Here is a 144,179-nt window from a genome sequence, read left to right as displayed (position 1 = left end):
GGAACTTTAAAACCTATCTTATCTAAATTTTTGGCTTTGCCGCTCAAACCGTTCGGCATCCCATGATATACTTATCCTTTCACCCACGATCGCACACGATCTCCACCTCTCAGTACGTGGGTGACACATGTCATCCGAATGAGAAGGGTCAGGGGCACGTTCGTCCAAATTCTTCGGGCGAACAGTTTTTCACCGTGGCTATAAATACCCCATCTCTCCTTCCTCACTTCCTTTACTCCGCTCGACCTCCTTCTTCAACTTGAGCTTCTCAAACCCTAGCTCCGCCGCTACTTCATCATCGCCGGTGAGGAAGAGCTTCACTGCCTCGACCTCGTCACCGCCGTACTCACGCCGGCCGCGAAAATCTTCACTCCGCCGCCACCGTAGCCGTCTTCCCCCGCCGAGTTAGGGCGTGGAAGATCTGCACAGACGAACTTCAATTCTCCACCTCACAGTTCGTCATGTTCTTCTTTTAGGGTAATTAAAAGATACTTTTACTGCCCTCTGTGATTCAAATGATTATCTACAAAATATTCAAAGGTGTTTTTCTTCAAATCTTCACACACTAAAACACATCACATGTCATCTATTCTTGATTCGTTTCTCTAAGCTATGTTTTTCTTCAAGATTCCTCAAATGTGTGGATTTTCGATCTATACATCTGTGGAACCTAAGACAAAGAACGCTTAGTGAAATTCTTCAAGGCTCATCTGGTCAAATTCTTCAAACTTGTTCTTTTTACAAAACCTTCTAAGAACGCACATGACCTCTTCAAATTCCTCACAACTATACTCTGTTCACAGGTACTCATGTCCGCTGCTGAATCACTAGGTTCTCATCAACTTAACTCATTTGCAACGTTCCTCGAAGAAAAAAGTTGCATACTTCTTCAGAAAATTCGATTGTTCAAATTCCTCAACTAAAGAAAATGGCTGATGGTAAGAAGCCACAGAAAGGAGGAAAGAGGCCTGAAGTAAACACAACGTTTGAAATCCCTGATGACATCTATGCTGGGTATTGCACGCCTCCTGAGGAAGATAAAAATCAGCGCAAGGTGCGCATTCAGAAGATAGAGAGGAGATGGGCTAGAGAGTGGAGGGAGTACAGATATGTTACTCCCAAATACATGAAGAAATTCGCTGTTACCCCTCCATGCTCAAGATCTCCATTGGCACTTGGCCAAGAAGCGGATCCCACCAGCGTCAAGCGTGGTGAGGACTTTCCTGAAGAATGGGCCAAGCGTCAGGCCAAGTTGGCCAAACAAACAAAAGAAGCAGTGAGGAAATTCAATGAAGACTCTGCTGCTGCTGCCCCTGAGGCCTCTGTCAAGCCGAAGAAATCTATGGCAAAGAAGCCTACACATAAGCCAAGTGCTTCACCTTCAGTGCCCTCAAGGCCAAGTTCCTCAGCAATGCCCTCACGGCCAGAATCTTTAAAGCCCTCAAGGCCAATTCCTCATGCTGCTCCTGCTCCTCCAAAATTCTCAGCTCCTCCAAAGTCCTCAGCTGCTTCGACGAAGTCCTCTGCACTTGTGCATCTTGCCATGTGCTGAAGGACTACAGACATCTCTATTGCCTCAGGAGCTTCAGCTAGTTCCTCAACTGCACCCAATTCTTCAACGGGACCCTCTCTGCTGAAGATAAATTCCACTGCTGGACGAGGTCCTCGCCCTAGTCCTCAGAAGAAGTAGGTCGCCTTCCAAGTGCCGTCTGAAGAGGACGAAGCTGATGATGAAGAACTTGCTGAGATCATCAGAGATAGGCAAGTCAGGGCCGCTAGAGCCAATGGCACAAATGTGCCACTGCTTTTGGATCCAAGGTTGATCCTCGACTATATTGATCTTTGGCAGAAGGACCCAAACACTCCTATGCCTGATTTCAAGTTGTCTCCTGGCCAAATTCACATGCTGAACCATTTCATCCAAGAAGAAAAATGGAAATATGAGAAGGCCAGGCAGATCAAGAAAGTGCAATATAAGAAGGAGAAATTTCTGAAGAACAACGTTATCAGTATGACAACTGATGAACTTGTAAAAATCCAGTCTGAAATCAAAACCCTCGGCGATGACTTCAAAGCCTACTATGCTGATTGGCAAGGAGCCAAGGTCAGGTTTGTTAAATTGACTGAGAAGTTCACCTCAAATAGAGCAGCTTCATCGCCACAGGAAATTCCTCAGGCTGAAGCATCTACTCAGCGAACTAAAGAACATGCCAGTATCGCTGATGACTTTCAGGCTGCTGAAGAAAATGTGAGTTCCAGGGCTGATGACTGCATTCCAGCCGCTGACGAAATTGCCAGGGCATCCACTAGTGGTGCGCCTGAAGAAAATGAAGAAGTCAGGGCAAATGCATCAGTTGTTCCTGAAGAAAATCAACCAGATTCCTCTGCTCCTCCTGCGCCTACACCAACTCTGATCCTTCCATCTGCATCAAATGTAAAGAAGACCAAGGCTGGAGAGCGGGTAGCTGTGAAGAAAAGGAAAGCATCATCTACTTTAGATTCTTCAGCTCCGAAGAAAATGAAGTCAATGACAAGTTCGTTCGCAAATCCCATTGATGTTGTTCCGATCTCAACCATGCCATCAAAGGACCTTGTTCCTTTTGATGAAGAATATGTGATCCCTAGCGGATCTGATGAAGAAAATCTTTCTGCTACTTCGTCAGAGCAGATGGATGAAGAAATTGAAGCGGATCAAATCCCTTCACCAACAGTTGTTTCCTCGCCTATGCCTCAGTTCATAGCTGAAGAGGCTGGCGTTGAAGAAATGGAAGATGAAGATGTGGACATTGGCTGTACCACACCTGCGCTAAGTGATGAATTTTGGAAAAGTCAACATCCAAACTCTCCACTGTTCACACCTTTACAGCAAATACCTCAGTCCCCTGCACCAACTGTTCAAATGGGCTCTGAAGAAACTCACCCACTTCGTCTGTACATGAACAAATTTCAGCCACTAGTGCTGAAGAAACTGCTGCTGCTGAACATATGAAGACGCAGACTGCCACTGAAGAGGAACCAGAAATTCCTTAGCCTGAAGATTCTGAGATTGCGATTCCTAAGGTTGTGATGCAACTCACTGACACTCCTCTACCCAAGCCAAAGGATCCATTCTCCAGGAAGCAAGCATTCAAGGCTGATGATTTCTTCGGCGAGCATGTCTTCTTCACAGACTACAACCCCTATGACTCTGCTCGCATTAGGAAAAGGCGTTTCTGGACTGCCAGCCAGGCTATTTTCTATTCCTCAGTGCTGTTCAACAAAGTCAAAATCTTCTTCCATGAGCACATTCCTCACGTGGATATGGAATCTCTGCCGTGCTTCGAGCCAGTCCTTAGTGTTCTTCATGACGCTGGACTGTTAAATTTCTACACTGACATATGTCATTGGAATGAAGAACTCATTCTTCAATTTTATGCGACGCTGCACATCACAAAAGATTCTGAAGATGTGAATTCATGGGTGCTGGACTGGATGTCGGAAAACACTCACTACACGGCACTAGCTACTGAATTGCTTCATGCTTTACCACTCAGTCCTCCCCTTGAAGCTGCTCGTTGCATCTACAGTGAACCTGAGCTTACAAATCACTACATGCAAGTTCTGATGAAGCCTTTGAAGCCAGGTCAGGCCCCACAAACCAAATTCCTCGTGAAGGAATTACTATATGTGCCTCGGACTGTCTATCGCATTCTGACGAGGATAATGAGTCCCATCAAAGGCCACGACTCATCTGATGAGGAAATAGTTGGCATCATGAAGAATCTGCTATTCAACATCATACATAGCATTCCTATCAACTATCATGATTTCTTCATGAGGACTCTGGCAAATGCTGCACTTTCTCCGTTTGAGCTGAAATCTTATGCACCTTGGATTATGAGATTCCTCAGGACAAGGTCTTCACTCAACTACAAGGCTGATTTTCAGAATCACCTTAGCTATCTGCCCCTGATTGAAGTCCTCAAGCAGGCTTTTACTTCAACTAATGAAAAGGGCAAGGCCCCTGCAGTCATTGATGAAGGCATTCGTCCATTGGATGGTCAGTTTCGCAAAGCTGCATCTTATTCCACCAATGATTACTCTGCCACACATGACTCTGCTGCCAATGCACCCAAGTCTACTCCTCAAACCACTGTTCCTCGTGTGATGACTGACCGTGAGCTTTTGCTTAGTCTTCACCAGAAGGTGGATCGAAACCATAAATGGGTTAAGCGTCAGTTTGATTCATTTCTTCACAACATGACAGTACACACAATGCAGTGAATAAAAACCATTACTACCTCCATGAAGTTTTCGGTCGCACCTGGGCCATTCTATCCCATCTGTATGGTGAAGAAGATCTCAAGAAAATGGGTCTCAAGGAAGATTTTGACTGGTCTGCACCTCCACCGAAGAAATACAAGAAGTTCAAGGTTCCTCCTTTGGTGTCCAGCTCCTAATCTTCATCACGCGACACTGACGAGCATGAAGACTTGGATGACACTGCAGCAGGCCCTTCCACGATAAACGACCCCAACAACGCTAGCGCTCCTTCATCAACTTGATATACTTCAGGGGCGTTAGTCCTCATTTTCGATCCTTTTGGTCATTTGATGACAAAGGGGGAGAATTTTGATTAGTCTTCAAGTGGGTCTGTCTATATGGGCGTTTTTTTGCTAAGTTACAACTCTCGTTCTTCTGAAACTTTATTGGATCGAGTTGTAAACTTAAATCCGATGGTGCCCTGATACGTTTGATGTGTTTTTCTGCATTCTTATTCCTCATATATGTTAATGCACGCATGCTGAATTACATCACTCACCATATTTCATCATGCATTTCAAATTCCTCATTATGATATGTCAAATGCGTGTATGAATTACAAGATATAGGGGGAGATCTCCATGACTCTACTCTTCAAGTGTGCAATGCTTCAAAAGCAAATTCCTCATCATGCACATCTTCAGGGGGAGTTCATCTATATCTTGCAATCAAATTCCTCAATATCAATATTTACACTTCACATGTTTATCCCCGTTGAAAACTTAACCTATATTGTCATCAATCACCAAAAAGGGGGAGATTGTAAGTGCATCTAGTGCACCTTAGTGATTTTGGTGTATTGAAGACTTATAGGTTAAGGGACTAATGTGTTTTTGAGTAGACACAGGTCTATAAGTCTATGAGGAGTTTGATATTTACAGAGAAAGTCGACCCCTAAAAATGAAGTCTTTCAACTGAAGACTTTGGATTTCTGAAGACTTTCTGAAGACTTTGAAAGTGAAGAAATTGGTGCAATCCTGAAGACTTGGTATTCATCCGAGGAACATGAAGCTTGAAGACTTTTGTTTTCGTAGTTTCATTTTCTCTTTCTTGAGTCATAGGAAACACCGTACTATTAAAGGGGGTCGAGGAAATACTAAGGAAAAATTTCCAGGTGATGCTCAACTAAAAATCCTACACCTACCAATCCCTTCGAGAGATGCCATTGGAAATCTCATACAGTTCAGTCATATTCTTCAGTGACAGAGACAAAGTTCTTCTGGTCTCTGAGGAATTTGTTCTGACTGAGGAGTTAGGAATTCGCCAGTGTGGATTACCTACATAGTGAGGAACATGATAGCCCTGAGGAATTTGATACTCAAATTTCTGACCGTTGCTGTGCTATGCGCCAACTGTCCCAAAATATCTACCCACCTAACGGTCATATCATTGAAGGGCATTTATGTCTTATCATGTCGGGTTGCTCCCTAGGCTATAAATAGCCGCCCCCTACAACCACTAGCTGGTTGGCTACTCTGAGAGAAACTGACACTTGTCATTTGAGAGCATCCCATCCTCTGAGGACTTTGAGCGAAAATCATCAAGTGAGGAAAACCCTAACCGAAACACCTACAAACCCCAAGTGATCGAGCATCACTGAAGAGATTGATCCTGCGTGGATCCGACACTTCTTACCTTTGAAGACTGTGCTTCTTCCAGACGGTTAGGCGTCAAGGTCTAGAGCATCCAAGAGGAATTGTGGATCGCTGAGTGACCAAGTTTGTGATGGTTCGAAAGTCACCTGAAGACTTACCACGAGTGATTGGGCGAGGTCTATGTGACCTTAGCTCAAGGAGAATACGGTGAGGACTGTGTGTCCGGGACTGTGTGTCCTCAGGTTTAAATACCTAGCCGCTCCAACCAGATGTACAACTGAGACATCAGTTGGAACTGGTCTACCAAATCATTGTCTTCACCAAGCTCACTGGTTCTATTTCCTCAACTCTTTCATTTCCTCATAACTGTGTTGAGTGCTTGCTCATATCTGTGTTTGAAGACTTTGACTGAAGACTTTCTCAAATTCCTCAGTTCAATTTCTTCAGTCTGTTTGTCTTCATTCTGTATTATCCTGTGTTTACGCTTTCTGTACTCTGTGCTTGTCTTCATTTCATCATGATGACTATGCTTGTGCTCTATTATGTTTACTTTTGAGTACTTATTCCGCTGCTAGTAGTTCTTCGCTAAGGATTTTCCTCACTTGCAAATTCCTTAGTGAAGAATTCATAAAAATCGCCTATTCACCCCCCCTCTAGTCGATATAACGCACTTTCAGTACATCCGAAGGCGAAGATGCCTTGAAGTCGCTTGGCGAAGATGCCAAGGGAGATGGTGAAGTCGTTGAGCGGTTGTTGGTGTTGAGCTCTTGACCTTCACGTTCGTGGTGGTGATGGTGTCGATGCCGATGTGACCTTGCCGAAGATGGTAGCTCGGAGGCATGTGCTCTTGAGCATCTTCTCGAAGATGAGGAAGACCGCTTGTATGACTTGATGAGGGCTTTGATCTCCTCCATTTGAGCTTACATCTTGGCGTCACTGGAGTTGTTCGTGGCACCGAACTCGTCGTTGTTGCTGTAGACCGAAGATGAAATGCCTTGCCTATCCATCACAAAACTCGAGCCAATATGAGTGGAGAAAGGAGAAGCACTATACCAAATGTACCTTGACCGATGTTGAAGATGGATCAATGATCACTCAATGATGTAACAAGGAAATAGCACAATTGGTACCAATTCTTGTCGGTTTCACACACATACACAAGTGAGGCTTATGGTGGAGCTCGGTGAGGATAGTGGCACAAAAACATTTGATGCAAAATGTTAGCAAGAGTCAATAATGTTTAAAGAGATTCACAAATTCTCAAGTGAAACAAGTAGACCAATAGCAATATGTGGCACATGGAAACACACACGGATAGATAAGTGGGGTTGTGCAACCAAGGATGAGCACAAAATGTGGAATCCACGGAAAATGCTCATGTTGCACAACTCAAGAGAGACGCTAGCACAATTGCTTAATAGGCAGATACGACACTTGTGCACAACCTATGGTATGCAAAATGTATGAACTTTCTGTCCCAAGTATGCTATGTATGTATGGTTCCTGGTGTTTCACACATGATGATCCAAGATGATCAATATGGTAGTATGATATGATGCTATGGAACTTGATTAGAAGCTCTTTGTTCACTCTCTTTTGCTTAAAAGCTTTATTCTTTTTTTGTATGGCCACTTTTGCACAATGCGCAAACCAAGATAGCAATTGTATATATGCGGGAACAAACTTGAGGCACACGAGATGATATGATACCAATATGACACCGATATGGTATGGTATGTATGCAACGGGAGGTGTAGATCAATGATCACTAATGTGCACAAGTAACGTTGCCGGCAATACTCAAAGGCTAGTATCGATGGGCAAGTGACGCAAAATAGGCTAGGGGTTATCAATGCAATGGCAAGGGAATATACAATGGAGGGATACCACGATACCGAGATGATATGGAGGTTACCGTCCATGGCGATGATGAGTGGCGGTGATCTTGATAGAGATATCAAGATGATGGAGACTCGTCCCTAAGTAGCCGAAACACCTTAGGTGATGAGAACATCAATACCATTGTTACACCCACAACCCCCATTGCTATACATACTGGACCAATTACTAGAGCTCGCGCACACCAATTGAATTATCAGGTACTTCCGTTTCTTGGTAGCGATTCTAATGTTCATGAGAATATGATGCAGTCTAAATTGGATACATTTGTTTTGTTTACAAATGAAGGGCCTAGTTTGGACAAGAAAGATGAACCTTGGAGTAAGTTCAAGCATGGAGATGATGGCATGGGCAAGGGGATCAAGAACGGAGTTACAAGTGATGATTTCAGGACTTTGAAGCCACCATAAGAAGTGCATGAAGCCTTGGACGAAATATACAAGATGCCACTTCATAAATTTTGTCCAGAGGCTATTCTAGGTCTTGCGTCACCTTATTATTGGGCCAGGCCCATGTATTTTCGAAATACTTAAGTATAGGTTGTTTTTAGAGTCCGTATGTGTGGGGAAACAAGAGTTAGGGTTGGTTTCGGACCCCTCCTCCAAGGGCCACGAAATTCCCCCTCTTACTCCATATATACAGCTCTTAGGGCGTCGTTTAGACTTTGGGATATGTTTAGTTAAAAGTTAGCCATTGCAACTTCGTGTACTTCGTTTGTGTCCAACGACCAGACCAAGACCGCTTTCGGATCCCCACCTTTATCAATACTTCGTCTATATTCGCAATATTCAGATTGCATTATCATATTATTTCTTATTCTTCGATTGCGTGCAGGAATAAACCTTCGTGGTCAGGCTGATCGTGCTTCCAGCATCGTCAGTAACCTCAGGAGATTGGTTTAGTGATTGCTAAGGCGCAACGTCATGCACATTTGTAGTCAGATCGTCAAAGTTGACTCCACCAAATCGATAGTTATCATCTCATCAAAAGATCGGGACACCCCGCCTCTATCAAGGTATCAGATTTCCTGGTTGCTCGGTGAGATTTTACAGTTTTTCATAGTTTAGATCGAGTCTATTCTTCATACCTACAGTCCATGAAAAAGCAAAAAATATAGGGTTAGTTCATCCTATCCAAACCAATCTGAGCCTTTGCATAATATTTTCTGTATTTGCTTTGTTGAATTTGCACTTACATCGTCGTGTCAAGTTGCTGGTCTGAGAGTCTAGTCTTTTCGAGTTTCGAGTTCTGGTCATAAGTTGTCACGCCGCCGCAGCACCATCATCATCGCCCCTGCTATCTACCACCACCGCTTATCCCCCACCGATTCGTCTCCATATACCATCACCAATTCGTATACATATACCACCACCAATCCATATCCATATACCACCACCAATCTGTATCCATATACAACCACCGCTGCCATATCCTACCACCATATATCCACCACCAATCCGAGTTCCTTTCATATTAGGTTTGTTTTCGAGATCCATCTAATTTCCGTTTCATGTTTCCTTGCCTGAGTAGGTTTTGAAAAAAAAAGTCTGGAGACCCCCGGGCAGTTTTTAGCCAAAATTTTCACAGGCAAAAATATTTTTTCCCTATCCTATTTTTAGGCTTTTCTGAGTCTTTTGAGCCACGTGCCATCATGGTGATTTTTTGTCGCCTTTTTCGTCGTCGCTGCCCTGATTTCCGAAAAAAGTCAAAAAAAATGTCGTGCCCGTCCTGTCAGTTTGACGTGGGAAGAGTTTTGAGACACTCGCCATTATAGTGATTTTTCGCCAAAAAAAAGAGCGCCAAAAAAACAGAGCAGAAAAAAAGTCCCAGAGTGTGCTTTTCCCTTGTTTACGTGCAGCGCCGTGATTTTGTTAGTGTTCTAGGCTCGCGTCTTTACCACGGTCTAGCCTAGGACCAGCACAGTACCGTCGTTGAGTGTTTATTCAACTTTGCATCTCTGAATTGATTATTGCTGATCCTTTTTGCTACCATATTATAAGCCTTCCCAGCTCCACATACATCTACGTCGTGCGTTTGACTCTCCCTTGTAATCGCCCTATCCAAGCTTTCAGAGTTTTGACTACAACGGTTGCTGATCACCACCTCCTGCTTGGTAAGAACTGGTAAGAATTTGAGATTTGCTTGACGGATTTGTGACTGTCCACCACACCATCACCACCACTTCCCAGTAGTTTGTAGGATCATATTCTTGTGTGTTTCTATTGCTGCTAACCATGGCAGGATCACAAGCCGATGAGACTGACTGGGAGAATATGACAAACCAAGAGTTACATGATAAGTTTCAGCAAATGATGAGTGGACAGGTGGAAGATGTGCTAAATAGATTTGAAGAGGCCATGGAGAAGATAGATGGCATTGAGAAGGCGTTCGAAACAAAGCTCGATATCAAGTTTAATGAATTGCTCACGCGTCTTCCACCACCCTCTGCACCTGTCGCACCTCTACAACAACAACAACAACATCGTCTTCCAAATCAAGTGGGACGAGCACAACACATTCCCATTGAGCCTAGTCAAACTTCTGGTGCTGCTATACCTACTGTTGGTTCTTCTATAGCTCCTATTGCTACTGCAGAGGTGGAGGACCATTACGAGGATGAGGTTGATCAAAATCAGAACTACGTGCAACCACCAGCACCACCACCAGGCCATCCTCATGCATATCATCGCAACTACAGGGCTGCACCACCACCTGAGGTACGAGATCATGACCATCTTCCTAAACTGAAATTGAATATTCCACCATTTGAGGGTAGATATGTTCCTGTAGGATCGAAAGTATGTCTAGAGGGGGTGATTAGACTACTTGACCAAATAAAAATTTAGCCTTTCCCAATTTTAGTTCTTGGCAGATTTTAGCTATCTTAACACAAGTCAAGCAATCTCCACACAATTCAAGCAAGCATGCAAAAGAGTATATGAGCAGCGGAAAGTAAAGCATGCAACTTGCAAGAATGTAAAGGGAAGGGTTTGGAGGATTCAAACGCAATTGGAGACACAGATGTTTTTGTCATGGTTCCGATAGGTGGTGCTATCATACATCCACGTTGATGGAGACTTCAACCCACGGAGGGTAACGGTTGCACGAGTCCATGGAGGGCTCCACACACGAAGGGTCCACGAAGAAGCAACCTTGTCTATTCCATCAAGGCCGTCGCCCACGAAGGACTTGCCTCACTAGCGGTAGATCTTCACGAAGTAGGCGATCTCCTTGCCCTTACAAACTCCTAGGTTCAACTCCACAATCTTGTCGGAGGCTCCCAAGTGACACCTAGCCAATCTAGGAGACACCACTCTCCAAGAAGTAACAAATGGTGTGTTGATGATGAACTCCTTACTCTTGTCCTTCAAATGATAGTCTCCCCAACACTCAACTCTCTCTCACAGGATTTGGATTTGGTGGAAAGAAGATTTGAGTGGAAAGCAACTTGGGGAAGGCTAGAGATCAAGATTCATATGGTTGGAATGGAATATCTTGACCTCAACACAAGTGTAGGTGGTTCTCTCTCAGAAAATGTGTATTGGAAGTGTAGGTATGTTCTGATGGCTCTCTCCATGAATGAAGAGTGGGTGGAGGGGTATATATAGCCTCCACACAGAATCTAACCGTTACACACAATTTGCCAAACTCGGTGGGACCGAATGGTTAAACTCGGTGGGACCGATTCAGCAAACCTAGTGACCGTTAGGATTTTCGGTGGGACTGAGATGCAACTCGGTATGACCGATATGGTTAGGTTTAGGTCATAACGTAATCTCGGTGTGACCGATTACACAAATTCGGTGGGACCGATTTTGGTAATAAGCAAACCAGAGAGTTGGTCTGGTAAACTCGGTGGGACTGATTCTCTCATCTCGATGAGACCAAAATGTTACAAAAGGGAAACAGAGAGTTTACATTGCAGTCTCGGTGGGACCGATCGCTCATCTCGGTAAGACCGAAACGTTATGAAGGGAAACAGAGAGATTACAATCCCATCTCGGTGAGACCGAGATCCCTATCGGTGAGACCGATTTGCCTAGGGTTTGTGGCAGTGGCTATGACATTTGAAACTCGGTGGCGCCGGATAGATAGAATCGATGGGGCCAAGTTTGACTTTTGGTTTAGGTCATATGTGGATGTGGGAAGGTAGTTGAGGATTTTGGAGCATATCACTAAGCATTTTGAGCAAGCAAGCCATTAAGCAACACCTCATCCCTCCTTGATAGTATTGGCTTTTCCTATAGACTCAATGTGATCTTGGATCACTAAAATATAAAATGTAGAGTCTTGAGCTTCAAGCTTGAGCCAAACTTTTTGTCCTTAGAATTTTGAGGGATCCACTTTCCTCATCCATGCCATGCCATTCATTGAGCTTTTCCTGAAATATTAATCTTGGAATAATGTTAGCTCAACGAGCTATATGTTGTTAGGAATTACCAAAACCACCCAGGGATAGTTGCACTTTCAATCTCCCCCTTTTTGGTAATTGATGACAACATATAGATCAAAGCTTCGACAAATGATAATAAGAGTGAAAGATATTGTCGCTTTGAGAAGTATGTGAAAAGCAAGAGCTTCCCCTAAATTTGCATATCTTAAGATTTGCTTTGGACTGCAAATGCACAATGAGTTAGGATCATGGGTTACTCTTCCATGTCACATACATCTTGGTGGAGCGCTCAAAATGATAAGAATTAAATACATGCACTCATCACCAAGCAAAGTGAATGATCATATAAGGATAAGTAAGATAATATCATCTAACAAGCATAAGTGTAGCTTATGATCAACCACATGATCATCAATGTCTCACAGATAATAGCATAGTATCTCAAGCAACCAAAAAACAAACAAAGTTCAACCAAGAAGACAAGAGAGAACAAAAAGCAACGCTCTCTCTCGAAGCCTATGATCTATACATTTTTCTCCCCCTTTGGCAACAAGTTACCAAAAAGTTCATAGAAAATGCATAACACTAGAACGTCTCTCAAGCTTGGTCTTCAGGTGGTGGTGTCCGGAGAACTCCAAGAACGAAGGCTTCAGTCGAAGTAGATGGAGCTGCTGGGGTAGGTGCTGGAGCTGGTGGCACTGAAGTTGTAGCTGGTGTAGATGAAGTGGCTCTGGTGTCTGGTACTGGTACTGCAGTTGACCTCTGAGCTCTAGGCACTCTGGCAAATGCATCAGTGGTTGTCTTGCCCTTCCTCTCCTGCATATCATCTTGTAGTTGCTCCACAACAGACTGAATCTCAGTTACCTTCACATCCAAGTCATAGAATTTTTGCTCCATGATTCTTTCCAAGCTCTCCTGGTTTTGAGTCAAGGTGGCCAGTCCCTTCTCAATCCTCAGAGTGGATGCAATCAGGTAGCCAAGCTGATCTTGCTTGCTTTTCAAAAAGTACTCAGATGCCTCCTCTTGAGTTGGCATCTTGGCAGCCTTCTCTTTCTTTGCTTTCTCCTTCTTCTCTTGAGCTTGTACTGATGATGGTTCATTCTCATTCATCACAACTTGATTGTCCTCAAAGTCAGGATAGATAGGCAAGTGTTCCTTATCCAACAAGTATGTGCCTGTGCCCATCTTTGAGTTTATCAACTCCTGGATCTGTGGGGCATATCCACAACTTGTTTTCTAGTCAGTTGCAGTCCTCTTGATTGTCTCAACTATAAGGCTCATGACCTTGAACTTCTGTGGCACATCAAATATATGTAGCAAGTTAATTGCATGGCCTCTGATCATTCTGTGATCACCAGACTTGGACAAGAGAGTGTGCCTAAGGATCCAATTGATCGTAGGCAGCCCTGACAGCAAGTGTTTTACTGACCCAAACTGGTGAGTCTCAAGATCATCTTTAGGAATCTCCTTGTACATGTTTGCCATAGAGTTGTGATCCATCTTCTTCTTGGCATAGACATCCAAGTCATCTTCTTCTTCCTTAGGAGCATTGATCAGATTTTCCCATTCCTCAATAGTTGAGTGGTACCTTGTACCTTCAGACATCCATACTATCCTGCCATCTGGATAGAAGTGTGCTGTGGAGTAGAATTGCATTATGAGCTCCTCATTCCACTTTGTGAGCTTCTGCCCAACAAAGTATGCAACTCCACAAGCACTGAAGCTGTCAAACACACCAGGATAGTGTTCCTCATTTTCCTTGATATACTTCCAGTCGACCCACCTCATTTCACACACTATAGGCTTCTTATCCAACAACACTGTCTCATAGAAGTCCTGCTGTTCCTTTGTGTGGAACCTGTAGTCAATAGCAGTTCTTCTTCTTGTAGCATATGGGTCTGTCTCTCTCCATTTCCTCAGTCCTGAGTCTCTCCTGATCTTCATGTTCTCAGCCACAGGATGAGCATCATTGTGGCCTGGAATCTTGGGTTTGAGCTTCCTCAGGACTTTTCCTTCATCATCTTCATCAGCAGCAACTTCAGGAACTGGGGCCTTGTTCTTCTCAATAGCTGGTATACTCCTGGTATTCCTCTTAGGTGCACTCTTGGGCTTGGAGGCTGATTTGGGTGCTTCTTTGGGCTTTGATGAAGCAGCCCCTATCCTGATAGCATCACCCATAAGCTTCTGGGCCTTAGGTGTTGGTCCAGCAACCTCTTCTTCCTCTTCTTCTTCCATCATGGAAGCCTTTCCAATCACTCTGGCCATGGTCTTCTTGACCCTTTCCTTCCTTTTCTTTCCTTCTGCAGCAGGCTCTTTGGGTTTGGATTCCAAAGATGCTTGAGTGGAGGCTCTGGCCTTTTGATCTTCATCCCTGGCTTAACTGCAGCTGAGTTGTACTCCATCTTGAGCACTTTCTTATTTGATGTGGCATCATCCTCAATGGCCACATAGTCTTCATCCTCAGACTCTAAAGTTTTCTTCTTCCTTGTTTTGGTGGCAGCTTTGGGCAAGTTGCTGGGAGTGCTCCTGCTACCATCATCTGAACTGCTAGAGGGACTAGTGCCCTCACTCAGGTGAACCTGCTCCTCTGACCTGTTCTGGCTGTCACTCTGATCAGACATATTGCAAACACTGACAGCAGACCCTGTGAATAGATATAGATGAGATAGAGTGGATGAGCATCACAAAATGCAGAGGTTTTTGCAAAAGAATGAGTCAAAAACTTAGTTTTAGTTTTCCACAGAAAGCATTTAGGATCAACTGATTTGTAAAATCGGTGATACCGAAGCAGCTGTTGGAACCTAAACTAGTGAACTCGGTCAGACCGAGTCACAGTTCGGTGGCACCGAGACTGCTAGGGTTTCACAAAGTCCTGAACTCGGTCACACCGATTTGCAATTCTCGGTCAGACCGAAAATTACATGTGCAATGGACTGAGCCGAATCGGTGGTACCGAGTTCCACAACTCGGATGGTCCGAGATGGTTTCGGCGGAAACCTAACCCTAAATTTTCAATTCAACTCTAATCTATGAAGTGTTTTGCCTGGACAGAAACATTTCAATCGTGGTGAGAATCATAATGAACACAATGTGCTAGGAATCGGACGGGGATAGCACTGTGATCGAGTCCATACCCTAGTTCGGCGATGAACTCGCTACGGCGGCAACGGCGGGGAAGAATTCCGTTGACGGCGGCGGAGACTAGCGACAGGAGGCGGCTGGCGACGAGGAGGACGATCCGGAGACCCAGGAGGCAGAGGAGCTATGCGCCGGCGAAGGGGTTTCGGAGAAATTTCCAAAATTTTGCCCGTGAGTATATATAGCCCGAACCTGTCGGTGTGACCGAGTGGAACAACTCGGTGGCACCGAGATTCATAACTGCAAGCAGTTACTGAAACTCGATGTGACTGAAAGGTTCAAATCGGTTGCACCAAGATTGAAAACCTAGATCCACTTAGTGATCTCGGTATGACCGAAATGGATGAATCAGTCAGACCGAAACGCACAAAGATGTTTTGGAAGTTTAAGTCTATGATGAATCGGGGACTCCGAGTGCTCCTCACACAGAGTGGTTCGAATCTAACTTGATCAAATTTTGTGATGTAGCATGAATAGAGTTTGAGACGAGAAAAGCATAGATAGCTAGAGAGGGTTCTTAGGCATTCTTGTCCATCCACTTGGCAAAAGAAAAGAAAACCAATCAATCAAAACAACAAGTGGATGTCCTCGAATGAGTAAAATATGCAATCAACATGCTCACACAATAAAATGGCAATTGAAATATGTGGCAAAGCATGCACAACCAATTCTAGCATCTATCAAACAATTTGCGATGACTAGGTCATCTATATATGAGTATATTGACTTAGGAGTCAAATGAGAACATTTGATCATAGGTCAAACTCATCGTTTAAGCACAAGTGGGGTTACCACTTTTACATAAAGCATTGTTGTGTTCACACCATTAGAGTTGCTTTAGCTCAATTCTTAGAGTAAAGCTCCCCCTAGATGTGAGATCCCCCCTAAGAGGGATGAACTAACCTTGGGTTTTGTCGATGATGACTTCATGTAGATGTTGAAGATGTGGATGCTCAATGTTGATGTAGATCATTAGAAGCTATCCATTGGAGTGAGTTGCACTTTCAATACCTACACGGGTTAGTCCCACAAGGAACAAAACAAGGATATCCATAGACATAGAGTAATGCACACACAAGGTGATGTCTATGAAAGCTTTTAGGTTACCTTGTCCCTTGTCTTACCAACAAGAGGGTTTGTGACTCCTTGAACTAGTGCAAGATGTGGAAGTTGATTGCACTTGTTCTTGCCAAGATGATAAGAGTGAAGTATGTTGGCGGAGTCACCCTCAAGAACTCTCTAGTTCTTCTTCTTCGGGATCCACACCATCTTGATGGGAATCCTCGGTGTTGTAGTTGTACTTGATGAAGTGGAACTTGAAGTAGTCTTGGGAACCCACTTGACCAATGCCTTAGGAGCTTCTTCAAATGCATCAATTTCCTCTTGAAGCTTGTCCTTGCCTTTTTGCTTGTGGTCTTGTGGTGGAAGATCATCTTGAGCTTGTGTCCCTTTGAGAGAAGTAGGATCATACTTCTCTTGTTGAGGAACAAACTTCGTCTTGGGGTATTGATCTTCTTCCCACTCAACTCCATTGGCATTGAACTTTCGTTCAAAACCAACACCTTGATTCTTCCGGTGCCTTCCTTGCTTGCGTACAATTTCCTCGAATTGCTTACTTCCGGCAAGGCTCTTGTAAACACCTTTCTCTATAATTCCCTTCAATAAGCTATTTTCTTGCTCAAGTGTAACTTGGCTAAGAGAATCATTAGTGGAATCAAGAGAACTACTAGAAGCAACAATATTGGATTTAGCATGATTATTGTTACTACTAGAGGAAGAATCTTTCTTGTTCTTGTTACTAGACTTGACTTGAGGCATGTAAGTGGATAAGAGTAAATGCTTGGCAATGTAAGAAGAACTTTTCTTACGAAGATCATCATTGATTGCTTTTAAGAACTCATGCTCTTGCTCAAGGTTGAGCTTTTCAAAGCTTAATTTCTCATGAGTCCTTAAAAGTTCTCGATGATCTCCTAAGATAGTTTCATGAGCTAACTTAAGAGTGTTTAGTTCTTTAGTTAGAGACTCAATCTTCTCCTTATCATTGTCATTCGTTTCATCTTGATTAGCATGATTAATTGACGTTTCATCATAGTATTCATCACTAGAGTTTTTAACAAGTAAATCATCATCACCTAACAAGTCATCTTCATCACTACTGAAATCAACATACTCGAGGTGTGATCCTTTGGGCCTTTAGCCATGAAGCATGTTCCAACTCCTTCATTTGGTGAGTCAAATATGTCGTAGGAGTTGGTTGTCACAAGTGCTAGACCGGCAACACCTTCATCTTGAGTATATTCGGAGTCGGAGAGATAGCTTCTCTCGGAGTGGTTGTCGGAGTCGGAGCCGGATACCCATTCACCAACATGAGCTTGATGTCTTCGTTTTGTGTAGCTCCTTGATGACTTGTCCTTTCTTTCCGAATCCTTGCTTCTCCGTGAGGGTCTTCTTTCATAACGATCATCTCTACTCCTTCTTTCTCTAGATGGTGATTCTTCTCTTCTACTTCTTCTCTTGGGAGAATCTTCTCTTCTCTTGTAGGGGGCCGTACACTCATTGGAATAGTGTCCAGGCCTTCCACAATTGTAGCAATTTCGCTCTCGACTAGAAGATCTTTTGTCATTGTAGGACCTTGACTTGGAGCTTCTCTCTTTGCTTCTACTCTTGTAGAACTTGTTGAAGTTCTTCACCATTAATCTCAATTCTTCATTGAAGGTTTGTTTCTCACTCGATGATGTGGGGTCTTCACATGAGGCTTTGTAAGCACCACTTGATTTCTTGTGAAGTTCCTCTTTATCCTTGAGTGACATCTCATGAGCAACAATTCTTCCGATGACTTCCGTTGGCTTGAGATCTTTGTAATTTGGCATCATTTGGATCAATGTGCACACGGTATCATATTTTCCATCCAAGGCTCTTAGGATCATCTTGATTATGAATCTATCGGTCATCTCTTCACTCCCTAAGCCGGCAATCTCATTTGTGATAATAGCAAGCCTAGAGTACATTTCAGAGACACCTTCACCATCCTTCATTTTGAACTTGTCAAGTTGACTTTGAAGCACATCCAATTTGGATTCCTTGACGGAGTCGGTACCTTCGTGCATATCAATCAAAGTATCCCAAATTTCCTTTGCATTCTCAAGATGGCTGATTTTGTTGAATTCCTCGAGGCACAATCCGTTGAAGAGGATATCACAAGCTTGAGCATTGTATTGCAGCATCTTCAACTCTTCCGCAGTAGCTTCACGGTTCAGTTCTTTCCCGTCAAAGAATTCACCTTGCAAGCCAATACACATAATAGCCCAAACGGCGGGGTTATGTCCAAGAATATGCATTTTCATCTTATGCTTCCAACTAGCAAAATTAGTACCATCAAAGTAAGGATCTCTATGGTGATAATTTCCCTTGCTAGACGCCATACTCTCCTAGGTTGTGAAACCAAGGCTATGACCACCAAAAGCTATGGAAATCAAAGCAAATGGAGACCAAAGCTCTGATACCACTTGTAGGATCGAAAGTATGTCTATGGGGGGTGATTAGACTACTTGACCAAATAAAAATCTAGCCTTTTCCCAATTTTAGTTCTTGGTAGATTTTAGCTATCTTAGCACAAGTCAAGCAATCTCCACACAATTCAAGCAAGCATGCACAAGAGTATATGAGCAGAGGAAAGTAAAGCATGCAACTTGCAAGAATGTAAAGGGAAGGGTTTGGAGGATTCAAACGCAATTGGAGACATGGATGTTTTTGTCGTGGTTTCGATAGGTGGTGCTATCGTACATCCACGTTGATGGAGACTTCAACCCACGGAGGGTAACGGTTGCGCGAGTCCACGGAGGGCTCCACACACAAAGGGTCCACAAAGAAGCAACCTTGTCTATTCCATCATGGCCGTCGCCCACAAAGGACTTGCCTCACTAGCGGTAGATCTTCACAAAGTAGGCGATCTCCTTGCCCTTACAAACTCCTTGGTTCAATTCCACAATCTTGTCGGAGGCTCCCAAGTGACACCTAGCCAATCTAGGAGACACCACTCTCCAAGAAGTAACAAATGGTGTGTTGATGATGAACTCCTTGCTCTTGTGCTTCAAATGATAGTCTCCCCAACACTCAACTCTCTCTCTCTCACAGGATTTGGATTTGGTGGAAAGAAGATTTGAGTGGAAAGCAACTTGGGGAGGGCTAGAGATCAAGATTCATATGGTTGGAATGGAATATCTTGACCTCAACACAAGTGTAGGTGGTTCTCTCTCAGAAAATGTGTATTGGAAGTGTAGGTATGTTCTGATGGCTCTCTCCACGAATGAAGAGTGGGTGGAGGGGTATATATAGCCTCCACACAGAATCTAACCGTTACACACAATTTGCCAAACTCGGTGGGACCAAATGGTTAAACTCAGCCGGACCGATTCAGCAAACCTAGTGGTCGTTAGGATTTTCGGTGGGACTGAGATGCAACTCGGTAGGACCGATATGGTTAGGGTTAGGGCATAACATAATCTCGGTGTGACCGATTACACAAACTCGGTAGGACCGATTTTGGTAATAAGCAAACCAGAGAGTTGGTCAGGTAAACTCGGTGGGACCAATTCGCTCATCTTGGTGAGACCGAAATGTTACAAAAGGGAAACAGAGAGTTTACATTGCAATCTCGGTGGGACCAATCGCTCATCTCAGTAAGACCGAAACGTTACGAAGGGAAATAGAGAGATTACAATCCCATCTCGGTGAGACCGAGATCCCTATCGGTGAAACCAATTTGCCTAGGGTTTGTGGTAGTGGCTATGACATTTGAAACTCGGTGGCGCCGGATAGATAGAATCGATGGGGCCGAGTTTGACTTTTGGTTTAGGTCATATGTGGATGTGGGAAGGTAGTTGAGGATTTTGGAGCATATCACTAAGCATTTTGAGCAAGCAAGCCATTAAGAAACACCTCATCCCTCCTTGATAGTATTGGCTTTTTGTCCTTAGAATTTTGAGGGATCCACTTTCCTCATCCATGCCATGCCATTCATTGAGCTTTTCCTGAAATATTAATCTTGGAATAATGTTAGCTCAATGAGCTATATGTTGTTAGGAATTACCAAAACCACCCAGGGATAGTTGCACTTTCAGTTCCTGATATATATCTTACTCGGGAGTTAGAAACTGAACAACGTTTTACATGTTTGCAATATCCCGAGGAGAGACATGTTCCTGCTGCTGTTTGTGCTTTCACTAGTTTTGCATGTGTTTGGTGGTCTAAACATTGTAGATTATATCCCATTCCAGCTACTTGGGCTGCTTTGAAAGCTGCTATGCGTACTCGTTGGGTTCCACCTTATTATCAACGTGAATTACTTCAAAAATTGCAGCGTTTAAGACAAGGAAAAAATTCTGTAGAAGAATATTATCAGGAATTATAAACTGGCATGATTAGATGTGGTATTGTTGAGGAGAATGAAGCTATGCTTGCACATTTTATGGGTGGATTAAATAGAGAGATTTAGACCATTCTAGAGTATAAGGAGTATACTAATATCACTCGTTTTTTCCATCTTGCTTGTAAAGCTGAACGTAAAGTGCAGGATCGACAGGCATTGGCGCGAACTAACTTTTCTGCCGGTCGATCTTCATCATGGACACCACGTGCATCCTCTACTTCGACTGGACCAGCACCTTCATCAGGTGCCACCTCCAGCCATGATACAAGAAAGCAGGCAAAACCACCACTATCTTCCAGGAGCACACCTGCTGGGCCTGCGCAGAGCTCTTCTTCTTCCATGGCATCAACAGGGCACACAAGTGATATTATTTGTCATCGTTGTAAGAGAAGAGGACATTTTGCGAGAGAATGCAAATCTCAGCGTGTGATGATTGTTACTGAGGATGGTGGGTATGAGTCCGTTAGTGACTATGATGAGGAGACTTTGGCTCTTATTACACATGAAGCACACGGTGGAGATGATTCTGATCATGAGACGCAATACATGGCTCCTGAAGATGCTAACAGGTATGAATGTTTAGTTGCTCAACGTGTTTTGAGTGTGCAGGTTACACAAGCTGAGCAAAATTAGAGGCATAATTTGTTCCATACAAAGGGAGTTGTGAAGGAATGTTCTGTTCGTGTCATCATAGATGGAGGGAGCTGCAATAACTTGGCTAGGATGGAGATGGTGGAGAAGCTACAAGCGGCAAGGTTAAGGTAACACGTACTGTTGATGTGCATTTTAGTATCTCTACATATGTTGATTATGTTGATTGTGATGTGGTACCTATGCAAGCATGTTCCTTATTACTTGGTAGACCATGGCAATTTGATAAAAATTCCGTACACCATGGTAAAAACAATCAGTATACTCTTGTTCATAAGGATAAAAATATTACTTTGCTTCCTATGACTCATGATTCCATTTTTAAAGATGATATTAATAGAGCTAATAAAGCCAAACAAGAGAAAAATAAGAGTGAAAATCAGATTGTGGCAAAAGAATTTGAGAAACAAATGAAGCCTAATAATAAACCATCAAGTGTTGTTTCTGAAATTAAATTGAAAAGTGCATGTTTACTTGCCACCAAATCTGGTATTGATGATCGAGATTTTTGCAAATCTGTTTGCTATGCTTTTGTGTGCAAAGAGACATTATTTTCATTCAAGGACGTGCCTTCCTCTTTGCCTCTAGCTGTCACTAACATTTTGCAGGAGTTCGCTGACGTCTTTCCACAAGACGTGCCATCGGGATTACCACCTATTCGAGGGATTGAGTATCAAATTGACTTAATTCCCGGTGCAACATTACCCAACCATGCACCATACCGTACCAATCCAGAGGAGATGAAGGAGATTATGCGTCAAGTACAAGAACTGCTCGACAAAGGTTATATACGCGAATCCCTTAGTCCTTGTGTTGTTCCTATCATTTTAGTGCCGAAAAAGGATGGTACGTCGCGTATGTGCGTTGATTGTACAGGCATTAATAATATTACTATTTGTTATCGTCATCCTATTCCTAGGCTAGATGATATGCTTGATGAATTGAGTGGCTCTACAATATTCTCCAAAGTTGATTTGCGTAGTGGATACCATCAAATTCGTATGAAATTAGGAGATGAATGGAAAATAGCATTTAAAACTAAGTTCGGATTATATGAGTGGTTAGTCATGCCTTTTGGGTTAACTAATGCACCTAGTACTTTCATGAGATTAATGAACGAAGTTTTACGTGCTTTCATTGGACGATTTGTGGTAGTTTACTTTGATGACATATTGATTTATAGAAAATCTTTGGAGGAACATTTGGAACATTGACGTGATGTTTTTATTGCTCGACGTGATGCACATTTGTTTGGTAACCTTGGAAAGTGCACCTTTTGCACCGACCGAGTATCTTTTCTTGGCTATGTTGTTACTCCACAGGGAATTGAAGTTGATAAAGCCAAGATTGAAGCTATTGAGAGTTGGCCGCAGCCCAAAACGGTCACACAAGTGAGGAGTTTCCTTGGCCTCGCTGGTTTCTATAGGCGTTTTGTGAGAGATTTCAGCACCATTGCTGCACCTCTCAACGAGCTTACAAAGAAGGATGTGCCTTTTGTTTGGGGTACCGCACAGGAAGAAGCCTTCACGGTATTGAAAGATAAGTTGACACATGCTCCTTTACTCCAACTTCCTGATTTTAATAAGACTTTTGAGCTTGAATGTGATGCTAGTGGAATTAGATTAGGAGGTGTGTTATTCCAAGATGGAAAACCTATTGCATACTTTTCTAAAAAATTGAGTGGGCCCAGTCTGAACTATTCTACTTATGATAAATAATTATATGCTCTTGTTCGGACCTTAGAAACATGGAAACATTATTTATGGCCCAAGGAATTTGTTATACATTCTGATCATGGATCTTTGAAACACATTAAAAGTCAAGCAAAATTGAACCGTAGACATGCTAAATGGGTTGAATTCATTGAGACTTTCCCTTATGTCATTAAAAACAAGAAGGGTAAGGAAAATGTTATTGCTTATGCATTGTCTCGTCGTTATACTATGCTTTCACAACTTGACTTTAAAATATTTGGTTTGGAGACCATCAAAGATCAATATGTGCATGATGCTGAATTTAAAGATGTATTGCAGAATTGTAAGGAAGGAAGAACTTGGAACAAGTTCATTCTTAACGATGGATTTGTGTTTCCTGCTAACAAGCTATGCATTCCAGCTAGCTCCGTTCATCTTTTGTTGTTGTAGGAGGCGCATGGAGGAGGATTAATGGGACACTTTGGCGCCAAAAAGACGGAGGATGTACTTGCTACACATTTCTTTTGGCCAAAGATGAGACGGGATGTTGAGCGTTTTGTTGCTCGCTGCACTACATGTCAAAACGCTAAGTCACGACTCAATCCTCATGGTTTATATATGCCTTTGCCTGTACCTAGTGTTCCTTGGGAGGATATATCTGTGGACTTTGTTTTAGGTTTACCTTGAACAAAGAAGGGGAGGGATAGCATATTTGTTGTCGTGGATAGGTTCTCGAAAATGGCACACTTTATACCATGTCATAAAAGCGATGATGCTATTAATGTTGCTGATTTGTTCCTTCGTGAAATTATTCGCTTGCATGGTGTGCCAAATATTATTGTTTAAGATCATGATACTAAATTTCGTAGACACTTTGGGAGATGTTTATGGGCTAAGTTGGGTACTAAACTTCTTTTTAGTACTACTTGTCACCCCCAAACTGATGGACAGACTGAAGTAGTCAATATAACATTATCTACTATGCTTAGGGCTGTTTTGAAGAATAATAAGAAAATGTGGGAAGAATGCTTGCCTCATATTGAATTTGCTTATAATCGTTCATTGCATTCTACTACTAAGATGTGCCCTTTTAAAATTGTGTATGGTTTCCTACCTCGTGCACCTATTGATTTGTTGCCTCTTCCATCTTGGGAGAAGGTTAATTTTGATGCTATAGAACATGCTGAATTGATTTTAAAAATGCATGAGTTAACTAAGGAAAACATTGAGCGTATGAATGCTAATTATAAACTTGCTGGAGATAAGGGTAGGAAACATGTTGTGTTTGCACTTGGAGATCTTGTTTGGTTACATTTGCATAAGGATAGATTTCCTAATTTGCGCAAATCAAAGCTAATGCCACGTGCTGCTGGTCCTTTTAAGGTGTTAGAGAAAATAAATGATAATGCATATAAACTTGAGGTGCCTCCAGATTTTGGGGTTAGTCCCACTTTTAACATTGCAGATTTGAAGCCTTATTTGGGTGAGGAGGATGAGCTTTCATCGAGGACGACTTCATTTCAAGAAGGGGAGGATGATGAGGACATCAGTACCATTGTTACACCCACAGCCCCCGTTGCTATACATACTGGACCAATTACTAGAGCTCGCGCACACCAATTGAATTATCAGGTACTTTCGTTTCTTGGTAACGAGTCTAATGTTCTTCAGAATATGATGTTGTCTAAATTGGATACATTTGTTTTGCTTACAAATGAAGGGCCTAGTTTGGACAAGAAAGATGAACCTTGGAGCAAGTTCAAGCATGGAGATGATGGCATGCGCAAGGGGATCAAGAACGGAGTTACAAGTGATGATTTCAGGACTTTGAAGCCACCATAAGGAGTGCATGAAGCCTTGGACAAAATATACAAGATGCCACTTCATAAATTTCGTCCAGAGGCTATTCTAGGTGCTGCGTCACCTTATTATTGGGCCAGGCCCATGTATTTTCGAAATACTTAAGTATAGGTTGTTTTCAGAGTCCGTATGTGTGGGGAAACAAAAGTTAGGGTTGGTTTCGGACGCCTCCTCCAAGGGCCACGAAATCCCCCCCCTCTCTTCCTCCATATATACAGCCCTTAGGGCGTCGTTTAGACTTTGGGATTTGTTTAGTTAAAAGTTAGCCATTGCAACTTTGTGTACTTCATTTGTGTCCAACGACCAGACCAAGACCGCTTTCGGATCCCCACCTTTATCAATACTTCATCTATATTCGCAATATTCAGATTGCATTATCATATTCTTGCTTATTCTTCGATTGCGTGCAGGAATAAACCTTCGTGGTCAGGCTGATCGTGCTTCCAGCATCATTAGTAACTTCGGGAGATTGGTTTAGCGATTGCTAAGGCGCAACGTCATGCACGTTTGTAGTCGGATCGTCAAAGTCGACTGCACCAAATCGATAGTTATCATCTCATTAAAAGATTGGGACACCCCGCCTCTATCATTAAGAAACGGAAAAACTGCGAACTCAAAATCTCAAATGTCAAATGGTGGTAGCGGGAATGCGGTGGTGGTGGTGGAAGCTAAATGGGATTGCGGAAATGCAATGATGCGTTTTGCGAGTAGGCAATGAGGAAATGGAGGGTAAGGTGGTGGACTATACACGGTGTCGGAGTTGGAAGCACGGTCCCTAAGTAGCCGAAACACCTTAGGAGACACAACTCACAACACAAAATTGGGTTAGGTTGGAGTGGCGGGAGTGTGAGGTGGGCAAAACTATGCGGAAGTTATGGTGGTGGTGATGGTTGATGAAGAAGCAACCGTCCCTAAGTAGCCTAGACTCCTTAGGAGGCTCAAATCACTTCTCAAGCAACCACTAATGCGATGGGGAACAAAATTGTTTAGGTTGCGGAAGTCGGTGGTGGTGTAGCGGAGGATGTGGTGGAAGGCCTAGGCAAAGATGCCAAAATTCCAAAAAATTGATGGGGTCAAATGGTTTTGGTGGTATTTTTGTGAGAAGGGGGATGTCAAGAGCTTCAAAACAAGCTAAAGAACACGAAAATCGGACTCCGGGTGAATTAGTTATGGACAAAACAAAAATCAGCCGAAATGGAAAACTACAGGTATCGGACGTCCGAATATGGTCGGATGTCCGGGGGGCGGACGTCCGGGTGGGCTCAGAAATCCGTAAATTTGGCTCGGATTAGGGGTTCCGGTCGTCCGGTAGAGGTCGGACGTCTGGTCGTTCCAGTGGCTCCGGACATCCATAAAAGGCCGGCCGTCCGGTGGGTCGGGGTCAACGCGAGATGCGAGATTAAGGGCGTGATTTGGACGGAAAATGAAAATTTTGGGGTCAAAATTGATGAGATTTCGTGGATGAAAGATGGGGAAATTTGGGGAGATGCTAGATCCACTTTAAACCAAGCAATCCATGGATCAAATCCAACAAAACTTCGTCAAACCAACAAATCACAGAAAAAAAATTGCGGCTATTTTTGGTGGGGATTTTCAAAATTGGGAAGAACACAACAAAATTAGGCTAGAAAACAACGAGGGGAGGCTCCGAAATCGTGATCAACGTGGCTCATGATACCAAGATGATGTATGGTGGAACCTAGATGGCCTATCTTTCACGAAAGGAGCGGATCCCGCGAAGAACACGAAGAACACGAGGGGAAACACGAGGGAATCACTCAAACCAACAAGAACAATCACACATGTGCTAGATCGTCGAAACACAAAGAGATACACGATCCAAATCCAACAAGGGACGATACAAAGGGTAGCCGATTCTTCTCCGTAAAGGAGGTCTTGAATCCACAAGGGGATCTTCCTATGAGGGGTCTTGAATCCAAGGTGGATCTTGTCCGTAGAGGGACCGCGGTCTCTCTCGTGGAGTAGATCCGATATGGATGATCGAAGCTCTATCCCTCAAATGAGCTATCACAACGCTAACCCTAGAAAGGAGATGGAGGTGGTCTATTTATAGTCTAATCCACGAAGTGGTAAGTGTGGGAGGGATACAAGGCCAAAGGCCTAGCTGCATACAGGCAGTGTCGGACGTCCGGTCGGGGTCGGACGAACGGCCGCTCGCGGGGGTCCGGTCGTCCGGAGGGCGTCGGACTTCTGACGTTTCTTCACTGGACTAGTGGCGTCTGACGTCCGGTCGGCGTCGTTCGTCCGGGCGCTGGGACTTGTCGGATGTCCGGTGTTCTTCGGTCGTCCAGCTGATTTGGCTTGGGTGTAGATGTGTCGGTCGCCCAGTGGGGGCCGGACGTCCGGTCGCTGGGAGGGGCCGGTCGTCCGGTGTCGTCCGGACGTCCGCTCTCTGGAGCTTCTTCAGCAGCTCTTCTTCTTGCGTTTTTGCTTCCACGCTTCCCTCGCTAATGGTGTAGGTGTCCCTTGGCGCTTGCACTCCTCCACGTCGTCCGTAGCGTTCCGACAATACCTATGCATGCACATGGGAGAAGTGTCAAGTAGTATACCATCCTCGAAGGGGTCAAATGAGCATGTGTAAAGGCGATGATTCACCTTTGTGTATGTGAAGTAGATGTCGCACGTGTCACTCGCCGTACGGACTCTTGATATGGTGATGTCCATAGGATGCTCCGCATCATATGTTATTCTCACGACGAGTGTTTATTCACTTCTCATTGCACGAGAGTGTGGCACGTGATAGGGATGCCCAGCCCTGAAATGAATAATAATAATAAATTCCTTGGAAAGTGTTGGTATGGAAGGCACCCGTGGATATGGCTAGCCATGGATTGTGAAAGAATGGTGGAAAGGGAATAAACTTTATTTTCTATTTGAGAACCGCCTATAATTTTGTCTAGCATGGAAGATATTGGGAATTCTTAGTCGTTTTTGTCGACAGGAAAAACATGACTCTCAAAATACTTCTATCTCTAATTTAAGCCTTGAGCTCTGGCACCTCTGCAAATATCTGCTTCCCTCTGCGAAGGGCATATCTATTTACTATTATGCAATTATTATTTTTATTTTGAGTCTCCATCTTCTCTTACAAAGAACCAACTAGAGAGTGATAACCCACAAGTATAAGGGATCACACAAGTTTTTGAGGATAGAATATTCAACCCAAATTTATTGATTCGACACAAGGGGAGCCAAAGAATATTTGCAAGTATTAGCAATTGAGTTGTCAATTCAACCACGCATGGAGTCTAAATATCAGTACCTGAGTGATCGGTAGCATAGTAGTATGGTAATTTGATAGTAATAGGAATGAAATTAATAGTAATAGTAGCAGCAATAGTATTGTAGAAATTGTGACAACAGCAATAGTAATAATGACTTAGCAAAAGCAATATGTGAAAAGCTCATAGGCATTGGATCGGTGATAATGTTGGATAACATTCATCATTTAACAGTCATAACCTAGGGCGACACGAAACTAGTGAAAGTGCGTTATATCGACTAGAGGGGGGGGGGGTGAATAGGCGATTTTTATGAAAGTCTTCAAAACGTGGAAGTTATGAAGACAAATGATAGAAATAAACCTATTACCCTGCAGCGAAAGGTAGACTACACTAGGCAAGCCATAGTCAAGTATTCAATAGAGTGAAAGCACAATGACTAATAGCAGCAATGTAGTAAGGATCAGGTAGGAAGATATTGTGAAGCCACACAGAACACGCAGTCACTTAGTGAAGACAAAAGATAGTGCGAACATACAATGACTTCACAAGGAGTAACAGTAAGTAAAGGGAAGGGAATATGAAACCAGTGACTCGCTGAAGACAATGATTTGTTGGACCAGTTCCAGTTGCTGTGACAACTGTACGTCTGGTTAGGGCGGCTAGGTATTTAAACCTTAGGACACTCAGTCCCGGACACCTAGACCTGAACACGCAGCTCAGGACACCCAGTCCTCACCATATTCCCCTTGAGCTAATGTCACACAGACCTCGCCCAATCACTCTGGTAAGTCTTCAAGGTAGACTCCCAAACCTTCACAGACTTCGTTCACCGGAAATCCACAATGTCTCTTGGATGCTCAGAACGCGACGCCTAACCGGCTGGAGGATGCACAGTCCTCAAGTGTAATAAGTCTTCAGATCACACAGACAAGAAGACTTAAGTGATGCCTAATTCTCTTTGGCTCTGGGTGGTTAGGGCTTTATCCTCGCAAGGAATTGTCTTTCAAAGGCTTCGAGGTGGGTTGCTCTCAAACGACAAAAGCCGTACTCTGAATCTGAGCAGCCAACTTTTTATGGTTGTAGGGGTGGGCTATTTATAGCCACTTGGCAACCCGACCTGATTTGTCCGAAATGACCCTGGGTCACTAAGGAACTGACACGTGTTCCAACGGTCAGATTTCAAACTCACACGGCAACTTTACTTGGGCTTCAAGCAAAGCTGACTTGCCCGACTCTGGACAAGATTCACTCTCAAAGTCTTCACTCGAAGACATAGGTTTTGTTTAAGCATCACTTCAGTCATTCTGACTGGTTCTCTTGGACCCCACTTAAAAGTACGGTGGTTCCTATGACTCAACACAAAAGAAAGAGAACTATGAAAGATCTAAGTCTTCGAGCTCCATAGGCTTCATGTGGTGTCTTCTCTTGTCATAGTCTTCAATGTAAATATCTTCATATACCACCTTTGACTTCAATGTCTTCATACATTTTTAGGGGTCATCTCTGGTAGGAAAACTGAATCAATGAGGGACTTCTACCTGTGTTATCCTGCAATTCTCACAAACACATTAGTCCCTCAACTAGGTTTGTCGTCAGTACTCCAAAACCAACTAGGGGTGGCACTAGATGCACTTACAATCTCCCCCTTTTTGGTGATTGATGACAAACTAGTTGAAGTTTTCAACGGGGAATATAATCTGTGAAATTGTAAAGGATAAGGAATTGTCTTCATAAGTTGCAAGGGCTCCCCCTGAAGATGTGCATATAAGTAATTTGCTTTTGGAATGCAAATGCACATGGCAGGTTGTACTTGTGGAGATCCACTTCAACTTATGATGACAATCCACTATGCATGTGAAAGTATATGAAGATAATGACATGCATAATGGAAAATGGACGTCTGCAGAATGATCTAAGTGCGGAATTTATCATCGCACATGCGGAATTTATCATCGCAACACAAGGTGGCAGATAAGTAGCAGACGACCATCGAGTTTAAGTGTTACAACTCAAAGAACCAAATGTAGCAAAACGAGAGTTGTAAGCACGAAGAAAAATATAAAGCACCCGCCCATATGGACCCGCTTGAAGACTATCAACCTCATATGCTTCTCCCCCTTTTGTCAGTAAGGACCAAAAAGGTTTGAAGACATAGAGCATCTACTCGTTCCCATGAAGAGTAGGTGATGCAGCAGGGTCGTCGGTGGTGTTTGGCGGTGCAGAAGATCTTGGAGCAGTGTCGAAGCGTGCTGAAGGAGGCGGTGGTGAAGTAGCATCGTCGTCATCCTCGATCACTCTGGCATTTACAGTTGCAGCAGAGGAAGAGAACTCAGAGTCTTCAAGAGATGGAGTTCGTCGCAGCACTGCCCTTCGAGGAGGTGTGGAGTCAAACTTGAAGCGCTCAGTGAAGCCATCCTCTTGAAGATCATCTTCAGAACACATCAGTGTCAGCCCTTTCCATGTGCGGCAAGAAGTTTCATGGGCAACAAAAGCATTCTTGGTGGCAATATTGCAAATGCGATTAACATCCACCAAGAGGCTTTGCATTTGATGCTTCAGCCAGTCATGATGCCTATCCTGTTTCTGATGAAGAGCCACAAGAAGCTCTCGGTCATTGAGAACACGAGTGCGCTTCTTGGGTCATGGAGCAGTTGTACTGTCAGTGGCTTCACTGAGAGCAGGATGCGGTGCACGTGTAGTGCCAGCCAAAGGATACACACGAGTGACTGCTTCAACTCCTTCAATGTTCTGAGAAAAACTTGGATGTTCTGCATTCTGAAGACTTAGAGGTTCCTTGGCAGGCTCAGGATAGATGGCTTCAATAGACATATCCACATCAGGCAGAAAAATCTGATGATTGCGAGCAGATGGCTGATATGAGATAGTGGAGTGAAGTTTGATCAGCCGCATGACCCATGGGGCGTAGAACTTCAAGCCAAACAGATCAGAGCCTGATGCAGCAAGTTGGCGAATGAAGAAATCCTGTGTATTGAAGCATTTTCCATGAAGAATGTAGAAGACCAAAGTCTTCATTGCACCTTCTAGCTTGGCATGGGGAGAATGTCCTTTGATTGGCCAGAGAGTTCGCCTTATGATGTGATAAATGGTTCTTGGCAGATACTCAAGGTCTTCAACGAAGAACTCCGTGGGATAAGCAGCATCTTGGGGCAATGGCTTCATCATACTAAGCATCTGACTCATATTAGGTTCAGTCTTCTGAAAGATGCTCTCAATAGCTTCACTATGAAGCTGACAGCCATGCTCGTAGAGATCGCCAGGAGTGGGCAAACCAGTGAGCTCAATGATGTCAAAGGCTTTGGCTTCGTGATGAACGTTTCCTGTCATCCACTCCAGGACCCAAGTCTTCGGATCTCTGCTATACCTGCGGATGTGAAGTGTGGCATAGAATTGGAGCAGCAACTCTTTATTCCAATGCTCTTGGTCAGTGACGAACGGCAGCAGTCCAACCTCTTTGAAGCAATCTAGAGCTTCTTCCAGACAGGGCAGACCAGCTATTGTTTCAATGTCAAGGCGCTTGTGTGGGAAGATGCGACCTTGGTTGTAAAGAACGCATGAGTAATAGCTTCGCTGTTGATAACTCCAGAACCGATCAGATGATATTCTTTCCCTGGAGTAGGGGTTCCTGAAGCTGTTGAAGAATGTGTTGTCTGCTATGAAGCCATTGATATTGAAGGAGCCAGGTGCTGATGCAGGACCTGGGAACCTTGGCAATCTTGGGATTGGCTTCTGTACCTGAGGCCTGTGCTCAACATGATAGTCGAACTAGGGACCGGCAGCAGACTCAGGAACAGAAGTGGCGGGATCAGTGGCTTCGCTGACTTCTGGTGCTTTTGTTGGTGAGGGCTCCACATTAGCTTCAGCCATGACAGCGTCAGTGGCTTCAGTGGTGTTGGTGGTGGAAGCCGCAAGATTTTCAATCACGTTCTCCTCGAGAACTGCTTGTTGGTGGGACAGGGGAGTAGCAGCTTGTGGTACTTCTTCTTCATCGACTGATGCAGCCGGAATGTCTTCAGCAGTTTTAGCTTCAGACGCAGAGACTTGAGGCCTTGGACCTTTGCGAAGCCTGCGCAACGCGGGCGACGCCTGTGGAGTTTGTGTTGGCTGGGCCTCAAAGTCTTCTTCCTCTTGTGGGCGATCCGCCCATGAAGCATCCTGTGCAATTGGCGTCAGTGGACGACCAATGCTGATGAGTTCACTGTGCGTGAGCACAGGCGATGATACCTGTTGGTGCTCTAGCTGAGGAAGGACTGCACCATCTTCTACATGGTCATGTTGACCAATGTCTTCAGCAGCGATGGGATCAGCTGCTGGAAAGTCTTCAGCTTCATGAGCCTCTGTGAAAGTAGGCTCATGGATTGTCAGTTGGCGTTCAGCGTCAGGACGAACCATGGAAATGGGTTCAACTATCAAAGGCTCTATGGGAGCAGCCCGATCTTTCTTGGTCTTCCTCTTCTTCTTGGAGGGGGCAATAGGAGAGGCTTCAGGATGTTTCCTCTTCCTGGCTTCAGCCTCAGCAGTCCTCGTCTTCTTCAGCTCTGAAGCAGTTGACCAGCTTTTTGGCTTCGAGCCAGTCATTCTAGTTGGGAAGACAATGGGATCTGCTTCCTGCCTTGGTGCGTTAGGTTCAGCCGTAGTGGGCTTCTTCATCTTCTTTGCTACCATCCTGGGGTCGATGCCAGGACGCCCAAGGGCCTTGCGCTTCTCAGCCTCATTGTAGGCTTGCACACATCTGTCAGCCAGAACCTTCATGCGCTCACGCGAACCCTGAGCTTCTGCACGTTTCTTTAGAAAGGCTTTCTTGAGCTTGTGCAGCATAATCTTGAAGTTCTTCACTTCTTGCACGCTGAGCTTGGCCATATGCTTCTTGAACTGAGCCTTTTCAAAGTCAATCTTCTGCTTCAGTTCAACAATGCGCTGGGCGATAGCTACTTCTGAAGCAATGGCGCCATGGAAGGCGACACTGAGGCCAATGGGTAGTTGCAGATCTTCGAAGCTGATGTTTGGCGTGTCAAACCACTCATCAATGAAGTTGTGGATGATTGTTACAACAAAGAGAGGCAGATCATTGAATATTTCTGCTTCTTCTTTGCTCTTGATGAGTTGCTCAAGAGCGTCATCTGCAAGATCTTCATCACTTGATAGATCAATGGCATCATTGCACAGAATGGCAGTAGCTGTTAGCTCTTGGCCGATGTGTGGCAGAGGCATCTTGACCTTCTGGGGCTTGGAGATGCGTGATAAATCTTCGGACTGCACACTGTCTTCAGGAGGTGCAGTTGCCAGTGGCTTCGCCCGTGAGATTTTTGGTGAAGGGGCAGGATTTGAAGCTTTAGGCTTCTTCAACTTCTTTGGCTTCGGCGCTGCAGGCGCTTCATCTGATTCAGCGTCAGCTGCAGGCTCATTCACTGCAGTCCCTTGAACCAAGATATGGGTGATGAGACCTTCACGGTTATAGAAAGGACCGATGACATTGGGTTCTGCATCTCGTGTGCCATCAGCCCTTGGAGCCGAGGGACCAGGGTTGAAGTTTAGTCCCAATGTCTTCTTGTTTTGCTTCGCTGAGTTCTGGGCAAACTGGAAGTTGCGCTTGAACAGAATGTCGTCACGACACCATAGTAGTGACGATGGGTGTGCATCAACAGGCTGTGGCCCACGGACCATGCAGGGATAGAAGCCTTGTTCAATGGCTTCATCTCTGGACCTGGGTTGAAGATTCTTGTATAGGATGTCTCCCCACGGTCTCTTGATGGCATTTTTCTCAGCATATTCCTGGGTTACAAATCGGTATTTGAACCATTGTTCTGCCCAATATCTTTGAATCCATTGGATTCGGGTCTTGCGCTGATTGTAATCCTCTTCAGGATCTGTCTTGTATAGTTCTGAGAGGTCATCTGGCAGATCTCTAGATGTTTCTCCACGACGCTTTCTGCCACCCTTCCTTGCTGATTTCTCTGAAGCCATGAACTTTAAACTGAAAGGCTTCAACATGTTCAAAGGCTTCAAAGATTTTCGCTTGCTGGACAAACATGAACTTGCTTCGGGAGAATTTATATGATGCTGTAAGAATTCTGCAAATGAATGCAGACTATGAGAACCAAGGGATTCTCCCACGGACATGTACCTATGACAGCATTAAGGTGCGAGGGAAGGGGAAGAGGTCATATGCATTCTCAGAAGATTTTGAATATAAATCAGTTTAGAAGACATTGACCTCATCGTGCGAAGACATTCACTCATAGATAAGGAGTTGGTTCCAGATTTGTACGAATCCAGAGATCAGTACAAGTGAGGAATCTAACTACTTTGTGAAGCATAAGTGAATATACTATGCATGTTATGAGATGCAGTATGAGAGAGATCTAACTTGTGTGAATAGAAATTGCTTGTGGTAGAAAGTGACAAAGCCATAGGATCAACGGTGCCGTAAAAGGAAGTTTTATTTACCACACTAAGAACTGCTAGACGGAGTGGAAGATGAGGCCGAGCAGTTCGATCTTCCGTGCCCTAACTTGGCGACGGAGGACACCTACGGCGACGGTGGAGAGGACGATGTCCGCGGTCGGCGTGAAGACGGCGTCGGAGAGGTTGCGGCAGCGAAGCGCTTCGTCGCCGGCGTCGTCGAGGGCTAGCGGTGGCGCTAGGGTTTGTGCGAGAGTGGAAGAAGAGATAATGACCGCCATCAAGTGTGTATTTATAGGTACAGGGGCGGCACTGCGTTATTACATAGGTGCCCCTGGCGATTCGCATCTGAGGAACACGTGGCCATTATGGAGAATTTTGGGGTTTGTTCCACATCCCACGCACGCCTGGATTATCGGGTGGTCGTTCCTACTTCTCCGGGTTTCATGTGTGATGCCCAAGGTATCAAGATATGTATCAAGGCCAGTGTTCTTGAATTCAGTGCCATTGTCACTTCTGATATGCTTTATCTTGGCGCCATAGTTGTTCATTGCTCGATTGGCGAAGCGTCTGAAGACATCCTGCACTTCAGTCTTGTAAAGGATTATGTGCACCCAAGTATATCTAGAATAATCATCAACAATGACAAAGCCATAGAGACAAGCAGTAGTAGTAAGAGTTGAGTAATGAGTGGGACTGAAAAGATCCATGTGAAGTAGTTCGAAGGGTTGAGTAGTGGTCATGATTGTCTTCGAGGGATGTTTGGCCCTCATCATCTTTCCTGCCTCACAGGCACCGCATAAGTGATCTTTCTTGAACTTGACGCCCTCGATGCCTATGACATGCTTCTTCTTTGCCAGGGTGTGGAGGTTCCTCATGCCAGCATGCCCAAGGCTCCGATGCCAGAGCCAGCATTCTGAAGCTTTTGCTAGAAGACATACGGCAAGTTGTGGTCCTGCTGAGAAATCTACCATGTACAAATCATCTTTTCGATACCCTTCAATTACTCAAGACTTGTTAGATTCCATTAGAACAAGGCAACGGTATTTTCCAAATATTACGATCATGTTTAAATCGCAAATCATTGAGACAGACATTAAGTTGAAGCCAAGGGATTCAACAAGCATGACTTTATCCATGTGTTGATCCCTTGAGATTTCAACTCTACCTAGACCCAATACCTTACTTTTACCAGTGTCAGCAAATGTGATGTGGCTCTTGTCGGATGGACGTAAGGTTGAGTCCATAAGAAGGCTTCTTTTGCCAGTCATGTGATTTGTACACCCACTATCAATAATCCATTCTGAAGACGCTGGTGTCGTACCCTACAGTGCAGTTAGGGGGATAGACTTCACGAAGAGCATTGTGAAGCAAAAACATTTGACGAACCAGTGGGTTATGAAAGCTTAGATCCAGATTAGGACTAATAGGGAGAGTAGAAAGCGATTCAGGAACGAAGTACATAGTAAGACCATTCGGGCATTTGATCTTGCGCCCTACAAGATGTTTAAGGTCCCCAGCAATAGCGTCAGACAATTTTGGTTTTCTGCTGGAGACCTTTCCCTGCAAAGAGAGTTAAGCTTTCTTGGCCACCCACATCTTCAAGGGTGGCTTAGAAGCAATAAGTCTAAGTGCAGCATCTGAGAACTTTGGCTTTGGAGCCCTAGCAAACAGTCTTGCAGGCGGACAATAGTACTCATAAGAATAAGCAGAATAGTTCTTGGTCTTATGAACATGGCGGTTTGATGAACCGCTCTCATATTCATATGCCTGAGTATGGTTTCCCTGCAAAACATTTGCGTTAGTGCGACTCAGGTGAGTCCTCTATCTATATGAAGCCTTTGGACCGTATGAAGCCTTTGGTCTGAGGTTTGTCTTCTTCACGTGAGGTGTCATGATGACATTCACAGGAAGATTCTCCAGACACCTTTTCGGAACCCAGATCTTCTTCATAGGCGGTCCATTCCTGCAGTTAGTACCAATGTACCTGGCAAACACTTCACCATTCTGATTCTTAAATAGTTTATAGTTTGCATCAAGGGATTCATCAATGATAATGGGGTTAGCACAAGTGAAGCCAGATAGATTGGATGGATCTGCTGAAGGTTCCTTTGCAGCAACCCACGTGGTTTTTGGGTACTACTCAGGTTTCCAGTAAGAGCCATCAGCATTCATTTTCCTTACGAACCCAACACCCTCTTTCCTCGGGTTTCGGTTCAGAATCTGCTTTTTGAGGACATCACATAGTGTCTGATGCCCTTTAATACTTTTGTACATCCCTGTTTCAAGCAATGTCTTCAACCTAGCATTCTCATCAGCAATAGCAGTGGTATCCTTAGCAGAGGGGTTAGTTACCACATCAACAGTTGAAGATATTGCAACAGTAGTAGCAGTAGAACATTCAGCAACAGAAGTAGCATTATCACGCTCAATGCATTTAAGACATGGTGGTTCAAATCCTTCCTGAGCGGAACTGATCTGTTTGGCGCGAAGTGACTCGTTTTCCTTTTGAAGATCTTCATGAGCCGCTCTCGATTTCTCAAGATCTTGCTTCCTTTGAAGATAATCATAGGAAAGCTTTTAAGGAGTTGTTGAGAGAGTTTCATGACGACTTTCAAGTTCCTCATACTTAACGTGAAGATTTTTTATGTCTTTAATTAAGGATTCAGATCGAGTCATTTCAGCACCTAACAGATCATCGCTTCTGTCTAACAGTTTTTGAATATGTTCCATAGCTTTCTGTTGTTCAGTTGCAATTTTAGCAAGCGTTTTGTAGCTGGGTTTTGAACCACAATCAGAGTCATCGTCACTAGATGTTTGATAGTGAGTAGTGCGTGTGTTTACCTTGCCACCGCGTGCCATGAAGCAGTAGGTAGAAGCGGAGTAGTCCTTGTCATTTGCATCGGTGTCGGTGATGAAGTCATTGTCTTCAGTGTTGAAGATGGACTTGGCAATGTATGCTATAGCTAGACTTCCGACGCCTGAATCGGACTCCTCCTCAGACTCCACCTCCGCCTCCTCAGAAGCGGACTCCTCCTCTGAATCCATTTCCTTGCCAACAAACGCACATGCCTTGCCAGATGAGCTCTTCTTGTGTGATGAAGACTCTGAGGAAGACTTGGAAGAAGACTTTGAGTATTTCTTCTTCTTCTTGTCGTCAGAGTCATATTCCTTGCTCTTCTTCTTCTTTTTGTTCTCATTGTCCCACTGTGGACACTCAGAGATGAAGTGGCCAGGTTTCTTGCACTTGTGACATGTTTTCTTCTTGTAGTCGTGAGCAGAAGCTTCATCATTCCTTGAGCTTGATCGGGAAGACTTTCTGAAACCTTTCTTCTTGGTGAATTTTTGGAACTTCTTCACAAGCATAGCAAGTTCCCTTCCAATGTCTTCAGGATCATCCGAACTGCTGTCAAATTCTTCTTCAGATGAGGAGACAACTTTTGCCTTCAAGGCACGAGTTCGCCCATAGTTCGGACCGTTGATATTTCTTTTCTCAGAAAGCTGAAACTCATGTGTGTTGAGCCTCTCAAGTATGTCAGACGGATTGAGTGTCTTGAAATCAGGACGTTCTTGAATCATCAGGGCTAGGGTGTCAAACGAACTATCAAGTGTTCTTAGTAGTGGCTTGACGACTTCATGTTTGGTGATCTCAGTAGCGCCGAGGGCTTGAAGCTCATTTGTGATGTCAGTGAGTCGGTCAAATGTGAGCTGGACATTCTCATTCTCATTTCGCTTGAAGCGGTTGAAGAGGTTGTGAAGGACACTGATTCTCTGATCTCTCTAGGTTGAGACGCCTTCATTGACCTTGGAGAGCCAGTCCCAGACCAGCTTAGATGTTTCCAAAGCACTCACACGGCCATACTGTCCTTTGGTCAGATGACCACAGATGATATTCTTGGCAGTAGAGTCCAGTTGAATGAACTTCTTGACATCAGCAGCAGTGACACCTTCTCCAGCCTTGGGAACGCCGTTCTTGACGACATACCATAGGTCGACGTCAATGGCTTCAAGATGCATGCGCATCTTATTCTTCCAGTAGGGATATTCAGTTCCATCGAAGACGGGGCACGCAGCGGAGACTTTAATTATCCCTGCAGTCGACATAGCTAAAACTCCAGGTGGTTAAACCGAATCACACAGAACAAGGGAGCACCTTGCTCTGATACCAATTGAAAGTGTGTTATATCGACTAGAGGGGGGTGAATAGGCGATTTTTATGGAAGTCTTCAAAACGTGGAAGTTATGAAGACAAACGATAGAAATAAACCTATTACCCTGCAGCGGAAGGTAGACTACACTAGGCAAGCCATAGTCAAGTATTCAATAGAGTGAAAGCATAATGACTAATAGCAGCAATGTAGTAAGGATCAGGTAGGAAGATATTGTGAAGCCACACAGAACACGCAGTCACTCAGTGAAGACAAAAGATAGTGCGAACATACAATGACTTCACAAGGAGTAACAGTAAGTAAAGGGAAGGGAAGATGAAACCAGTGACTCGCTGAAGACAATGATTTGTTGGACCAGTTCTAGTTGCTGTGACAATTGTACGTCTGGTTAGGGCGGCTAGGTATTTAAACCTTAGGACACTCAGTCCCGGACACCCAGTCCTGAACACGCAGCTCAGGACACCCAGTCCTCATCGTATTCCCCTTGAGCTAAGGTCACACAGACCTCGCCCAATCACTCTGGTAAGTCTTCAAGGTAGACTCCCAAACCTTCACAGACTTTGTTCACCGGCAATCCACAATGTCTCTTGGATGCTCAGAACGCGACGCCTAACTGGCTGGAGGATGCACAGTCCTCAAGTGTAATAAGTCTTCAGATCACACAGACAAGAAGACTTAAGTGATGCCTAATTCTCTTTGGCTCTGGGTGGTTAGGGCTTTATCCTCGCAAGGAATTGTATTTCAAAGGCTTCGAGGTGGGTTGCTCTCAAACGATAAAAGCCGTACTCTGAATCTGAGCAGCCAACCGTTTATGGTTGTAGGGGGTGGGCTATTTATAGCCACTTGGCAACCCGACTTGATTTGTCCGAAATGACCCTGGGTCACTAAGGAACTGACGCGTGTTCCAATGGTCAGATTTCAAACTCACACGGCAACTTTACTTGGGCTTCAAGCAAAGCTGACTTGCCCGACTCTGGACAAGATTCGCTCTCAAAGTCTTCACTCGAAGACATAGGTTTTGTTTAAGCATCACTTCAGTCATTCTGACTGGTTCTCTTGGACCCCACTTAACAGCACGGTGGTTCCTATGACTCAACACAGAAGAAAGAGAACTACGAAAGATCTAAGTCTTCGAGCTCCATAGGCTTCATGTGGTGTCTTCTCTTGTCATAGTCTTCAATGTGAATATCTTCATATACCACCTTTGACTTCAATGTCTTCATACATTTTTAGGGGTCATCTCTGGTAGGAAAACCGAATCAATGAGGGACTTCTACCTGTGTTATCCTGCAATTCTCACAAACACATTAGTCCCTCAACTAGGATTGTCGTCAATACTCCAAAACCAACTAGGGGTGGCACTAGATCCACTTACAACTAGCTCCAATTCATCAATGTAATGTAGGCATGTATTCCGTATATAGTCATACATGCTTATGATAAGAACTTGCATGTCATATTTTGTCCTACCCTCCAGTGAAAGCGGGGTCCATAAGGAAACTAAGGGATATTAAGGCCTCCTTTTAATAGAGTACAGAAACAAAGCATTAACACATAGTGAATACATGAACTCCTCAAACTATGTTAATCACTAGAAAGAATACCAATTATTGTCACCTTGGGGTAAGAGGGTCATAACACATAGCAGGTGCATACAACCTGCAAGATCGGATCAAGAACACAAATATATTAATGAAAACATAAAGGGTTCATATCTGAAACCATGGCACTCGGGCCCTAGTGACAAGCATTAAGCATAGCAAAATCCTAGCACCATCAATCTCAAAACATAGTGGAGGGATCAAGCCCTAACAAAACTAACTCTATTATATGATAAATCTCATCCAACCCATCACCGTCCAGCAAGACTACGAAGGAATTATTCACCCCCGACTGTGAGCATCATGAAATTGGTGATGAAGGATGGTTGATGTGAAAAAGACACAAGATCCCCCTCTCCGGAGCTCTAAACAGACTCTAGATCCGACCTCCCGATGAAGAACATGAGGTAGCGGTGGCTCCATATCGTAAAATGTGATGAAACTTCCTCTCTTATTTTTTCTCTAATTTATAGTGTTGAGATTAGGGTCAGCAAAGCCATGTGGGCCCGATAAGCCAGCAGGGCGCGCCCTGGTGCCTCGTGGGCACATGGACCCCCCTCTCAAGTGGGTCTTTGCTCCAGTATTATTTATTTATTCCATAAAAATATCCAAAAAGTTTCATCCAATTTCGAGAACTTCTATTTCTGCACAAAAACAACACCATGGTAGTTCTGCTGAAAATAGCGTCAGTCCAAGTTAGTTTCATTCAAATCATGTCAATTAGAGTCCAAAATAAGAGCAAAAGTGTTTGGGAAGGTAGATACGACGAAGACATATCAACTCCCCCAAGCTTAACTCATTGCTTGTCTTCACGCAATTCAGTTGACAAACTAAAAGTGATAAAGAAAAAACTTTTATGAGCTCTTTTGTTCTTGTATCCATATATATATATATGTATATATATGTATATACATATATGTATATATATACATACATAAACACTAGTCTGATCACGGGGTCAGAATAATATTCTGATCACTACCTGAACTGCCTGAGTAACGCACTTGAACTTCCCTCTGTACGAACCCGACCTTCGGGCTATCTTCGCAACCGTCGCTTCCCCCACGAATTATTCTGGTTAGTCATGTTCTATATGATGTTAGTGTAATCTAAAAACGTTTTTAGCAACTAAATACCTGTTTTAAATAGGAATCTCGCTCGTTGGCTGAGTTTGCTCTTGGGACGTGATGAAATTGCATTTTTTGCAATTTTATTACCTGAGTTGTTTGACTTGAACTTCTCCCAATGCTAGGTTGAACTTCCGCCAACATTGCCCAAATGGGGCTTGCGATATACGGTTGGAAAGCTATGGACACCAGTATCATGACCCAAGTTAAATTTTTGGCAAAATGTAAGCAATTTAAGAGCAGTTTTGGAAGCCGTATTTTCTTCATACAAAAAACGTGAATCGTATTTTTGATCGCATTTTAAAACCGTTTTTCGGAGTGAAGCAAATAATATGGCGTTGGAAAGCTGCTGCAAAACCGCTCCTTCCACATTTCGAAAGTTTTCTCTAATTCCCTACGGTTAAAGAGTAATTTGGAAAATCGTAAAATTTCGCAAACCGAATGGCGAGTTCCTATTTTCGATGTCATTTCTAAACAGCTAATCCAATTGAGGCAAATGATATTGTGTTGGAAAGCTTATGAAAATGCGCTAATTTTTCATGTAAAAAGTTTTTTCTAATTGTGAACGGTTTAAGAGTAATTTAGAAAACGGTACAAGTTCCACCGAGTTTGTATTTTTGATATATTTTTTTAACCGTACGTCCGAATGCAACAAATGATATGGCGTTGGAAATCTTGTGGAAATGCGAAACTTTTTGGTATATATTGTTTCTCCCAATTCCTTACAGTTTTAAGCAATTTTGAAAATGGCTAAAAACGTATTTTTGCCGTAATTTCTACAAACTTTATCGGAATGGGGCAAGTAATATACCTTTGAAAAGCTAAGGAAAATGCAAAACTTTTTTATATTGATGGTTTTCTCTGTTTCCTAGCCGTTTTCAAGTAATTTCAAAAATGGAGAGATCATTCGTTCTGCCTTTATCGCGGAACAGATTCTTAGTAAATGCACCGCGTGAAGAACCTGAACTTCTCGGGTTGTCTATTTGAACTTCACTCTGTTTTTGACGTGTTTTTCTGCCCGTAGCTCTCCATCCACTCATCGGAACACTCACAAGAATTGAGCAAGTAATATACCGGTGGAAAGCTGATGTAAACACGCAACTTTGCCGTGTTGATCGTTTTTTCATCCTCGCGACGATTTTAAAAGTTTTCCTCTCAAACTAATTCACTATAGTAGTCGAACTTCCTGCCGTTTTCACGTTGAACTTCTGTGACGTATTTTTGTTTGTAATTTTCTCATCTATTTAGTCAGTGTTATACAAATGATATTCTTTTTGTACAAACCTCTCTGGCATTTTTTTTAATTTTCTCCGATCGAGGACTTGAACTTACACAAATAATATTCCTGTCATTTTGAAATATATTAGAGAAATGACGAGATCATGATTTCTGCCTTCATTTCGAATGGAAACGCACTGCGTAAAGTAGTTGAACTTCTCGGGCATGTCTGTTTGAACCTCACTCTGTTTTTGACGTGCTATTTTTTGCACTGCATGAAGTAGTTGAACTTCTGGGGCATGTCTGTTTGAACTTCACTCTGTTTCACATTATTGTTTTTTTCTTATATGAAATACACACTATGTAGTACGTGAACTTCTGGTTATTATCACTTTGAACTTCTCTCTGGTTTGAGAGAATTATTTTAAAACACAAAAAACAACATATTTTTTATGTATTTTGGACATCTAAATACACGGTGAACCTCTCTCATAAGAATTTTTTGAACTTTTCCTCACTGAGCACTTGAACTTCTAGCAACCATTTTTTTTGTTTATGAGTTGTTTTTAAAAGTGCAAAAAATGGCGTTGTGTTTTTTTATTTTTTGAACAGGTAAATCCTAGGTTTTAGTAAACTCCGAACTTCTTTGTTATTTTCAATATGAACTTCACCTTTTTATATTTTGAGTAAAGAATTGTATTCGATTTTTATACGGAAAAAATCAAACATGGAAATACAAGGTGAAACTCTCTCACGAGAATTTTTGAACTTCCCCGGAAAAAGTACTTGAACTTCTTTCAACAAACCTTTTAAAATTTTATTTTTTTATACTTTTATTTTCACCTGAAATGTATTCCTTGTAGTACTTGAACTTCTCATTGTTTTCACTATGAACTTTTGTCGCATTTTCGTGTATACATCTCATTTTTTTGCCATTTTAGAACATGTAATTGGAGGTCGGATGTCCAACAATATAAATTCTGAACCGTGCACGGAGGTGCACGTGAACTTCTTGCAACAAATCTGAGTTTTTTCATATACTACGAACTTCTCTGTTATTTTAATTTCAACTTCTTAGTCATATTCTTAGAAAGGAAATATCTTTTTAAATAAGCATCAAACATTTTTTTTGTAAATTGAACTTCATCATTTTTATTTTTATTCAAACTTCGTCATTTTTATTCTTTACTAACAAGGAAATCTGAGTTTCTTTATAAATATCGAACTTCTCTATGTTGTAATTTGGACTTCTTGGTTTATTTCATTTAGCATCAAAATATCCTTAGTTTTTCATAAATATTGGACCCCCTTCACATTTTTTTAAATTTTGATTTTTTTGTAAAAACATAGACACAAGTGGGTAGCAATTTCGAACTTTCCCTCATTGAGCACTTAAACTTCTAGCAAGAAAAGTTCTTCATTTTTATGAGTTGGTTTTAAAAATGCCAAAATGGCATTGGTTTTTATTTTTGTTTTTGGAACATGTAAATCTTAGGTTTTAATAAACACCAAACTTTCATGTTATTTTAATTCGAACCTCACGTTGGTTTTATTTTCTATTAGCGGTTAGAATCCGAGTTTTCAATAAATATTGAACTGCTTCATTACTTTAATTTGAACTTCTAGGTTTCTTTTAGAAATGGGGAAATCCATTTACTAATTAAATGTTCTAAACTTTTTTTGTTATTTTTTAGAAACATCAAACTTCTTCGTAATTTCGAATTAAACTTATTGGTTTTATACTTTAGTAACTGAAAATTCATTTTTTTCAAATATATATCAAACTAATCCGTTTGTTTCAGTTGAAATTCTTGGTTGTATTCGTTATTAACAAGAAAACCTGAATTTTTTACATACATTGAACTTCTTGGTTTTAATCTTTAGTGTTGGGGAAATTTTAGTTTTTTTATAAACATCAAATAGCTTCATTTTTTAAATTAGGACTTCTTGGTGTTATTCATTCGTAACAGGATAAGTCCTAGTTATGTAATAAATATCGAACCGCTCAATTATTTTCATTTGAACTTCTAGGTCTTTTTGAAAAGAGGGAAAATAGGATTTCATAAACTTTCTGAATGGCTCGGTTTTTTTAATTTGACCTTCTTGGTATTGTAATAAATATTTGTACTTCTCCGTTATTTAAATTTGAACCTCTAGGTTTTTCTGTAGAAACGGGGAAATCTATTTTCTCTACAATTTTTGAGCTACTCTATTTTTCTAAATTGAACTAGTTTGTTTGTTCATTAGTAACGGGAAAAATCCTAACTTTGGAATAAACATCGAACCTCTTCCTTATTTAAATTTGAAGTTCTTTGTTTTTAAAGGGGAATCTATTTGAACTTCATTATTTATTATTATTTAGTAGAGGTTAAAAATCCGAGTTTTTAGAAACATTGAACCGCTCCGTTATTTTAATTTGAGCTTCTAGATTTTTTTAGAAATGGGGAAAATTCATTCTTTTTATAGACTTTTTGAATTGGTATCTTAATTTAATTCAACTTGTTTGTTTTTATAGGTTCATAAAGATTTGAGTTTTTTATAAACATCGAACTTCTTTGTTAGTTTAGTTTGAACTTCTTAGTTTTATTCTTAGAGAAAAATATGGTTTTCAAAAAAGCATGAAATATAAGCCGATTGTGATACTGAAACATTTTACCCTTCATGCAACCAGAAAATGCAACATTTTCTATGAAACCCACATGAAAGGAATGATTTTGTCATGGCATTTTATTGGTTTTTAAGGTCCTGACTTCTTTTGGTTTTGTCATGTTAACTTTTTCGATTAGTTTCCTTTTAACTTCCAGAACACAAACAGTTTGGTAATTGAACTTCCGTATTTTTTTCATGAAGTTTGGTAATTGAGCTTCTGTATATTTTTCCTTTCCTATTTTTGGTTATATACATATATTATATACTGAATGAAGTTTGGTAATTGAACTTCCTATTTTTTAATGTGAATTCCAGAGATTTAGCATTTCCTACATTTCTTTTTCAAGGGAGAATCCGTGAAACTTTTTTAGTGGATGATTTAACATTTCCCACTCCACACCTTTTGTCGCAGAATGTGTAATTTTTTCAAGATTGAACTATTGCACATATCAAACAAGGGCCAAAAGAATTTTTTGGGTACATACCACATGATAAACAGCACAAATATTTTTGATACAAAGAAGATGCATTCACATATACACAAACAAAGTATCGATGATAGACACATGCTCCATCCACAATTAACTCGTGCAAAATTTCATCAGTACAAGAGCAGCATGGTCGATGTCCGGCAATGTGAGGATTCACCAATGTGAACCGAAATAATAAGCAGTGGTGCAGATCGCTCACACTGTCTCTCACCAAAGTTTTCCCTGAACTCAAATACCCGCTGAAACTCAAATACTTGCAAAAGTATGAGCCTGGAATATTAAGGACCTGGGCCTCGTCCGGGCGCTACAGCAGCGGGAACCGAGTTGCTCACCCGAACTTCTTGGGGCTGCGCGGTTGAACGACCGTAGCTGGCAGTGGCGAAACGCGCTAAGTGCTGCACCGATGGGGCCCCATTGAGAGGAGGCTAGGTGGTAGCAAGGGACAATGGGTCAGGTAAGACCTACAATAGTTATGTTTAGTATTCAGCACAAAGATTGAAAAGATATCACTTTAGGCATTAGGCAGGATAACCATGTGCGTAATATGCTCCAGTATATTGGAACTACCTTGTGTGATGACTGTATGCCACGACTCAAAATCAGAAAATAACAATATACTATGCTTGTTCACATAACTTCACTCAAGTCAGAGCACGAAGGATAACATAAATAGTTGAATGATCGATCTCCTCGATATTATGACAAGGAACATCTAAATTCCCAGCTCACTTCCATGAAAAAACACACATAATATGTCATTTTTTCTTGCTGTTTTTATCAAGTATAAGCATTGACTGAATTTTCAAATTCAGTGGTGGAGCTATGCAATGACAGAATAAAGAAAACATGCACACAAATTCAGAGAGTTCAGAAGCTCTGAAGCTCAAGTATACGGGGTATAGCTGTGTATGTGTATGTGCGTCTGATTGCGTGGAACAGGAGCTCAAGGACGGACGAGGTCTTCAGACGCACTACCGGCATAGTTCGAGCGGAGGGTGGCGCCAGGTTGTAATGCAGGATGCAGCATCACCGTCAAGCTCGTCACCAGGAAAGAGACGGCCAAGGCGTACAGCACGTCGCGCGCTAGGACAGGCCGATGACCTTCAACAAAATTTGCAGAGAACTTGAGCCATGGTGTATCAAGCATCACGTGTTTGATTTTTCAGAGCATCCTTGCTTGCAAGAAAGAGTACTAATCTAATATCTAAGAGAACATAATACTTGGGAAATAAAAATTGAAGAATCTATAGGAAGAACTAAACTGGAACTGCTCATCTAGAGAGACAATTCCTTCCTTCTCATAATTTTTCACATGGAAAAAATAAGAAAGAGATGCCACAAGCTCTGCTCAGTTTGGATTGAAGGAAATTCCTCTAGCATATGTCAGAACTCGTAACTGAACTAGCTTCTGCCGCTAACGATACAGGCAGCCTGGAGGATTTGTGTTAGTGCATACCACAAATTTTTGCGTCTCCATCGAGCTGCAGTTGACCTCGCTTGTACTACAGGGGAGGAGGAGCCGCCATGAGAGTTTACAGAGGCCCACCATGGCTGGCAAGGGGAAGTTCGAGCGACCAGTCGCCCGCGTGGAGAAGTTCGAGCGACCAGTCGCCCGCATGGAGAAGTTCGAGCAGCACCAGGGGCAATCCGTGGTGGTGTCCGGACGCTGTTCAGTGTGGCAACAGGTGACGCGGGGGTAGCCGGATAAGTACTGCCTCCCCTGCCTGAGCTAGCGGTGGACTACAGCGAAAGCTAGCGGAGGACTGCGGAGGCAGCAGTAGCTAGAGGCAGACAGTGGTGGCACGATCCGGGGAGGGTGGCGGCGGCGTGATCCGTGGAGGGCGAAGGTAGCGGCAGCGGCAGCGTGATCCCCGGCGGCGGCCCAATACAAGGAAGGGGCGACACGGCGGTCGATTCTCAGGGCGGCGGACGGCGCGGCGGCCAGTTCCCGGGGCGAGAGAGGCACGACGGCTGGTTCCCTGGGCGGGGGCGGGCCGGAGCCGGCGGGGTGGGTGGCTGGATTGGAGAGGGAGTGAGGCGTGGGAAGGTTCGCTAGATCTGGGAGGGAGTGGGGGCGTGGGGAGGTACGGTAGTGAGGTGGGTTCGGGAGCATCCGCTAAGCCCCTATATAGGGCGCGCCGTGATCCAAATAACTATTCTAATCCTGGGATTAGAATAGTGCTGTCCTATATATGCTTAAATAATACCCAGGTTTTCAGCAAAGATTATGACTAACCATGCAAATGATAACTCTTAGAAATTATATTCACTCATATTAATGGCATAATCAACTAGCGAGCAATAATAAAATATCTCAAATGGCAACACTTTGTCAAAACAATCATGATATAATATGACAATAGTGGTATCTCGCTAGCCCTTTCCGAGGCCGCAAAACATAAATGCAGAGCACCTCCAAATTTCAAGCAGCGACTAAACATTGTAGTTCATGTAGAAGAGATCCAGTCATGATGCACACACCGTTAACTATACATAATGCATGAGAATGACAATAGTGCTCTCAAGACTGGTGCTTGTTCGAGAATTTGATGACTCAACAAAAAAAGTAAAATAGCATAAAACTAAATGGATAGGCCCTTCGCATAGGGAAGCAAGGATTTGCAAAGGTTCTAGAGCTTGAAGCTTAAATCAGAGATAGATATAATTTTGGGAGGCATACCTTTCCTGTCAATGTTACGACCGAGAGTTTTCAATATCTTCCATGCTAAACAAATTAGCGGCGGTTCCCAAGCAGTAAAAGCAAAGTTTACCCCCCCTCCAATAATAAAAACAAGCCATGGCTAGCCGAATCCTCGGGTGCCCTCCATACTAACAACTTTTCGAGTGAGTTTGTTTTATTATATTGCAATTTTAATCATGGGACTGGGCATCTCGATTACCAGCATGTCTCGTGCAAGGATGAGTGAATAAACACTCATCATGAGAATAACCCGCTTAGCATCGAAGATACTAACCACCCCCTCTCACTCCACGTGCAGTACGGACACACAAAACAGATGTTCATTTGCATATTTAGAGGTGGCACATGCCTCTCGTGCAAGGATCGAGCACCGTTTGTAGATCTAACTAGAGAAAGATTATTCTGAACACTCAAAAGAAAGGGAACTCGCCTGCAAGCCGGAGTCTGCAGTCATGGGAGTTACAGGAAGTCGGTGTTGAAGGCTAGTTCGGGGGCTACTAAGGGAGTCCTGGACTAGGGGTTTGATTCGGAGCATCCTACGGACATCACCATGTCAAGAGTCCGTTTGGCAAGTGACAGGTGCGACATCTACTTCACATACATAAAGGTGAATCATCTCCTTTACACGGGTTCACTTGACCCCTTCGAGCATGGTATACTACTTGACACTTCTCCCGTGTGCATGCATAGGTATTGTCGGAACTTCACGGACGACGAGGAGGAGTGCAAGCTCCAAGGAATGACTACACCGTCCGCGAGGGAAGCGTGGAAGAGAAGACAGAAGAAAGGAGAAGAAGAAGATGGAGCTGCTGCTGGAGCCGTGCCGGACATCTGGACCGCCGTCCGGATCATCCGGGCTCAGCCGGATCATCCGGACCTTCCCCCGGATCGTCCCGATAAGTGCGCCGAAGGCACCCGAAGACTTCCACCGAAGCCGGATCATCCGAGAATCCGTCCGGATCATCCGGACCCCCGATGCCCGGATCATCCAGGACCCTGCCCGGATCATCTAGCCTTGCCTGCACCCATGACTTGGGCCGAGGCCCGTGTACCCATTCGCCCCCCTCACTTACCCGTTCGCCCACTAGACTATATATAGACCCCCTCCACCTCCTTTCTAGAGTTAGCAAAGTGATAGCTCATTTGATAGAGAGCTTTGCTCCTTGTACCACTCTACTCTTGAGAGAGAGAGAGAGACTACTACTCCATTGGAGGCCAAGACCTCCATCTAGGAGAAGTTCCTGCAGGATATATCGTCAAGACCCCTTCATGGGAAGATCCATCTAGAATATCATCAAGACCTCCTTTTGGAGATGGACCTTACCTTGTATCTTTCCCTTTGTTGTTCATGTACCTTGTGGATCTTGTGTGTTTGATTGTCTAGTGGATGTGTGATTGGACTTAATCTTGAGTGTTTCCCCTTGTGATTTCTCTCCGTTCTTCCCCGTGTTCATCGTGTTCTTCGAGGGGATCCACTCCAATCGTGAAAGATCGGGCCACTAGGGTTCTACCCTACATCATCTTGGTATCATGAGCCACGTTGATCACGATTTCGGAGCCCCCCCTCTTCGTTTTCTAGCTTGATTTTGTTGTTTTTCGTTCTAATCCGAAAATACCCACAAAAATAGCCCCCAATTTTTTTGTGATTTGTGAGTTTTGATGATGTTTTGTTGATTTTGATTCGTGGATTCGCTTTGTTGCAAGTGGATCTAGCATCTCCCCAAGTTTCCTCACCTTCCATCCACAACATTTCCTCAATTTTTCCCTGAAAAGCATCCATTTTCCGCCCAAAACTTCATCCCCGAGAGGACATCCCGAGCAGTTTGACTTGCCCGGATCATCCGGACCTTCTCCCGGATCATCCGGACATCCCCGGATCAGCTGGACGCCCCCCCGGACGTCCGAATAACCCACGCACCCGAATACCCGATCCGGAGCTGACGAACCCGGATCATCCGGACCTGACCCGGATCGGCCGGACCTCCTCCCGGATGTCCGGGTAACCCTGAAACTGAATGTGCTGAAATTTTGTTTCGGCCATAACTAATTCATCCAGAGTCCGTTTTTTACGTTCTTTAGCTCTTTTTAAAGCTCTTGACATCCCCCTTACAACAAAAATACTACCATAACCATTTGAATCCATCAAAGTTTTGGAACTTTGGCATCTTTGCATAGGGCTTCCACCATATCATCGACATTACCACCACCGACTTCCGCAACCTAACCCATTTTGATCCCCATTGTATATGTGGTTGTTTGAGTGGCGACTTGAGTCTCCTAAGGTGTTTCGGCTACTTAGGACGGTTCCTTCTTCATCAACCACCACTACCACTTCCGCATAACCTTGCCCACCATACCCTTCCGCCATCCCAACTTATCCTAATTTTGTTTGTGTTGTGAGTTGTGTCTCCTAAGGTGTTTCGGCTACTTAGGGACTGTGCTTTCAACTCCGACACCGTGTATAGCCCACCATACCCTTCCACCACCATAACCCATTTTGACCGGGTTTCCACCAGTACTTCCGCAACCACCGCCACATTCCGCTACCACCATTTTGACATTTGCCTTTGGAGATTTTGAGTTTGTGGTTTTTTTGTTTCCTAAGGTGTTTCGGCTAATTAGGGACGGTTCTACATCAAGAACACCGCAACTCATCATCGTCAAGGACGGTAACCTCGACGACACCATTGTATATTCCCCTTGTAATTGCATTGTTAACCCCTAGCCCATTTTGCGTTACTTGCCTATCGAGACCAGCCATTTGAGTATTGCCGGCAACGTTACTTGTGCACATTAGTGATCCACCATTCCATTGCATACATACCATATCATATTGGTATCATCATATCATCCCTTGTGTCACAAGATTGTTCCCGTATATACACACTTGCTATCTTGGTTGGTGCATTTCGCATAGTGGCCATATCAAAAAAAAAGAATAAGCTTTTAAGCAAAAGAGAAAGAGCAAAGAAGCTTGTAAGCAAGAGCCATAGCATCATACCACATTGCATAAGATTGTCATATCCGATTATCCTGGATCATCTTGAGAAACAATGGGAACCATACATAATAGCATACTTGGGATAGAAAGTTGATATATCTTTGCATCTTATAGGTTGTGCACAAGTGTCGTATCCTCCTATTGAGCAATCGTGCTAGCATCTCTCTTGAGTTGTGCAACACGAGTGTTTCCTGTGGATTCCACATTTTGAGCTCATTCCTTGGTTGCACGACCCCATTTATCTACCAGTTTGTGCGTTTCTGTGTGCCTTTCATTGTTATTGGTCTACTTGTTTCACTTGCGAATTTGTGAATCTCTTTCAACATTATTGACTCTTGCTAACATTTTGCATTAAATTTTTTGTGCCACTATCCTCATCGAGCTACTCCATAAGCTTTAGTTTGTAGGTGTGAGTGAACAAGTCCGGTACCAATTCCACTATTCTTTCATCTCACATTGAGTGAAACGGGATACATCCTCAACTTTGGGAAAAGGTAACTTGGTAGTGTTTATCTCATTTCCTACTCACCTCTACTCGAGTCTTGTGATGGATAGGAAAGGCATTTCACCTTCGGTCTACAACAACAACGACGAGTTCGATGCCACGAATAACTCTACCGACGCCAAGATGCAAGCTCAAATGGAGGATATCAAAGCCCTCATCAAGTCCTACAAGCAATCTTCCTCATCTTCGAGAAGACGCTCAAGTACACATACTTCCAAGATACCATCTCCGGCAAGGTCACATCGGCATCGACACCATCACCACCACGAACGTGAAGGTGAAGAACTCAACACCAACAATAGCTCAACGACTTCACCATCTCCCTTGGCATCTTCGCCAAGCGACTTCAAGGCATCTTCGCCTTCGGATATACGGCATCTTCGCCAACAAGCACCTCAAGACTACGCTCAAGAGAAGCTCCCCAAGCTCAAGTCTGTGACTTCCACGAGCTACTACGGCCTCGACACCGACCAGGAGATTCCTTTCTATGGGACTCCAGAACCCGAGGAGTATCTAGAGTGGGAGCGTTTGATGGACGACTACCTCCGGCTACATCAAGTTCCTCCCAAAGATCAAGTGAAGTGCGCCACAAGGAACTTATGTGACTACGCGTCCACATGGTGGCTTTACACACCTTCGGAGACGTACGACATTAGTTGGCCCAAGACGAAGAGAGCTTTGCGGCGAGAGTTCATGCCTCCAACCTACATGGAACAACTTCAATGCCAATTGGAGAACACCATCCAAGGATCCAAGTCCATCGATGAGTACTTCAAGGAGTTGAAGAAAGCCTTGCGACTAGCCGGCATGGATGACCCCATTTTGATGAAGTTCCACTTCATGATGGGATTGCACAACGACATTTGTGCTCTCAAGGCGGAACAAGAACTCATGAAGGCCAAAGCTTCTCCACCCCAAGCTCACTTCGTGACGACCAAGCTCCATGAGAACGAGCATGAGGCTAGTACCACCACGATGTCCAAGCCCGATGAGCTCCAAGCCGATGCTCCCAAGTTCGACTTCACCGCCATCCCTCTTTGTGGCATTGATGGTGCCGAGTCTACTTCGACTCTTTTTCAAGATGGTGCGGCGACGACTACAACTACGGAGCCATTCGAGGACCAAGCTTTGGAGGTGAATGACATGGTGAATAGCAAGGATGATGCTTCCATCTTAGGAGGCGAGAGTGTTGATGTGCCATCTTTGGCCTTCATCCATGGTGACGACGACAAGATGTTTGAGCATGGGATTTTCCCTTCGACCACGGCAATGTATGACGACTTGAGTGACTTGTGCCACCATATTGAGAGTGAGAGTGACTTCACCACTAACCCCATATATGATGTGTTACCCAAATTCCCATGTGAGCAGAGCCACAACCCCCACCACTTGAGTGAGATGAGTGACTCCACCATACGTGAGATTGAGTGCTCCTATTTTGAGGGGGTGAGTGAACCACCACATAGAGAGAGTGAGGTAGTTGATACGACATGTGAGGCCACTTTGATTTATAACGACTTAACCTCTACCTCTATTGTGTATTCTCATTTGGTGCCAGGTCCCATATATGACGACACGCCAATACATGATGACTTGGTCCTTCCTTTGGACAAGATGATGGCCATGGTGGAATATGATGCACCCCCACATGGTTCCATAAAGTTGATGACAATGAACACCATTTAGTCTTTGCCACCTCTCCTACACCCCTTGAGTGGAATGACAAAGGTAACATAGGTGAAGGTGATGCTCTAGTCCCACTAGTGGACATTCTTGACATTGATTGCTTGCATGATGTTGATCAACCTATTACCATGCTTCATGCTAGTGCGACTTCCCCATGCGATGATTTACCCATTTATGATGAGTTTGATGATTGCCATGTGGAGTCTATTAGTTGTGATGCCATGTTGCATAGGATTTCTTGTGACAATTCTTTAGGTCACATCATGTTTGCCAATCATCTTGACTTGTCATATGCTATGCATGAGATCAATCATATGTCATATTTGCAATCTCTTCATAGTGACTATGCATATGCTATTAAAATAAACCCAATTTGCACATATGGCTTAGATGACAAGCCCATGGTTATTGGCATTTGTTTTTCTTGCGATGATATTGATATGCTCCCTTTGCATCATTTATCTCATATGCCATGCCATGACCACCTAGCTTCGGATATGCATTGTTTTGGATGTTGTCCATTCACTACTAGGAAAAGGCTAATTAGTGGCGCACCAAATTTTGCTATTAATGACGCATTATAGGTGTGCCACTATTATCACGCCACTAGTACTTAGTAATGGCGCACCACATAGAGGTGCGCCATTACTAACATTTTTTTTCAAAAAAAATTAGAATTCTTTTTCAAATTTTCATTTTTATTCTTAATCTCAAGTCAAATCGCACTCCATGGACAAACTTCCCAGAAGGTCACTCATCCTCACACTACTCCAGCCCGAGCACGCTTAACTTCACAGTTCTATCTAACCCCAGCACCAGCTCACTTAACAAGCACTTGTTGATATATCTATCATATCGATCCTATTAAACGTTGTTGATGTCTAGTACTTTGTTCATGTTCATGAGTGTGATGAGATTTTGAAAAAAAAATTCAAACTTCCCGGTCATATTTTGTATCATATTTTGAAAAAAAATTCAAAAAAAAATTTCGAAACCAAATTATTATTTTTTTGTTACTAGTGGCGCACCTAGCAAACGGTGTGCCACTAGTAAGTTTGATTTTTTTTCATTTTTGCCCCCTCTAGATCTTAAAAGCCATGTATCTTTCATTCTGTTAGGTTTATGGGGATTCTGAAAATCTTGAACAAAGTTCCCCCGGTTCAATTCGGATGTAACTTTTTGAGTAGATGCTTTTTCATATAAAAAACTTTTTAATTCGAGTTCGTATGCAAAAGTTATACCCATTTTACTAAATTCCAGAGAGATTTTGCAAATAAAGTCGAAATTCATATTTGTAAATTTTCCCAACAACTAGACCACATATCACATGGGAAACTTATTTTCTTTTATTTTTGACATTTCCATCATTTTCTTTTATTTTTTCTAAAACTAAAAAGGCGGTCCACCAAGGGGGTGCAAAGAAAGTTAGTAATGGCGCACCACCTAACAATGTGCCATTAGTAACCATGGTTACTAATGGCGCACCTATTACGTGGTGCGCCATTACTAGTTTTTGCAAAAAATAAAAATAATAATTGTTAGTAGTGGCGCACCGTGGTTGTGCTGCGCCATTACTAGTTTGAACTAGTAATGGCGCACTATACACTGGTGAACCATTACTAGTTTTGAAAAAAAAAGTAAAAAAATGTTAGTAGTGGCACACAGAGTGTGTGGTGCGCCATTACTAGTTAAAACTAGTAATGGCGCACTATGCCTTGGTGTGCTATTACTAGTTTAGGAAAAAAATTGTTAGTAATGACGCACCGTGTGTCTGGTGCGCCATTAGTAATGAGGACACTAATGGCGCACCTACACATGGTGCGCCATTAATGTCCATATTAGCTATAGCCCTTTTCCTAGTAGTGATTTTCTCCATATGATGTTTTCAATATTGCTCATGAGGAGACCCTCATAGTTTCCTCATACATTTTAGGAGATTTTGATTCATCCCATTCATTGCATGATCCCAATACTTGTGTGCATCATATGCTTCCCATGAATAACCATGCTATTGTTGGGCCACATACTTGCACGCTCAATTTGTGTCCCCACCGTGTTATACACAATAACTATTCTTTCATGATGGATGCCATGTTCTTATACCATGCATCAAATTTCTTTGAGAGATGCTTATCTTGTGCTAACTCTCATGTGCACATACACATTGATGCGGAGCATCCCAAGGTCATCCCCATGGACCTACCATTGCCTCACAAAGTGCCTAGCAGACCCACGACATGAGCATGTGCAAGAGCTCTCGAAACCGAGGTGACATCACTCCTCTCACATTTCCACTTTGATGCACATGAGACATGGCTACTACCTCATACGGACACTTTGTGCATACTCAGGTATCATGGAGAAGCTAAGGAGCTAGGAGAAGAAGAAGAGGAAGATGGACGTGAGAACGGAGAAGAAGAAGTGATGAAGAAGAAGCTACAGGCTCCGGAGCTCCGCTCGCCACCGGATGTCCGACGATCTCCAGGCTCCGGACGTCCGGCCCTCTCCTCGGAGATTCGAGCCTCCTACGGAGAAGATCCCCCAAGCGGATTCAAGACCCTTGTGTTCCCCTTGTGCTTTTTCCCCTCGTTTCCCTCGTGTTCTTCATGTTCATCGCGGGATACGCTCCTCTCATGAAAGATCGGCCTATAGGGTTCCTACCCTACATCATCTTGGTATCATGAGCCACGTTGATCACGATTTCGGAGCCTCCCCGTTGTGTTGCTAGCCTAGTTTTTGTTGTTTTTGTCCCTAATTCGAAAATTCCCCACAAAAATAGCCCCCAATTTTTTTGTGATTTTGTTGGTGTGTTGAAATTTTGTTAGTTTTTATCCGTGTATTTGCTTTGTTTTGAGTGAATATAGCTTTTCCCCCTTGTCCCCACCCTTTCCATCCACAAAATCCTCCGGATTCGATGAATTTCCACATCTCCACCCTGAACCCTAGCTGTTCATCCCGTGCCCAAAGTTCGCCCAGGCACCGGACGTCCGACCCCTACCGGACGTCCGACGACCGGACGACCGGCCCAACCCGAACGTCCGACGAACCCTGACGAAACAAATTTTTTTTCAGTTAATCAGCACCCCCGCCCCACATTTCCGCATACCACTCCTACCACCTATACAACAGCACCACTTCCGCATACCACCACCTTTTCTTACCCGTTTCATACTCCAACACGTGTTGCCACTTCGAGCTTTGAGAATTTGAGTTGCGGTTCCGTATCCTTTTGTGTTTCGGCTATCTAGGTACGGTTCGACATCAACATCACCGCCGCTCATCTTCGCCACGGACGCGTCATTAACAACAACCACCTCGACTACGTCTTGGTATTGGTCCTCCATTTTGACACCGTACCGTAAGCAAGAACGTTAACCTCGTCTTGGTATCGTGATACATAATTCTTGCCATTACATTGATAGCCATCATAGCCTTACTCCTTTGCGTTGCTTGCCCATCGAGACTAGCCATTGAGTATTGCCGGCAACGGGACTTGTGCACATTAGTGATCATACTTCCCATAGCATATATACATCATTGTTGCATATATTGGTATCATCTCTTGTGTCACAAGATTGTCATCGCATACACAATTGCTATCTTGGTTCGTCAAGCATTGCATGACAAAAGAGCTCAAACATCAAAGAGCCAAACAAGCTTTTAAGCAAAAGGAAAATATAAGCAAAGAGCTTTTAAGAAAGAATCATAGCATCATACAACATTAAGATTGTCATACTCGATCATCTTGGATCATATCATAGAAACACCTTGCATAGAGCATACTTGGGATAGAAGTTGTTGTATTTTTGCTTAGTAGGTTGTGCACAAGTCTTTGTATCTGCCTATTGTGCAATCGTGCTAGCGTCTCTCTAGTGTTGTGCAACAAGAGCATTTTTTTGGATTCCACATTTTGGCTCATCCTTGGTTGCACGACCCCACTTATCTTTTTGCGCGTGTGTTCCCATGTACCTTATATGCTTGGTCTACTTGTTACATTGCATCTTGTGAATCTTTTCCAACATTACTGAAGCTCACTTACAATTGCTTTAAATTTTGTGCCACCATCCTAAACAAGCTCCACCATAAGCTTTTACTTGTGTAGGTGTGAGAAACTGACAAGAATTGGTACCAATTGTGCTATTTCCTTGTCCACATTGGAGTGATCATTGATCCACTTTCAACTTCGGTTAAGGTACATTTGGTATTCATTCTTCTCTTTCTACCACTCACATTTTGTATCTTGGAATGATGGATAGGCGAAGTACTTATACCAACCCACTCTTCATTGAGCACGACGACAACATGAACTCCTACGTCACCAAGAGTCACCTCTTTGGTGCACAACGTGCTTTGCATCAAGAGCAACAAGCAATGAGTGAATGCATAGACAACCTCACCGCTGACTTGCGACTCTCCGAGCAACGTACAAGGGACTACTTTGACCACAAGCTCGGCGATCACAAGCAACAGAATGACGCAAGGATGGACGAAATTCGCGCTTTGTTGCTCAAGCGCTCTTCTTCCACTTCGTATTCATCAAGAAGGACTCGCTCAAGTCGACACTCTGATCACCCTCTCCGGCTCAAGTAAACCGACATCGAACACTCTACGCCGTGCCGCGCGCAACGATCGTCAAACAAGCCTCAATCCTCTACACGACACCTACTCTCAAGAGCACCGACAATGTCAAACCCAAGAGGCTTTCGTGCTAGCGCGAGAACGGCAATGACAACGCCAACATGAAGAGGAAGAGCGAGCGCGTCTACACCAAAATGCACAAGATGCCGAGGCACAACGCCAAGAACAACAACTCCGTGACGCTCAAGCACTTGCGGCGCAACAAGCCCTCCGAGATTCATGTCCAACCATAGCCAACCAAGGCCGACAAGCTCGTGAACATGAGGAAGCACTTCGCAAAGAAATTCAAGAACAAATATTTCAAGCTCGCATGCATCGTCAAGTTCCTCAAGTTCCTCCTCGAGCACAACAAGCTCCTCCACAAGTTCACCAAGAACATCAAGTTCATCAAGAGCATGACGACAATGGAAATCCTCCACGACAAGAGCAACATGAGGTTGACAACCCTCCTCACCAAGAACAACACGAGCTTGACAATCATCAACAACATGGGCGTCATCATCCCCGACCCCAACCCAATGAACAGCAACGCTACGGAAAGCTCAAGTTCACCATGCCCAAGTTCAACGGAAGCAACGATCCCGAAGAATACCTTTCATGGGCATTGAAGGTCGACAAAATCTTCCACTTGCACAACTACGACGAAGAGAAGAAGATCGCGATGGCATCCCTTGAGTTCCAAGACTATGTCCTCATTTGGTGGGAACAAGTTATCGAGCGCCGAGAGGCAAGAGGTGAACCACCCATCACTACTTGGGCGCAAATGAAGGATGTCATGAGAGCATGCTTTGTGCCTACCTACCACGACCGCTACCTCTTCAAGAAACTCCAACTACTCAACAAGGAACCATGAGCATTGAAGAGTACTAGAAGGAGATGGAGATTGCCATTATACGAGCCAATGTCACGGAAGATGATGACCAAACAATGGCACGTTTCTTGAATGGACTCAACCATCCTATCAAGAAGATCGCGGACTTCCAACCATACTCGAAGCTCATCGAGCTAGTGCATCAAGCTACAAAAGCGGAACGTCAAGTGCAAGACGATTTCAAGTATGCCAAGTTCTCATCCAAGTCCGAAGGCTTCTCCAACAATCAAGCTTCAACGACTCCAACATCTTCGACCACCCCAAGTCATCATCCTACTACAAGCAACTTCAAGACGAGAGCTTCATCATCATCTACCCCAACCGATGAGACCGTCAAGACAAGTTCCTTCAAATGCTTCACATGCGGCGGCCAAGGCCACAAGTCATTCTAGTGTACCAACAAGCGCAACATGATCCTCCACGACGACGGTACATACGACTCCATGTGTGATGAGGAGATAAAAGCCCTTGAGCAAGTGGCAATGCACCGGCAAGTGAACGATGAAGAGGAACAAGTCTTTTGTGATGACGATTCAAGTCCCGCTCTTGTTGTCTCCAAGGTCTTGACTCTCCAACATCACCAAGAAGAAGACCAAAGATGCCACATATTCCACACCAAGGCCGACATCAATGGAAGATCCGTCAAGGTCATCATCGATGGATGGAGTTTTCATAAACTCGCAAGTGAAGAACTTTGCTCCAAGCTCCAATTGCCCAAGACAAAGCACCCACATCCATACAAAGTGCAATGGCTTAGCGACTCTTGCACTATCCAAGTCGAGCATCGAGTACAAGTCTCCTTCAAAATTGGAGCCTACGAAGACACCTTAGAGTGCGACGTCGTTCCAATGACCGTTTGCCACCTTCTCCTTGGACGCCAATGGCAATTTGATAGAGGAGTCATCCACAATAGCCGAACGAACCACTACATCTTCAAGATGAAAGGAAATGAGTTCATACTTCGTCCCATGTCTCCAAGCCAAGTTGTCGCCGACAAGCAAGCCACCCATCGTGGAGATAATAGTGAGAGAGTGAGCCACCAAAAAGAGAGTGAGCACCACAAGCCCAAATTGAGTGACTCCACGATGAGCGACAAGAAGTTCTTCATTCTATTTGCCACCACACGTGAGATGAGAGAAGCGTGTGGCAACCCATCTAGTGTCATGCACTATGACCTTTTGTGCAACGACGAGGAACCAAAAGCTAACACCCATCACACCCTTCCTCTAGTGTTGTCTTCTCTTTTGCAGGAATTTCACGATCTTTTCCCTGACGAGCTACCTCCGGGACTACCTCCACTACAAGGCATTAAGCACCGACTCGACATCATCCCCGGAGCCCCCCTTCTTAACAAGGTTCCCTACCGCGTCAACCCCGAGGAACCTAAGGAGATCCAATGGCAAGTTCAACTACTCATCCACCTTGGACACGACAAAACACTTGCTACGATCTCCAAGCACTATTTTTGGCAGTCGATGCTTCGCGATGTCAACCGCTTCACCAACCAATACTCTACATCTCGCAAAGCTAAGTACAAAGCTCAATCTCATGGCCCTTTATTGCCACTTCCAATTGCATATCACCCATGGGAGGATTTTCATATGGATTTTGTGCTTGGGTTGCCTCTAAATAAAAATGGAAAAAATTCTGTGTTTGTTGTTGTGAACCGATTCTCCAACACGGCTCATTTCATACCTTGCAACAAGATACATGATAATTCACATATTGCACATCTATTTTGCAGGGAAATCTTGCAACCGTGCTTACCGATCGCCGAGTACGCCTACAACCGCGCAAGACACTCAACTACTGGCAAGTACCCCTTCGTGGTCGTCTACGGACTCAACCCATTGTCACCATCGGACATTCTTCCTCTTCCACTCCAAGAGCGCATCAATATGGACAAAAGTGCACGTGTGACTCATCTCAAGAAGGTGCATGAAGATACAAGATATACTATCGAGCACCAAGTACAACGACTCTCGACCAAGTTCTACGTCAACAAGCACCCCACGGTACTCAAAAGTGGAGACCTTGTGTGGCTACACCTTCGCAAAGGCCGCTTCCCCAACGAACGCTTCAAGGTGCTTGCACACTACAACGACAGTGCCTACAAGATCGACCTCCCGCGCGACAAGTCTGACGTGAGCGACATCTTCAACGTCAAAGAGCTATCCCCGTACCATGGTGATGGAGAAATTGATCCGAGGACGGATCTTCCCCAAGGGAGGGGAGATGATGCGGAGCATCCCAAGGTCATCCCCATGGACCTACCATCGCCTCACCAAGTGCCTAGCGGACCCATGACACGAGCATGTGCAAGAGCTCTCGGAACCGAGGTGACATCACTCCTCTCACATTTCCACTTTGATGCACATGAGACATGGCTACTACCTCATACGAAAACTTTGTGCATACTCAGGTATCATGGAGAAGCTAAGGAGCAAGGAGAAGAAGAAGAGGAAGATGGACGTGAAGACGGAGAAGAAGAAGTGATGAAGAAGAAGCTACAGGCTCCGGACGTCCGCTTGCCACCGGACGTCCGACGATCTCCAGGCTCCGGACGTCCGGCCCTCTCCGGACGACCGACGCCACCGCACCCGAGCCAAATCTACGGATTTTCGGATTCCAACGGATGACCGACCTAGACGTCCGACCCTGACCAGACGTCCGACAGAAGACCACCCAAGCCGAATCTACGGACGTCCGACATGCACAGGATGTCGAGACCCTCGCAAGCCTCCGGACGACCAGTGACTCCCGGACGTCCGACGCCTGTGTGCTGTTTCGTGTTGGGCCGCAGCCCATGTACCCCTTCACCCCCCCTCTTTTGCACTAAGACTATATATAGACCTCCTATTCTTTCTAGCTAGGGTTAGCAAAGGATTATCTCATATTTCGTGTGAGAGCTTTGCTCATCCACTTGGTTACCTTCTCCTTGGAGAATCGATCCTCCTACAGAGAAGATCCCCCAAACAGATTCAAGACCCCTTTTAGGGAAGAACTCAAGACCTCCTCACGGAGAAGACCGGTTACCGTGTATCGTCCGTTGTTGACTTTGGATCGCGTATCTCTCTTTGTGTTTCGAGGACCTAGCACATGTGTGCTCGTTCATGTTGGTTTGAGTGATTCTCTTGTGTGCCCCTTGTGTTTTTCCCCTCGTTTCCCGCCTCGTGTACTTCGTGTTCGTTGCGGGATCTACTCCCCTCGTGAAATATCGTCCTATAGGGTTCCTACCCTACATTACACATCATGATGGATGATGTGTACATTTACCACACACACAATTTCTTTCGTTGGTGTATTTGTTGTGTAGGTACCCATGCTTCCTTGTCAACCTCACAATCCCATGAGTTGACAAAACGAGATCTAGAGAGCAATGATGGCTTGGGATCCCATGGATTGTCTTTCCCACCGCTCTCTTCGCGCAAAAACTTCATGCATTTATTCTACATGGCCCTCAAATGGTTATGGGTTATTGTCCATTACATATTATATGCCCATATTGCCATGTTCACTTTGCATGATATTCTCATTCCTATGCCTTTGACATGCATTTGTGAACCATGCTTTGCATTACACATGACGATTGATTCTCATACTTGTATGTGTATTTGCAAGCTTGGTGGAGATATTGCTTGTTATTGCCATGTTTGCTTTGTGCCCCATGCCTATGATGATACTATGATCTTGCTTTGTGTTCATGCTTGCGATATGTCATGTGCATTGCCTATGCCTATTATTTGCTCACATGACATGATTGCCATGATCTCCTATAGTATGTTGCATCTTCGCACTACTATCTTGCACAACTTGATTACTATGCTTGCTTATGTTGCATCACCAATGAGTCATACTTGCTCATTTCATGCGGTTGATGACAACCATCTACATGTTTTGCACATGATTGTTATTGCTTCTTGTCATATATCTCCATGTGTTGCCTCTATCATGCTAGATGATTTGCCATGTATTCAGTGCAATTATGCCTTTCGTATTGATAATGAGTTTGCCCCCATAGCATTCTCACATATATTTGGAGATTTTGACATAATTCTTGTGAAGCATGCTTGTCTTACCTCTTTGCACCATATACCTAGTGCCATTAATATTGCCATTGTTTCATCATATTATTCATGCACTTGTGCTTCTAATGGTTATGTGCAAAAGAAGAGAACCATCATGATGGATGATGTGTTTATCGACCATGCGCATACGTTCTTTGTTTTGTTGTGTGCATGTGTAGGATACATGGACTTTGTGTCGACTCCCACATCACGTGAGTTGACCATTCGAGCTCTTGAGAGAGAACCACCTTCTACCATGACGATTCTACATCGCACTTGCTTGTACTTTGGCATTGTGAAGTCTGCACAAGGACACACCTTCAAGGTGACATCTTTCTTGAGCATGGATACTGTGGATCGTACTACTTGTGTTGCTTGCACCATGCGACTTATTGTTCATCTTGTACCACTTGATTGCACGCATGTTAGAGATCTTGCTTCGACTTGTTATTTTCACCGTTCCATGCATCATGATATATATGCCTTGTGTGTTGCATCCAATTCTTGGTTTACTTGCTCCTCTCATATGTTTGGTTGCAACCATGTCATCACTTCACATATGCCATGTCCCATTGATTGCTACATGCTTGCCTTGATTTCCTCACACGTGATGAACAATTTCTCTTTCCATTGTGTTGAGTGCCACATGATATTCACTACACCCCATGCACATTATGCTTGGATTGTCTTGCACTTGACCCATGTGTTTAGACATCTCATTTTCTTTCGTGTTGTGAATGATTCATATGCCTACCATAGACCTTTCATTGAGAAATTTGGGAATGCTTGCTATGAACTTGAGGTAGATGCTTATTATCTTGACACAAATATTTTCATCACTACCTCAAAATTGCATACTTGTCCCCATGATTTCTTTGCTTGTGCTCGATTGATATACTTACATGCTATGTCACAATCCTTTGTCACACATTATGCTTTGCATGATGACGACACTTGTTTGGTGAATCACCTCTTGAATGCTTGGTTTTGCACTAACGCTAACCACATTTGTTTTTCCAAGTGTTTGTTGTCCTTACTCCTTTTGAAGGAATCACAAGATGGTGCGACATTGGATAGTGCCCATTTCGAGCTTCAAGATGATGAGAACTTGGTGATCGACCACTCCTACACGGCGACGCCATCTCTTTCCCATGGTGATTTGGATTTCGATCCGAGGTCGGATCTTTTCCAAGGGGGAGGGGATGATGCGGAGCATCCTACGGACATCACAATGTCAAGAGTCCGTTTGGCAGGTGACACGTGCGACATCTACTTCACATACATAAAGGTGAATCATCTCCTTTACACGTGCTCACTTGACCCCTTCGAGTATAGTATACTACTTGACACTTCTCTAATATGCATGCATAGGTATTGTCGGAACTTCACGGACGACGAGGAGGAGTGCAAGCGCCAAGGGACGACTACACCGTCCGCGAGGGAAGCGTGGAAGAGAAGACGGAAGAAAGGAGAAGAAGAAGAAGATGCAGCGCCTGCTATCGCTAGGCCGGACATCCGGAAAGCCGTCCGGATCATCCGGACCATCCCCCGGATCGTCCGAATAAGTGCGCCGAAGACACCCGAAGGCTTCCACCGAAGCCGGATCATCCGGGACTCCGTCCGGATCATCCAGACCCCCGACGCCTGGTCATCCGGGAACCCTTCCGGATCATCCGGCCTTGCATGCGCGCATGACTTGGGCCGAGGCCCGTGTACCCATTTGCCCCCTCACTTACCCCTTTTCCCACTAGACTATATATTGACCTCCTCCACCTCCTTTCTAGGGTTAGCAAAGTGATAGCTCATTTGATAGAGAGCTTTGCTCCTTGTACCACTCTACTCTTAAGAGAGAGAGACTACTACTCCATTGGAGGCCAGGATCTCCATCTAGGAGAAGATCCTGCGGGATATATCATCAAGACCCCTTCATAGGAAGATCCGTCTAGGATATCATCAAGACTTACTTTTGGAGATGAACCTTACCTTGTATCTTTCCCTTTGTTGTTCATGTACCTTGTGGATCTTGTGTGTTTGATTGTCTAGTGGATGTGTTATTGGACTTGTTCTTGAGTTTTTCCAGGTGATTTCTCTCCGTTCTTCCCCGTGTTCATCGTGTTCTTCGAGGGGATCCACTCCAATCGTTGATGTAGGGTAGAACCCTAATTGGCCGATCTTTCACGAAAGGAGCGGATCCCGCGATGAACATGAAGAACACGAGGGGAAAGAGAGGGAAAGCACAAGGGAAACACAAGAGAATCACTAAACCAACACAAGAAAGTCACACATGTGCTAGATCCTCGGATACGTAAGAGTTCACACGGTACATGGTCAACTAAGGACGATACAAGGGTAACGGTCTTCTCAATGAAGAGGTCTTCATGTTCTTCTCTGCAAGGAGGTCTTGAATCCAAATGGATCTTCTCCGAAGAGGCCGTGGTCTCTCACGAGGAGTAGATCCGATGTGGATGAGCGTAGCTCTATCTCTCAATATGAGCTAAACCAACGCTAACCCTAGAAAGTTGGGTGAGGTGGAGTATATATAGTCTTAGTGCAAAAGAGGGGGGGCGAAGGGGTACATGGGCTGCGGCCCAACATGGATCAGTGCACAGGCGTCGGACGTCCGGAGGACACCGGTCGTCCGGAGGCTCGCGCGGGTCCGGACGTCCGGTGTCTGTCGGACGTCCATAAATTCAGCTCGGATTGTCTTTGTTCAGCCGTCCGGTCGGGGTCGGACGTCCGGGCGCCAGTCGTTCGTAGGGCGTCGGATGTCCGTCTGTTTTGGCTCGGATGTGGAAGTGTCGGTCGTCCGGAGGAGGCCGGACGTCCGGAGCCTGGAGGTCGTTGGACGTCCAGGGCTCGTCGCTCGTCTAGAGCCTGGAGACTTTGAACAACCCTTCTTTGATAGAAGCGAGGGTGTCCCGATGTTTCGATGAGATAGATATCATTTTCTGTGGGAGTCGACTTTGACAATCCGACTACAAATGTGCGCAGACGTCGCGCCTTAGCAATCACTAAACCAACTTCCGAGGGTTATTGACCACGCCGGAGCACGATCAACCTGACCACGACGGTCTATTTCCTGCGAGCAAATGAAGAACAAGCAAGAAACTGAGATTGCAATCTGGATATTGCGAATAAAAAAAGGAAAGCTTTATTAATGAAGGTGGGGTTTTGTGACGTCTTGGTCTGGTCGTTGGACACAAACAAAGTACGCGAAGTTGCAGATATGGAGAACTTTTTATCTAAACAAAACCCAAGGAAAAAGCTACTAGATGGATCTACTTATATAGGAGCAAGGGGTGGCGGCCAAGGAGGTGGGAGGATGTCCCAAGGCAGCCTAAAACTAACCCTAGGTCGTACAAGGCTCATGGGCCCAAGTGGAGGTGATGCAACACCTTTGCGCTTGTAGTTTGACTCGGATTCTGCTACAACGTCAGATTGTTTCATCCATATCTCAATTCTCCGGACGAATTTGAAGGTGAATCCAATTGGGTTGGAAAGAGCACGAAATCTAGTTTCCAACAAAAAAAGAATCACACAAATAGGAGTCTATATGAAAATGTTGTTGGCGTTTTGGCCCAAAAGTGACGTGAGAGGACTTTTTGAACAGAACCTAAACTTCTCCTTTTCCCTTATCTTCATATGTGGATTGTACAAATGTCCCATACACCTGCAATTAGATAAAACACAAAAGTGTGTGAAGTATTTTTGTTCTGGATAACATAAATAGATTATTGAATAGTTTGCACTAGAAATCACCTGAAAAATATGCATGTATGCAATATTTTTGGTCGTATCCAAGGTAGTCATGTCCTCATCATCCTCCCCTTCTTGAAAACAAAGCCGTCCTCGAATTGCTTAATCTGAAATGTGGCTAACAAAAGAGACAAGGTGTACATGTTGTATATGTATATGTCATCCATTTTAACTTCCCTTGATTTGTGCACATATGACACATGTATACATGAGTAACTTTTATAGTTCATAAAATCTAAAGCCAAAAAATTATCACAAGAAGTGGAAGGCATGAAAATATTGCAACTCAGTTTGCACATATAAGTGAAGCTCTTATTTATTTCAAAAGATTGGCAATGTTCATCATTAAACCATCCCAACTTTGGTGAATAAATCTTACTTGCATCAAATTTACATGCTACAACATGCTTAAATAAGCAAACATGCAATAAGTCATTGGACACAGAATCATCACCAAGATTAGAGGTCATATCAAAATGATTAAACGTTGGTTCTTTTGCATAAATAGTTAATTCAATGGGTGCAGCCAAAATTGTTGATATTTCAGTTGTTTGATCACATGACGCATTCATGACAGTAACAAGATTCTCTAAAATAGATGGTGTGCTCAAATCAACAGTTAACTCAACACATGATGCATTCAAGCTAACTAGGCATGCATCATTCTCATGTGAAGTTATATCATCAATACCTTTATTGTTATCTTGTCGCAAAGACGTAGCTGATGTAGGTACGGATGTTGACAATGTACCATACTCTTGAGATGATGTCGCGCTCACAATCCGAGGTGGGGCTTCTCTAGTAGGTGCAATGGTGGAGGAACCAACCGGCGATGGTGAGCATGAACTGGAATAGTAGTTGTTGTTGTCACCCAATGCATCCTCCTGTATCTGTCTCTCAAAGGTACAAACACGAACATACATACCAGTAATGCAACGAGGAATATACTGAAATCTTGCCTGAATATCATGGTTCAAACCACCAAGAAATCTATTCATTGTATCATCCTCAGATTCTTCTATGTCACAATGATGCATATAAGATTTGAACTCTTGGTAGTAAGCATGAACAATGTTGTTGCATTGTTTAAATTGTTCAAATTTGCGAAGCAATTCATGATGATAGTAAGGAGGGAAAAATTGTTGTCTCAATACATATTTCAAATCTTTCAAGTTGTGGGTTGGTTATCAATGTTTTTCTTACAATGTACACTCCACCAAACAGAAGCAAAACTAGTAAATGCTCTAGTGGTAGCTCGTACTCTCTCAAGTTTAGAAAAATCATGGTGACTAAAAACTTGTTCTACTTCGAGCTCCCAAGCTAGATAAATAGCAAGATTAAATCTACCCTCAAATGACGGTAAAAAGATAACCTAACCATGTGCTTGTGTGTGTTGTCCCAACTCTCATGATGGTGAAGTTGTGTCCGTAGTCCAAGAACGTCTATCTCTGAAACCTATCATGATTAGTAGAAACAAGAAACAAAATTCAAGAATAATGTTCCTATGGACTACTAGGGTGTGGTGGTAAAGCGCTCACAGTAAAGCAAATATCAATATCTTACAAGTTCTTACCAATCAGCAGGTGGTGACAGGCAACTAGTGGTGTCAAATAACTCCGAAGATTGTGTAAAGCGATTGCCAGGGAAACGTACGTATACACGGTGTAGAAATATGTGGAGCTGGGTTGGCTATATATGGTAGCAAAAGATTAGCAATAATCAGTTCAGAGATGCAATGTTGAATAAACGCTCAACGACGGTACTATGCTGGTCCTAGGCTAGACCAGACTAGAGACGCGAGCCTAGAACACTAATGAGGTTACGGCGTAGCACAACTAGCATCAATGAAGGATACTAAGTAGCTATGGACAGCAAGATATAAGTGAAGATCACAACGACAGTAAAGATAATGATGTGAAACAACAGCTAAGTAGGATATATCAACAACTTTGTCTCCAACTTTCCTCTGGAAAAGTTTATGCCAATTTTTTGATAATTTTTTTCAAGAATCATATTGACTCAAGCTTTCAAACGCAAAAGGAATCACTCAATTCCGAGTTGATATGAGGAGTCAAAAAATTCGAAAACTGACGTGAAAAACCAGAATAAGTTGTGTTCGTGCACTTCGGAGAGCAAAAAGACCTATTTAGAAGACGATTTTGAGGTGCCAAATATTGAACTAACTTCTGCAACTATTTAGATGCGGCTCGTCGCTAGCTTTCACTTGAGTACTTGCAGAGCCAAAACGGACTTCGTATGAGGAAGTTATGCCTGTTTTACTGAACAGTGAACAGTGCACAAAACAGATTCCAATCTGAATTCAACTACAAGATTGAGTCTAGATAGATCCGAATTTTGTTTTTTTTCTTCTCTTTTTTTCCTTACACGTTTTTTTATTTTTCTCTGACTTTTTTTTTATTTTTTTCTCTTTTTTCTCTCTCCCTCTTTCCAAAACAAACTAGATAAGATGCAGATTGGATCAAGCGAAGATGTGAACAATCTCAACTATGATTCTGACAATGAACAATGGGTAGCACATGGTGCAAATTGATGGATAGGTGGTGGACAGCGGAAGGGATAATGATGCAGTGGTGGCGTGACTAATGTGAACATAACTCGAAACTCTAAACGAACTAGACACTAAAACCAGCAACTCGACATGACGATGCAACTGATAATTCAACTATGCAAGAAATGAAAAGAAAATTGCAAAGGCTCAAACTGGCTTGGACAAAGGATGAATATATCTAACTTTTTTTTGTGGCTTTTTCTTGGAAAATAGGTAAAAAATAAATCTAATCTAGGAAAAACTGGAAATTCTCACCGAGCAACCTGAAAACTGATACCACTTGATAGAGGCGAGGGTGTCCCGATCTTTCGGTGAGATGATAACTATCGATTTGGTGAAGACAACTTTGTCGATCCGACTACAAACATGCACGACGTTACGCCTTAGCAATCGCTAAACCAACTCTGAGAGGTTATTGACCACGCTGGAGCACGATCAACCTGACCACGAAGGTCTATTCCTGCAAGCAATGGAAGAACAAGCAAGAATATGATTAAGCAATCTGAATATTGCGAATATGGATGAAGTGTTGATAAAAGTGGGGATCCGTAAGCGGTCTTGGTCTGGTCGTTGGACAGAAACGAAGTACACAAAGTTGCAATGGCTAACTTTTTACTAAACATATCCCAAGGAAAAACTAGTAGATGGATCTACTTATATAGGAGCAAGGGGTGGCGGCCAAGGAGGTGGAAGGACGTCCCAAGGCAGCCTAAAACTAACCCTAGGTCGTACAAGGCTCATGGGCCCAAGTGGAGGTGGTGCAACACCTTTGGACTTATTGTTTGGCTTGGATTATGATGCAGCGTCAGATTGTTTCGTCAATATCTCAATGCTCTGGAAGAAATCTACTTTCCAACAAAAAAAGAATCACCCAATTCGGAGTCCGTAAGAAAAAATTGTTGGCGTTTTGAGTCAGGTATGTCTGTGCAGTCCGAATCTGAATCCAAAACGTGAGAGACTTGGACTCTATCTTCTCTTGGCCCAAAAGTGATGGGAGAGGACTTTTTGAACAATATCTAAACTTCTCTTTTTCCCTTATCTTCATATGTGGATTGTACAAATGTCCCATACACCTCACAAATATACATGTATGCAATATTTTTTGTCGTATCCAAGGTAGTCATGTCCTCATCATTCTTCTTCGTCTCCGTCTTCACGTCCATCTTCCTCTTCTTCTTCTCCTTGCTCCTTAGCTTCTCCATGGTACCTGAGCATGCACAAAGTATCCGTATGAGGTAGTAGCTATGTCTCATGTGCATCAAAGTGGAAATGTGAGAGGAGAGATGTTACCTCGGTTTCAAGAGCCCTTGCACGTGCTCGCGTCATGGGTCCAAGAGGTGTCGTAGGAGATGTAGTTGGGTCCATGGGGATGGCCTTGGGATGCTCCGCATCATCTCCCCTCCCTTGGGGAAGATCCGTCCTCGGATCAAATTCTTCATCACCATGGAAGGGAGAGAGATCTTTGACGTTGAAGATGTCACTCACGTTGTACTTGTCGCGTGGGAGGTCGATCTTGTAAGCGTTGTCGTTGTATCGTGCGAGCACCTTGAAGGGTCCATCCGCTCGTGGTCGAAGCTTGGACTTGTGTTCTTGTGGAAAGCGATCCTTGCGAAGGTGTAGCCACATGAGATCACCAATGTTGAGGACCATAGGGCGCTTGTGGTAGTTGAGCTTGGATGCAAGGCGTTGAACTTGGCGCTCGATGGTGTTCCTTGTGTCTTCATGCACCTTCTTGAGATGTGTCGTTCTTGCGCTATCGTCCAAATTGATGCGCTCTTAGAGTGGTAGAGGGAGAATGTCGAAAGGGGACAAAGGGTTGAACCCGTAGACGACCTCGAAGGGGGACTTGCCGGTTGTTGAGTGTCTTGCTCGGTTGTAGGCGAACTCAGCGATAGGTAGGCACTCCTCCCACTCCTTGATGTTCTTCTTGATGAGTACTCGAAGTAGAGCGGAGAGTGTGTGGTTAGTAACTTTCCTTTGGCCAACGGTTTGTGGATGATACGCCGTGGAGAAAAGTAGCTTGATTCCGAGCTTGGCGCATAGGGTCTTCCAAAAGTAGCTAAGGAACTTGACGTCGCGGTCCGAGACGATCGTCTTTGGCACTCCGTGTAGACACAATATTTCCCTACAAAAGAGAGTAGCAACATGTGAAGCATCGTCTATCTTGTTGCAAGGAATAAAATGTGCCATTTTTGAGAAACGACCCACAACGACAAATACCGAGTCCTTCCCATTTCTAGTCCTAGGAAAACCAAGTACAAAGTCCATGCTAATGTCTCCCCATGGTTGATATGGAATTGGTAGAGGCATATAAAGGCCATGGGATTGAGCTTTGGACTTAGCTTTGCGACATGTAGAGCATCGGTTGGTGAAGCGGTTGACGTCGCGAAACATCTTGGGCCAAAAGTAGTTCTTCGAGAGCGTGGCGAACGTCTTGTCTCGTCCAAAATGTCCCATTACGTCTCCTCCATGAGATTCCTGCAAAAGCAACAAACGAAGAGAAGACTCAGGGATGCAAAGTTTGTTAGCTCTCATAAGATATCCATCTTTGATGTAATAGCGTTCCCAAGAGGTGTGCGACAAACAATTGGCATAAGGAGTAGCAAAAGTAGGATAATGCTCATACAAGTCTTTGATATGCTCAAATCCAATGACATCCAATTCAAGTTGAGTAACAAGCATGCATATGCAAGAAAGGGCATCCGCCACAATGTTTCTTTACCTTTAATGTACTTGATGACATAAGGAAAAGACTCAATAAATTCACTCCATTTAGCATGACGCTTGTTCAACTTGGTTTGGCCCTTAAGATAATTGAGCGTTTCATGATCGGTATGAATGATAAACTCATGAGGGCGAAGATAGTGTTCCCATTCATGCAAATATTTCACAAGGCGAAGCAATTTTTTTGGACTTTTTTCGGAAATCAGGGCAGCGACGACGAAAAAGTGCGACAAAAAATCACTATGATGGCACGTGGCTCAAAACACTCAGAAAAGCCTAAAAATAGGATAGGGAAAAAAATTGCCTGTGAAAATTTTGGCATAAAAACTGCCGAGGGGTCTCCAGAATTTTTTTTGAAACCTACTCAGGGAAGGAAACACGAAACGGAAATTAGACGGATCTGGAAAACAAACCTAATATGAAAGTAACTCGGATTGGTGGTGGATATATGGTGGTAGGATATGGCAGCGGTGGTGGTATATGGATACGGATTGGTGGTGGTATATGTATACGAATTGGTGGTGGTATATGGATACAGATTGGTGGTGGTATATGGATACGAATTGTGATGGTATATGGAGACGAATTGATGGCGGATAAGCGGTGGTGGTAGATGGCAGGGGCAATGATGATGGTGCAGCGGCGGCGTGACAACTTATGACCAGAACTTGAAACTCTAAAAGACTAGACTCTAAGACCAGCAACTACACACGACGATGCAACCGCAAATTCAACAAAGCAAAATACTGAAAAGACTATGCAAAGGCCCAGATTGGTTTGGATATGATGAACTAACCCTAATTTTTTTGGCTTTTTTCGTGGACTGTAGGTATGAAGAACAGACTCGATCTAAACTACGAAGAACTATAAAATCTCACCGAGTAACCTGGAAATTTGAAACCACTTGATAGAGGCGAAGGTGTCCCGATGTTTCGATGAGATAGATATCGTTTCCTGTGGGAGTCGACTTTGACGATCCGACTACGAACGTGCGAAGACGTCGCGCCTTAGCAATCGCTAAACCAACTTCCGAGGGTTATTGACCACGCCGGAGCACGATCAACCTGACCACAAGGGTCTATTTCCTGTGAGCAAACAAAGAACAAGCAAGAAACTGAGATTGCAATATGGATATTGTGAATAAAAGAGGAAAGCTTTATTAATGAAGGTAGGGTTCTGTGACATCTTGGTCTGGTCGTTGGACACAAATGAAGTACGCGAAGTTGCAGCTATGGTGAACTTTTAATCTAAACAAAACCCGAAGTCTGAACGACGCCCTAACGGCTGTATATATGGAGGAAGAGGGGGGAATTTCATGGCCCTTGGAGGAGGTGTCCGAAACCTGTTGGGAAACGTAGTAATTTCAAAAAAAATCCCACGCACACGCAAGATCATGGTGATGCGTAGCAACGAGAGGGGAGAGTGTGATCTACGTACCCTCGTAGACCGACAGCGGAAGCGTTATGACAACGCGGTTGATGTAGTCGTATGTCTTCACGGCCCGACCGATCAAGCACCGAAACTACGGCACCTCTGAGTTCTAGCACGCGTTCAGCTCGATGATGATCCCCGGACTCCGATCCAGCAAAGTGTCGGGGAAGAGTTCCGTCAGCACGACGGTGTGGTGACGATCTTGATGTTCTACCGTCGCAGGGTTCGCCTAAGCACCGCTACAATATTATCGAGGATTATGGTGGAGGGGGGCACAGCACACGGCTAAGAGAACGATCACGAAGATCAACTTGTGTGTCTAGAGGTGCCCCCCTGCCCCCGTATATAAAGGAGGAAGGGGGAGGAGGCCGGCCCTAGGAGGGGCGCGCCAGGGAGTAGGATTCCTACTCCTAGTTGGAGTAGGTTTCCTCCTTTCCTAGTCCAACTAGGAGAAGGGGGGAAAGGGGGGAAGGAAGAGAGAGAGGGGCCGCGCCCCAAACCCCTTGTCCAATTCGGACTGGGCTTGGGAGGGGCGCACGCCACCTCCTGGTCCTTTCCACTAAGGCCCATTAAGGCCCATTGCTTCTTCCTCGTATTCCCGTAACTCCCCGGTACCTCCGAAAATACCCGAATCACTCGGAACCTTTCCGATGTCCGAATATAGTCGTCCAATATATCAATCTTTACGTCTCGACCATTTCGAGACTCCTCGTCATGTCCCCGATCTCATCTGGGACTCCGAACTCCTTCGGTACATCAAAACTCATAAACTCATAATATAACTGTCATCGAAACCTTAAACTTGCGGACCCTACGGGTTCGAGAACAATGTATACATGACCGAGACACGTCTCCGGTCAATAACCAATAGCGGAACCTGGACTCATATTGGCTCCCACATATTCTACGAAGATCTTTATCGGTCAGACCGCGTAACAACATACGTTGTTCCCTTTGTCATCAGTATGTTACTTGCCCGAGATTCGATCATCGGTATCTCAATACCTAGTTCAATCTCGTTACCGGCAAGTCTCTTTACTCGTTTCGTAATACATCATCTCGCAACTAACTCATTAGTTGCAATGCTTGCAAGGCTTATGTGATGTGCATTACCGAGAGGGCCCAGAGATACCTCTCCGACAAACGGAGTGACAAATCCTAATCTTGAAATACGCCAACCCAACATGTACCTTTGGAGACACCTGTAGAGCTACTTTATAATCACCCAGTTACGTTGTGACGTTTGGTAGCACACAAAGTGTTCCTCCGGCAAACGGGAGTTGCATAATCTCATAGTCATAGGAACATGTATAAGTCATGAAGAAAGCAATAGCAACATACTAAATGATCGGGTGCTAAGCTAATGGAATGGGTCATGTCAATCACATAATTCTTCTAATGATGTGATCCCGTTAATCAAATAACAACTCTTTTGTTCATGGTTAGGAAACATAACCATCTTCGATTAACGAGCTAGTCAAGTAGAGGCATACTAGTGACACTCTGTTTGTCTATGTATTCACACATGTATTATGTTTCCGGTTAATACAATTCTAGCATGAATAATAAACATTTATCATGATATAAGGAAATAAATAATAACTTTATTATTGCCTCTAGGGCATATTTCCTTCAGTCTCCCACTTGCACTAGAGTCAATAATCTAGTTCACATCGCCATGTGATTCAACACTAATAGTTCACATCACCATGTGATTAACACCCATAGTTCACATTGTCATGTGACCTATACCCAAAGGGTTTACTAGAGTCAGTAATCTAGTTCACATCGTTTATGTGATTAACACCCAAAGAGTACTAAGGTGTGATCATGTTTTGCTTGTGAGATAATTTTAGTCAACGGGTCTGTCACATATAGATCCGTAAGTATTTTGCGAATTCTATGTCTACAATGCTCTGCACGGAGCTACTCTAGCTAATTTCTCCCACTTTCAATATGTATCTAGATCGAGACTTAGAGTCATCCAGATCTGTGTCAAAACTTGCATCGACGTAACTTTTTACGATGAACCTTTTTGTCACCTCCATAATTGAGAAATATTTCCTTATTCCACTAAGGATAATTTTGACCGCTGTCCAGTGATCTACTCTTAGATCACTATTGTACTCCCTTGCTTAACACAGTGTAGGGTATACAATAGATCTGGTACACAGCATGGCATACTTTATAGAACCTATGGCTGAGGCATAGGGAATGACTTTCATTCTCTTTCTATCTTCTGTCGTGGTCGGGCTTTGAGTCTTACTCAATTTCACACCTTGTAACACAGCCAAGAACTCTTTCTTTGACCGTTCCAATTTTTGAACTACTTCAAAATATTGTCAAGGTATGTACTCATTGAAAAAAACTTATCAAGCGTCTTGATCTATCTCTATAGATCTTGATGCTTAATATGTAAGCAGCTTCACCGAGGTCTTTCTTTGAAAAACTTCTTTCAAAATACTCCTTTATGCTTTGCAGAATAATTCTACATTATTTCTGATCAACAATATGTCATTCACGTATACTTATCAGAAATGTTGTAGTGCTCCCACTCACTTTCTTGTAAATACAGGCTTCACCGCAAGTCTGTATAAAACTATATGCTTTGATCATCTCATCAAAGCGCATATTCCAACTCCGAGATGCTTGCACCAGTCCATAGATGGATCGCTGGAGCTTGCACATTTTGTTAGCACCTTTAGGATTGACAAAACCTTCTGGTTGTATCATATACAACTCTTCTTTAATAAATCCATTAAGGAATGCAGTTTTGTTTATCCATTTGCCGGATCTCATAAAATGCGGCAATTGCTAACAAGATTCGGACAGACTTAAGCATAGATACAAGTGAGAAAACTCTCATCGTAGTCAACACCTTGACTTGTCAAAAACCTTTTTGCGACAATTCTAGCTTTGTAGATAGTAACACTACTATCAGCGTCCGTCTTCCTTTTGAAGATCCATTTAATCTCAATGGCTCGCCGATCATTGGGCAAGTCAATCAAAGTCCATACTTTGTTCTCATACATGGATCTCATCTCAGATTTCATGGCCTCAAGCCATTTCGCGGAATTTGGGCTCATCATCGCTTCCTCATAGTTCGTAGGCTCGTCATGGTCAAGTAACATGACCTCCAGAACTGGATTACCGTACCACTCTGGTGCGGATCTCACTCTGGTTTTACCTACGAGGTTCGGTAGTAACTTGATCTGAAGTTACATGATCATCATCATTAGCTTCCTCACTAATCGGTCTAGTAGTCACAGGAACAGATTTCTGTGATGAACTACTTTCCAATAAGGGAGCAGGTACAGTTACCTCATCAAGTTCTACTTTCCTCCCACTCACTTCTTTCGAGAGAAATTCCTTCTCTAGAAAGGATCCATTCAAAGCAACGAATATCTTGCCTTTGGATCTGTGATAGAAGGTGTATCCAACATTTTCTTTTGGGTATCCTATGAAGACGCACTTCTCCGATTTGGGTTTGAGCTTATCAGGTTGAAACTTTTTCACATAAGCATTGCAACCTCAAACTTTAAGAAACGACAGCTTTAGGTTTCTTGCCAAACCATAGTTCATACGGTGTCCTTTCAACGGATTTAGATGGTGCCCTATTTAACGTGAATGCAGCTGTCTCTAATGCATAACCCCAAAACGATAGTGGTAGATCGGTAAGAGACATCATAGATCGCACCATATCTAATAAAGTACGGTTATGACGTTCGGACACACCATTACATTGTGGTGTTCCAGGTGGCGTGAGTAGTGAAACTATTTCACATTGTTTTTAACTGAAGGCCAAACTCGTAACTCAAATACTCTTCTCTACGATCAGATCGTACAAACTTTATTTTCTTGTTACGATGATTTTTCACTTCACTCTGAAATTCTTTGAACTTTTCAAATGTTTCAGACTTATGTTTCATCAAGTAGATATACTCATATCTGCTCAAATCATCTGTGAAGATCAGAAAATAATGATACCTGTCGCGAGCCTCAATATTCATCGGACCACATACATCAGTATGTATTATTTCCAACAAATCTGTTGCTCGCTCCATTGTTCCGAAGAACAGAGTCTTAGTCATCTTGCCCATTAGGCATGGTTCGCAAGCATCAACTGATTCATAATCAAGTGATTCCAAAAGCCCATCAGCATGGAGTTTCTTCATGTGCTTTACACCAATATGACCTAAACGGCAGTGCCACAAATAAGTTGCACTATCATTATTAACTTTGCATCTTTTGGTTTCAATATTATGATTATGTGTATCACTACGATCGAGATCCAACAAACTATTTTCATTGGGTGTGTAACCATATAAGGTTTTATTCATGTAAACAGAACAACAATTTATTCTCTTACTTAAATGAATAACCGTATTACAATAAACATGATCAAATCATATTCATGCTCAACGCAAACACCAAATAACACTTATTTAGGTTCAACACTAATCCCGAAATTATAGGGAGTGTGCGATGATGATCATATCAATCTTGGAACCACTTCCAACACACATCGTCACTTCACCCTTAACTAGTCTCTGTTTATTCTGCAACTCCCGTTTCGAGTTACTAATCTTAGCAACTGAACTAGTATCAAATACTGAGGGGTTTCTAAAAACACTAGTAAAGTACACATCAATAACATGTATATCAAATATAATTATGTTCACTTTGTCATCCTTCTTGTCCGCCAATCACTTGGGGTAGTTCCGCTTCTAGTGACCAGTCCCTTTGCAGTAGAAGCACTTAGTCTCAGGCTTAGGACCAGACTTGGGCTTCTTCACTTGAGCAGCAACTTGCTTGCTGTTCTTCTTGAAGTTCCCCTTCTTCCCTCTGCCCTTTTCTTGAAACTAGTGGTCTTGTCTACCATCAACACTTGATGTTTTTCTTGATTTCTACCTTTGTCAATTTCAGCATTACGAAGAGCTTGGGAATCGTTTCCGTTATCCCTTGCATATCATAGTTCATCACGAAGTTGTACTAACTTGGTGATGGTGACTAGAGAATTCTGTTAATCACTATTTTATCTGGAAGATTAACTCCCACTTGATTCAAGCAATTGTAGTACCCAGATAATCTGAGCACATGCTCACTAGTTGAGCGATTCTCCTCCATCTTTTAGCTATAGAACTTGTTGGAAACTTCATATCTCTCAACTCGGGTATTTGCTTGAAATATTAAGTTCAACTCCTGGAACATCTCATATGTTCCATGACGTTCAAAACGTCTTTGAAGTCCCGATTCTAAGCCGTTAAGCATGGTGCACTAAACTATCAAGTAGTCATCATATTGAGCTAGCCAAACGTTCATAACGTCTGCATCTGCTCCTACAATAGGTCTATCACCTAGCGGTGCATCAAGGACTTAATTCTTCTGTGCAGCAATGAGGATAAACCTCAGATCACGGATCCAATCCGCATCATTGCTACTAACATTTTTCAACACAATTTTCTCTAGGAACATATCAAAATAAACACAGGGAAGCAACAACGCGAGCTATTGATCTACACCATAATTTGCAAAATACTACCAGGACTAAGTTCATGATAAATTTAAAGTTCAATTAATCATATTACTTAAGAACTCCCACTTAGAAAGACATCCCTCTAATCTTCTAAGTGATCACGTGATCCAAATCAACTAAACCATGTACGATCATCACGTGAGATGGAGTAGTTTCAATGGTGAACATCACTATGTTGATCATATCTACTATATGATTCACGCTTGATCTTTCGGTCTCCGTGTTCCGAGGCCATATCTGTATATGCTTGGCTCGTCAAGTATAACCTGAGTATTCCACGTGTGCAACTGTTTTGCACCCGTTGTATTTGAACGTAGAGCCTATCACACCCGATCATCACGTGGTGTCTCAGCACGAAGAACTTTCGCAACGGTGCATACTCAGGGAGAACACTTCTTGATAATTAGTGAGAGATCATCTTAAAATGCTACCATCAAACTAAGCAAAATAAGATGTATAAAAGATAAACATCATATGCAATCAAAATATGTGACATGATATGGCCATCATCATCTTGCGCCTTTGATCTCCATCTCCAAAGTACTGTCATGATCTCTATCATCACCGGCATGACACCATGATCTCCATCATCTTGATCTATATCAATGTGTCGTCACATGGTTGTCTCACCAACAGTTGCTCTTGCAACTATTGCTATCGCATAGCGATAAAGTAAAGCAATTATTTGGCGCTTGCATCTTATGCAATAGAGAGATAACCATAAGGCTTTTGCCAGTTGCCGATAACTTCAACAAAACATGATCATCTCATACAACAACTTATATCTCATAACGTCTTGACCATATCACATCACAACATGCCCTGTAAAAACAAGTTAGACGTCCTCTACTTTGTTGTTGCAAGTTTTATGTGGCTGCTACGGGCTTAAGCAAGAACCAATCTTACCTACGCATCAAAAACCACAATGATAGTTTGTCAAGTTGGTGCTGTTTTAACCTTCGCAAGGACCGAGCGTAGCCATACTCGGTTCAACTAAAGTTGGAGAAACTGACACCCGCCAGCCACCTGTGTGCAAAGCACGTCGGTAGAACCAGTCTCGCGTAAGCGTATGCGTAATGTCGGTCCGGGCCGCTTCATCCAACAATACCGCCGAACTAATACGTTGTTCCCTTTGTCATCGGTATGTTACTTGCCCGAGATTCGATCATCGGTATCTCAAGACCTAGTTCAATCTCGTTACCGGCAAGTCTCTTTACTCGTTTCGTAATACATCATCTCACAACTAACTCATTAGTTGCAATGCTTGCAAGGCTTATGTGATGTGCATTACCGAGAGGGCCCAGAGATACCTCTCCGACAAACGGAGTGACAAATCCTAATCTCGAAATACGCCAACCCAACATGTACCTTTGGAGACACCTGTAGAGCTCCTTTATAATCACCCAGTTACGTTGTGACGTTTGGTAGCACACAAAGTGTTCCTCCGGCAAACAGGAGTTGCATAATCTCATAGTCATAGGAACATGTATAAGTCATGAAGAAAGAAATAGCAACATACTAAACGATCGGGTGCTAAACTAATGGAATGGGTCATGTCAATCACATCATTCTTCTAATGATGTGATCCCGTTAATCAAATAACAACTCTTTTGTTCATGGTTAGGAAACATAACCATCTTCGATTAACGAGCTAGTCAAGTAGAGGCATACTAGTGACACTCTGTTTGTCTATGTATTCACAAATGTATTATGTTTCCGGTTAATACAATTTGAGCATGAATAATAAACATTTATCATGATATAAGGAAATAAATAATAACTTTATTATTGCCTCTAGGGCATATTTCCTTCAAAACCAACCCTAACTCTTGTTTCCCCACACATACGGACTCTAAAAACAACCTATACTTAAGTATTTCGAAAATACATGGGCCTGGCCTAATAATAAGGTGACGTAGCACTTAGAATAGCCTTTGGACGAAATTTATGAAGTGGCATCTTGTATATTTCGTCCAAGGCTTCATGCACTCCTTATGGTGGCTTCAAAGTCCTGAAATCATCACTTGTAACTCCGTGTGATCCCCTTGCGCATGCCATCATCTCCATGCTTGAACTTGCTCCAAGGTTCATCTTTCTTGTCCAAGCTAGGCCCTTATTTGTAAGCAAAACAAATATATCCAATTTAGGCAGCATCATATTCTCATGAACATTAGAATCGTTACCAAGAAACGAAAGTACCTGATAATTCAATTGGCGTGCGCGAGCTCTAGTAATTGGTCCAGTATGTATAGCAGCAGGGGCTGTGGGTGTAACAATGGTATTGATGTCCTCATCACACAAACACTAATTAAACACAAAAACATAACCAAAACAGAGGCTAGATGAATTATTTATTACTAAACAGGAACAAAAAGCAAGGAACAAAAATAAAAATTGGGTTGCCTCCCAACAAGCGCTATTGTTTTAACGCCCCTAGCTAGGCATGATGATTTCAATGATGCTCACATAAAAGATAAGAATTGTAACATAAAGAGAGCATCATGAAGAATATTACTAGCACAATTAACTCTAACCCACTTCCTATGCATAGGGATTTTGTGAGCAAACAACTTATGGGAACAAGAATCAACTTGCATAAGAAGGTAAAACAAGCATAACTTCCAGATTTTAAGCACATAGAGAGGAAACTTTATATTATTGCAATTCCTACAAGGATATGTTCCTCCCTCATAAAAATTTTCAGTAGCATCATGAATGAATTAAACAATATAACCATTGCATAAAGCATTCTTTTCATGATCTACAAGCATAGAAAAGTTACTACTCTCCACATAAGCAAAATTCTTCTTATTCAGAATAGTGGGAGTATCATAAGAAACTCGAATACTATAAATTGTTTCCACATTGAAAGAATAATGTTCAGAAAAAGGGTAATCATAATCCTGACAAGTTTTATAAATATAATCATCACTACTTTTTATAGCATAAGTGTCATCACAATAATCATCATAAGTAACAACTTTGTTCTCATCATAATCGATTGAAACCTATTCCAAGATAGTGAAATCATTACTAAATAAAGTCATGACCTCTACAAATCCACTTTCATAATTATCACAATAAGATTCAACACCCTCCAAAATAGTGGGATCTTTACTTCCTAAAGTTGACACTCTTCCCACTTTCATCAATATAGTCATCATAGGTAGGGGGCATGCTATCATCATAACAAATTTGCTCATCAAAACTTGGGGGACAAAAAATATCATCTTCATCAAACATAGCATCCCCAAGCTTGTGGATTTTCATATCATTAGCATCATGGGTATTCAAAGAATTCATACTAACAACATTGCAATCATGCTCATCATCCAAAGATTTAGTGCCAAACATTTTAATGCATTCTTCTTCTAACACTTTGACACAATTATCAGAATCCTTATTTTCATGAAAGATATTAAAAAGATGAAGCATATGAGGTAACCTTAATTCCATTTTTGGTTTTCATTTATAAACTTAACTAGTGATAAAACAAGAAACTAAAAGATTCGATTGCAAGATCTAAAGATATACCTTCAAGCGCTAACCACCCCGGCAACGGCGCTAGAAAAGAGCTTGATGTCTACTACACAACCTTCTTCTTGTAGACATTGTTGGGCCTCCAAGTGCAGAGGTTTGTAGGACAGTAGAAAATTTCCCTCAAGTGGATGACCTAAGGTTTATCAATCCGTGGGAGGCATAGGTTGAAGATGGTCTCTCTCTAGCAACCTTGCAACCAAATAACAAAGAGTCTCTTGTGTCCCCAACACACCCAATACAATGGTAAATTGTATAGGTGCACTAGTTTGGCGAAGAGATGGTGATACAAGTGCAATATGGATAGTAGATAATGGTTTTTGTAATCTGAAAATATAAAAACAGCAAGGTAGCAAGCGGTAAAAGTGAGCACAAATGGTATTGCAATGCGTTGAAACAAGGCCTAGGATTCATACTGTCACTAGTGCAAGTTCTCTCAACAATAATAACATAACTGGATCATATAATTATCCCTCAACATGCAACAAAGAGTCACTCCAAAGTCACTAATAGCGGAGAACGAACGAAGAGATTATGGTAGGGTACGAAACCACCTCAAAGTTATCCTTTCTGATCGATCTATTCAAGAGTCCGTAGTAAAATAACACGAAGCTATTCTTTCCGTTCAATCTATCCTAGAGTCCATACTAGAATAACACCTTAAGACACAAATCAACGAAAACCCTAATGTCACCTAGATACTCCAATGTCACCTCAAGTATCCATGGGTATGATTATACGATATGCATCACACAATCTCATATTCATCTATTCAACCAACATAAAGAACTTCAAAGAGAGTCCCAAAGTTTCTATCGGAGAGTCAAGACGAAAACATGTGCCAACCCCTATGCATAAGTTCATGAGGTCACGAAACTTGCAAGTTGATCACCGAAACATACATCAAGTGGATCACATGATATCCCATTGTCACCACAGATAAGCACGTGCAAGACATATATCAAGTGTTCTCAAATCCTTAAAGACTCAATCCGATAAGATAACTTCAAAGGGAAAACTCAATCCATTACAAGAGAGTAGAGGGGGAGAAACATCATAAGATCCAACTATAATAGCAAAGCTCGGGATACATCAAGATCGTGCCAACTCAAGAACACGAGAGAGGGAGATCAAACACATAGTTACTGGTACATACCCTCAGCCCCGAGGGTGAACTACTCCCTCCTCATCATGGAGAGCGCCGGGATGATCAAGATGGCCACCGGAGAGGGATTCCCCCCCTCCGGCAGGGTGCCAGAACGGGTCTAGATTGGTTTTTGGTGGCTACGGAGGCTTCTTGCAGCGAAACTCCCGATCTCTTCTGCTCCTCGATGTTTTTAGGGTATATGGACATATATAGGTGAAAGAAGTCGGTCAGGGGAGCCACGAGGGGCCCACGAGGGTGGGGGGCGTGCCCAGGGGGTAGGCGCGCCTCCCTACCTCATGGCCACCTCGAAGCTTCCCTGATGTCTACTCCAAGTCTCCTGGATTGCTTCCGTTCCAAAAATAACTCTCCCGAAGGTTTCATTCTGTTTGGACTCCGTTTGATATTCCTTTTCTTCGAAACACTGAAATAGGCAAGAAAACAACAATTTGGACTGGGCCTCCGGTTAATAGGTTAGTCCCAAAAATAATATAAAAGTGTATAATAAAGCCCATAACATCCAAAACATATAATATAATAGCATGGAACAATAAAAAATTATAGATACATTGGAGATGTATCAGCATCCCCAAGCTTAATTCCTGCTCGTCCTCGAGTAGGTAAATGATAAAAACATAATTTTTGATGTGGAATGCTACCTAACATATTTATCCATGTAATTCTCTTTATTGTGGCAAGAATATTCAGATCCATAAGATTCAAGACAAAAGTTTAATATTGACATAAAAATAATAATACTTCAAGCATCCTAACAAAATAATCATGTCTTCTCGAAATAACATGGCCAAAGAAAGCTAACCCTACAAAATCATATAGTCTGGATATGCTCTATCTCCATCACACAAAATATTTAAATCATGCACAACCCCGATGACAAGCCAAGCAATTGTTTCATACTTTTGATGTTCTCAAACTTTTTCAATCTTTACGCAATACATGAGCGTGAGCCATGGATATAGCACTGTAGGTGGAATAGAATGGTGGTTGTGGAGAAGACAAAAAGGAGAAGATAGTCTCACATCAACTAGGCGTATCAACGGGCTATGGAGATGCCCATCAATAGATATCAATGAGAGTGAGTAGGGATTGCCATGCAACGGATGCACTAGAGTTATAAGTGTATGAAAGCTCAACTCGCTTGCTCACGAAGACCTAGGGAATTTTGAGGAAGCCCATCACTGGAATATACAAGCTAAGTTCTATAATGAAAGATTCCCACTAGTATATGAAAGTGACAACATAGGAGACTCTCTATCATGAAGATCATGGTGCTATATTGAAGCACAAGTGTGGTAAAAGGATAGTAGCATTGCCCCTTCTCTCTTTTTCTCTCATTTTTGTTTTGTTTTTTTGGGCCTTCTTTTTTTATTTCCTCTTTTTTCTCTTTTTTTTATTTTTCGTCCGGAGTCTGATCCCGACTTGTGGGGGAATCATAGTCTCCATCATTCTTTCCTCACAGGGACAATGCTGTAATAATGATGATCATCACACTTGTTTTTTACTTACAACTCAAGAATTACAACTCAATACTTAGAACAAAGTATGACTCTATGTGAATGCCTCTGATAGCCGATCTTTCACGAAACGAGTGGATCCTACGAACAACACGAAGAACACGAGGGAAATCACGAGGGGAAACACGAGAGAATCACTCAAACCAACAAAACAATCACACATGTGCTAGATCCTCGAAACACAAAGAGATACACGATCCAAATCGAACAAGGGGCGATACAAAGGGTAGTCGGTTCTTCTCCGTAGAGGAGGTCTTGAATCCACAAGGGGATCTTCCCATGAGGGGTCTTGAATCCAAGGTGGATCTTCTCCGTAGAGAGGCTGCAGTCTCTCTTGTGGAGTAGATCCGATATGGATGAGCGAAGCTCTATCTCTCAAATGAGCTATCACAACGCTAACCCTAGAAAGGAGGCGGAGGTGGTCTATTTATAGTCGAAGCCACGAAGGGGTAAGTGTGGGAGGGATACAAGGCCAAAGGCCTGGCTGCACACAGGCAGTGTCGGACGTCTAGTCGGGGTCAGACGTCCGGAGGGCGTCGGACTTCCGACGTTTCTTCTCTAGGCTGGTGGTGTCGGACGTCCGGTCGGCGTCGGTCGTCCGGGCGCTAGGACTTGTCAGACGTCCGGTGTTCTTCGGTCGTCCGGCTGATTTGGCTCGGGTGTAGATGTGTCGGTCGTCCGTGGAGGCCAGACGTCTGGTCACTGGGAGGGGCCGGTCGTCCGGTGTCGTCCAGACGTCCGCTCGCTGGAGCTTCTTCGGCAGCTCTTCTTCTTGCGTCTTCGGTTCCACGCTTCCCTCGCAGATGGTGTAGGTGTTCCTTGGCGCTTCCACTCCTCCACGTCGTCCATAGCGTTCCGACAATACCTATGCATGCACATGGGAGAAGTGTCAAGTAGTATACCATCCTCGAAGGGGTCAAATGAGCACGTGTAAAGGAGATGATTCACCTTTGTGTATGTGAAGTAGATGTCGCACGTGTCACTCGCCGAACAGACTCTTGATATGGTGATGTCCGTAGGATGCTCTGCATCATCTCCCCTCCCTTGGGAAAGATCCGACCTCGGATCGAAAACCAAATCACCATGGGAAAGAGATGGCTTCGCTGTGTAGAAGTGGACATTCCCCAAGTAGTCATCATCTTCAAGCTTGAAGTGGGCACTCTCCAATGTCGAATCTTCTAGTGATTACTTCAAAATGAGGAAGGACAACAAACACTTGGAAAAATAAATGTGGTTAGCGTTAGTGCAAAACCAAGCATTCAAGAGGTGATTCACCAAACAAGTGTCGTCATCATGCAAAGCATATGGTTTGACAAAGGATAGTGACATGGCATGTAAGCATATAAATTGAGCCCAAGCAAAGATATCATGGGGACAAGCATGTGAATGTGAGGTAGTGATGCAAATATGTGTGACAAGAGAAGAAGCATCTACCTCAAGTTCATAGCAAACATGGGCAAAGAGCTCAATGAAAGGTCTATGGTAAGCATAGGAATCATTCACAACACCAAAAGAAATGAAGTGTCTAAACACATGGGTCAAGTGCAAGACAATCCAAGCATAACGTGCATAGGGTGTAGTGAAGATAGTGTGGCACTCAACACAACAGAAAGAGCAATTGTTCATCATGTCTGAGGCAATCAAGGCAATCATGTAGCAATCAATGGGACATGGCACATGTGAAGAAACGACATTGTTGCAACCAAACATGGGAGAGGAGCAAGTAATCCAAGAATTGGATGCAACACACAAGGAATATATATCATGATGCATGGAATGGTGAAAATGACAAGTCGAAGCAAGATCTCTAACAAGTGTGCAATCAAGTGATCCAAGTCTCAAGGTGCAAGCAACACAAGTAGTATGATCCACAATATTCATGCTCATGGTTTTGGGATTCTCAAAAGAGAATGATATCACCTTGAAAGCATGTCCTTGTGCGTCCTTCACAATGCCGAAGCACAAGCAAGTATGATGTAGAAGCATCGTGGTAGAAGGTGGCTCGCTCTCAAGAGCTCGGATTGTCAACTCACGTGACGTGGAAGTCGAGACAAAGTCCAAGTATCCTACACATGCACACAACAAAACAAAGAACGTATGCGCATGGTAGATAAACAGATCATCCATCTTGATGGTTCTCCGCTCTTGCACATAACCATTAGTAGCACAAGTGCATGAATAATATGATGCAACAATGGCTATATTCATGGCACTAGGTATATGGTGCAACGAGGCAAGACAAGCATGCTTCACAAGAAAATCGTCAAAATCTCCAATCATATGTGAGAATGCTATGGGACCAAACTCATTATCAAGACTAGGGGCATTATTGCACTCAATACATGTCAAATAATCTAGCATGATAGAGGCAACATATGGAGATATATGACAAGAAGCAACAACAATCAAGTGCAAAGCATGTAGATGGCTGTCATCAACCGCATGAAATGAGCAAGTATGAATCATCGGTGATGCAACAAGGCAACCAATCTTAGGAATCAAGTCGTGCAAGCTAGCAGTGCAAAGATGCAACATACTAGAGGAAATCATGGCAATCATGTCATGTGAGCAAATAATAGTCATAGGCAATGCACATGACATATCACAAGCACGAACACAAAGCAAGATGAAAGTATCATCATAGGCATGGGGTACACAGCAAACATGGCAATAGCAAGCAATATCTCCACCAAGCTTGCAAATACACATACAAGTAGTAGAATCAATCATCATGTGTAATGGAAAGCATGGGTCACAAATGCATGGCAAAAGCATTGGAATGAGCATATCATGCAAAGTGAACATGGCAAGACGGGCAAAGGATATATAATGGACAACAACCCATAGCCAAGTGAGGGCCATGTAGAAGAAATGCGCGAAGTCTTTGCGCGAAGAAAGCGGTGGGAAAGACACTCCATGGGATCCCAAGTCATCATTGCTCTCTAGAGCTCGTTTTGTCAACTCGTGGGATTGTGAAATTGACAAGAACTCATGGGTACCTACACAAAAGAGACACAAACGAAAGAGATTGTGTGTGTCGTAAATGTACACTTCATCCATCATGATGTGTATGTGCACGTGAGAGTTAGCACAAGATAAGCATCGCTCAAAGAAATTTGATGCATGGTATAAGAACATGTCATCCATCATGAAAGAATAGTTATTGTGTATAACACGATGGGGATGCAAATTGAGCATACAAGTATAAGGCACAACAATGGCATTTTTATTCATGGGGACCATATTGTGCACACAATTATTGGGATCATGCAATGGATGTGAGTGATCAAAATCTCCTAAAATGTATGAGGAAACTATGGGGGTCTCCTCATGAGCAATATTGGAAACATCATATGGAGAAAATGGGCAACACCCAAAACAATGCATTTCCGAAGCTAGGTCGTCATGGCATGGCATATGTGATAAATGATGCAAAGGAAGCATATCAATATCATCACAAGAAAAACAAATGCCGATAACCATGGGCTTGTCAACTATGCCATATGTGCAAATTGGGTTCATTTTAATAGCATATGCATAGTCACTATGAAGAGATTACAAATATGACATATGATTGATCTCATGCATAGCATATGACAAGTCAAGCAGATTGGCAAACATGATGTGACCAAGAGAATTAGCACAAGAAATCCTATGTAACATGGCATCACAACTAATAGACTCCACATGGCGATCATCATACTCATCATAAATGGGTAAATCATCACATGGGGAAGTCGCACTAGCATGAAGCATGGTAATAGGTTGATCAACAGCATGCAAGCAATAAATGTCAAGAATGTCCACTAGTGGGACTAGAGCATCACCTTCACCTATGTTACCTTTGTCATTCCACTCATGTGGTGTAGGTGAGGTGGGAAAGACCAAATGGTGGTCAATATCATCATCTTGATGGAACCATGTGGGGGTGCATCATATTCCACCATGGCCATCGTGTTGTCCAAAGGTAGGATGCAGTCGTCGCGAATCGGCGTGTCATCATATATGGGACCTAGCACCAAATGAGAAGACACAATAGAGTTAGAGGTCAAGTCGTTAGTGTTGAAAGTGGCCTCACATGACCTATCAACTATCTTGATGTAGGGTGGAACCCTATACGGCCGATCTTTCATGAAAGGAGCGGATCCCGCGAAGAACACGAAGAACACGGGGAAGAACGGAGAGAAAACACAAGGGGAAACACTCAAGAACAAGTCCAATCACACATCCACTAGACAATCAAACACACAAGATCCACAAGGTACATGAACAACAAAGGGAAAGATGCAAGGTAAGGTTCATCTCCATGAGGAGGTATTGATGGTAGAGTTCATCCCAAATCCAAAGGAGACGGGGGCTTGAATCCTAGAAGGATCTTCCCAGAAGGGGGTCTTGAATCAAAGGTGGATCTTCTCTGAAGAGGGGCCGCGGTCTCTCTCGTGGAGTAGATCCGTAATGGATGAGCAAAGCTCTATCTCTAAATGAGCTACTACTTTGCTAACCCTAACTAGGAGGAGGTGGAGGACTATATATAGTCTAGGTCCACGAAGGGGTAAGTGGGAGAGGGATACGTGGGCCTCGAGCCCGATCCTGTGCGCACAGGTACCGGACGTCCGATGTGTAGCGGTCGTCCGGTAGTCGCCAGACTTCCACTCATTCTGGCTCGGTCGCTGAAGTACCGGATTTCCAGAGGTGCCGGTCGTCCGGTCGACGGTCGTCCGGTGGTGTCGGACGTCCACTTGATGTAGCTTGGCTGGGGCTTCAGGCGCCGGTCGTCCGGTGGAGGCCGGACGTGCGCTCGCTGGCCGGTTGTCCGATGTGGGCCAGACGTCCACTCACTGTAGCTTCTTTGGTAACTCTTCTTCCGTCTTCGTTTCCACGCTTCCCTCGCGGATGGTGTAGTTGTTCATTGGCGCTTGCACTCCTCCTCGTCATCCGTAGTGTTCCAACAATACCTATGCATGCACACGTGATAGAGGCGAAGGTGTCCCGATGTTTCGATGAGATGGTGGCTATTGTTTTCTGTGGGAGTCGACCTTGACGATCCGACTACAAACGTGCGAGACGTCGCGCCTTAGCAATCGCTAAACCAACTTCCGAGGGGTTATTGACCTCGCCGGAGCACGATCAACCTGACCACGAGGGTCTGTTTCCTGCGAGCAAATGAAGAACTAGCAAGAAACTGAGATTGCAATCTGGATATTGCGAATATAAGATGAAAGCTTTATTGATCAAGGTGGGGTTCTGTGACGCCTTGGTCTGGTCGTTGAACACAAACAAAGTACGCGAAGTTGCAGCTATGGCGAACTTTTAATCTAAAGAAAACCCAAAGTCTAAACGATGCCCTAAGGGCTGTATATATGGAGGAAGAGTGGGGGGATTTTGTGGCCCTTGGAGGAGGGGTCCGAAACCAACCCTAACTCTTGTTTCCCCACACATACGGACTCTAAAAATAACCTATACTTAAGTATTTCGAAAATACATGGGTCTGGCCCAATAATAAGGTGACACAGCACCTAGAATAGCCTCTAGACGAATTTTATAAAGTGGCATCTTGTATATTTTGTCCAAGGCTTCATGCACTCCTTATGGTGGCTTCAAAGCCCTGAAATCATCACTTGTAACTCCATTCTTGATCCCCTTGCGCATACCATCATCTCCATGCTTGGTCTTGCTCTAGTGTTCATCCCTCTTATCCATGCAAAGCCCTTCATTTGTAAGCACAACAAATGTATCCAATTTAGGCAGCATCATATTCTCATGAACATTAGAATCATTACTAAGAAACGAAAGTACGTGATAATTTAATTGGCGTGCGCGGGCTCTAGTAATTGGTCCAGTATGTATAGTAGTAGGGGTTGTGGGTGTAACAATGGTATTGATGTCCTCATCAACACGAGAGGGGTGTCAAGTAGTATACCATCCTCGAAGGGGTCAAATGAGCACGTGTAAAGGAGATGATTCACCTTTGTGTATGTGAAGTAGATGTCGCACGTGTCACTCGCCGAATGGACTCTTGACATGGTGATGTCTGTAGGATGCTCCGCAGCATCTCCCCTCCCTTGGGAAAGATCCGACCTCGGATCGAAAACCAAATCACCATGGGAAAGAGATGGCTTTGCCGTGTAGAAGCGGACGTTCACCAAGTAGTCATCATCTTCAAGCTGTAAGTGGGCACTCTCCAATGTCGCACCGTCTAGTGATTCCTTCAAAATGAGCAAGGACAACAAACACTTGGAAAAATAAATGTGGTTAGCGTTAGTGCAAAACCAAGAATTCAAGAGGTGATTCACCAAACAAGTGTCGTCATCATGCAAAGCATATGTTGTGGCAAAGGATTGTGACATGGGATGTAAGCACATAAATTGAGCACAAACAAAGATATCATGGGGACTAGCATGTCAATGTGAGGTAGTGATGCAAATATGTGTAACAAGAGAAGAAGCATCTACCTCAAGTTCATAGCAAGCATTCAGAAATTGCTCAATGAAAGGTCTATGGTAGGCATACGAATCATTCACACCAAATAAAATGAAGTGTCTAAACACATGGGTCAAGTGCAAGACAATCCAAGCATAATGTGCATTGGGTGTAGTGAATATCGTGTGGCACTCCACACAATAGAAAGAGCAATTGTTCATCTTGTGTGAGGCAATCAAGGCAAGCATGTAGCAATCAATGGGACATGGCATATGTGAAGAAACGACATTATTGCAACCAAACATGTGAGAGGAGCAAGTAATCCAAGAATTGGATGCAACACACAAGGCATATATATCATGATGCATGGAATGGTGAAAATGAAAAGTCGAAGCAAGATCTCTAACAAGTGTGCAATCAAGTGGTCCAATTCTCATGGTGCAAGCAACACAAGTAGTATGATCCACAATATTCATGCTCATGGTTTTGGGATTCTCAAAAGAGAAGGATATCACCTTGAAAGCATGTCCTTGTGCGTCCTTCACAATGCCAAAGTACAAGCAAGTGCGATGTAGAATCGTCGTGGTAGGGGGTGGTTCGCTCTCAAGAGCTCGAATGTCAACTCACGTGACGTGGAAGTTGACACAAAGTCCAAGTATCCTACACATGCACAAAACAAAACAAAGAATTTGTGTGCATGGTAGATAAACACATCGTGCATCATGATGGTTCTCTTCTTTTGCACATAACCGTTAGAAGCACAAGTGCATGAATAATATGATGCAACAATGGCTATATTCATGGCACTAGGTATATGGTGCAAAGAGGCAAGACAAGCACACTTCACAAGAAAAATGTCAAAATCTTGAAATATATGCGACAATGCTTTGGGGAAACTCATTATCAAGAGTAAAGGCATAATGGCACTCAATACATGGCAAATCATTAGCATGAGAGAGGCAACATATGGAGATATATGACGGCAATCAATAACAATCATGTGCAAAGCATGTAGATGGTTGTCATCAATCGCATGAAGCGAGCAAGTTTGAGTCATCGGTGATGCAACAAGGCAAGCAAACATAGTAACCAAGTCGTGCAAGCTAGTAGTGCGAAGATGCAACATACTAGAGTAAATAATGGCAGTCATGTCATGATAGCAAATAATAGGCATAGACAATGCACATGACATATCGCAAACAAGAACACAAAGCAAGATCATAGTATCATCATAGGAATGGGACACAAAGCAAACATGGAAATAACTAGCAATATCTCCACCAAGCTTGCAAATACAGATACAAGTATGGGAATCAATCATCATGTGTAATGCAAAGCATGTGTCACAAATGCATGGCAAAGGTATAGGAATGAGCATATCATGCAAAGTGAACATGGCAAGATGGGCAAAGGATATATAATGGACAGCAACCCATAGCCAAGTGAGGGCCATGTAGAAGAAATGCACGGAGTATTTGTGCGAAGAGAGCGGTGGGAAAGACAATCCATGGGATCCCAAGTCATCATTGCTCTCTAGAGCTCGTTTTATCAACTCGTGGGATTGCGAGGTTGACAAGTATTCATGGTTACCTACACAAAAGAGACACAAAGCAAAGAAATTGTGCGCTTGGTAAATGTACACATCATCCATCATGATGTGTATTTGCACTTGTGAGTTAGTACAAGATAAGCATCACTCAAAGAAATTTGATGCATGTTATAAGAACATGTCATCCATCATTAAAGAATAGTTATTGTGTGTAACACGATGGGGATGCAAATTGAGCATACAAGTATAAGGATCATGCAATGGATGGAAGTGATCACAATCTCCTAAAATGTATGAGGAAACTATGGGGGTCTCCTCATGTGCAATATTTGAAACATCATATGGAGAAAATGGACAACATCCAAAATAATGCATATATGAAGCTAGGTGGTTATGGCATGGCATATGAGATAAATGATGCAAAGGTATCATGTCAATATCATCACAAGAGAAACAAATTCCAATAACCATAGGCTTGACGTCTATGCCATATGTGCAAATTGGGTTTATTTTAATAGCATATGCATAGTCACTATGAAGAGATTGCAAATATGACATATGATTGATATCATGCATAGCATATGACAAGTCAAGCGGATTGGCAAACATGATGTGACCGAGAGAAATAGCACAAGAAATCCTATGTAACATGGCATCACAACTAATAGACTCCACATGGAAATCATCATACTCATCATAAATGGGTAAATCATCACATGGGGAAGTCGCACTAGCATGAAGCATGGTAATAGGTTGATCAACACCATGCAAGCAATAAATGTCAAGAATGTCCACTAGTGGGACTAGAGCATCACCTTCACCTATGTTACCTTTGTCATTCCACTCATGTGGTGTAGGTGAGGTGGGAAAGACCAAATGGTGGTCATCTTCATGTTGATGGAACCATGTGGGGGTGCATCATATTCCACCATGGCCATCGTCTTGTCCAAAGGAAGGACGAAGTCATCGTGAATCGGCGCGTCATCATAGATGGGACCTAGCATCAAATGAGAAGACACAATAGAGGTAGAGGTCAAGTCGTTAGTGTTGAAAGTGGCCTCACATGACCCATGAACTATCTCACTCTCTCTATGTGGTGGTTCACTCACTCCCTCAAGGTAGGTGCGCTCAAACTCACATATGGTGGAGTCACTCATCTCACTTAAGAGGTGGGGGTTGTGGCTCTTCTCACATGGGAATTGGGGCAACACATCACATATGGGGCTAGTGGTGAAGTCACTCTCACTCTCAATATGGTGGCTAAAGTCACTAAAGTCATCATATGTTGTCGTGGTCGAAGGGAAAATCCCATGCTCAACCATCTCGTTGTCGTCGCCATGGATGAAGGATGAAGATGGCGCATCATCACTATCGCCTCCTAAGATGGAAGCATCATCCTTTCTCGTCACCATGTCGCTCGCCTCCAAAGCTTGGTCCTTTATGGTCTCCGTAGTCGTAGTCGTCACCGCACCATCTTGAAAAAGAGTCGAAGTAGACTCAGCATAGTCAATGCCACAAAGAGGGATGGCGGTGAAGTCGAACTTGGGAGCATCGTCTTGGAGCTCATCGGGCTTGGACATTGTGGTGGTACTATCCTCATGCTCGTTCTAATGGAGCTTGGTAGTCACGAAGTGAGCTTGGGGTGGAGAAGCTTTGGCCTTAATGAGCTCTTGTGCCGCCTTGAGAGCACCAATGTAGTTGTCATCAAGGGACTTGTAGTTCTCGAGGAAGATCGTCTTGGAGATGTCGTTGTTTAATCCCACCATGAAGTGGAACTTCATCAAAATGGGTCATCCACGCCGCCTCGTCGCAAGGCAATCTTCATCTCCTTGAAGTACTCGTCGATGGACTTGGATCCTTGGATGGTGTTCTCCAATTTGTGTAGAAGTTGTTCCATGTAGGTTGGAGGCACAAACTCTCGCCGCAAAGCTCTCTTCGTCTTGGGCCAACTCATGTCGTAGGTCTCTGAAGGTGCGTGAAGCCACCATGTGGACGCGTAGTCGTCGAATTTCCTTGTGGCGCACTTCACTTGATCTTTGGGAGGAAGTTGATGTAGCGTGAGGTAGTCGTCGATCAAACGCTCCCACTCGAGATACTCCTCGGGTTCTTGAGTCCCATAGAAAGGAATCGCGTGGTAGATCTCGATGTCGTAGTAGCTCGTTGAAGTCACGGACTTGAGCTTGGGGAGCTTCTCTTGAGGTGCTTGTGGGCAAAGATGCCGTATATCCGTAGGAGAAGATGTCTTGAAGTCGCTTGGCAAAGATGCCAAGGTAGATGTTTAAGTCGTTGAGCGGTTGTTGGTGTTGAGCTCTTGACCTTCACGCTCATAGTGGTGATGGTGTCGATGCCGATATGACCTTGCCATAGATGGTAGCTTGGAAGCATGTGTACTTGAGCGTCTTCTTGAAGATGAGGAAGATCGCTTGTAGTACTTGATGAGGGCTTTGATCTCCTCCATTTGAGCTTGCATCTTGGCGTTGGTAGAGTTATTCGTGGCATCGAACTCGTTGTTGTTGTAGATCGAAGGTAAAATGCCTTGCCTATCCATCACAAGACTTGAGTAGAGGTGAGTAGGAAATGAGATAAACAATACCAAGTTACTTTTCCCAAAGTTGAGGATGTATCCCGTTTCACTCAACGTGAGATGAAAGAATAGTGGAATTGGTACCGGACTTGTTCACTCACACCTACAGACTAAAGCTTATGGAGTAGCTTGGTGAGGATAGTGGCACAAAAATTTAATGCAAAATGTTAGCAAGAGTCAATAATGTTGAAAGAGATTCACAAATTCGCAAGTGAAATAAGTCGACCAATAGCAGTAATGGCACACGGAAAAGCACACATGGATAGATAAATGGGGTCGTGCAACCAAGGAATGATCACAAAATGTGGAATCCACGGAAAACGCTCGTGTTGCACAACTCAAGAGAGACACTAGCACGATTGCTTTATAGGCGGATACGACACTTGTGCACAACCTATAAGATGAAAAATTTATGAACTTTCTATCCCAAGTATGCTATGTATGTATGGCTCCCGGTGTTATGATCCAAGATGATCTTATATGCAATCACTACAAAAAAAATACACTTCCGTGATGATACGTGTTTGTCACAGTAGGTCGCATTTTCTATCATGCATGTACATCCATGATGATTTTATGACAGAATCAAGATAGTCATACATGTGTTGTCGTAGAAGTGTTCCATGACATTACCAAAATTATCATCACAGAAGTGTCCACTTCCATGATGATAAATCGCGCGTCACAGAAGTGCTTTCGTCAAGGGTGACCGACACGTGGCATCCACCGTAACGGAACGCCGTTAAGCTATCGGGTCAGGTTTTGGATCTGATAACCCATTAATAGCCCCGACCAATGGGGATTTTCCAGCTGTAAAATTATCATTGGCTGGAGGAGACACGTGTCAGGTCCGCGTTGGCACATGTGTCACTCATCCAATGCGCGAGACGCGCCTATGATATGTTGACACGTGGACCGGCCCATCAAGTTTAAATGGGCCGGTCCAACTGGAGGCCCACAAGATTTTGCGGACCATAATGGGCCGGCCCAGCTAAAGGCCCACGAGATTTTGCGGACCATAATGGGCTGGCCCAGCTTAAGCCCCACAAGATTTTGCGGGCCATAATGGGTCGGCCCAGGTAAAGGCCCACAAGATTTTTGTGTGCCATAATGGGCCAGCCCAGGTAAAGGCTCACAAGATTCTTGCGGATCATAATGGGCCGGCCCAGCTAAAGGCCCACGAGATTTCACCGACATTAATGGGTCAGCCCAGCTGTAGGCCCACAAGATTTTGAGGACCCTAGTAGGCCGGTGTAACGCCCTCGATGCGGCTATATCTCCTACATGTCGAAGCACGACTTAGAGGCATAACTGCATTCAAAGCAATGTCGCAAGTAAGGTAATCTTCACAACAACCCATGTAAAAGATAAAAGGGGAAAAGGTACATAGTTGGCTTACAATCGCCACTTCACACAATACATGAATAAAGCATTACATCATCCAGATACAATCAAGGTCCGACTACGGAACCAAAATAAAAGAATACTACCCAAATGCTACACAGATCCCCGATTGACCCGACTGGGCTCCACTACTGATCAACTGGAAACGGAACAACACAAAGGACAAGATCTTCATCGAGCTCCTCCTTGAGCTCGGTTGCGTCACCTGCACGGTAATAGCGGCACCTGCAAACTGGTTTGGAAGTATCTGTAAGTCACGGGGACTCAGCAATCTCGCACCCTCGCGATCAAGACTATTTAAGCTTATAGGTAGGGTAAAAGGTATGAGGTGGAGCTGCAACAAGCGACTAGCATATTTGGTGGCTAACATACGCAAATGAGAGCGAGAAGAGAAGGAAAAGCACGGTCGAACAACTATGATCAAGAAGTGACCATCACGGTAACACACACGGTTGCTGTATTTTAATTAAGGTCAACTTTAGGTTTTCTACAACCGAACATTAACAAATTCCCATCTGCCCATAACCGCGAGCACGGCTTTCGAATGTTCAAATCCCTGCAGGGGTGTCCCAACTTAGCCCATCACAAGCTCTCACGGTCAAGAAGGATATTCCTTCTCCCAAGACAATCCGATCAGACTTGGCATCCCGGTTACAAGACATCCTTGACAATGGTAAAACAAGTCCAACAAGACCACCCGCTGTGCCGACAAATCCCGATAGGAGCTGCACATATCTTGTTCTCAGGGCACGCCGGATAAGCTAAGCGTACGGGAGCCAACGTAACCCAAGTTGCCAAGGGACGGCCCCGGACGGTGCTTTGGGTTAGACCAACACTCAGAGAAGCACTGCCCCAGGGGGGTTAAAATAAAGATGACCCTTTGGCTGGCTGACCCAAGGGAAAGAAAAGGCTAGGTGGCGAATGGTAAAACCAAGGTTGGGCCTTGCTGGAGGAGTTTTATTCAAGGCAAACTGTCAAGGGGTTCCCATTATAACCCAACCGCGTAAGGAACGCAAAATCCGGGAACATAACACCGATATGACGGAAACTAGGGTGGCAAGAGTGGAACAAAACACCAGGCATAAGGCCGAGCCTTCCACCCTTTACCAAGTATATAGATGCATTAATTAAATAAGAGATATTGTGATATCCCAACAAAAATGTCCATGTTCCAACATGGAACAAACTCCAATCTTCACCTACAACTATCAACACTATAAGAAGGGCTGAGCAAAGCAGTAAAATAGCCAAACAACGATTTGCTAGGATAAGGTGGCTTAGAGGCTTGGCTTAACAATATGGGAGGCATGATAAGAAAGTGGTAGGTATCACAGCATAGGCATAGCAAAAGAGCGAGCAACTAGCAAGCAAAGATAGAAGTGATTTCGAGGGTATGGTCATCTTGCCTGAAATCCCGCAAGGAAGAAGAACGAGTCCATGAAGAAGACAAACGGACGTAGTCGAACGGGTCCTCACAAACACGACGTTATCGGAACCAACCCGAAGAAGCAAAACCGGAAAGAAACACACAACATAGTAAACAAACAACACATGAACATGGTATGATATGCGGGATGCGGTATGCGGTGCATATGCATGATTTGGAAAGGAATGATTGAACCTGGCCTCAACATGGTAATCCAAGAGTGCCACTGGAAAGGTGAGATGATTTCGGTTGAAATCGATATAAAGATCAGCGGAATCGGATGCACGGTTTGGAAATGGCAAGTAAAACAAATATGGCACCGGTCTGCGATAATCAGCAAGTAGCCATCTAAATGCATCAAGATAAATATGCTACAGCACTCCAACATGACAACAAAATACATGGAATCGATCCACTCAAGAAGCTTAACAAAATATTAATACTGAGCTACGGCTAATTCACTCATTACTAGGTCCAAACAAGCATGGCAAAAGAGCAAAAGATAACAGGTTTCAGACTTGGTGAAATTAACACAAGTCTGGAATTTATCATCAGGAAGCAATGTTTAGAGCATTAAAACTACATGCTACAGGAACATATCATGGCAAAGCAAGGAATGGCATGAAGCTACTCAAAGCACTTAACAAAAGTCCCTTAGTGACCTTGAGCCAAAAGGGATCAGAAAATACAATTGCAAGCATGTGAACATAGCAAAAACATAAACAGATTCAGACTTAGTGAAAAACTGGAGCATGCAAAACAGATTAACAAGTAGGCATGTTTACGAGCTCGATGCACTCACTACAAAGCATGGCATGACAAACTAATCATACACCCATCAAGAGGACATGGCATAGAGCTAGACATGGCAAGAACAATAACATAGCATGCATGGGTCAACAACAACAAGCTCGGCAAAATCGCTAATCAAGTTAACAATCTACCCGGAACATTTTATAGCAAAAGTAGAGCTCGATTGACTCAAGCTAGGGTGCTCCATAATTGCAAACAAAGACATGGATGGATAGAGCACCACAATATTAACAAAACATCCTTACTGATCATCCTCAAAAGAGGCACAGATCACTAGGAAACAACATGAACATATGGCATAACAACGAAAGCAGGACAAGGACTTAGTGAAATTCTAAGTCCCTGAAATCAGCATCAACGAGTAGGCTACTTTGCATGCTTGTGCTAGTCACCACAAAGATCACAAAAATACATGGCATAAAACCCTGTGAAGATGGCATGGCATTCTACAAAACACATGTAGAGCTCAGGATCGTAGCATGCACACATTAATCATGGCAAAAATGACAAAAGTGCATTTGCTGAAACAGATCTGACATATTCATCACATAGCCCTCTTCCAACAGCATTTCGGGCATCAAGATGAGCTCAAATGAAAATGATGCAGTGAGATGAAATGATGTACTCGTCGAGACGAACACTTTGATATGCTACATGCACGAATCAGAGCTACGGTTGCGGAGTTATGATGCGATGAAGATAGCAAAATAATTAGGATTTTGGGAAGACAGTGAACCCGAGGTGGATCTGGATCTAGATCCGGTTACTGTAGCAGGCGCAGATTTCGAGGATCTCCGGCGAGAGGTCGCGGCTCTGGCGAGCAGGAGCTTGCTCTGGCGAGGGGGAGGCGAGGAGGAGGCCGGGGAGTCCGCCGGATCCGAAGTCGGGGCGGGGCGGCGCTGCCCCGGGCGGCACGAGGCGGCGCGGACGGCGGTCGAGGCGGCAGCGGTGTCGGCGGGTGAGAGGAGCTGCTCCGGCCGGTGAGAAGAAGCGCGGCGGTCGTCGGCGCTGCAAGGGCGGCCGGACGGCGTTGACGGCGCCGGGCGCGAAGAGGAGAAGCGGGCGCGGGCGCGGGCTCCCCCGCGGGTGGCGGCGGCGGTAGTTGGGCCTCGCGGGCCCGATCCGGGCCACGCGCGCTGGCGGCGGGGCTAAGGAGAGAGAGGGCGGCGACAATGAGGTGTCGCGTTGTGATTCGCTGGGAAGGGCGGCGCGGACATGTCCAGCGTGGGAGATTTTTGTCCGGTGGCGCGAGGTAGAGGAAGGCTAGGGTTAGACCGCGAATTTCGGAGGGGATCACATATTTATAGGTAGAGTGAGCTAGGAGAGTCCAAATGAGGTGCGGTTTTCGGCCACGCGATCGTGATCGAACGCTCTAGATGATGGAACAGTTTAGGTGGGTTTTGGGCCACTTTGGAGGGGTGTTGGGCTGCAACACACACGAGGCCTTTTCAGTCCCTCGGTTAACCGTTGGAGTATCAAACGAAGTCCAAATGGCACGAAACTTGACAGGCGGTCTACCGATAGTAAACCAAGGCTGCAAGACAAGTCTCGGTCCAATCCGAAAATGTTTAACACCCACACACGAAAAGAGGTAGAAAGGGACACCGGGTGACATAGGCGCGTCGGATTGCAAAACGGACAACGGGAAAAATGCTCAGATGCATGAGACGAACATCTATGCAAATGCAATGCACATGATGACATGATATGAGATCCATGACACGCAAGCAATGGCAAGGCAACAACAGCGAATAACTGGAAGACACCTGGCACATCGGTCTCGGGGTGTTACAACACTCCACCACTACGAGAGGATCTCGTCCCGAGATCTAGAATGGCACCGGAGGGAAAACGGAAGAGAAAGAGAAGAGGTAAAACTAAGTTGCTTCTTTAACAAACGAGTGAAACCACGAGCCTTGAGAGGTTGAACAAATTGTAATAAAGAAGGCAACGAAGAAGAACAAGGTTGAAAGCACTCTATTAAGAAAAGGGAAAAGAATGAACCGATTCGGGTAGCACTTCGGTTGAAAAGATATGAAAGACCTGATAAAATGAAAGAGCTTGAGCAAGGGACACAACACTCCTATTAAAAGGATAAGCATGAAAAGAACAAGGTCTTAGATAAAACGACATGACGGGTGAAAAGAACAACATCGTAATGCCTCTGGAACAAAAAAAATAGAAGATAGATAATTGAAATAGGAGAATTGAGAAGAAAATGCCAACTTATGCCACAAAAGAGCTTGAGAAGGCATCCTTAGGAGACGGGTCGAACGGAGTTGTTGGAACACCAACAATGAAAAGAATAACCTTGATATGGTCTTATGGAATACATCTCAAATTATGAGGTGACAACCTGCCACTCACAGGACAAGAATTTGGATTGATATGAAAAAGGAGACGAGAAAGTATTTCACCGGGAGGATAAAGAAGAACTTGGGTCCTTTATAAGCACCATAACTAGCAAAATCCTTAGGAAGGCATTAGGTGAAATATAACCCAAGATAATTCCAAAGAAGATATTGATGGATTTAGAATACTCATTCTTAACAACATGTGAATCATGAAACATGAACTAAAATTATCAAGAATGACATAATACCACCTCCAATGATACGGTAGAAAGAATTGCACTCCAGATAGCAAAATAAAGAATGCTTGAACTCCTCTGAAAATAATCTTGATGAACACTTCTAGAAGGAATTAAATCTTTGATGAACCATTATGTAGAACCTCCATGAAGAACTCCGTTAAACAAAAGAATGATCAAATGGAAGAAAAGGGAAGTTGAAAACACAAGGTGAATCCTTGCAATGATTTAAATGAATCTCCATGGTGACATGATTGAAAAAGGTTGGAACTCCGGGAAAAGATAAGATGAACAACTGACAACGAGAATTAGTTATTGTGAACAAACTCCGGAGGAACGAATCCATCATTTGGATGAAGCAAGAATAAGAATTATGTTATGCATATCCTTCATCAATTTAAGTTGATGACAAGCAACGGATTGCAAACAACTTATTCCCGTTGGAAGGATTTAGAGAGATATGGCGCAAACTTGAGAAAGTCTTCAACGATCCACCGGTAGAATTTGAAAGAACGAAAGAATTGATATGATAACCAAGGAAGAGAGATCTTGAAAGAACCACCGTAAGAATTGAAAAAGAACGAACGAAACATGAAGAAACACCGGGAAGGATTAGCAAATGAACTAAAGATGCTTGAGAGAAAATAGATCCAAGTGAAGCGAATAGATCACGGACCGATTAGAGAATATACTTGAATGATGCACCGGTTAGATTTGGAGAATGAGAACAGAAAGCTAAGAATGAATAAATCTTAGATGGTGGGCTCCGGATAATCAACTAAAAAAACTCCTGAATTGCTCCGGATAGGTGAAAAGAATTCTGACAATCGAAAACAATTATGAGAGGATGGCCTTGAACTAGAACCACGAATCTTGAAGAGAATGGAGCAAGATTGAGAGAAAATTCTTCTTCGGTCTTCAAAATCTGAGAATTACGACGAGAAACACCACCATGAATTGTTGAGACACTCCGGAATGAAGAATGGAAAGGTTGAGCCAACAATGAAAAGAATTTGACAGATCTTGGAGAAATACATATGACTGATGATGAATCATTCTTACATCAAACTTTGAAAAGAATTTGGGAGTAACTCCAGAAATAATAGAAGAGTCAAGTAAGATCCTGGAAAAGACCTATGGGTTAGGGCCCACTCAAAGAAACACCGTTGAACGATTTAAAAGGAAGATTGCGCCGGTTGAATTAAAAGGCTTAAATGAGATAACATCCTCGAAAGAGTTTGAATGAAAGCAGAGTGGAAAACACGAATCTTCGATATATCCTGAGCACTCCGGAACAATTGAATAGCGAGAAATGAAAGAATATGAGGAGCACCCGTAAGAGAAGGTATTTGAAACGAGGAAAGGATATGATCAACCAAGCTTGAATTGGTTCCACCAGAGAAGAAAAAGAATTAAGAATGATGAACGTGTAGAGCATCTTCAATTGAACCACCAGGTAAGAACATTGATTGAAAAGAATGAAGAGACTTCGCATCCATAAGATGATATTTGATTAAGAAATCAGAGTCCTTAAAGAAACAAGGGTTGGAGGGAGGGACAACAAAGACAACTTGGGATGGATGAAACAACACCGTTGAGAAGACTTGAGTTGATCTTGCAGATGTTGAAATGACCGGGTCCACTTGAAGAGAAAACACGCCAGTTGTAAAAGAATTGACATGAAAATCTCGATTATCATGAAGGATTGGTATTCACATCGGAGTATGAGAACACCGTTTGGGGAAGGTATGGGATCAACATTTGACTTCGAGGCAACTCGAGTACCACAACTCAAAACAAAACAAAGGATTGGCTTGCAGAATAAGCCGGAACAAACATATGATAGAGATTTCATCCGAAGTTTTCGTGGTGGGGCCTACACGGGCTCGATCATACAACACCATCATGTACAAGGCAGTGCATATGACATACGAAGCGTCCCCGAGTCGGCATAGCCAAGGACTCTTTAAGACACAACGAGACCACTGTAAAACCAACCATGGATAGGCGGACCACTAGACGTCGAACCCCAATTTCATATCATACATCTGTCGGAAAGTTATCCTAAGAGCTACTTAAATTCCCACTTATAAACTCCCGAAACTTTCCGGTTATGCAATCAGGTGTTGGGGATACAGGGGAAGCATAATATCTCACCCAAAACTAGCAAACCCTACATCCAGCTGTATCCATCCTTCAACACATAACCAAGAAACCTTCGGAAATCGTTTACCTCAACCTTCGAAAAGCATCCGTTATACAAGTTATGGCAATACTCCCGAACTCCTGCCCCAGTACTGGGTGGCGTCGAGGTTATCTCACCAACAACTGCATAAACGAGATTTTCGGTGTCAGCGAAACTAAACTCAGGTATTCCAGAACTGCAACGATAAAATTGTGACGACAACACCTCGGAGCTCAACTCCCCGGGACACTGCCACAACCCCTAAATGTCAGGAGGCACCAAGAACAATGTTCTCTTCACAAAACCATCGGAACAATTCCAAGATACCCGCATGGTCCTAAAATTTTTTTAGTGAAATTTGAGAAGAGAAAAGTCAAAACTCTACGTCAGGATGCTTCACTAGAGCGACAAAGGGACTGAGGAGTAAAAAGAATTCCTAACTCTCCGGTATATATAATCCTAAATGACTCAAAACTTTTTTTTCTAGACTCAACAACGCCAGGGATTCGATCAAGCAGGGGGCTCCTAAGGTCGGGGAAGGCTCTCATACCAACATGTAACACCCTCGATGCGGCTATATCACCTACGTGTCGAAGCACGACTTAGAGGCATAACCGCATTGAAAGCAATGTCGCAAGTAAGGTAATCTTCACAACAACCCATGTAAAAGATAAAAGGGGAAAAGGTACATAGTTGGCTTACAATCGCCACTACACACAATACATGAATAAAGCATTACATCATCCAGATACAATCAAGGTCTGACTAAGGAACCAAGATAAAAGAAGACTACCCCAAATGCTACATAGATCCCCGATCGACCCGACTAGGCTCCACGACCGATCAAATGGAAACGGAACAACACAAAGGACAAGATCTTCATCAAACTCCTCCTTGAGCTTGGTTGCGTCACCTGCACGGTAACATCGGCACCTGCAAACTGGTTTGGAAGTATCTGTGAGTCATGGGGACTCAGCAATCTCGCACCCTCGCGATCAAGACGATTTAAGCTTATAGGTAGGGTAAAAGGTATGAGGTGGAGCTGCAACAAGCGACTAGCATATTTGGTGGCTAACATACGCAAATGAGAGCGAGAAGAGAAGGCAAAGCACGGTCGAACAACTATGATCAAGAAGTGATCCTAGAACAACCTAAGTCAAACATAACTCCAACACCGTGTTCACTTCCCGGACCCCGCCGAGAAGAGACCATCACTTAACACACACGGTTGATGTATTTTAATTAAGGTCAACTTTAGGTTTTCTACAACCGGACATTAACAAATTCCCATCTACCCATAACCGCGGGCACGGCTTTCAAAAGTTCAAATCCGTGTAGGGGTGTCCCAACTTAGCCCATCACAAGCTCTCACGGTCAACGAAGGATATTCCTTCTCCCAAGATAATCCGATCAGACTCGGCATCCCGATTACAAGACATCCTTGACAATGGTAAAACAAGTCCAGCAAGACAACCCGCTGTGCCGACAAATCCCAATAGGAGCTGCACATATCTCGTTCTCAGGGCACACCGGATAAGCTAAGCGTACAGGAGCCAACGTAACCCAAGTTGCCAAGGGACGGCCCCGCACGGTGCTCTGGGTTGGACCAACAATTAGAGAAGCACTGGCCCGGGGGGTTAAAATAAAGATGACCCTTGGGCTGGCCGACCCAAGGGAAAGAAAAGGCTAGGTGGCGAATGGTAAAACCAAGGTTGCGCCTTGCTGGAGGAGTTTTATTCAAGGCGAACTATGAAGGGGTTCCCATTATAACCCAACCGCGTAAGGAACGCAAAATCCGGGAACATAACACTGATATGATGGAAACTAGGGTGGCAAGAGTGGAACAAAACACCAGGCATAAGGCCGAGCCTTCCACCCTTTACCAAGTATATAGATTTAATTAAATAAGAGATATTGTGATATCCCAACAAAAATGTCCATGTTCCAACATGGAACAAACTCCAATCTTCACCTACAACTATCAACGCTATAAGAAGGGCTGAGCAAAGCGGTAACATAGCCAAAAAACGGTTTGCTAGGATAAGGTGGGTTAGAGGCTTGGCTTAACAATATGGGAGGCATGATAAGCAAGTGGTAGGTATCGCAGCATAGGCATAGCAAAAGAGCGAGCAACTAGCAAGCAAAGATAGAAGTGATTTCGAGGGTATGGTCATCTTGCCTCTATTATAAGGAAATAAATAATAACTTTATTATTGCCTGTAGGGTATATTTCCTTCAGTCTCCCACTTGCACTAGAGTCAATAATCTAGTTCACATCTCCATGTGATTCAACACTAATAGTTCACATCACCATGTGATTAACACCCATAGTTCACATTGTCATGTGACCTATACCCAAAGGGTTTACTAGAGTCAGTAATCTAGTTCACATCGTTTATGTGATTAACACCCAAAGAGTACTAAGGTGTGATCATGTTTTGCTTGTGAGATAATTTTAGTCAACGGGTCTATCACATATAGATCCGTAAGTATTTTGCGAATTCTATGTCTACAATGCTCTGCACGGAGCTACTCTAGCTAATTTCTCCCACTTTCAATATGTATCTAGATCGAGACTTAGAGTCATCCAGATCTGTGTCAAAACTTGCATCGACGTAACTTTTTACGATGAACCTTTTTGTCACCTCCATAATTGAGAAATATTTCCTTATTCCACTAAGGATAATTTTGACCGCTGTCCAGTGATCTACTCTTAGATCACTATTGTACTCCCTTACTTAACATAGTGTAGGGTATACAATAGATCTGGTACACAGCATGGCATACTTTATAGAACCTATGGCTGAGGCATAGGGAATGACTTTCATTCTCTTTCTATCTTCTGTCGTGGTCGGGCTTTGAGTCTGACTCAATTTCACACCTTGTAACACAGCCAAGAACTCTTTCTTTGACCGTTCCAATTTTTGAACTACTTCAAAATATTGTCAAGGTATGTACTCATTGAAAAAAAAACTTATCAAGCGTCTTGATCTATCTCTATAGATCTTGATGCTTAATATGTAAGCAGCTTCACCGAGGTCTTTCTTTGAAAAACTTCTTTCAAAATACTCCTTTATGCTTTGCAGAATAATTCTACATTATTTCTGATCAACAATATGTCATTCACATATACTTATCAGAAATGTTATAGTGCTCCCACTCACTTTCTTGTAAATACAGGCTTCACCGCAAGTCTGTATAAAACTATATGCTTTGATCATCTCATCAAAGCGCATATTCCAACTCCGAGATGCTTGCACCAGTCCATAGATGGATCGCTGGAGCTTGCACATTTTGTTAGCACCTTTAGGATTGACAAAACCTTCTGGTTGTATCATATACAACTCTTCTTTAATAAATCCATTAAGGAATGCAGTTTTGTTTATCCATTTGCCGGATTTCATAAAATGCGGCAATTGCTAACATGATTCGGACAGACTTAAGCATAGATACAAGTGAGAAAACTCTCATCGTAGTCAACACCTTGAACTTGTCAAAAACCTTTTTGCGACAATTCTAGCTTTGTAGATAGTAACACTACTATCAGCGTCCGTCTTCCTCTTGAAGATCCATTTAATCTCAATGGCTCGCCGATCATTGGGCAAGTCAATCAAAGTCCATACTTTGTTCTCATACATGGATCTCATCTCAGATTTCATGGCCTCAAGCCATTTCGCGGAATTTGGGCTCATCATCGCTTCCTCATAGTTCGTAGGCTCGTCATGGTCAAGTAACATGACCTCCAGAACTGGATTACCGTACCACTCTGGTGCGGATCTCACTCTGGTTTTACCTACGAGGTTCGGTAGTAACTTGATCTGAAGTTACATGATCATCATCATTAGCTTCCTCACTAATCGGTCTAGTAGTCACAGGAACAGATTTCTGTGATGAACTACTTTCCAATAAGGGAGCAGGTACAGTTACCTCATCAAGTTCTACTTTCCTCCCACTCACTTCTTTCGAGAGAAATTCCTTCTCTAGAAAGGATCCATTCAAAGCAACGAATATCTTGCCTTTGGATCTGTGATAGAAGGTGTATCCAACATTTTCTTTTGGGTATCCTATGAAGACGCACTTCTCCGATTTGGGTTTGAGCTTATCAGGTTGAAACTTTTTCACATAAGCATTGCAACCTCAAACTTTAAGAAACGACAGCTTTAGGTTTCTTGCCAAACCATAGTTCATACGGTGTCCTTTCAACGGATTTAGATGGTGCCCTATTTAACGTGAATGCAGCTGTCTCTAATGCATAACCCCAAAACGATAGTGGTAGATCGGTAAGAGACATCATAGATCGCACCATATCTAATAAAGTACGGTTATGACGTTCGGACACACCATTACATTGTGGTGTTCCAGGTGGCGTGAGTAGTGAAACTATTTCACATTTTTTTTAACTGAAGGCCAAACTCGTAACTCAAATACTCTTCTCTACGATCAGATCGTAGAAACTTTATTTTCTTGTTACGATGATTTTTCACTTCACTCTGAAATTCTTTGAACTTTTCAAATGTTTCAGACTTATGTTTCATCAAGTAGATATACTCATATCTGCTCAAATCATCTGTGAAGATCAAAAAATAATGATACCTGTCGCGAGCCTCAATATTCATCGGACCACATACATCAGTATGTATTATTTCCAACAAATCTGTTGCTCGCTCCATTGTTCCAAAGAACAGAGTCTTAGTCATCTTGCCCATTAGGCATGGTTCGCAAGCATCAACTGATTCATAATCAAGTGATTCCAAAAGCCCATCAGCATGGAGTTTCTTCATGTGCTTTACACCAATATGACCTAAATGGCAGTGCCACAAATAAGTTGCACTATCATTATTAACTTTGCATCTTTTGGTTTCAATATTATGATTATGTGTATCACTACGATCGAGATCCAACGAACTATTTTCATTGGGTGTGTAACCATATAAGGTTTTATTCATGTAAACAGAACAACAATTTATTCTCTTACTTAAATGAATAACCGTATTACAATAAACATGATCAAATCATATTCATGCTCAACGCAAACACCAAATAACACTTATTTAGGTTCAACACTAATCCCGAAATTATAGGGAGTGTGCGATGATGATCATATCAATCTTGGAACCACTTCCAACACACATCGTCACTTCACCCTTAACTAGTCTCTGTTTATTCTGCAACTCCCGTTTCGAGTTACTAATCTTAGCAACTACTCTAGTATCAAATACTGAGGGGTTTCTAAAAACACTAGTAAAGTACACATCAATAACATGTATATCAAATATAATTATGTTCACTTTGTCATCCTTCTTGTCCGCCAATCACTTGGGGTAGTTCCGCTTCTAGTGACCAGTCCCTTTGCAGTAGAAGCACTTAGTCTCAGGCTTAGGACCAGACTTGGGCTTCTTCACTTGAGCAGCAACTTGCTTGCTGTTCTTCTTGAAGTTCCCCTTCTTCCCTCTGCCCTTTTCTTGAAACTAGTGGTCTTGTCTACCATCAACACTTGATGTTTTTCTTGATTTCTACCTTTGTCAATTTCAGCATTACGAAGAGCTTGGGAATCGTTTCCGTTATCCCTTGCATATCATAGTTCATCACGAAGTTGTACTAACTTGGTGATGGTGACTAGAGAATTCTGTTAATCACTATTTTATCTGGAAGATTAACTCCCACTTGATTCAAGCAATTGTAGTACCCAGATAATCTGAGCACGTGCTCACTAGTTGAGCGATTCTCCTCCATCTTTTAGCTATAGAACTTGTTGGAAACTTCATATCTCTCAACTCGGGTATTTGCTTGAAATATTAAGTTCAACTCCTGGAACATCTCATATGTTCCATGACGTTCAAAACGTCTTTGAAGTCCCGATTCTAAGCCGTTAAGCATGGTGCACTAAACTATCAAGTAGTCATCATATTGAGCTAGCCAAACGTTCATAACGTCTGCATCTGCTCCTACAATAGGTCTATCACCTAGCGGTGCATCAAGGACTTAATTCTTCTGTGCAGCAATGAGGATAAACCTCAGATCACAGATCCAATCCGCATCATTGCTACTAACATTTTTCAACACAATTTTCTCTAGGAACATATCAAAATAAACACAGGGAAGCAACAACGCGAGCTATTGATCTACACCATAATTTGCAAAATACTACCAGGACTAAGTTCATGATAAATTTAAAGTTCAATTAATCATATTACTTAAGAACTCCCACTTAGAAAGACATCCCTCTAATCTTCTAAGTGATCACGTGATCCAAATCAACTAAACCATGTCCGATCATCACGTGAGATGGAGTAGTTTCAATGGTGAACATCACTATGTTGATCATATCTACTATATGATTCACGCTTGACCTTTCGGTCTCCGTGTTCCGAGGCCATATCTGTATATGCTTGGCTCGTCAAGTATAACCTGAGTATTCCGCGTGTGCAACTGTTTTGCACCCGTTGTATTTGAACGTAGAGCCTATCACACCCGATCATCACGTGGTGTCTCAGCACGAAGAACTTTCGCAACGGTGCATACTCAGGGAGAACACTTCTTGATAATTAGTGAGGGATCATCTTAAAATGCTACCGTCAAACTAAGCAAAATAAGATGTATAAAAAGATAAACATCATATGCAATCAAAATATGTGACATGATATGGCCATCATCATCTTGCGCCTTTGATCTCCATCTCCAAAGTACTGTCATGATCTCTATCATCACCGGCATGACACCATGATCTCCATCATCTTGATCTATATCAATGTGTCGTCACATGGTTGTCTCACCAACAATTGCTCTTGCAACTATTGCTATCGCATAGCGATAAAGTAAAGCAATTATTTGGCGCTTGCATCTTATGCAATAGAGAGATAACCATAAGGCTTTTGCCAGTTGCCGATAACTTCAACAAAACATGATCATCTCATACAACAACTTATATCTCATCACGTCTTGACCATATCACATCACAACATGCCCTGTAAAAACAAGTTAGACGTCCTCTACTTTGTTGTTGCAAGTTTTACGTGGCTGCTACAGGCTTAAGCAAGAACCAATCTTACCTACGCATCAAAAACCACAATGATAGTTTGTCAAGTTGGTGCTGTTTTAACCTTCGCAAGGACCGGGCGTAGCCATACTCGGTTCAACTAAAGTTGGAGAAACTGACATCCGCCAGCCACCTGTGTGCAAATCACGTCGGTAGAACCAGTCTCGCGTAAGCGTATGCATAATGTCGGTCCGGTCCGCTTCATCCAACAATACCGCCGAACTAATACGTTGTTCCCTTTGTCATCGGTATGTTACTTGCCCGAGATTCGATCATCAGTATCTCAGGACCTAGTTCAATCTCGTTACCGGCAAGTCTCTTTACTCGTTTCGTAATACATCATCTCACAACTAACTCATTAGTTGCAATGCTTGCAAGGCTTATGTGATGTGCATTACCGAGAAGGCCCAGAGATACCTCTCCGACAAACGGAGTGACAAATCCTAATCTCGAAATACGCCAACCCAACATGTACCTTTGGAGACACCTGTAGAGCTCCTTTATAATCACCCAGTTACGTTGTGACGTTTGGTAGCACACAAAGTGTTCCTCCGGCAAACGGGAGTTGCATAATCTCATAGTCATAGGAACATGTATAAGTCATGAAGAAAGCAATAGCAACATACTAAACGATCGGGTGCTAAACTAATGGAATGGGTCATGTCAATCACATCATTCTTCTAATGATGTGATCCCCTTAATCAAATAACAACTCTTTTGTTCATGGTTAGGAAACATAACCATCTTCAATTAACGAGCTAGTCAAGTAGAGGCATACTAGTGACACTTTGTTTGTCTATGTATTCACACATGTATTATGTTTCCGGTTAATACAATTCTAGCATGAATAATAAACATTTATCATGATATAAGGAAATAAATAATAACTTTATTATTGCCTCTAGGGCATATTTCCTTCAAAACCAACCCTAACTCTTGTTTCCCGACACATACGGACTCTAAAAACAGCCTACACTTAAGTATTTCGAAAATACATGGGCCTGGCCTAATAATAAGGTGACGTAGCACCTAGAATAGCCTTTGGACGAAATTTATGAAGTGGCATCTTGTATATTTCGTCCAAGGCTTCATGCACTCCTTATGGTGGCTTCAAAGTCCTGAAATCATCACTTGTAACTCCGTGTGATCCCCTTGCGCATGCCATCATCTCCATGCTTGAACTTGCTCCAAGGTTCATCTTTCTTGTCCAAGCTAGGCCCTTATTTGTAAGCAAAACAAATATATCCAATTTAGGCAGCATCATATTCTCATGAACATTAGAATCGTTACCAAGAAACGAAAGTACCTGATAATTCAATTGGCGTGCGCGAGCTCTAGTAATTGGTCCAGTATGTATAGCAGCAGGGGCTGTGGGTGTAACAATGGTATTGATGTCCTCATCACACAAACACTAATTAAACACAAAAACATAACCAAAATAGAGGCTAGATGAATTATTTATTACTAAACAGGAAAAAAAAGCAAGGAACAAAAATAAAAATTGGGTTGCCTCCCAACAAGCGCTATCGTTTTAACGCCCCTAGCTAGGCATGATGATTTCAATGATGCTCACATAAAAGATAAGAATTGTAACATAAAGAGAGCATCATGAAGAATATTACTAGCACAATTAACTCTAACCCACTTCCTATGCATAGGGATTTTGTGAGCAAACAACTTATGGGAACAAGAATCAACTTGCATAAGAAGGTAAAACAAGCATAACTTCCAGATTTTAAGCACATAGAGAGGAAACTTTATATTATTGCAATTCCTACAAGCATATGTTCCTCTCTCATAAAAATTTTCAGTAGCATCATGAATGAATTAAACAATATAACCATTGCATAAAGCATTCTTTTCATGATCTACAAGCATAGAAAAGTTACTACTCTCCACATAAGCAAAATTCTTCTTATTCAGAATAGTGGGAGTATCATAAGAAACTCTAATACTATAAATTGTTTCCACATTGAAAGAATAATGTTTAGAAAAAGGGTAATCATAATCATGACAAGTTTTATAAATATAATCATCACTACTTTTTATAGCATAAGTGTCATCACAATAATCATCATAAGTAGCAACTTTGTTCTCATCATAATCGATTGAAACCTATTCCAAGATAGTGAAATCATTACTAAATAAAGTCATGACCTCTCCAAATCCACTTTCATAATTATCACAATAAGATTCGTCACTAGTGCAAGTTCTCTCAACAATAATAACATAACTGGATCATATAATTATCCCTCAACATGCAACAAAGAGTCACTCCAAAGTCACTAATAGCGGAGAACGAACAAAGAGATTATGGTAGGGTACGAAACCACCTCAAAGTTATCCTTTCTGATCAATCTATTCAAGAGTCCGTAGTAAAATAACACGAAGCTATTCTTTCCGTTCAATCTATCCTAGAGTCCGTACTAGAATAACACCTTAAGACACAAATCAACCAAAACCCTAATGTCACCTAGATACTCCAATGTCACCTCAAGTATCCATGGGTATGATTATACGATATGCATCACACAATCTCAGATTCATCTATTCAACCAACATAAAGAACTTCAAAGAGAGCCCCAAAGTTTCTATCGGAGAGTCAAGACGAAAACATGTGCCAACCCCTATGCATAAGTTCATGAGGTCACGAAACTTGCAAGTTGATCACCGAAACATACATCAAGTGGATCACATGATATCCCATTGTCACCACAGATAAGCACGTGCAAGACATATATCAAGTGTTCTCAAATCCTTAAAGACTCAATCCGATAAGATAACTTCAAAGGGAAAACTCAATCCATTACAAGAGAGTAGAGGGGGAGAAACATCATAAGATCCAACTATAATAGCAAAGCTCGGGATACATCAAGATCGTGCCAACTCAAGAACACGAGAGAGAGAGAGAGATCAAACACATAGTTACTGGTACATACCCTCAGCCCCGAGGGTGAACTACTCCCTCCTCATCATGGAGAGCGCCGGGATGATCAAGATGGCCACCGGAGAGGGATTCCCCCCCTCCGGCAGGGTGCCAGAACGGGTCTAGATTGGTTTTTGGTGGCTACGGAGGCTTCTTGCAGTGAAACTCCCGATCTCTTCTGCTCCTTGATGTTTTTAGGGTATATGGACATATATAGGTGAAAGAAGTCGGTCAGGGGAGCCACGAGGGGCCCACGAGGGTGGGGGCGTGCCCAGGGGGCAGGCACGCCTCCCTACCTCGTGGCCACCTCGAAGCTTCCCTGATGTCTACTCCAAAACATATAATATAATAGCATGGAACAATAAAAAATTATAGATACGTTGGAGATGTATCAGCATCCCCAAGCTTAATTCCTGCTCGTCCTCGAGTAGGTAAATGATAAAAACATAATTTTTGATGTGGAATGCTACCTAACATATTTATCCATGTAATTCTCTTTATTGTGGCAAGAATATTCAGATCCATAAGATTCAAGACAAAAGTTTAATATTGACATAAAAATAATAATACTTCAAGCATCCTAACAAAATAATCATGTCTTCTCGAAATAACATGGCCAAAGAAGGCTATCCCTACAAAATCATATACTCTGGATATGCTCTATCTCCATCACACAAAATATTTAAATCATGCACAACCCCGATGACAAGCCAAGCAATTGTTTCATACTTTTGATGTTCTCAAACTTTTTCAATCTTCACGCAATACATGAGCGTGAGCCATGGATATAGCACTGTTGGTGGAATAGAATGGTGGTTGTGGAGAAGACAAAAAGGAGAAGATAGTCTCACATCAACTAGGCGTATCAACGGGCTATGGAGATGCCCATCAATAGATATCAATGAGAGTGAGTAGGGATTGCCATGCAACGGATGCACTAGAGCTATAAGTGTATGAAAGCTCAACTCGCTTGCTCACGAAGACCTAGGGAATTTTGAGGAAGCCCATCACTGGAATATACAAGCTAAGTTCTATAATGAAAGATTCCCACTAGTATATGAAAGTGACAACATAGGAGACTCTCTATCATGAAGATCATGGTGCTATATTGAAGCACAAGTGTGGTAAAAGGATAGTAGCATTGCCCCTTCTCTCTTTTTCTCTCATTTTTTTGTTTTTTTGGGCCTTCTTTTTTTATTTCCACTTTTTTCTCTTTTTTTATTTTTCGTCCGGAGTCTGATCCCGACTTGTGGGGGAATCATAGTCTCCATCATTCTTTCCTCACTGGGACAATGCTCTAATAATGATGATCATCACACTTGTTTTTTACTTACAACTCAAGAATTACAACTCAATACTTAGAACAAAGTATGACTCTATGTGAATGCCTCTGATAGCCGATCTTTCACGAAACGAGTGGATCCTACGAACAACACGAAGAACACGAGGGCAATCACGAGGGGAAACACGAGAGAATCACTCAAACCAACAAGAACAATCACACATGTGCCAGATCCTTGAAACACAAAGAGATACACGATCCAAATCGAACAAGGGGCGATACAAAGGGTAGTCGGTTCTTCTCCGTAGAGGAGGTATTGAATCCACAAGGGGATCTTCCCATGAGGGGTCTTGAATCCAAGGTGGATCTTCTCCGTAGAGAGGCTGCAGTCTCTCTTGTGGAGTAGATCCGATATGGATGAGCGAAGCTCTATCTCTCAAATGAGCTATCACAACGCTAACCCTAGAAAGGAGGCAGAGGTGGTCTATTTATAGTCGAAGCCACGAAGGGGTAAGTGTGGGAGGGATACAAGGCCAAAGGCCTGGCTGCACACAGGCAGTGTCGGACGTCTGGTCGGGGTCAGACGTCCGGAGGGCGTCGGACTTCCGACGTTTCTTCTCTAGCCTGGTGGCGTCGGACGTCCGGTCGGTGTCGGTCGTCCGGGCGCTGGGACTTGTCAGACGTCCGGTGTTCTTCGGTCGTCCGGCTGATTTGGCTCGGGTGTAGATGTGTCGGTCGTCCGTGGAGACCAGACGTCCGGTCACTGGGAGGGGCCGGTCGTCCGGTGTCGTCCAGACGTCCGCTCGCTGGAGCTTCTTCGGCAGCTCTTCTTCTTGCGTCTTCGCTTCCACGCTTCCCTCGCAGATGGTGTAGGTGTTCCTTGGCGCTTCCACTCCTCCACGTCGTCCATAGCGTTCCGACAATACCTATGCATGCACATGGGAGAAGTGTCAAGTAGTATACCATCCTCGAAAGGGTCAAATGAGCACGTGTAAAGGAGATGATTCACCTTTGTGTATGTGAAGTAGATGTCGCACGTGTCACTCGCCGAACAGACTCTTGATATGGTGATGTCCGTAGGATGCTCTGCATCATCTCCCCTCCCTTGGGAAAGATCCGACCCCGGATCGAAAACCAAATCACCATGGGAAAGAGATGGCTTCGCCGTGTAGAAGTGGACATTCCCCAAGTAGTCATCATCTTCAAGCTTGAAGTGGGCACTCTCCAATGTCGAATCTTCTAGTGATTACTTCAAAATGAGGAAGGACAACAAACACTTGGAAAAATAAATGTGGTTAGCGTTAGTGCAAAACCAAGCATTCAAGAGGTGATTCACCAAACAAGTGTCGTCATCATGCAAAGCATATGGTTTGACAAAGGATAGTGACATGGCATGTAAGCATATAAATTGAGCCCAAGCAAAGATATCATGGGGACAAGCATGTGAATGTGAGGTAGTGATGCAAATATGTGTGACAAGAGAAGAAGCATCTACCTCAAGTTCATAGCAAACATGGGCAAAGAGCTCAATGAAAGGTCTATGGTAAGCATAGGAATCATTCACAACACCAAAAGAAATGAAGTGTCTAAACACATGGGTCAAGTGCAAGACAATCCAAGCATAACGTGCATAGGGTGTAGTGAAGATAGTGTGGCACTCAACACAACAGAAAGAGCAATTGTTCATCATGTCTGAGGCAATCAAGGCAATCATGTAGCAATCAATGGGACATGGCACATGTGAAGAAACGACATTGTTGCAACCAAACATGGGAGAGGAGCAAGTAATCCAAGAATTGGATGCAACACACAAGGAATATATATCATGATGCATGGAATGGTGAAAATGACAAGTCGAAGAAAGATCTCTAACAAGTGTGCAATCAAGTGATCCAAGTCTCAAGGTGCAAGCAACACAAGTAGTATGATCCACAATATTCATGCTCATGGTTTTGGGATTCTCAAAAGAGAATGATATCACCTTGAAAGCATGTCCTTGTGCGTCCTTCACAATGCCGAAGCACAAGCAAGTATGATGTAGAAGCATCGTGGTAGAAGGTGGCTCGCTCTCAAGAGCTCGGATTGTCAACTCACGTGATGTGGAAGTCGAGACGAAGTCCAAGTATCCTACACATGCACGCAACAAAACAAAGAACGTATGCGCATGGTAGATAAACAGATCATCCATCTTGATGGTTCTCCGCTCTTGCACATAACCATTAGTAGCACAAGTGCATGAATAATATGATGCAACAATGGCTATATTCATGGCACTAGGTATATGGTGCAAAGAGGCAAGACAAGCATGCTTCACAAGAAAATCGTCAAAATCTCCAATCATATGTGAGAATGCTATGGGACCAAACTCATTATCAAGACTAGGGGCATTATTGCACTCAATACATGTCAAATAATCTAGCATGATAGAGGCAACATATGGAGATATATGACAAGAAGCAACAACAATCATGTGCAAAGCATGTAGATGGCTGTCATCAACCGCATGAAATGAGCAAGTATGAATCATCGGTGATGCAACAAGGCAACCAATCTTAGGAATCAAGTCGTGCAAGCTAGCAGTGCAAAGATGGAACATACTAGAGGAAATCATGGCAATCATATCATGTGAGCAAATAATAGTCATAGGCAATGGACATGACATATCACAAGCACGAACACAAAGCAAGATGAAAGTATCATCATAGGCATGGGGTACACAGCAAACATGGCAATAGCAAGCAATATCTCCACCAAGCTTGCAAATACACATACAAGTAGTAGAATCAATCATCATGTGTAATGGAAAGCATGGGTCACAAATGCATGGCAAAAGCATTGGAATGAGCATATCATGCAAAGTGAACTTGGCAGGATGGGCAAAGGATATATAATGGACAACAACCCATAGCCAAGTTAGGGCCATGTAGAAGAAATGCACGAAGTCTTTGCGCGAAGAAAGCGGTGGGAAAGACACTCCATGGGATCCCAAGTCATCATTGCTCTCTAGAGCTCGTTTTGTCAACTCGTGGGATTGTGAAATTGACAAGAACTCATGGGTACCTACACAAAAGAGACACAAACGAAAGAGATTGTGTGTGTCGTAAATGTACACATCATCCATCATGATGTGTATGTGCACGTGAGAGTTAGCACAAGATAAGCATCGCTCAAAGAAATTTGATGCATGGTATAAGAACATGTCATCCATCATGAAAGAATAGTTATTGTGTATAACACGATGGGGATGCAAATTGAGCATACAAGTATAAGGCACAACAATGGCATTTTTATTCATGGGGACCATATTGTGCACACAATTATTGGGATCATGCAATGGATGGGAGTGATCAAAATCTCCTAAAATGTATGAGGAAACTATGGGGGTCTCCTCATGAGCAATATTGGAAACATCATATGGAGAAAATGGGAAACACCCAAAACAATGCATTTCCGAAGCTAGGTCGTCATGGCATGGCATATGTGATAAATGATGCAAAGGAAGCATATCAATATCATCACAAGAAAAATAAATGCCGATAACCATGGGCTTGTCAACTATGCCATATGTGCAAATTGGGTTCATTTTAATAGCATATGCATAGTCACTATGAAGAGATTGCAAATATGACATATGATTGATCTCATGCATAGCATATGACAAGTCAAGCGGATTGGCAAACATGATGTGACCAAGAGAATTAGCACAAGAAATCCTATGTAACATGGCATCACAACTAATAGACTCCACATGGAGATCATCATACTCATCATAAATGGGTAAATCATCACATGGGGAAGTCACACTAGCATGAAGCATGGTAATAGGTTGATCAACAGCATGCAAGCAATAAATGTCAAGAATGTCCACTAGTGGGACTAGAGCATCACCTTCACCTATGTTACCTTTGTCATTCCACTCATGTGGTGTAGGTGAGGTGGGAAAGACCAAATGGTGGTCAATATCATCATCTTGATGTAACCATGTGGGGGTGCATCATATTCCACCATGGCCATCGTGTTGTCCAAAGGTAGGATGCAGTCGTCGCGAATCGGCGTGTCATCATATATGGGACCTAGCACCAAATGAGAAGACACAATAGAGTTAGAGGTCAAGTCGTTAGTGTTGAAAGTGGCCTCACATGACCTATCAACTATCTTGATGTAGGGTGGAACCCTATACGGTCGATCTTTCATGAAAGGAGCGGATCCCGCGAAGAACACGAAGAACACGGGGAAGAACGGAGAGAAAACACAAGGGGAAACACTCAAGAACAAGTCCAATCACACATCCACTAGACAATCAAACACACAAGATCCACAAGGTACATGAACAACAAAGGGAAAGATACAAGGTAAGGGTCATCTCCATGAGGAGGTATTGATGGTAGAGTTCATCCCAAATCCAAAGGAGACGGGGGCTTGAATCCTAGAAGGATCTTCCCAGAAGGGGGTCTTGAATCAAAGGTGGATCTTCTCCGAAGAGGGGCCGCGGTCTCTCTCGTGGAGTAGATCCGTAATGGATGAGCAAAGCTCTATCTCTGAATGAGCTACTACTTTGCTAACCCTAACTAGGAGGAGGTGGAGGACTATATATAGTCTAGGTCCACGAAGGGGTAAGTGGGAGAGGGATACGTGGGCCTCGAGCCCGATCCTGTGCACACAGGTACCGGACGTCCGATTTGTAGCGGTCGTCCGGTAGTCGCCAGACTTCCGCTCATTCTGGCTCGGTCGCTGAAGTACCGGATTTCCAGAGGTGGCCGGTCGTCCGGTCGACGGTCGTCCGGTGGTGTCGGACGTCCACTTGATGTAGCTTGGCTGGGGCTTCAGGCGCCGGTCGTCCGGTGGAGGCCGGACGTCCGCTCGTTGGCCAGTCGTCCGATGTGGGCCGGACGTCCGCTCGCTGTAGCTTCTTTGGTAACTCTTCTTCCGTCTTTGTTTCCACGCTTCCCTCGCGGATGGTGTAGTTGTTCATTGGCTCTTGCACTCCTCCTCGTCATCCGTAGTGTTCCAACAATACCTATGCATGCACACGTGATAGAGGCGAAGGTGTCCCGATGTTTCGATGAGATGGTGGCTATCGTTTTCTGTGGGAGTCGACCTTGACGATCCGACTACAAACGTGCGAGACGTCGCGCCTTAGCAATCGCTAAACCAACTTCCGAGGGGTTATTGACATCGCCGGAGCACGATCAACCTGACCATGAGGGTCTGTTTCCTGCGAGCAAATGAAGAACTAGCAAGAAACTGAGATTGCAATCTGGATATTGTGAATATAAGATGAAAGCTTTATTGATCAAGGTGGGGTTCTGTGACGCCTTGGTCTGGTCGTTGAACACAAACAAAGTACGCGAAGTTGCAGCTATGGCGAACTTTTAATCTAAAGAAAACCCAAAGTCTAAACGATGCCCTAAGGGCTGTATATATGGAGGAAGAGTGGGGGGATTTTGTGGCCCTTGGAGGAGGGGTCCGAAACCAACCCTAACTCTTGTTTGCCCACACATACGGACTCTAAAAATAGCCTATACTTAAGTATTTTGAAAATACATGGGTCTGGCAAAATAATAAGGTGACGCAGCACCTAGAATAGCCTCTAGACGAATTTTATAATGTGGCATCTTGTATATTTGGTCCAAGGCTTCATGCACTCCTTATGGTGGCTTCAAAGCCCTGAAATCATCACTTGTAACTCCATTCTTGATCCCCTTGCGCATACCATCATCTCCATGCTTGGTCTTGCTCCAGTGTTCATCCCTCTTATCCATGCCAAGCCCTTCATTTGTAAGCACAACAAATGTATCCAATTTAGGCAGCATCGTATCCTCATGAACATTAGAATCATTACTAAGAAACGAAAGTACGTGATAATTTAATTGGCGTGCGCGGGCTCTAGTAATTGGTCCAGTATGTATAGTAGTAGGGGTTGTGGGTGTAACAATGGTATTGATGTCCTCATCAACACGAGAGGGGTGTCAAGTAGTATACCATCCTCGAAGGGGTCAAATGAGCACGTGTAAAGGAGATGATTCACCTTTGTGTATGTGAAGTAGATGTCGTACGTGTCACTCGCCGAATGGACTCTTGACATGGTGATGTCCATAGGATGCTCCACACCATCTCCCCTCCCTTGGGAAATATCCGACCTCGGATCGAAAACCAAATCACCATGGGAAAGAGATGGCTTTGCCGTGTAGAAGCGGACGTTCACCAAGTAGTCATCATCTTCAAGCTTTAAGTGGGCACTCTCCAATGTCGCACCGTCTAGTGATTCCTTCAAAATGAGCAAGGACAACAAACACTTGGAAAAATAAATGTGGTTAGCGTTAGTGCAAAACCAAGAATTCAAGAGGTGATTCACCAAACAAGTGTCGTCATCATGCAAAGCATATGTTGTGACAAAGGATTGTGACATGGGATGTAAGCACATAAATTGAGCACAAACAAAGATATCATGGGGACAAGCATGTCAATGTGAGGTAGTGATGCAAATATGTGTAACAAGAGAAGAAGCATCTACCTCAAGTTCATAGCAAGCATTCAGAAATTGCTCAATGAAAGGTCTATGGTAGGCATATGAATCATTCACACCAAATAAAATGAAGTGTCTAAACACATGGTAGGCATATGAATCACCTTGAAAGCATGTCCTTGTGCGTCCTTCACAATGCCGAAGTACAAGCAAGTGCGATGTAGAATCGTCGTGGTAGGGGGTGGTTCGCTCTCAAGAGCTCGAATGTCAACTCACGTGACGTGGAAGTTGACACAAAGTCCAAGTATCCTACACATGCACAAAACAAAAAAAAGAATTTGTGTGCATGGCAGATAAACACATCGTGCATCATGATGGTTCTCTTCTTTTGCACATAACCGTTAGAAGCACAAGTGCATGAATAATATGATGCAACAATGGCTATATTCATGGCACTAGGTATATGGTGCAAAGAGGCAAGACAAGCACGCTTCTCAAGAAAAATGTCAAAATCTCGAAATATATGCGACAATGCTTTGGGGGAAAACTCATTATCAAGAGTAAAGGCATAATGGCACTCAATACATGGCAAATCATTAGCATGAGAGAGGCAACATATGGAGATATATGACGGCAAGCAATAACAATCATGTGCAAAGCATGTAGATGGTTATCATCAATCGCACGAAGCGAGCAAGTTTGAGTCATCGGTGATGCAACAAGGCAAGCAAACATAGTAACCAAGTCGTGCAAGCTAGTAGTGCGAAGATGCAACATACTAGAGTAAATCATGGCAATCATGTCATGATAGCAAATAATAGGCATAGACAATGCACATGACATATCGCAAACAAGAACACAAAGCAAGATCATAGTATCATCATAGGAATGGGACACAAAGCAAACATGGAAATAACTAGCAATATCTCCACCAAGCTTGCAAATACAGATACAAGTATGGGAATCAATCATCATGTGTAATGCAAAGCATGTGTCACAAATGCATGGCAAAGGTATAGGAATGAGCATATCATGCAAAGTGAACATGGCAAGATGGGCAAAGGATATTTAATGGACAGCAACCCATAGCCAAGTGAGGGCCATGTAGAAGAAATGCGCGGAGTATTTGTGCGAAGAGAGCGGTGGGAAAGACAATCCATGGGATCCCAAGTCATCATTGCTCTCTAGAGCTCGTTTTATCAACTCGTGGGATTGCGAGGTTGACAAGTATTCATGGTTACCTACACAAAAGAGACACAAAGCAAAGAAATTGTGCGCTTGGTAAATGTACACATCATCCATCATGATGTGTATTTGCACTTGTGAGTTAGTACAAGATAAGCATCACTCAAAGAAATTTGATGCATGGTATAAGAACATGTCATCCATCATTAAAGAATAGTTATTGTGTGTAACACGATGGGGATGCAAATTGAGCATACAAGTATAAGGATCATGCAATGGATGGAAGTGATCACAATCTCCTAAAATGTATGAGTAAACTATGGGGGTCTCCTCATGTGCAATATTTGAAACATCATATGGAGAAAATGGACAACATCCAAAATAATGCATATCTGAAGCTAGGTGGTTATGGCATGGCATATGAGATAAATGATGCAAAGGTATCATGTCAATATCATCACAAGAGAAACAAATTCCAATAACCATAGGCTTGACGTCTATGCCATATGTGCAAATTGGGTTTATTTTAATAGCATATGCATAGTCACTATGAAGAGATTGCAAATATGACATATGATTGATATCATGCATAGCATATGAAAAGTCAAGCGGATTGGCAAACATGATGTGACCAAGAGAAATAGCACAAGAAATCCTATGTAACATGGCATCACAACTAATAGACTCCACATGGAAATCATCATACTCATCATAAATGGGTAAATCATCACATGGGGAAGTCGCACTAGCATGAAGCATGGTAATAGGTTGATCAACACCATGCAAGCAATAAATGTCAAGAATGTCCACTAGTGGGACTAGAGCATCACCTTCACCTATGTTACCTTTGTCATTCCACTCATGTGGTGTAGGTGAGGTGGGAAAGACCAAATGGTGGTCATCTTCATGTTGATGGAACCATGTGGGGGTGCATCATATTCCACCATGGCCATCGTCTTGTCCAAACGAAGGACGAAGTCATCGTGAATCGGCGCGTCATCATAGATGGGACCTAGCATCAAATGAGAAGACACAATAGAGGTAGAGGTCAAGTCATTAGTGTTGAAAGTGGCCTCACATGACCCATGAACTATCTCACTCTCTCTATGTGGTGGTTCACTCACTCCCTCAAGGTAGGTGCGCTCAAACTCACATATGGTGGAGTCACTCATCTCACTTAAGAGGTGGGGGTTGTGGCTCTTCTCACATGGGAATTGGGGCAACACATCACATATGGGGCTAGTGGTGAAGTCACTCTCACTCTCAATATGGTGGCTAAAGTCACTAAAGTCATCATATGTCATCGTGGTCGAAGGGAAAATCCCATGCTCAACCATCTCGTTGTCGTCGCCATGGATGAAGGATGAAGATGGCGCATCATCACTATCGCCTCCTAAGATGGAAGCATCATCCTTTCTCGTCACCATGTCGCTCGCCTCCAAAGCTTGGTCCTTTATGGTCTCCGTAGTCGTAGTCGTCACCGCACCATCTTGAAAAAGAGTCGAAGTAGACTCAGCATAGTCAATGCCACAAAGAGGGATGGCGGTGAAGTCGAACTTGGGAGCATCGTCTTGGAGCTCATCGGGCTTGGACATCGTGGTGGTACTATCCTCATGCTTGTTCTAATGGAGCTTGGTAGTCACGAAGTGAGCTTGGGGTGGAGAAGCTTTGGCCTTAATGAGCTCTTGTGCCGCCTTGAGAGCACCAATGTAGTTGTCATCGAGGGACTTGTAGTTCTCGAGGAAGATCGTCTTGGAGATGTCGTTGTGCAATCCCACCATGAAGTGGAACTTCATTGAAATGGGTCGTCCACGCCGCCTCGTCGCAAGGCAATCTTCATCTCCTTGAAGTACTCGTCGATGGACTTGGATCCTTGGATGGTGTTCTCCAATTTGTGTAGAAGTTGTTCCATGTAGGTTGGATGCACAAACTCTCGCCGCAAAGCTCTCTTCGTCTTGGGCCAACTCATGTCGTAGGTCTCTGAAGGTGCGTGAAGCCACCATGTGGACGCGTAGTCGTCGAATTTCCTTGTGGCACACTTCACTTGATCTTTGGGAGGAAGTTGATGTAGCGTGAGGTTGTCGTCGATCAAACGCTCCCACTCGAGATACTCCTCAGGTTCTTGAGTCCCATAGAAAGGAATCGCGTGGTAGATCTCGATGTCGTAGTAGCTCGTTGAAGTCACGGACTTGAGCTTGGGGAGCTTCTCTTGAGGTTCTTGTGGGCAAAGATGCCGTATATCCGTAGGCGAAGATGTCTTGAAGTCGCTTGGCAAAGATGCCAAGGTAGATGTTTAAGTCGTTGAGCGGTTGTTGGTGTTGAGCTCTTGACCTTCACGCTCGTAGTGGTGATGGTGTCGATGCCGATGTGACCTTGCCATAGATGGTAGCTTGGAAGCATGTGTACTTGAGCGTCTTCTTGAAGATGAGGAAGATCGCTTGTAGTACTTGATGAGGGCTTTGATCTCCTCCATTTGAGCTTGCATCTTGGCGTTGGTAGAGTTATTCGTGGCATCGAACTCGTTGTTGTTGTAGATCGAAGGTAAAATGCCTTGCCTATCCATCACAAGACTTGAGTAGAGGTGAGTAGGAAATGAGATAAACAATACCAAGTTACTTTTCCCAAAGTTGAGGATGTATCCCGTTTCACTCAACGTGAGATGAAGGAATAGTGGAATTGCTACCGGACTTGTTCACTCACACCTACAGACTAAAGCTTATGGAGTAGCTTGGTGAGGATAGTGGCACAAAAATTTAATGCAAAATGTTAGCAAGAGTCAATAATGTTGAAAGAGATTCACAAATTCGCAAGTGAAATAAGTCGACCAATAGCAATAATGGCACATGGAAAAGCACACATGGATAGATAAATGGGGTCGTGCAACCAAGGAATGATCACAAAATGTGGAATCCACGGAAAACGCTCGTATTGCACAACTCAAGAGAGACACTAGCACGATTGCTTTATAGGCGGATACGACACTTGTGCACAACCTATAAGATGAAAAATGTATGAACTTTCTATCCCAAGTATGCTATGTATGTATGGCTCCCAGTGTTATGATCCAAGATGATCTTATATGCAATCACTACAAAAAAAATACACTTTCGTGATGATACGTGTTTTTCACAGTAGGTCGCATTTTCTATCATGCATGTACATCCATGATGATTTTATGACAGAATCAAGATAGGCATACATGTGTTGTCGTAGAAGTGTTCCATGACATTACCAAAATTATCATCACGGAAGTGTCCACTTCCATGATGATAAATCGCGCGTCATAGAAGTGCTTTCGTCAAGGGTGACCGACACGTGGCATCCACCATAACGGAACGCCGTTAAGCTATCGGGTCAGGTTTTGGATCTGATAACCCATTAACAGCCCCGACCAATGGGGATTTTCCAGCTGTAAAATCATCGTTGGCTGGTGGAGACACGTGTCAGGTCCGCGTTGGCACATGTGTCACTCATCCAATGGGCGAGACGCGCCTATGATATGTTGACACGTGGACCGGCCCATCAAGTTTAAATGGGCCGGTCCAACTGGAGGCCCACAAGATTTTGCGGACCATAATGGGCCGGCCCAGCTAAAGGCCCACGAGATTTTGCGGACCATAATGGGCTGGCCCAGCTTAAGCCCCACAAGATTTTGCGGGCCATAATGGGTCGGCCCAGGTAAAGGCCCACAAGATTTTTGTGTGCCATAATGGGCCGGCCCAAGTAAAGGCTCACAAGATTCTTGCGGATCATAATGGGCCGGCCCAGCTAAAGGCCCACGAGATTTCACCGACATTAATGGGTCAGCCCAGCTGTAGGCCCACAAGATTTCGAGGACCCTAGTAAGCCGGTGTAACGCCCTCGATGCGGCTATATCTCCTACATGTCGAAGCACGACTTAGAGGCATAACTGCATTCAAAGCAATGTCGCAAGTAAGGTAATCTTCACAACAACCCATGTAAAAGATAAAAGGGGAAAAGGTACATAGTTGGCTTACAATCGCCACTTCACACAATACATGAATAAAGCATTACATCATCCAGATACAATCAAGGTCCGACTACGGAACCAAAATAAAAGAAGACTACCCAAATGCTACACAGATCCCCGATTGACCCGACTGGGCTCCACTACTGATCAACTGGAAACGGAACAACACAAAGGACAAGATCTTCATCGAGCTCCTCCTTGAGCTTGGTTGCGTCACCTGCACGGTAATATCGGCACCTGCAAACTGGTTTGGAAGTATCTGTAAGTCACTGGGACTCAGCAATCTCGCACCCTCGCGATCAAGACTATTTAAGCTTATAGGTAGGGTAAAAGGTATGAGGTGGAGCTGCAACAAGCGACTAGCATATTTGGTGGCTAACATACGCAAATGAGAGCGAGAAGAGAAGGCAAAGCACGGTCAAACAACTATGATCAAGAAGTGATCCTAGAACAACCTACGTCAAACATAACTCCAACACCGTGTTCACTTCCCGGACCCCGCCGAGAAGAGACCATCACGGTAACACACACAGTTGCTGTATTTTAATTAAGGTCAACTTTAGGTTTTCTACAACCGGACATTAACAAATTCCCATCTGCCCATAACCGCGAGCACGGCTTTCGAATGTTCAAATCCGTGTAGGGGTGTCCCAACTTAGCCCATCACAAGCTCTCACGGTCAACGAAGGATATTCCTTCTCCCAAGACAATCCGATCAGACTCGGCATCCCGGTTACAAGACATCCTCGACAATGGTAAAAGAAGTCCAGCAAGACCACCCGCTGTGCCGACAAATCCTGATAGGAGCTGCACATATCTCGTTTTTAGGGCACACCGGATAAGCTAAGCGTACGGGAGCCAACGTAACCCAAGTTGCCAAGGGACGGCCCTGGGCGGTGCTTTGGGTTAGACCAACACTCCGAGAAGCACTGGCCCGGGGGGGGGGGGGGTTAAAATAAAGATGACCCTTAGGCTGGCCGACCCAAGGGAAAGAAAAGGCTAGGTGGCGAATGGTAAAACCAAGGTTGGGCCTTGCTGGAGGAGTTTTATTCAAGGCGAACTGTCAAGGGGTTCCCATTATAACCCAACCGCGTAAGGAATGCAAAATCCGGGAACATAACACCGATATGACGGAAACTAGGGTGGCAAGAGTGGAACAAAACACCAGGCATAAGGCCGAGCCTTCCACCCTTTACCAAGTATATAGATGCATTAATTAAATAACAGATATTGTGATATCCCAACAAAAATGTCCATGTTCTAACATGGAACAAACTCCAATCTTCACCTACAAATATCAACGCTATAAGAAGGGCTGAGCAAAGCAGTAAAATAGCCAAACAACGGTTTGCTAGGATAAGGTGGCTTAGAGGCTTGGCTTAACAATATGGGAGGCATGATAAGAAAGTGGTAGGTATCACAGCATAGGCATAGCAAAAGAGCGAGCAACTAGCAAGCAAAGATAGAAGTGATTTCGAGGGTATGGTCATCTTGCCTGAAATCCCGCAAGGAAGAAGAACGAGTCCATGAAGAAGACAAACGGACGTAGTCGAACGGGTCCTCACAAACGCGACGTTATCGGAACCAACCCGAAGAAGCAAAACCGGAAAGAAACACACAACATAGTAAACAAACTACACATGAACATGGTATGATATGCGGGATGCGGTATGCGGTGCATATGCATGATTTGGAAAGGAATGATTGAACCTGGCCTCAACATGGTAATCCAAGAGTGCCACTGGAAAGGTGAGATGATTTCGGTTGAAATCGATATAAAGATCAGCGGAATCGGATGCACGGTTTGGAAATGGCAAGTAAAACAAATATGGCACCGGTCTGCGATAATCAGCAAGTAGCCATCTAAATGCATCAAGATAAATATGCTACAGCACTCCAACATGACAACAAAATACATGGAATCGATCCACTCAAGAAGCTTAACAAAATATTAATACTGAGCTACGGCTAATTCACTCATTACTAGGTCCAAACAAGCATGGCAAAAGAGCAAAAGATAACAGGTTTCAGACTTGGTGAAATTAACACAAGTCTGGAATTTATCATCAGGAAGCAATGTTTAGAGCATTAAAACTACATGCTACAGGAACATATCATGGCAAAGCAAGGAATGGCATGAAGCTACTCAAAGCACTTAACAAAAGTCCCTTAGTGACCTTGAGCCAAAAGGGATCAGAAAATACAATTGCAAGCATGTGAACATAGCAAAAACATAAACAGATTCAGACTTAGTGAAAAACTGGAGCATGCAAAACAGATTAACAAGTAGGCATGTTTACGAGCTCGATGCACTCACTACAAAGCATGGCATGACAAACTAATCATACACCCATCAAGAGGACATGGCATAGAGCTAGACATGGCAAGAACAATAACATAGCATGCATGGGTCAACAACAACAAGCTCGGCAAAATCGCTAATCAAGTTAACAATCTGCCCGGAACATTTTATAGCAAAAGTAGAGCTTGATTGACTCAAGCTAGGGTGCTCCATAATTGCAAACAAAGACATGGATGGATAGAGCACCACAATATTAACAAAACATCCTTACTGATCATCCTCAAAAGAGGCACAGATCACTAGGAAACAACATGAACATATGGCATAACAACGAAAGCAGGACAAGGACTTAGTGAAATTCTAAGTCCCTGAAATCAGCATCAACGAGTAGGCTACTTTGCATGCTTGTGCTAGTCACCACAAAGATCACAAAAATACATGGCATAAAACCCTGTAAAGATGGCATGGAATTCTACAAAACACATGTAGAGCTCAGGATCGTAGCATGCACACATTAATCATGGCAAAAATGACAAAAGTGCATTTGCTGAAACAGATCTGACATATTCATCACATAGCCCTCTTCCAACAGCATTTCGGGCATCAAGATGAGCTCAAATGAAAATGATGCAGTGAGATGAAATGATGTACTCGTCGAGACGAACACTTTGATATGCTACATGCACGAATCAGAGCTACGGTTGCGGAGTTATGATGCGATGAAGATAGCAAAATAATTAGGGTTTTGGGAAGACAGTGAACCCGAGGTGGATCTGGATCTAGATCCGGTTACTGTAGCAGGCGCAGATTTCGAGGATCTCCGGCGAGAGGTCGCGGCTCCGGCGAGCAGGAGCTTGCTCCGGCGAGGGGGAGGCGAGGAGGAGGCCGGGGAGTCCGCCGGATCCGAAGTCGGGGCGGGGCGGCGCTGCCCCGGGCGGCACGAGGCGGCGCGGACGGCGGTCGAGGCGGCAGCGGTGTCGTCCTGTGAGAGGAGCTGCTCCGGCCGGTGAGAAGTAGCACGGCGGTCGCCGGCGCTGCAAGGGCGGCCGGACGGCGTTGGCGGCGCCGGGCGCGAAGGGGAGAAGCGGGCGCGGGCGCGGGCTCCCCCGCGGGTGGCGGCGGCGGCAGTTGGGCCCCGCGGGCCCGATCCGGGCCACGCGCGCTGGGAGGGCGGCGCGGACATGTCTAGCGTGGGAGATTTTTGTCCGGTGGCACGAGGTAGAGGAAGGCTAGGGTTAGACCGCGAATTTCGGAGGGGATCACATATTTATAGGTAGAGTGAGCTAGGAGAGTCCAAATGAGGTGCGGTTTTCGGCCACGCGATCGTGATCGAACGCTCTAGATGATGGAACAGTTTAGGTGGGTTTTGGGACACTTTGGAGGGGTGTTGGGCTGCAACACACACGAGGCCTTTTCAGTCCCTCGGTTAACCGTTGGAGTATCAAACGAAGTCCAAATGGCACGAAACTTGACAGGCGGTCTACCGGTAGTAAACCAAGGCTGCAAGACAAGTCTTGGTCCAATCCGAAAATGTTTAACACCCACACACGAAAAGAGGTAGAAAGGGACACCGGGTGACATAGGCGCGTCGGATTGCAAAACGGACAACGGGAAAAATGCTCGGATGCATGAGACGAACATGTATGCAAATGCAATGCACATGATGACATGATATGGGATCCATGACACGCAAGCAATGACAAGGCAACAACAGCGAATAACTGGAAGACACCTGGCACATCGGTCTCGGGGTGTTACAACACTCCACCACTACGAGAGGATCTCGTCCCGAGATCTAGAATGGCACCGGAGGGAAAATGGAAGAGAAAGAGAAGAGGTAAAACTAAGTTGCTTCTTTGACAAATGAGTGAAACCACGAGCCTTGAGAGGTTGAACAAATTGCAATAAAGAAGGCAACGAAGAAGAACAAGGTTGAAAGCACTCTATTAAGAAAAGGGAAAAGAATGAACCGATTCGGGTAGCACTTCGGTTGAAAAGATATGAAAGACCTGATAAAATGAAAGAGCTTGAGCAAGGGACACAACACTCCTATTAAAAGGATAAGCATGAAAAGAACAAGGTCTTAGATAAAACGAGATGACGGGTGAAAAGAACAACATCGTAATGCCTCCGGAACGAAAAAAAATAGAAGATAGATAATTGAAATAGGAGAATTGAGAAGAAAATGCCAACTTATGCCACAAAAGAGCTTGAGAAGGCATCCTTAGGAGACGGGTCGAACGGAGTTGTTGGAACACCAACAATGAAAAGAATAACCTTGATATGGTCTTATGGGATACATCTCAAATTATGAGGTGACAACCTGCCACTCACAGGACAAGAATTTGGATTGATATGAAAAAGGAGACGAGAAAGTATTTCACCGGGAGGATAAAGAAGAACTTGGGTCCTTTATAAGCACCATAACTAGCAAAATCCTTAGGGAAGGCTTTAGGTGAAATATAACCCAAGATAATTCCAAAGAAGATATTGATGGATTTAGAATATCTCATTCTTAACAACATGTGAATCATGAAACATGAACTAAAATTATCAAGAATGACATAATACCACCTCCAATGATACAGTAGAAAGAATTGCACTCCAGATAGCAAAATAAAGAATGCTTGAACTCCTCTGAAAATAATCTTGATGAACACTTCTAGAAGGAATTAAATCTTTGATGAACCATTATGTAGAACCTCCATGAAGAACTCCGTTAAACAAAAGAATGATCAAATGGAAGAAAAGGGAAGTTGAAAACACAAGGTGAATCCTTGCAATGATTTAAATGAATCTCCGTGGTGACATAATTGAAAAAGGTTGGAACTCTGGGAAAAGATAAGATGAACAACTGACAACGAGAATTAGTTATTGTGAACAAACTCCGGAGGAACGAATCCATCATTTGGATGAAGCAAGAACAAGAATTATGTTATGCGTATCCTTCATCAATTTAAGTTGATGACAAGCAACGGATTGCAAACAACTTATTCCCGTTGGAAGGATTTAGAGAGATATGGCGCAAACTTGAGAAAGTCTTCAACGATCCACCGGTAGAATTTGAAAGAACGAAAGAATTGATATGATAACCAAGGAAGAGAGATCTTGAAAGAACCACCGTAAGAATTGAAAAAGAACGAACGAAACATGAAGAAACACCGGGAAGGATTAGCAAATGAACTAAAGATGCTTGAGAGAAAATAGATCCAAGTGAAGCGAATAGATCACGGACCGATTAGAGAATATACTTGAATGATGCACCGGTTAGATTTGGAGAATGAGAACAGAAAGCTGAGAATGAATAAATCTTAGATGGTGGGCTCCGGATAATCAACTAAAAAACTCCTGAATTGCTCCGGATAGGTGAAAAGAATTCTGACAATCGAAAACAATTATGAGAGGATGGCCTTGAACTAGAACCACGAATCTTGAAGAGAATGGAGCAAGATTGAGAGAAAATTCTTCTTCGGTCTTCAAAATCTGAGAATTACGACGAGAAACACCACCATGAATTGTTGAGACACTCCGGAATGAAGAATGGAAAGGTTGAGCCAACAATGAAAAGAATTTGACAGATCTTGGAGAAATACATATGACTGATGATGAATCATTCTTACATCAAACTTTGAAAAGAATTTGGGAGTAACTCCAGAAATAATAGAAGAGTCAAGTAAGATCCTGGAAAAGACCTGTGGGTTAGGGCCCACTCAAAGAAACACCGTTGAACGATTTAAAAGGAAGATTGCGCCGGTTGAATTAAAAGGCTTAAATGAGATAACATCCTCGAAAGAGTTTGAATGAAAGCAGAGTGGAAAACACGAATCTTCGAGATATCCTGAGCACTCCGGAACAATTGAATAGCGAGAAATGAAAGAATATGAGGAGCACCCGTAAGAGAAGGTATTTGAAACGAGGAGAGGATATGATCAACCAAGCTTGAATTGGTTCCACCAGAGAAGAAAAAGAATTAAGAATGATGAACGTGTAGAGCATATTCAATTGAACCACCGGGTAAGAACATTGATTGAAAAGAATGAAGAGACTTCGCATCCATAAGATGATATTTGATTAAGAAATCAGAGTCCTTAAAGAAACAAGGGTGGGAGGGAGGGACAACAAAGACAACTTGGGATGGATGAAACAACACCGTTGAGAAGACTTGAGTTGATCTTGCAGATGTTGAAATGACCGGGTCCACTTGAAGAGAAAACACGCCAGTTGAAAAAGAATTGACATGACAATCTCGATTATCATGAAGGATTGGTATTCACATCGGAGTATGAGAACACCGTTTGGGGAAGGTATGGGATCAACATTTGACTTCGAGGCAACTCGAGTACCACAACTCAAAACAAAACAAAGGATTGGCTTGCATAATAAGCCGGAACAAACATATGATAGAGATTTCATCCAAAGTTTTCGTGGTGGGGCCTACACGGGCTCGATCATACAACACCATCATGTACAAGGCAGTGCACATAACATACGAAGCGTCCCCGAGTCGGCATAGCCAAGGACTCTTTAAGACACAACGAGACCACTGTAAAACCAACCATGGATAGGCGGACCACTAGATGTCGAACCCCAATTTCATATCATACATCTGTCGGAAAGATATCCTAAGAGCTACTTAAATTCCCACTTATAAACTCCCGAAACTTTCCGGTTATGCAATCAAGTGTTGGGGATACAGGGGAAGCATAATATCTCACCCAAAACTAGCAAACCCTACATCCAGCTGTATCCATCCTTCAACACATAACCAAGAAACCTTCGGAAATCGTTTACCTCAACCTTCGAAAAGCATCCGTTATACAAGTTATGGCAATACTCCCGAACTCCTGCCCCAGTACTGGGTGGCGTCGAGGTTATCTCACCAACAACTGCATAAACGAGATTTTCGGTGTCGGCGAAACTAAACTCAGGTATTCCAGAACTGCAACGATAAAATTGTGACGACAACACCTCGGAGCTCAACTCCCCGGGACACTGCCACAACCCCTAAATGTCAGGAGGCACCAAGAACAATGTTCTCTTCACAAAACCATCGGAACAATTCCAAGATACCCGCGTGATCCTAAATTTTTTTAGTGAAATTTGAGAAGAGAAAAGTCAAAACTCTACGTCAGGATGCCTCACCAGAGCGACAAAGCGACTGAGGAGTAAAAAGAATTCCTAACTCTCCGGTATATATAATCCTAAATGACTCAAAACTTTTTTTCTAGACTCAACAACGCCAGGGATTCGATCAAGCAGGGGGCTCCTAAGGTCGGGGAAGGCTCTCATACCAACATGTAACACCCTCGATGCGGCTATATCACCTACGTGTCGAAGCACGACTTAGAGGCATAACCGCATTGAAAGCAATGTCGCAATTAAGGTAATCTTCACAACAACCCATGTAAAAGATAAAAGGGGAAAAGGTACATAGTTGGCTTACAATCGCCACTACACACAATACATGAATAAAGCATTACATCATCCAGATACAATCAAGGTCTGACCACGGAACCAAAATAAAAGAAGACTACCCCAAATGCTACACAGATCCCCGATCGACCCGACTAGGCTCCACTACCGATCAAATGGAAACGGAACAACACAAAGGACAAGATCTTCATCAAGCTCCTCCTTGAGCTTGGTTGCGTCACCTGCACGGTAACATCGGCACCTGCAAACTGGTTTGGAAGTATCTGTGAGTCATGGGGACTCAGCAATCTCGCACCCTCGCGATCAAGACTATTTAAGCTTATAGGTAGGGTAAAAGGTATGAGGTGGAGCTGCAACAAGCGACTAGCATATTTGGTGGCTAACATACGCAAATGAGAGCGAGAAGAGAAGGCAAAGCACGGTCGAACAACTATGATCAAGAAGTGATCCTAGAACAACCTAAGTCAAACATAACTCCAACACCGTGTTCACTTCCCGGACCCCGCCGAGAAGAGACCATCACGGTAACACACACGGTTGATGTATTTTAATTAAGGTCAACTTTAGGTTTTCTACAACCGGACATTAACAAATTCCCATCTGCCCATAACCGCGGGCACGACTTTCAAAAGTTCAAATCCGTGTAGGGGTGTCCCAACTTAGCCCATCACAAGCTCTCACGGTCAACGAAGGATATTCCTTCTCCCAAGATAATCCGATCAGACTCGGCATCCCGATTACAAGACATACTTGACAATGGTAAAACAAGTCCAGCAAGACAACCCGCTGTGCCGACAAATCCCAATAGGAGCTGCACATATCTCGTTCTCAGGGCACACCGGATAAGCTAAGCGTACAGGAGCCAATGTAACCCAAGTTGCCAAGGGACGGCCCCGCACGGTGCTCTGGGTTGGACCAACAATTAGAGAAGCACTGGCCCGGGGGGTTAAAATAAAGATGACCCTTGGGCTGGCCGACCCAAGGGAAAGAAAAGGCTAGGTGGCGAATGGTAAAACCAAGGTTGCGCCTTGCTGGAGGAGTTTTATTCAAGGCGAACTATGAAGGGGTTCCCATTATAACCCAACCGCGTAACGAACGCAAAATCCGGGAACATAACACTGATATGATGGAAACTAGGGTGGCAAGAGTGGAACAAAACACCAGGCATAAGGCCGAGCCTTCCACCCTTTACCAAGTATATAGATGCATTAATTAAATAAGAGATATTGTGATATCCCAACAAAAATGTCCATGTTCCAACATGGAACAAACTCCAATCTTCACCTACAACTATCAACGCTATAAGAAGGGTTGAGCAAAGCGGTAACATAGCCAAAAAACGGTTTGCTAGGATAAGGTGGGTTAGAGGCTTGGCTTAACAATATGGGAGGCATGATAAGCAAGTGGTAGGTATCGCAGCATAGGCATAGCAAAAGAGCGAGCAACTAGCAAGCAAAGATAGAAGTGATTTCGAGGGTATGGTCATCTTGCCTGAAATCCCGCAAGGAAGAAGAACAAGTCCATGAAGAAGACAAACGGACGTAGTCGAACGGGTCCTCACAAACGTGACGTTATCGGAACCAACCCAAAGAAGCAACACCGGAAAGAAGCACACAACATAGTAAACAAACAACACATGAACATGGTATGGTATGTGGGATGCAGTATGCGGTGCATATGCATGATTTGGAAAGGAATAATTGAACCTGGCCTCAACTTCGAAATCCAAGAGTGCCACTGGAAAGGTGAGATGATTTTGGTTGAAATCGATATAAAGATCACCGGAATCGGATGCATGGTTTGGAAATGGCAAGTAAAACAAATATGGCATCGGTCTACGATAATCAGCAAGTAGCCATCTAAATGCATCAAGATAAATATGCTACGGCACTCCAACATGACAACAAAATATATGGCAGGGATCCACTCAAGAAGCTTAACAAAAGATGGACACTGAGCTACGGCTAATTCACTCATTACCAGGTTCAAACAAGCATGGCAAAAGAGCAAAAGATAACAGGTTTCAGACTTAGTGAAATTAACACAAGTCTGGAATTTATCATCAGGAAGCAATGTTTAGAGCATTAAAACTACATGCTACAGGAACATATCATGGCAAAGCAAGGCATGGCACGAAGCTACTCAAAGCACTTAACAAAAGTCCCTTGGTGACCTTGAGACAAAAGGGATCAGAAAATACAATTGCAAGCATGTGAACGTAGCAAAAACATAAACAGATTCAGACTTGGTGAAAAACTGGAGCATGCAAAATAGATTAACAAGTAGGCATGTTTACGAGCTCGATGCACTCACTACAAAGCATGGCATGACAAACTAAGCATACACCCATCAAGAATACATGGCATAGAGCTAGACATGGCAAGAACAACAACATAGCATGCACGGGTCAACAACAACAAGCTCGGCAAAATCGCTAATCAAGTTAACAATCTACCAGGAACATTTTATAGAAAAAGTAGAGCTCGATTGACTCAAGCTAGGGTGCTCCATAATTGCAAAGAAAGACATGGATGGATAGAGCACCACAATATTAACAAAACATCCTTACTGATCATCCCCAAAAGAGGCACAGATCACTAGGAAACAACATGAACATATGGCATAACAACGAAAGCAGGACAAGGACTTAGTGAAATTCTAAGTCGCTGAAATCAGCATCAACGAGTAGGCTACTTTGCATGCTTGTGCTAGTCACCACAAAGATCACAAAAATACATGGCATACACCCCTGTAAAGATGGTATGGCATTCTACAAAACACATGTAGAGCTCAGGATCATAGCATGCACACATTAATCATGGCAAAAATGACAAAAGTGCATTTGCTAAAACAGATCTGACATATTCATCACATAGCCCTCTTCCAAGAGCATTTCGGGCATCAAGATGAGCTCAAATGAAAATGATGCAGTGAGATGAAATGGTGTACTCGTCAAGGCGAACATTTTGATATGCTACACGCACGAATTGGAGCTACAGTTGCGGAGTTATGATGCGATGAAGATACCAAAATAATTAGGGTTTCGGGAAGAAAGTCAACCCGAGGTGGATCTGGATCTAGATCCGGTTACTGTAGCAGGCGCGAAATTCGAGGATCTCCGGCGAGAGGTCGCGGCTCCGGCGAGCAGGAGCTTGCTCAGGCGAGGGGGAGGCGAGGAGGAGGCCAAGGAGGCTGCCGAATCCAAAGCCCGGGCAGGGCGGCGCTGCCCCGGGAGGCACGAGGCGGCGCGAACGGCGGTCGAGGCGGCAACGGTGTCGGCCGGTGAGAGGAGCTGCTCCGGCTGGTGAGAAGAAGCGCGGCAGTCGCCAGTGCTGCAAGGGCGGCGGGACGACGTTGGCGGCGCCGGGCGCGAAGAGGAGAAGCGGGCGCGGGCGCGGGCTCCCCGCGGGTGGCGGCGGCGGTTGGGCCCCGCGGGCCCGATCCGCGCCGCGCGGACCGGCGACGGGGCTGAGGAGAGAGAGGGCGGCGACAATGAGGTGTCACGCTGTGATTCGCAGGGGAGGGCGGCGCGGACATGTCCAGCGTGGGAGATTTTTGTCCGATGGCGCGAGGTAGAGGAAGGCAAGGGTTAGACCGTGAATTTCGGAGGGGATCACATATTTATAGGTAGAGGGAGCTACGAGAGTCCAAATGAGGTGTGGTTTTTGGCCACGCGATCGTGATCAAACGCTCTAGATGATGGAACAGGTTTAGGTGGGTTTTGGGACACTTTGGAGGGGTGTTGGGCTGCAACACACACGAGGCCTTTTCGGTCCCTCGATTAACCGTTAGAGTATCAAACGAAGTCCAAATGGCACGAAACTTGACAGGCGGTCTACCGGTAGTAAACCAAGGCTGCAAGACAAGTCTCGGTCCAATCCAAAAACGTTTAACACCCGCACACGAAAAGAGGTAGAAAGGGACACCGAGTGACATAGGCGCGCCGGATTGCAAAACGGACAACGGGGAAAATGCTCGGATGCATGGGACGAACATGTATGCAAATGCAATGCACATGATGACATGATATGAGATGCATGAAACGCAAGCAATGACAAGGAAACAATAGCGAATAACTGGAAGACACCTGGCACATCGGTCTCGGGGTGTTACAGCCGGCCAATTAACTGGCTGTCATGTTTTGGGCCAAATGCCGGCCCATATTTGATCTGGTCCATTAATGGCCTGCCATGCTCCGGGCATAATAGTGGCCCATATGAGATCCGACCCGTTAAAAGCCTACCATGTTCTGGGCCAAATTATGGCCCAGATCAGGTCCGGCCCTTTAAGAGGCTTTGGGCTCAATTATGGCCCATATCAGACTCGGCCCATCAACTGAACACTATACTTTTGGGCCCACTTGCTAAAGGCCCACTTAGTAATTCGGCCTGATATTAGTTTTGGCCTGTTAAGGGCCCGTTTAACATTTCGGCCCTATATTAATTTTGGCCTGTTAAAATCCCGTCATATAGTTGGGCCTAACTACGGCCCGGTTTGCATCCGGCCTGCTCGCAGCCGATATCTGATTGGGCCAAACAAGGACCGAGACAATTTTGGCCTGTTAAAAGATCGTGATTTGGTTCGCACAATCATGGGCCGGGGTTCATTTCGGGCAGCTACTGGCCCGTGAGCTGTTCGGCACGTTTTAGGCCCAACCTACATCGTGATTGCATGACGACCCGATTATGTACCGTAATTTTACGGTTTGGCCGGTTTACTGCGAAGACAGGATATGTATACAGTAAAATAACTGCAGCATCATGAATAAGAAAAAAACCTAGACTATACAATAAAGTAATTACGGCATATTACATCCACTGGGCATCAAAGTTCGCCACTATGATTAGAAAGCACAAGCAGACAGCAGATTACATACACTGGGCATTAAAGATCGCCACCAGTGCAAATAAACACGCCGACAAAATAATATACAAAACCGACAGCACTTCAATAGAGTTCAAGAAAGGTTAGCCCTGCTGGGGAGCTGCAGCGCAAGCAGCTGAGCAAGATGATGAGACTGCGCTTGTTCAACACTTATATCTTCCTCACTCTAAAAGATAAACAAGCAGATAGATGACAGGTTTTGCACATAAAAGTATCAGTGCTGACAATTCATCACATTTCTTACTGACGAATAAAGTGACACAGTTTAAAATTGCATTAACACAATATGGTATTGTTCAGGTCAAGACATGGCAGGAAATGACATTGTGAAGGAGTTGGCAGCTTCACGACACCACTGGATTACATATCAAGAACTCATAAGTATCAATGGTTAGTGTGCTGTCAATTTATACCATTTCAGATTGGCAAATAAAGAGACGGTTTAAATAATAGTAGAATGATATGACATTGTTCATAGTTAAGACATTGCAGAATATGACATTGTGCTGTAGTGGGTAGGTTCACCACACCACTGGATTACGGATGAAGAATAGAAGCATACATGCAGTGCAACAGAAGATCACTTGCTCTGTATAGTTTAATTTACATGGTATGAAAAAGGAACTTGGTTGTACAACTGAAAACTTAAATTGAGAAAGGACAAACTTTTGTTTATGAACTACATAATAAACTTTAAACGAGCAATTTGATGCAAATACAAAAAATAAACAGCTGTTGCAGTCATGCCTAACCAAATATATACAACAAAGTTTGAAGGCTTGAGATGGACAAACTTACATTATTGGTGAAGACATGCGCTATAAAGGCCTTGTCCATGCTGATGGGGGGGGGGCAATTCAAGAAATTTACCACAGAATCTTCTTCAAAAGCGTTGCCTTTATTCTACATTTTGTTAAGAGTAATATAGATGTGATAATATACGAAAAAATGGAGAATATTTAAGATAAGATGAAGAGTGATGCTACATAACCAAGTAGCTATAAATGTAAGTGCAGCGATACAGGCAAAAGGTACAGCCAAGAGCAATGCACAGCTAAACTTCTCCAGTACCAACCTTATGGTAAGAGTAAATATAGATCTGATGTGTAGAAAATGGAGGGCAAAGGAAAATAAGCTGCAGAGTGATGGTACATGAACAACTACCTGTCATTATAAGTACACTGATAAAGGACAGCATGTACTTACAAGAACAATGCAGAGCTAAAAAAAATGGCATTGGATATATTCTACACTAATATAACCATTCATACAGATCAGATAATTTGGAGCGAACAATTGATAAGCAAGCTGTCATGCATACTCCTGTCACATAATGAACCAGGTATGTATGCAAGTATAGTGATACAGGACAACAGGTACTAACAAGAGCAAAGCAGTGGGCAACATATTTGCGATATCCTGTCATTCTTGTCAAACCGGAATTCTTCTTTGAGCAGATTTCCTGCAAAAAAGATCCGTAAGGCACATGCGGAAAAGTAGAAGTTCAAATTGTCATGCGATTTCATAGACAGTAACTCATCCTGGGAACGAGACCGGTGCATAACAAGGTTTTTCCATTCAATGTCTTCTAAATTTAGCACATGAGACTTCACCGGAAATTCGTTTATAGACTTGCCATCGAAGTGTGATTTCCTCAGGTAACACTGGTACTGCTGCAATGCTTCCTTGAAAAGCACAAGCAAGCTTTGCTCGTCATGACTATCCAGATTGACCCTCTCCTAGTTACAACAATGTAATGTAAATCATTGATGTGTTCAATCAGCAGAAAACAGGAAAATAATAACCATGAATAATAGCACTTACCCGTAAGTTGGACAGGAATATGTGAAAATGGTGTTTGTCTTCACAATAATCTTCCCATGATGGGAATATATGCACGTAATCCCTAACAACATTAAAAGCATTGTCTTTTAAACTGGAAATAAATGGAATGGGGTGCCAATCTGTAGGAATTGGCCGTCTCTGCAGTTGGGATAGGTCTTCGGCCGGTGGACTTGTAACATCCCAAATTTTCAATTTGGAATGTTATACATAGTCATCCATGCATATCATATTTTATTCGCATTTCGTCCCGCGATCCTCAAAATCCTAAGCAACTCAAGGACTTTCGGAGAGAGTTGGGGATTTCCCGGTTTTCAAATTTGATCTTTATCAAATTATGAAACGAGGATTTTTGGTTTTAATTATTTTCTCTCCAAAAATATTTCATACAAAAATATATGAGAGGAGATAATATGACTTCTCCAAGATAATTGAAATATTGGAGGAAAAATATTAAAATCAAATATTTGTTTTATTTGGATTTTATTGCAATTTTGTTTGCATTAGAAAAATTGCATGTTTTTCAAAATTGCATTTTAGGGCCAAGAAAATGTTCATCTCGTTCTAAATATTTTATTTAGACGGTGAAAATTTATTTTGGCATTTTTAGATTTTTATTTATTTTTCTAGGATTTTATTTCAGTCGGCGAAATTATTTTTTTTTTAAAAGGGTTCCCGCACCCGACTGGGCCTAAGGCCCAGCCGAGCCAGGCCGCCGCCCCCTTCCCCGCGCGCGCCGCCGCCGCCGACTCGGACTAGGAGTCCGAGCGGGACACCTATCCGCCGCCGCGCCTTGCCCCCTCCTCCAAGCCGCCCCGCCCCGCCCTTTATATACCACCGCCCCGCCGCCCCAACACACCACCACACCACCGCCGCCCGCGCCACCAAGCCCCGCCGCCCGCGCCGCCTAGCCGCCGCCACCGCTTGCCGCCACCGCCGCCACCCCGCAAGCCGCCGCCCCGCCGCTGCCCCGCCTCGCCAGACCTCTCGCCGGAGGTAGCCGCCGCGCCCCGCCACCGGTTTTTTTATAAAGACCGTTCGTTTTTTTAGAAACCCTAGATCTGTTTTTTTCGGATTCGCCGGTTTTTCTTGGTTCTTCTAGTTAGCGGACATTCGTCCGAACGTTCATTTTAACGAACGATTCTTCGCCCGTTAGATACATCTAACGAACGCTCGTTCGTTAGTATGTTCGTCAGTTTTCTTTTATCGGATTTATTCCGCGATTTTCTCTGATCGTGATTTCTGATCCGATCTTAGTTTATGTGTATCTTTTCGCTTGTTAGTCGGAATCACGCGATTCAAGCGCCTAGAGTTTCGTCTCGAAACACTCTTTCCGTTTAACCAACTCAAACAAGTTTTCTCTACTATAAAATTTGACCTAGTTTCAGATCAGTAAACGAAGCTTCTTTCTTTCGCCGTTTGAGTTTCGTTGCTCCGTTTGATTTGATTCTTTTTGCGAACCGGAGTTCTTAATTTGAACTTTCTGGACAACTTCTTTTATTTGAGTTTTCCTTGTGCATCTTTGCTTGTTGCTTATGTATGTTATTGTTTGCTTGCGATAGAACACCCGGAATGCGAAGCGTGCTACTATGAGTCCCTAGGTTTCGCAGATCGTCAGCAAGGCAAGTAACACTTTGATCATACCCCTTTTATCACCCAGTTTTTATGCATTAGTTCCAATCCTCAAACATTGCATGGTTAGGATGTCATTAACTTGTGGGTTGGGAAGTAGTTGATGAGGTAGAACCTATTGCCCTGTTACATTCAAACCTTGGGAGTTACTCTACGCGTTGCTTATATACTATGCTATGCTCGTAGACGTGGTTTGGGTTTGAGTGAAATACATGACAGATGTGAGCTTGTTAATTAATGATTCAACTTAAGGTGGCAACTTAATCAAACAACTTGGTGGATGGAGGCACCTGGAGTACCCAGTGTTGCCTGTATTTTTGGAAATCCCGGAGTACCCGTGTACTCTTCCTATGGACCGCCACCCAGGCTCAAAGGGAACTGAGATGATTCATGCTAGAAACTTCCGTGTGCAGCCACAAGCTATTATGGGCTCTAGCATAGTTGAGTAAGTTACGTGAAGCTCTCGAAGAGGTGGATCAGCAGGTAGTGGGTTGTAGGTTTGGTATGGTCTGCCCGGAGTAGAGAGTTAATGTTTCTGAAAGACTGTGTCTCGGTCATCCGTTTCTCAAACACCCTATAGTGCGAGAAATCCAATGGAGGAGATCGAGTCTTGTGGGGAAAAGTGCGCAAACCTCTGCAGAGTGTACA

The sequence above is a fragment of the Triticum urartu genome, chromosome 5A (genome assembly GCF_056163025.1).
Source record: "Triticum urartu cultivar PI428250 chromosome 5A, HENAU_Tu73, whole genome shotgun sequence".
NCBI lineage: Eukaryota > Viridiplantae > Streptophyta > Magnoliopsida > Poales > Poaceae > Triticum > Triticum urartu.
The sequence above is the reverse complement of the archived record's forward strand: the minus strand, read 5'-3'. Positions refer to the sequence as shown.